Genomic DNA, 144,179 nt, shown 5'->3' with positions numbered 1-144,179 from the left:
AATTTATTAAAATTTTTAAAATTTTATACACTTGATCTATGTAATGAGATTTTTTAATCTATCAATTTTGATTTTTGATTTTAATTTTTATTTAATTGTTTCTAGTAGGGAATTTTATGTACTTAATACGAGGAGTTTTGTCTAAGTTCACTAGACTTAAAGCAAGGTTCTTAGTCCACTAGCATGATATCGACGCAATATGATAGGTTTTTTTTTTTTAATTTTTTTTAAATTTTTTATTATAAAATTTATTTAATTAAAATAAATAAAACGATGAAAAATAAAAAAATTAAATGAGAATAACACATATATTTTAATTTGCTTCATTTTTTCATAAAATTTATTTAATTAATAAAATAAAAACAAAAAAAGACAAAAACACAAAAAAAGGAAAAGGAAAAACAAAAAATAAAAAAGCTTATAGAGAGTGTTACATGATACTCTCATTGAGTTTAAAATATTAATTTCTAAAATTAAGATATCAAACAATATTTTATTAATATAATATATATAATAAAAATAAAAAACATATTTTTATATATACAAAAAATGGGCTAGAACATAGCACCTTAAACGTTTCTACCGAATCTCATTTCTCTAAAAACACTCAATCCTGTTTTAACTTGATTTCGATTTGAAAAAAAAAAACTCTCTTATCAGATCGAGATGGATCAAAATCCCTTAAACATGAATTGTTTTAGCATCTCTATCAATTGATATTTTTATTTTAAATTTTATCTAATTAAAAAATAAAAAATGTGAAAGATAAAAAAGTGATTGAAGGTTTCGTGTGAAAATTTTCATTGGCTTTCTTTTTTTTTTTTTTTGCAAAATTAATTTAACTTAAAAAACTATTAAATAAACATAAAAGAAGAAAAGGAAAAAAAAAAGAAAAAAAGAAAAATGAAGCTCATCGACACATAACATGACATTCCAATTAAGTTTAAAATATTAATATATTAAATTAAGATATTAAATAATAATTTTATTAATTAAAAATTGGAAAAAAAAACAATTAAGAGAAAAAAGAAAACATAAACAAAGAAAAAAGAGAATAAAAGGAAAAGAAATATCATCAAGCAGCCATATAAATATCTAACTTGAATTTAAAACATTAATATCTTAAATGAAGCTATAAAATAATAACTTAATTAATATAATACATATATAAATATAACATTAAATAGATAATAAAATATAAAATATAAAAAATAAAAAAGTATTTTTCATAAATAATATCAAATAGGCATCCCTAAAAAAATTTATAATAATAAAAAATATTCATCAAATATTAAAAAAAGAAAAATAGTAAATAAAAAAATAAATAACTTAACATGTGACATACTTTAAGTATAAAGTGAGTCACAAAAATTTTAAAAATTTAAAAATATTTATTAAATATATAAAAAAAAATTATTAGAACAACATGAAAAAAGTAAAAAATACAAATATAAATACGTAACTTAATTGTAAACACCAATTTTTGTCTAGATAAATCTCAATTTTATTTGGAATTTCAACTTGCATAATTGAAGCCCATTTAAACATTTTGATTGGGTCTTGTGGGTTTAATTTCATTGTAATCATGTTTTTTTAAGCCTAATACTAAGGGCCAAAATCTAAGTTTAATTAAAACCTATATTGTTTGATTTTGTTTGAATTTTAATTAATTAAAAATTTAATCTTTAAAAAAAAAAATCAAAGCATAGCACTAATCCCTTTCAGGCCATACTGCCCAGCCCCCTTTATCCTTGCAAAGCCACCTTACCTCGCAATTTCCACCACCGAGCCACCCTACCTTGCAAAGTCGCCTTTTTATGGCTATTATGGTAGTTGAAGTTCAGTTGCTAGCCACCTTTATCTTACCCAATCCTCCACCTTATCCAACAGATTTTTAACCAAACATAAAATTGAAAATTACACATAATACATCAGTTAAAATAAACAAAAAGAGAAGGCCAGTTGAACCAACAAAAACTCGCGACCACAATAGACCTTTGTCCACTGCAAAACTCAAAAATCTCCTCACAATTCACCTATCACCACCCAAGCCTTTATTGCAAACAATCACCCTTACTCAGCCATTACCACCACACTCAGAAAACTCACAACCAACCTAAAGCAAAAACACCACCTAAAAACTCTTTAACTTTATTGAACATTTATCAACAAACACTATAAGAATAAAACCAAAAATTAAACACATTCCCTAGGAATAGGGAACACTAGTACCAAAAAAATACCACAAAAAAAATAAAACAAGAAAAAACAAAATCACCAATATATAGGAAAAAAGAAGGGTTTTGATTTTAAAGTTAGATATTTGGAACAGAAGGTCATGTGTAGGGAAGAGCATAGTTTGCAGTGGTGGCCTTTGAGAGTGGCAGTAGATGCTATTTTGAGTTTTGAAATCGTCGACTTTTGGCTTAGATCTAAAGTTATAGGGGTTGATTTTAAGGAAATCAATTACAAAATTAGAAAGATGAAGAAAAAGAAAATTTTTATGGGTATTTTGGGCTTTAACTTTTCTGAGTTTATCAATCATTTATCTGAGAGAGTTAGAATTAGGGTTGGCAACAGGTTGGGTTGGGGTAGATTTTTGCTCACTCCGAATCCGACCTGACTTTATAATTATAAAATTCGAACCTGTCCGACCCGAAAAGTTTTTTATTTTTTTCATACTGAAACCCAACCTAACCTGATATTATATAAACCGTACCAAATTCGATCCGAAATTAATAAAATATTATTATTTTTAAATATAAAATATTATTTTTTAAATATAAATATATATAATAAAAAATAATTAAAAAATAATTTTTTATATAATATTGGGTCGGGTCGGGTTTACCTAAAACCCGAACCCGATCCGATCCTGATTTTTCTTTAATAATACCCGACTCGAAACCTCATTTAAAAAAAAAAAACCCTATGAGATCGGATTAGGTCGAAATCTATCGGGTATAGGTTGGGTTGTCAATCCTAGTTAGGATATTTTTTTTTAAGAAAATGTTGAAACTGAATTGAAAAAAAAGTTATGATATTTATAGTTGAAAAAACCTAAAAGACCCACATGCTGACCCAAACTTGACCCAAGGTTTATGTGCTCGACCTGATGCTAGAATCTACTTCTAACCTTGAGTTTAGACTGTTAAATTATTGCAGAAACCAAAAGGAAAAGCCCTAAACCATCGACTGAACTTAAAAAATCACTCCAAACACAAAGAATTGGTCCCAACTACCAGTCGATTTAGGTATTCTTTACTTCTTTATTTTTACCTCTTTTTTTGTTATTTTATTGATTTTTCTAATTTTTGCCAAGTTATTCATGCATGTTTAAATTTTCAAAATTCCTAAAATAAATATATATTTTTAAATGAAAACAAAATAGTGTTTGATATAGCTAAAATTTGAAATTTTTTGTAATTTTAAATTCCATCCTCTTAAAAAAAAAGAGGAAAAAAATTTTTTATTTGATGATAAGATTTTAAAGAAATTTATGTAATGATTTCTATAAAAATATATAAGCGAAAAGATTTTTTTTTTAAATACTGCCAGTATATTGGAGTATTTATAAAAAATTTTCAATAAAAAAGTAATTTTTTTTATAAAAAATGCAAAAATATATATAAAATATGAAAAAAAAAGGAAGAAATTTTTTCTAAAAAAGAGACAAATAATAAATAAATGAAAATAAAATAAGATAAATACACAAATAAAGTGTGCACACCAATGCATGAATATTATGTTTCATTATTTGCATAGCATGTATATCATTCAATCATGGAAAAATGGATACAAACCTTCGAGAATAGGATTTTAAGAAAATTTGAGTATTTATTTTTAAAAAAATTTTAAGTGAGAAAATCTCTCATAATGTTACAAACTTATTAGAACATTTTGAGAATTCTTCAATATTAAGGTCCTAATTTATTTTTTTCAAATAAAAATAAAATAATATTTAAAAAAAAAAAAGATATTTTTTTGGAAAAATGAAATAAAGAACCAAAATAAAAAGAGTCAAGGAAGTTAATTTTAAATACCAAAAGTAAAACCACTTTTTATCTAGATTAAAGGATAAAATATATTTAATTGGTACCATTTTTAAAATAGCCGTTATGGAGTGTTAATTTTTTTCTACGAGTAACCATACTCTTGAACCCAAACTATTTTCACAGACCTCAAAATTATTTTTTTAATAAAATTTTAGTTAATTTTAAGATTTTATTGAAAAGATAAGCTTTAATGGGTGATCAATTACACCTAATAAAAAATTGATGATGACTTCTTATTTTTTTAAAATTGCCTAACACTATCAAAACTGATATGACAATACCTTGTATCAAATGAGTCTTATAAAAAAGGTAATTTAAAATCTTAAAATATATTTATAAAAATTACAAAAAAGTAAAAAAGAAAAGGAAAAAAGAAAAAAAAAGAAAAATTAGTATAAAGTAGGTCATATTTTTTAAAAATTTAAATAGGAAAAACATTATTAACTATTAAAAAGTTGGAAGTAAATAAAAAAACAATAAAAAAGATTTTTAAAAATAACATAAACAAAAAGTGATAGGTCGCATATAAGTTAAGCTCCGTACAAAAATAAAATTTATCTAATAGATTAATTTATTAAAAAATTTGTAAAAAGAAAAGGGAAAAAAGTTTGATTAAGTAGATCCAACCTAAATTAAAATTTTTAAAAATATATTTATAAAAATTTTTAAAAAATATAAAATCTAGGAAAAAACTAAAAATGAAAAAAATAAAAGAAATAAAAAAAGGTTACTTCGTGCCACGAAGAAATGGTAGTAAATTAGTAAAACACAATCACATCTCGCGTGTTACTGCGGGTATTTATATTCATTTCTTTTCAAATTATTTAACAAATTAAAATCTAAAAAAGTAGCTTAAAATTTAACAATAAATCAAACAAAATAACTGTAATCTCAACTCTTTATAAGAAAGAAAAACAAAGACATATTATATTGTTTTTTGTTATAAAAAAAAATCTTTTTCATATCATAGAAGCATACATATTATATTGAATTCCACATATTTGAAAATTGTCATAATTGACAATTATAAGTAGTTTTACAGTTTAAAAAATTACACTTTGTTTCGTTGTATAGGACCAACTGTGGCAAGGCACATAGCCTAAAATAATTTTTAGACGATCATAGTGATCCATTTACATTCCAATGCCATAAAGGGCTATATGAAATCCTACAAAGATCAAGGCATGCTTAATTATATTTTATCTTCAATTTGTTAGGCACTTTAAGTAATGCTAACTGCTCTTCTAACTCTAATTTTATACCTTGAGAAATATCACTGAAGTCTATTCATAATGAAGAGAACAAACAGTTCTTTCGGTTATTGGACTATAAGATTAACAGCAGCTTGGATTCCGCATGTTAGGAAAATATTTGAAACAATCAACAATGGTAAATAGTTTTACAATTTACAAAAAAAAAAAAAGAAATTTGTTAACTTGCATAGGACCAATTTGGTCATTGCACGTTGCTTAAAAGATATTTTAGGCGCTGATAAAGGTCCATTTACAGGTTGATGCCATAAAAGACTAAATGAATTCATAACAACATCATACCATGCTCAATTATCTCTTGGCTATGTTAGGCTTTTTAACTATTGTTGTAAGTTATCGTATGTATTACATGGCCCATATCCATATCCATTCCTGCCGACTGACTATAGAACACATGTTATTGTTAACACATATTTTTAAGAAACATCAGTGTTTGTATAAAATAGATGAAATAGAAATAAAAATTCCATTACTGTAGAATAGATAACGCTTCAATGAATGATCACATATATGCCTGTATAATTGTTCCTGGCTATATTGAATTAACAACTCAAAGTAAAATGATGAATCTAAACATAAACAAATAATTGCAGGTTGATAATACTAAGAAATTGCATAAAGTTTCTTTTATTGTTAATCACACTTTTCATGTCAATCTATTTTAGTAACAAGAAAGGATAAGTAATTTAGCCATGAAAGATAAAGTAACACTGAGTTTCTTTAGGACTCCAAGGCACCGAAAAAAACTTGTTTGGGTTAATTAGGTTTACATTATCCTGACTTGGGTTCGTCAAACCTGAGGTAATCATAGATTTGATAAGATTAGGATTCATCTTGGAAATGGCCCCTTGAGGACATATTAAAATTAGCCACAAGCTTTTGTTAAACACATTCATCCACTAAAAAATCAACAGAACAAAAAAAAAAAAAAACGCATTGAAACGTATCTGAAAAACTTCGATGACGATGGAGGAATTTCTAAAACTGAGATTTGCCGGAATTCTCTTTCTCCAATCCAAAGAAACTTGTTTCAAACGAAAAACGACAATTAAAATTGAAATAATTGGCAAGCACTGAAAAAATTTTACCCAAATGAAAAAAAGAAAAAAAACCTACACATTACAGAGATGCATTGAATCAATGACCCAAGCAAAAGAACACATACATAAATATTGAGTGTGAGGCAAAAAAAAAAAAAAAAAGGAAAAAAAGAGATTCTTTAAGGAATGAAAATAATTGACTTACGGGATTGATTGCTTTCCTTCGATTCGATTACGAATCAATTTGTTCTTGGTTGAACGGAACTTCAGAATACGAAAAATATTTTAGCCAGTTGTTCTTGCGATAATGTTTGAACGACATTCGATAAGGGTAGAAGATTAAGTTTTTTGGAGATTTCAAAGGACTTTTCGTAATTAATCCTTTCTTATTTTGGGGAAAAATGTACATCATTATTATTTTTATAGTAAACCATAAAATTATTTTGCAAAAAAATTGAAACAGAAATGTAAAAAGATAGAATTTTAAAATCCGATGAATGTTTGTCCTCTGGTATGAATGATCTATGCAACACGGGGTTTAATGATCCATTAAATGTTTAAACAAATAGTTTTTGCTCTGATTCAGTGTTTTAATCCATTTTAGAGAAAAAAAAAACTTTTTTAAACAAAAAAGGAGACGTGAATTAATTAAATTGCCCTGCAAATTCATTGAATAGTGTTTATTTGTATAGAGAACTAATGAATAGAAAAAACCAAAAGACACCTAAATAAATTTTAAAAAAATAAAATTTTTATAAGACATATGTCACAATATTAAGAATTTGCATATTAAAATAATATATTATTAGATTTAAAATTTAGATGTTGATTTTTTTTCAAAAATTGTAAAATACTAGATTTATTATTTAAAATTATTAAAATTTTTTTAATTAATATAATTTTATTTTTTTTAATTGATAGGTAAATATATTATTTTATTTTTATTTTTAAATTAATTAAAAATTATTTTATTGAAAATTATTTTATAATTTAAAATTTTACAATAAAAAATAATTATAAAGTTAAAATCTGATTTTTTTTATTTTATAATGATATATTTTATTAATTATAATTAATTAATTAATATTCCGTAATTATAAAAATTTTTATTATATTCAATTAAAGAATTTATTTAAAAATTGTTAAAAAATGAAAAAAAAATGTGGTAGCATGAGATTTTTATTTCTACTCTATAGCTTTAAGGAAAAAAAAAAAAAAACAGATGGGTATGATAGGAAAACCGGAGCAGCTTTTGAAAAGTCAATTTTGCACTAAGCCTTTTGCGACGTGGGGCTGCAGCTAGATGGCGATTGCTCCACCGTGGCACTCGTGATCCAAATGGCTCACCAGTGTGGTTGGAGGTCACAACCGTACCACAATGGAACCAACGGGGATCCAAATGGACAATTAGATGCCCGTTTACCAAATGCAACGACTTTTGCTCTCGAGTCATAGCAAAGACCGCCGAATCTACTCGGAATCTCTGCATCAACGCTCCCTTGCAATGTCTTCGTCTTCGTCGTCCTCTTCGTCCGCTGCCCAAACAGATGCTGAAACTCTCCGCCTTAAACGAATTAACTCTAGCAAGCTCTATCTCCATGTAATTCCCTCCAAGGTAACTTTTATTTTACCTATAATTTTACATTATATATATAGTAACAGTATTTGTTTTCTAACTAGAAAATTTGAAATCTAACTAAAAAAATGACAGGTTCCGATTATCTACTCTTCTTATTACGATATCAGCTTCCTCGGAATTGAGAAACTGTAAGATAATTTGAATTTGAATTTCTTGTAAGTAATTTTATGTTTCGTTTTCTTTTTATTCAGTTAATCAGTTTTAAAAACTAGTTAGTTATTTTTTTATTGATGTAGGCATCCGTTTGATTCTTCAAAATGGGGCCGAATATGCCGATTCCTGATTTCGGAAGGTTACCTGGACAAAAACTCTATTGTTGAGCCATTGGAAGCTACAACAGATGATCTACTTGTGGTAATTGTACTTTTCCCCTCTGTTTGTTTATATGCATTGAGGCTTATGCATATTGAGGAAAAAGGAAAATCATAGGTAACGAAGAAAATCTTAGTTAATGAGGTAACTGTTCGTAGTAGTCTTTGTGACCTAATGCTTAATTTTTTCCATAATCTCTGGATAGGTGCATACAGAAGCATACCTGAATAGCCTGAAGAACAGTGTGAATGTTGCCATGATAACTGAGGTACTTTGTAGTATTTCCTTATACAATAATTTGGTTGTTTCTAGCAGGCAGTTAATTTTTGCTTTCTTGGAGTTTATTTGTTTCATTAGTATTATCAGTTGTGCTCGTATGACTCTGCTTAAAAATGGGATTATCCAGAAAAAATAGCATGATATCCCAGTTTTTGTTTATTATGATTTTGGGCTCGTGGGATGTTTGTGTATGGCCAATTAAATATTTTACTGGCTGTCTCTGTTATATTTTGATGATTCTGAAATGAGGATTAGGTAGTTTCAAATTATATTATACTACTAGATTGATTCAAAGCAGTGTGTTGTGTAGGTTCCTCCTATAGCGATATTACCCAATTGCCTTGTTCAAACGAAAGTTCTTTATCCGCTCCGAAGGCAGGTGAAGTCATCAACTCTGTGGGAGCTAATTACATCATTTTCTCTTTGAGAATGCAATTTGGGTTTCCTTTGAGACTAGGATTATTCTGATCATATTACCACAGGTGGGTGGAACTATTCTGGCAGCTAAGCTCGCAAAGGACCGAGGATGGGCTTTCAATGTTGGAGGAGGGTTTCATCATTGTTGTAGTGGAAGGGGAGGTGGATTTTGTGCATTTGCAGACATATCTCTTTGCATTCATTTTGCTTTTGTTCGGTTAAATATATCAAGGTAAAAGAACTTCGAGCTTAAAAGTAATAAATGCAGTCCTTGCAATCTTATGTGGCATCCTAATCTCAACTCATCGGTTAACAACTATTTTTTATGAATGGGCTATTTCCTTATTTTTTCAGGGTGATGATAGTTGATCTAGATGCACATCAAGGAAATGGTCACGAAATGGATTTTGCTGATGATGGTAAGGATGCTTATTTTTCCTCATGCTTATTTTTGCTGATGGTGTTATTTTTGGAATTTCAATGATTGTGTTTAAACTGACAGGGCGTGTGTATATTTTGGATATGTACAACCCTGAAATATACCCATTTGTAAGTACCTGCTATTTAAATTTGTACTGCATATTCTCTAATTGAATATGAACAGACTCTTCCTAGACCATAGTTTGTTTCGTCCTTGTAACTGTTATTTTTTGCTTCACCTCTTGAAATATCAATATAAGAGGGCAAGTCAACTTTTTTTGGTTTTATTTTCTTTCTTTAAACCTTTTTCAGGATATGACAGCTAGAAGTTATATTAAACAGAAGGTTGAAGTAGCGGTGAGCCTCTGGCTTCTTACTAATGAAGTTAGTTTATTGCTGGCTAGGTCTTTAGCTGATTTAATATTCCCATATAAGAACAGACTGGGACTACAACTGATGAGTACTTGAAGGAATTAGATAAAGCACTTGAGGTATATATTTCTTTCAGCTATCTTCAACATGCTTCTGTCTTGTTTTTTGCTGGATGTTTTCTTTTCTCAATTCTTATGTCCATATATGCTGTTTATTTATCTGATAACACGTACATCATTGTCCGATGCCTTCTCTTCAACACTTCATCCATTTTATGTGACAATTTACAAGTTTCTTGGTTTTAACTTTCCATCATTTACTTTTTTATCCATCATATGTTTTGAATTGCATTTCTTTATTGTGTCTGTGCATCTTTTCTTTTGTTTATTGTTGTCATAATCCATGATGCCTTAACTTTGGTGCATTCAGACATGATTTCATCAGCATTTTTGCCAACTTGTACTTTATCTCTTGTGTTTCTTTTATCTCTATTATGTTTCCCTCTTTCTTTTTAATTACTTGTTATCTTTAACTAATTTTATGTTATAAATAGTGTAGTAAAAAGTTCTTATGCCATTACCACATTGTAGTTATTTCTTACAAATGTCAGGTAGCAAGGGGTAATTTTGCCCCTGAGTTGGTTGTTTACAATGCTGGTACCGATATCCTTGATGGAGATCCACTTGGTGGATTAAAGGTAAATTCATCATTGGATCCATTTGCTTAATTTTGTGCTTATTCTTTTTGTCCAGCACTTTTTCCTCTTTAGTGAGAAGTAAAAAGAGATCCTCAGTAGAATCATGCTTACTATGAATTTATTGTCTCTGATTTACGAACTCACATTAACTTTTGGTAGAGAATTGTCCTTCTGATGATATGCTGGGAAAGCAGCCTAAAGTATCATACAGAAAGAAGGAAGCTGGTGGAAGGAACACATCCCTGTTTTATTTCATATTATGTGCTAACATGGTCATGCTGATTCATAAAGATTTTGTAGTAATCATCCTATGAACTCTGCAAATGTTCACTTGCCAGCTTATAGTTAAACTGAACAAGAGCTGCATTGATGTCAGACTTTTAGAAGCAGAAGAGAATGTTCTTTTTTTTCCGCTAAGCTGTGAAAGAAAACCCTTCATTTATATTGCATTCAGTTTAATAACTACTTCTGAATCAAAAGGGGCAGTAGATAAGTAGCAATGAGGGTTGTAACTTGTAAGATTATCATATAAAACTTAATAGAAATTTTATAAATCTTAAATGTTGGTTTAATGGTAGAAAGATCCTGTAAGATTTTGGGGATATGATTATGGACTGATTGGCAGAATCCAGAGTATATGTGCATGTGGTGAATGGATGGAATGGCACATAGAGGAAAAAGAACTGTTAAGAAGTTAAAGACGAATACAACCAAGAGGGATGTTTAAGACAGTTCATTTCTACGCCCCTTTAGTTTTTGGGGCATTCTGTAAAATACACGTAACCTTTTTTTTAAATATATATCTTTGTTTGGATAGTGCATCTCCACATCATTAATATTTGTGAGTTTTCACTTATGGGTGTTGGTCACTTTTAATTTTCAGGTTAGTCCAGATGGGGTAGTCCAAAGAGATGAGAAGGTCTTCAGGTTTGCTCGTGAGGGAAATATCCCTCTTGTCATGGTCGCTTCAGGTTCGGTATCTTCCAAACTTTATATTTATGCTTGATGCAGACAACAAATAGGTGTATGTGCATGCACATAAGAAAGAGAGTTGAGACTTAGTTTATCTAAAATCTGTATCACCTGTGTTTTGTGGAAACTTATGACTCTATTCAGCGGAGAACCTTCTATTTTTTCTGATCCTCTGCCTTGCCTTGTAATCTTGTTGATTATATGCCTCTTCAGTACATATTCTATAACTCTTGTTTCCAGATATCAGCTACTCTAGCATTTCATCTTGTTGGACACGTGGGTCAAGAAAATCACTAATTAAAGAAAAATTTTGTTCCCTAATAATTACTTATCCCTTTTCTGAATGGCTACATTAAATGGCCTTAATATGCCATGCAGAGGCAAAAGATTTTGCTTTTTTCTGTGATTGACAATGTCTTTTTCCTCCACCTGTATGCTGCAAAATCCAACTAGGCGTGAACCTCAGACCTCTTTAGGTTAAATAAGAAATAATTTTCATTTCGCTCACTGATTGATGTTGGTCCTTTTTGCAGCTGCCAAGCTATAGTTCCCATGCTTACTCCTTGTTTTAGTGGGGAACAAAAATAGAAGGAATTGTATATTTATTTTCCATTTTATATCAACAAGAATGTAGGAGCTAGGGTTGAGATTACCAACATCGAATGAATCCACAACTTGTGAGGATGCATATAGGATAGACATGGCAAATTTTCTTTGAGCTTCTTGGATAATCCATCCTAAGAAACTTTCATTTTACTTTTTCTTGTTTTAGGTGGCTATATGAAAACCAGTGCCAGAGTCATAGCAGATTCCATAATAAACCTCTCAAAGAAAGGCTTGATAGATATAGCCGGTCGCTGAGGAAGAAGATAAATGACAAAAGGCCCCTTTGCTGTTATACACAGTCCATGACAAAAGGCGAATTCCTCTGAAGAATTTCAAAGGCATGAATTCTGGGTTTCCTGTGAGTTTGTAACTGGAAGTGCTACTTGCAATATAAGCAAGCAACAAGGGTTAGAAATTAGGAGAAGTGCAAATTTTATGTAACAATAACACTTGTAAGAGCGTGAGTGTGTTGGGTGGTTCTTCGCTGAGTAGTTGAACCTTACAGGTGTGTCTCGTATGAATGGCTATGACCCAAAGATTGATTAAGATTATAAAAGGTTGCAATGTTTATAATTTTAACAGGACGGTCCATTTCCATGCTGCTATCCGCCAGTGTCAGACTTGTCTAGTATTTGTTGTTTCTGGACCCGTGTCCATGGGCTTCAACTGGAATGGGAGATGAGTTAAGAATATGAATTGAGTGATTTATTACTATGGTAAGCCATTTATCCTATTGTGATTATATGTTCTGCTTGATAAACTTAAGAATATGAATTTTTTTATGTCAATGTTATTGTAAATGACTCGTATATTTTAAACATAATTAAAATATATGGGCTAAAATTATAGAGTGTACACATACTATTACAAAATCTCAACAATTTATTCTGTGTTACCTGGACATAGCACTGGCTTTTATGTAATATAAATTTGTGGTTTTTCTGTTTTGCCTGAAATATAAATATATGTTCATTAGAGCGAGTGCTTCGCTGCCTAGCCCTCCCCTATAGGCTCTAGGTGTCCTTTGATTATCTTTTTGACCTCTAGGTGTCCTTAGTTTATTTTTTAACCTGCTCCTTTTGGCATTTCCCCCTTCATTTCATTTTGTTTCCTCCTTGCAGTCTTACAAACAGACAGGCTAAGCTAAAAAGAAACGATGGGAGTGGGAGGGGCAGACTTGAGAAGATTTAATTTCATTGAAAATTTATGTTTCACCATATTGCTTCATGGCCCCTACAATTTTAGCATAATAAGATAGACTACTCCCAAAACAATGAATCTGTTTTGCTTGATATATACTCTGAACTCTTAAGCAAATAGTATTATTTATACATCTTTATCTTTATATAAAAAAGTCCCTTAAGGTATCTTAGCAAGACCCGTGTGTTTTTTTTTTTTTTTTCCTATAATGATATGTCATTTCAATCAAGGAGGCTTTTATATATATATATATATATATATATAGACAAAAGGTTTGTCGTTTTGGTAAGGGAGACTTTTTTCTATCGGGAGGCATATAGAAAAAGATTTTTCTAGTTCTTAGATGTTTTCTTTTTTTTTTTTTTTTCTTACAAGTGTTTTTTATATTATTTTTTATTTGACAATTGTCTTTGACTCTAAAAGGTCAGTTTGAAGTTGAATTTTGAAATTTATGTTTATGAGTTTTCATTGCTGTTTCAGAGTTGTTGTACAAAGTGTGATCTGAATTTTTTTTTTGGTCTTTTCTTTTTTTATTTTCTCTATTGTTTTTGGGTAAAATTTGTTGTTCTTTTTTTTTGTTGTTCAATTAAATCTGGGTTTTTTTTGGGTTTTCTTTAAGTGATTTTAATGTTTTACATTTTTATGTTGAATGAGGTTTTGTTTTTGTGATTCTTGGGGTTGAATGTTGTTTTTAATGTGTGTTTTTTTAATAATTTATCTTTGTATGTTCTGATATTGGATAACAATTAGATTGTTCTTCTGTTTTTGGATTTTCATTGCTGTTTCAAATTTTGCTTTAATGTTTTTAGGTAAATTTTGTATGTTGGGTAAAATGCAAGTATTGAGCTATTTGCATTTAGCACTCTTTGCATTTAACATCATGCTCTTTTTCAATTGTGTCTATCAAATTGTCTTAGTTGTAACTTATAATCAAAACATCATGGTAGTGCATGAACAATGCATATTAGTCTTACGTTTGGATGTCTATGTCTTTTATAATTACTTACTTAAAATATTAGCTTATCATGATGCAAAATAAAATAGGCATTTCCCGCTTGGAAGGCTTTCTTCAAAAGATGAAAGGATATTATTTGATATTCTATTATTAGAGCATGTATTTTGGCTTTGCTTGTAGGATTAGTGGATTGGCATAATATCCTACATATGTGAGAATAGCATACTTTATAAAAATAATTATGTTTAATGCATATAATATAGATGAATACTGAATGGTGATTATAAAATAAATTTTCAAACTTAAGCAAAGAAATGACCCTAACAACTTGAGGTTTCAACTTCATTTTCAATGCATAAAAACTCACAATGTCAATTAAAATATGTTACTTAGCTATTTTGATTGTCACATTGAAACATTAATGATAATATTTTATTTGGCCAATGAATTTGTTTATGCTTTGAAGGTCTCCATGTAGACACATGATTGTATGTATATCCATTTTTCAATAGTTTTAGTGATTTAATATGAGAATTTGTCACTTTTATGATTAAGACTTAAGAGGTATCTTGATCTTGAATCAAACAAACCATGTGACTTTAGGCATATAAAAAATTTGTATTGTTACTTTTTTTTTTTTTTTGCATTTCTCATTATTTGTGGTAACTTTAGTAGTAGAGGATGGACAGTTGAAATCAGGTTACATGTAATATTAAATTCCTTCTATGAGTTATTTAAAATCTGATGAGGGATTATAGAGATTGTTAATACCTTAGTCATTAAATTGTTGGTTTACTAGATTCTTTTTATATAGACAGTGTATATAGATAAATTTATATGAATAACTTTTAATTAAAATTAAAATTGTACTTGCTATGCATTTTTTTACATCAATTACTGTTAAATTATATTGTTCATTAATCATTCAATTTATTTTTATATGTTTAGTCTATGGCTGTTAATAGAGCTTGCTATTTTTTTGTAAGTTCAATTGTTATTGTTAGATTGTTTCTGTGTGAGGTCAGTTTTAGATTTTGGTTTTGTCATTTGTATTATTATTTTTTTCTCTTCCTTTGTTTTTTTTTCCTCTTTTTTTATGCTTCAATTTATTTGCTTTATTTGTGTCCTAAGTTTTATTTATGTGTATATTTAGATTATAAATATACTATCATATTATGCTTTCCTATTTTGGTTATTATGTTTTATTTTTTGTTGTTTTTGGTTTTGTTAGTAGATTACGTTTTGTGTTGAATTGGTAAAGTCATCTGATACTGAAATCACATAGACAAATTTATATGAATGGATTTTAATTAAATTTAAAAGTTTACATACTATGTTTTTTTTTTCATCAATAATTGTTAAATTGTGTTATTGATTAATTATTCAATCTATTTGTATATTTATAGGTAATAGTAGTTAACAAAGCTTGTTGTTTTTAATTATATGGTTAATTTGTTATTTTATTTGTTATAAATTATGAAGTATTGTCTTTTTGCAAGCTCAGTTGTAAGTATTAGGTTTTTTGTGTATAAGGTAACTTTTTTACATTGTTTTTTTTTCTTTTTTTTCTTCTATTTTTTTGTTTTATTTGTGCTCTAGGTTTTGTTTGTGTAATTAGATTAGAAATATAGTATGCTATTATGTTTTCATATATTTTGTCATATTCTTTTTTTTTTGTGGTTTTGTTAGTAAATTATGTTTTGTGCGTATATTTGGTGCTAATTGTTTGTGTTAAGTTATTGTCTTTAGTTATGGATTCTGTTAATACAACAAAAGAGAATAAAATTAGAAGAATAGAAATGTTACAGTCTATAAGATTAAGAAGAGAGTAAACTATTCATATAGGTAGTTTATCTTCTTTTGGAGTTGATGGATTTAAACATGGTATATGTCTTTCTCAAGGTAAAACAAGAAAATGTTCAGGTTTAGTTAGTAATATAATACAACGTGCCAATTTTGCAAGAGATTTTGATGATATTAGTTTCACTAATAGTAATGGAGATAATCCATTTAGTGGTGATATTATGAGAAAAACTTTTAGGTTCTGACTTAACATGTTTCGTAACACGTGTTCGAATATGATTTGGTTCCTAATAATGGATGAAGTGAGTATCAACCTTTTGTATTCTTATATTCTTCCGTTGATACTAATAGAGAATTACAAACCATTGGAGTCAAAACTTGTAAATTTATTGTTGCAAAAGATTTAGTTGTTCATATGTCAAAAAAATAGGAAGCTTGTTTTTGTAAGCTCTTTTAGATGTGTTCAAGATTTAGCTTTGGCTGTAACAAATTCTTTTTGTCATCTTATGGATGTTTTTTTAAAGCAAGAAGAGCAATCAAATATCTTTCGTGGGGAGATAAGGCAAACTGACTATTAATTAAGTTCTGTTGTGTTTTGTGTATTCTTTTCATTTGTCATTTTGTTGTTACTTTTTACATTCGTCTAACATTTAAATGTTTTTCCCTTTTTTGGAGGAACTGTTTCGAATCTTTTAACTTTGGTGGTCCAAAATGTGTTTATTCATTTTGTAATGCTATTACGTGGCATGAAAAAAGGGTTAATATCTTAAAACAAATACACATTCCTATATTTACACTTTATTGTCAAGAACGGATTGTTTGGTTGCCTCTTTTAGAAGGACTCCATAATATTTGGATCAATTGCTTAGTTATAATGAAAAACATAGAAGTGTTGATTTTAGAGAAAATATTATAATGTATAATACAATGTTTTAGTTTACTTCAACAAGAGATGAGGTTGACAGTAATGTCAATAATAGAGTAGGGCCTTATGGTTTTTAAGATTTTTGGATAGAATTTTCATAGAATTGGGTCTTTGTTTTTTCCTCTTGGTCAAAATCTAAAGTTTGCTTAGATGTACATATACGATAATAAGAATGAGATTTTGAATAGAATGTCTATCTTTCAAAATTCTTTCAAAGCTTCAAAAAGTGATCCAACTATTATGGATGGTTTAGTTGCAATGTTAGATGTAAACATCGAAGTTGTCAAAGTCTTTAGATTAGCTAGAGATAGATTTAGTAATTCTAACTAGTAATTCAGACTACATTCCTATGAAGTTAAAGTTGATTGGTGCAAGAAAAGATAGAGATAGAACTTATATTCTTCCTTGCTGCATTAATTGTTGGATATATAAATGAATATGATAAGCATTAAAATATAATTGTTTATTATAGATCTAACGGTTTAAAGAGAATCAATGACCTTTATCCTTATTTTATGGCTTTACAATATATTTTATTATTTCCTTATGGTGAGGATGGTTATCATCTTGATATTAAATATGTTAAATTTACCAAAAAAAAAGTGAGGCACACAAAAAAAACTTGACAATGCGTGAATATTATACATTTATTCTTCATAATAGAATCAATTTCAGTGATACTTTATTATAAGGTGATCGATTGTTTCAATAATTTGTTGTTGATGCGTATACAAGTGTTAAGGAAATGTACAGTTTATAAAAGATAATTAGAAAACTATTAGGTCTAAAATATACAAAGATGTTAGGAATTTAGTTGTGAGAGGTGAGTTTCAGGGTAATTCTATATTGGTAAAAAAGTGATTTTATTGTCATGTTTTATAGCTAGTCCTTGATACTTATTTTAAAATTATCAAGATGTCATGACAATTTTTAGGTTTTTTTTGTTATCCTAATTTATTCATAACATTTATATGTAATGCTCGATGATCAGAAATTCAAGAAGCATTAGCTTTTATTCCAAGACAGTGACCTAATGATTATCCTAATATTGTGTTACGTATTTTAAAAATTAAGTTACAATATTTTATGGATGATTTAACCAAGAAGAACCACTTCGGCAGTGTTATGGCAGATTAGTTTTTAAAATTTTTAATTATCATTAACATTGTCATGTGTTAATTTTTTTTTTAATGATGCTTTGCCTACAACTTTTTTTTTTGTAAATCATTCGTGCAGTTACTTATACAATTGAGTTTTAAAAGTGTGACCTTCCTTATGTTCATAGTCTTTTATGGTTACATCATAATGCTAAATATCATATTGCTACTAAGATGGATAAGATTATTTTTGTTGAAATTCCTAATAAAAGATTGGATCCTATTGAATACAGTGCTGTTACAAATTTTATGATTCATGATTCATGCAGTTCTGCACCTCCTCAAGTGCCTTGCATATCTAAAGGCTAATGTTCGAAGTTTTTTCTAAAAAAGTTTCAGTCACATACTACAATTAATGAAGATGGATTCCCACTCTATAGAAGAAAGGAAACAATTGTTTGAGAAAATGTTGCAATTAAAAATGGAATTGAATTAGACAATCATTTTATTGTACTGCATAATGTTAATTTGGTTGTTAACTATGATGTTCAAGTGAATGTTAAAGTTTGTAGTAAAACTAGAGCTATCAAATATTTGTTAAAATATATAAACAAGGGACTTGATAGATCAAGGCTATTCTTAAAAGTATTCAACCATATGAAAATCAATCTAATCATCAGCACCTTTATGAGGTTGATGAGGTTAAAGCTTATCTCAATTATAGATATCTATTAGTTTATGAAGCATGTTGAAGAATTTTTTTTTTTGGTATATATCATAAAGAACTAGTTATTCAGAGATTGCTTGTACATCTACCGAATGAATAATATTTGTATTTTAAAAAAAAGATTTATCTTTCGTGATTAAAAGATCTAATGTTCAAAAAATAATGTTGACTCAGTGGATGTATACTAATCAAGTCCATGAAAAGGCTAAGCTTTTGTTATACATAAATTTTCCTACAAGATGGGTTTGAAATATTAAGACCAAAAAATGGCAGCCTAAAAAATAAATAAGATCAATAAGTAGAATTATTTATGTACATTCTGCATCTAGTGAGTTATACTTTTTAAATATGTTATTAAACAGTGTTAAAGAAACAAAAAAATTTGAATAAGTAAGAATAATTGATGGGATTATTTATCCTATGTTTCAAGTTGATATTCTACTTTAAGTTTGTTAGGTGATGATCTAGAATAGAATGATGCTTTCCTTCAAGTTTCTCATGGCCATCAGGTGAAGAACTACGGTAACTTTTTGTTACAATCATTATGTTTGCCAAGTTGAAGATCCTCTTAATTTTTGGTAATAGAATTAAAGATTTTTGGCTGAAAATATTGAATATAGATTAAAAGGTACATTTGAATCATTTAATTATTTTATTTCGATTGATGAATTGAAATAAATATGTTGTGGATCTTAAACAAATTTTTAATAAGAATTGTAGCTCTTTATCTAAGTATAATTGCATGTACCAATTGAAAGGAATTTATATGGAATTAATAATAGATTAATCAATGAAGAATTGAGTTATGATTTGGTTGAGCTTCAACGTCGACACTTAGAGTTGCTATTTACTTTGAATGAAGAACAAAGACAAATATATAAATCTGTCAAGTTATCAATTGATGAAAATAAAGGTGAAATTTTTTTTATGGTCATGGAGTAACAGGAAAGACATTTATGGAATATATTATTTTTGGTGTTAGATCAACGAGAAGAATTGTTTTAGTAGTGGCTTATCGGGTATTGCTTTTTTGCTACTTCCAAGGGGTAAAACAGCACATTCTCAATTTAAAATTCCTTTAACTATTAATGAATGATCTACATATCAAATGAAAAAAGGCACATAGCTTACTCAATTGATATAAAAAAGCTTTTATGGTTCATAAAAATTGCTTTGAGGCTTTGGATAAGTCATTAAAGGATGTACTTATAAAAGATATTTCTATTCCTATGGAAAAACCATTTAGATGCAAAATAATTGCTTTGGACAGAGATTTTAAGCAAGTATTATCTATTGTTCAATTAGGAACAAAGACATATATTTTGAATACTTTGATAAATTAATCTAACCTTTGGCATATTTGCAAGATATTTCACTTAAGAATAAATATAAAACTTTATAGACAAAATCTAGATCAGATAATGCAAAATAAGTTTGCAGAATTTGCTCAATGATTGTTCGACATAGGCGATGGTAAGATTGGATTTGTAATGTTTGAAATTGAGGAAGTAACAACTTCCATAAAAATTCATAAAGATTTGTTGGTCCATTTTGTTGATAACCCATTAGCCAGTATAGTTTTTATAGTTTACTCTAACTTTGAGGACCATTTTTGTGATCTTTGCTATCTCAAATAGAAAGCAGTTGTTACTCTATACAATAACAGTGTTGATTAAGTTATTTCTTATGTTCTTGATTTAGTTCCAGGTCAATAAAAAATATACTTAAGCAATGACTAAATTTCAAAGGATTTATACGATGTTATTGATCAAGATTTGTTTTATCCCACTGAATTTTTAATTTTTTTAAATTTTCCTAGTATTTCTAACCATTAATTGTGTTTGAAGATTGGTGTTGTCATTATGCTTTTGCGAAATAAAAACCAATATTCAGGTTTATGTAATGATACTAGGCTTTTGGTGACGTAATTAGCCTTAAATGTTATTGAGGGTCAAATATTATCAAGCACTCATGCTAGTGATAAAGTTTTTATTCCTAGAATTATTTTTATTGTTAAGCTTCAAAAATGGCATTTTGCTTTGAATAGAAAGCAATTTCTTATCAGATTATATTATAGGATAACCATCAATAAAAGTCAAGGTCAAACATTAGATATTGTTAGTCTTTATTTGCCTAGGCTTATTTTTACACATGGTCAAATTTATGTAGCTCTTTCAAAAGCAACATTTAAAAAAGGTTTGAAAATTTTGATTCATGATGAAAATGAAATAGAAAATGAAGAAACACAAAATATTGTTTTCAAGAAAGTCTTTGAGAATCTAAACTTAGACTAGTAATTTTTTTTTTTTTACTTTTCTTTGCCAATTCAATGCACTTTTTTTTAACAAATCTAACATTGCCACTGTTTTTGCTATTTCTTTTTCCTTTTATTGAATGCAAAATTTACTACTTTATTTCAATTACTTTTATTTTTTGCATTTTAGGTTTTGCAATATAAACCATCAATATTTGTATGAACTTATGCAGGCTGTTTCATTCAATTCATTAGCTTATATTTGATTTTTTTTGTCTCTTTTTATTTTGTACTATGCAAAATACTAAACTTTTATTCAATTATTTCTAATTTTGCATTCAGATTTTGTAAAATGAGTTATTAATTTTTCACTCACCTTGATCCTTCCAAACCTTTAGGAGCTGTTAAATTTATAATATCTAAGTTTTGAAAATGTGTTAATTATGCTGAACTAGATAACATCTTTAGCTTTGAATTTGTAGGAACAGATGCTCAGGTCAGTGAAATTTTAAAAAAATATTTGTTTTCTATTACTATTATAGTTACTATACTATAAATGGATGTCTTTCAATTTATTTATTTCAATATATCTTATAGGGAGATGCAATGCATTTTTACAAAAGAAGAGTTAATGTACCTTTCTTTGAAACGGTGTTGAAAAAAGGTTCTTTGTATTCAATAACGCGATTTCAATTAAGAAATTGTAAATACAATTACAATGATGTTCCTAGCTTATTTAATATTTGTTTGACAAAAGCAACCCAAATGGCTAAACTAAAAGAAGATATGACTTTGTATCCTCAATATTGCTTTAACTTTGTGTCTTATGATAAGTTGTATGATCGAATTAACTATGGCAAATACTTGACAAGTTCATTTTTTCTTTAAAAAATGAACAATTACAATAACTTCCTCTATCTATATTATTTATTAACTTACTATTGAAATAGATTTCATTGGAATTTTGGTATCTATTAGACAAACTAAAAAAGTCAAATTGAACAATAGGGCTGATGATGTTACCAAAAGAGATATATATGTTCAGGATATTAGGTCTGTAACTACTTTAAATATTTAACTATTTCTTATTCAATTTTTTCATACAATGATCTACTTTTGATGCATAATTGTTTGATCTATTCTATTGTTTATTGTCTTAAAACAACATTCATAATTTAAAGGTTATTCTTTATGGTTTCATGGCACTTTAGATCAAGGAAGAAGATTTTGTTGAAGAAACAAAAAATTGCATTGCCTTTTTCACTGTAATGATGGTCAAGAAATATATAGGTTTGTTATTTTTTTACAATCTAATTTTCATACCTTATATCAAGCACTGTATTTATTATTATTTTTTAACTTAGTCTTTATTTCTCTTTCACGTATATATGTAGGAAAAATTTATTGGGCATCTAATTTTACAACAAAGTTTTATCTAGATCTTGATATTCTAAAAACACATGAATTAAGAGAATAGTAATATAAAAAAATTATAGCTTTTTAATTATTTTAATTTATACATTACATATATGTTTCATAGATTTATTAATTATGCTATTTGTTTATGGTACACCTTTATCAACCGCATCCAATGCATGTACAAGTTCTACAACAACACCAGTCTCCTGATAAAACTCTTCAATATAAAGCAAAGCAAAATGCAAAAATTGTAGATTTACTTGCTATTGACTTAACAAAGACACAAGTTTTGCTATAACTTTTTTAGTTTACAATTCTGAGTAAAAATAATATGCTTGCTGATGTTGATTAAATCATTTCATTGTTGTTTAACAAAATACTGTCTTTGTTATAAAAGTTAAAATCATTAATATTGATATAAACAATGATTGTTTCGATAATGCATGCAATGACTATATTAATATTTTGTAATTTTGTGCTAAAAAATTCTAGTGTTTATAGCATGGTGAAAAAATCCCTTTGCTATTGTAAGTTATTTTTGGACACAAAATGAAGTGTACTATTTATTTGAAATTTGCATATATTATTGCATAATAATTAAAATAATTTTTTCATTCAAAGCTAAACTTCAGCTTGTGGTTGAAGATGAGACTACACAAATGTCGTTGATGGTGTTTGGCAAAATAATGAAAAAATTAATTGGTGCTACATTCACACAATAGATGCAACTTTGTGAAATGAACAAGATGGTACTTTAAAGACCAATCAAATCACTAAAAAATGAAATAAGAATATTCAATGTTTTCTTTACTTCTAGAGCTATCAAAACTTGAATCATTACATACAAATTAGTTAACTATGATGATTCAAAGTTGAAGAGAAAAAAAAAATCAGAAGTTAAGTCATCTAAAAGTGATAAAACTGCAAAAGATTTGATAAAGTTTGGTGACATGCAAATAGATAAGTTTTCCAAACAAAAAGTTCTCTTATCCAAAGATAAGTCTGGATCATTTGTGCTCATAATAACAGTTAAAACTAAAACAGCATCAACAAAACATAGTATGTAAAAAGTTGATGATTCATTGAGTTAGGGGTATGAAATGTTTTCTATGAATTTACAGCGTTCCATGATTAGCAATGTTTTTGAAACAACACCACCATTAAGTCCTTATAAGTTTTATCAATAAAAAATTGACATCTCTTGAAGTAAAAAAAAAAAAAAAACCGCTGCTGTCAATGCCTGTTGTTCCTAAACTAATGGTGAGATTACTTTTATCAAATCAATCTTTGATCAAAAGATTGAGAACCATTACCACACAAGATACAAATAGGTTTGAAACAATTAAAAAAATTATTAACATCTTCTGTACTGTTTCATTATACTTTATGCTTACAAAAATTTTATTCCTTATTAAACTAATTATTTCTATACAATTACTTGAAGTTTTTATATTTTCTATTTGCATCTATATACTATATGTTAAAATAATATAGTATCTATTATTGTTAATTAAATAGTTCATCAAATATTACAAACATCTATGTAGCTGGAGAACCTGAATTGTCACATTTGACGTGAAACATCTTTCAACTCATCAAGATGATAGTGAGATTGCTGAAAAAGCTATAAAACCTACTTCATAAAAAGAATCCTAAGAAATTCTTACTTTTTTTTCAAGGTACAACACAACATTATTTACATTATCATCTATTCAATCTAATCTTTATTACATATCTATTTTTTCTTTTGACTCACATGGAAATTATCAACTAACCATTCCTACAATTTGCATATTAATTGTTTTACAACAATGAATATTATAATGTTTTCATGTAATACAATAAAAAAATAACTTCATTGATTCAATGGAGCATTTTAAGAGAATAGCCACCTTCTTATTAAATGCATCAACCAAAACATGCTTGATCAAGAATATGATGAAGGACATCAAACATCACCATTTGTGTATTGTTTGTTGATACTATCATACTAATGTTTTATTTTTAGAATATTTGACTGATTCTTTTGTATCTTTTATTCTTTATTTTGTTCTTACTTTTTTGAGTCTTTTGTATATAGTTTAAAGCATGTAAAATAACACTTACATTTTTTAAATATCAAAGGTGGCAAGTGGTTTTTACCAAGTTAGTTGTTTTACTTCTCCCACTCTTTTATGTTGGTAAGTTAATAGGTTTATGACTCATTTCTTTTGTTTGATTTTGACCTTGTTTAATTAATCTAACAAAAGTTAGACTAAGATTGATTTATAGTATCAACATATTTCTTATTAAACACTGTAATATAACAATTGTATATTTATATTGTAATTTCATTTATACCTAGAGTAAACTTCTAAATTTTTGTTAGCTAATGACCTTGCAATGTTTGGAGCAAAGTTTTGGCTTAACTAAATGGTAACTATAGGAATATTAAGAAAGTTTTGCATTAATTTTGGTTTTGCATAATTCTGTCTAATATGATCTACGCATTTGTATGCACTTCAAAAGCAAAAATTGAATCATTACCTATTGGATTTATATTTAACATTTAACTATTTTTGGAAGTTAGTTTAGAGATACAAATACTTAATGTCTCACATATCCTGGTCGATATAAGGTGTATTACTAAAAATTGTTTAAATTTTTTGAAACAAATATCTTGACACAAGAAGCAAGATTAACTGAAAGCAATATGATCAATAATACATTAATAGCTTTTGCTTTAAGCCTCATAATAAGTTTTGCATCATTACAATTTAACATTTTAAATTTAACACAATTCTACTCAAAGACTATTCATCTTAAAAGAAATTATCAAAAAACACTTAACAGAATTACATAATACTTTTTTAAATTTATGAAACAATAACTCTAAAAAAAGATATTATAAAAAGCTCCTTTTTTAAAAAATAACTTCTTCGTTTTCATTTATCCAATTTCTAAACTCCAACAAAAAAATATTAATTTGTAAACAAATTTATCATAGCAAAATCTCAAATTTCAAAAACTCATATAACCAACTAAAATTAAAAAAATTAAATTGAAAAAAAATGCATAGAACTTAATCTTAAAAAAAATTTATTGAAAAATAAAAAAACTTCATAAGTTAAATTACCTATATATTCATGCCATTTTAAATAAATAAATCCAAAAACATATTTTTCAACTCATTTTTTATAATAAATCTACATATATTAGTCACTCTCAATAAAAACAAAAAACCAAAAATCAAAGCTTCTATACTCTTAACTTAAATTAAAAAGCCCACTCAATTGTACAATATTTTAAAACCAAATTAAAAGTCCTGCCTTTTACAAATATCATTATAAAAATTATGGTTACTTAAATTATTAATATAAAAAAAAATCCTTACTTAAAACAATTTAATTGAATTCACAAATCAGACTATCAAATAAAAATAAACTACTTCAAATCAATTAACAAAATCAAATAAATCTTTTATAAATTTATAACCATTTATAATTGGAAGAAAAAAAATACTTCTTTACTTGAAAAAATTTTTGTCAAATATTACTCTAAAAAAAACAAAAATTTTGACCCCCCAAATCACTTTTAGAAATTTCTAACTTTCTAATACTCATAAATATAACCAAAATTTATAAAATTATATTTAAATAACAACCCATTTAAACAAACCCGCATAATCTTTTTTTTTTCAAATACTCATTTCAAATACCCATTAAAGCCCAACTATGTTTACTTAAAAATAATTCACAAAATCAACAAAACAATAACCATTATATAAAACAACAACCCAATGTTCATATAAAACCCAATTATTTTTTATCCCAATTCTCAAAAAAAAAAAAAAAAATAGCCCAGCAATATTTTAAGTCAAAAAAGAATCAAATAAAAAAATTTCACAGCTTTTAAGATCAAAGATAAAAATCCATTATCTCTTTCTTTCTTAAGTGGCTAACGAGGAGTTAAAAGCTTTCAACACTTTTAAAAACCTTAGAACATTCGCTTTTTAACTTTTCACATTCTATAAATATATATATAATTGTATTTTGCAAAATGGCCGATCACCATGAACACCAAGAAGCTTTGCCCAAAACAAATTTTGTGCTAGAATTTTTCAAAGCCACGGTGAAAGGAGCTTTCTCTTGTGATTGTATGGTAAGTTTCTGTCAAAGTCTTGAACTTTTTAAAAATATACAAACAATAGGCACATGTGGATTATATACATGTTCCAATAACACAATATTTTTTCTTCTGTTCTTGGTTTTCAATCTTTTAGAGTAAGAATGAAAAGTTGCATAAACCTAAATAATTTAACAAATTTAGGGCTAATAAACACAAAAAATTTTAAAATATATGTTTCTAACATTGCTCATTAATCCGATTTCTTTTCAAAAAATTTTTATGTCTTAACCCTAAAAAAGATATTTTTTTCTTTATTTTAAAATAAATTTCACATAGAATTTTCAAAAATTTTTTTATCATGTTACCTGTAATTGATCTTTTGTTTATTTAATTAAGTTATATATTCTATCCACTTTGCATGTTTTTTCCTTATTATTTTTTTGTTTTTTAATGTACGAATAGAAAATTTTAACAAGTAATCTGCTTATATCAATTTCATTTACTTATGTATTCTAATTTTTTAATTTTTTATTTTCTATACTTTACACACTCAAGTTCCATCTTATAGCATGCAAATTTTTTTGGCTTTATTCACGTTCATTTCCATTTTGCTTTTAAAATCTCAAATTCCAGCTCATATGTTCTTTGTTCTAATAAATAAAGAACATTATAAAAGTTTTTTCCATTCAATTCTTAACCATATTTAAACTAAATCTACAAGCAATTTAGGTTTTTATTATTACTTGAAAATTTCAACCGATTTTTGTACCCAAAATAAACAAAAAATTTTGTCCCATTACAGTTCAACAATTCTAATATTTCCTGTTTTGTCTTATTAAACCACAACTGGATTAATCAACTTATTCTATATAAGAGTAGATAGTATTAATTGAAAATCAATGTTGAAATTGACAGTAACTTTCTTGAATCAGTTTTCTATAATCGACTATTTATATTGAAGTTATATTGCCTTTATATTTTATTTACTCAAATTAGAATATTTTTATATATTCTGTTTAACCAGATCTTTTTTTTTTGACTAATATGATCAATTGAATTCAAACTTTCAATGTCTATCAAAAAAATTCGTCAGCTGCTACATAAAAGATGTTCAGATGCCCAAAATAACCTATCTTAGAGGTTTAATTCTAGCTGCATTTAAAGTGAGAATGGTTTAAATCAATAAAAATATCTACTTCACAATGGAAGGCAACAATTTTTGAATGCTCACAATGCTAAATTCGAAGATTTTCTTATATTTAAGATAAACTATGACTTTAAATTCAATGTCTACTTTTAGGATAGAAGTGCTACTTTGATGACAATTGATGATGTCTAAATCAAGAAAAGTAACATTTTATTTCAGCATATTAAATATATCTGAAATAAGAAATTAAATACACATTATTTTTTCTAGTAGATAAAAAATAACAAAATTAGCAACAACAACCTCCTGAAGTCATCAAAATTGAAGATTCAAGCTTAGATTCTGATTCAAACAATAATCTGTCACTTTTTTCAATGTACAATGAGCGAAACCAATGTCTAAACATCTTACATTTTAGTAAATAAAATCTCTTATAATACTTTAATTATTAATTATTATATTCTTTATCTACTATTGTTTCATATTATATACATTATTAATTTCTTCTTCAATTTACAATATGTTAAATTTGAATATCTTCTTTGATTTGGTGGCTTAGAAAATAAAAATTCAATGAAATTTACTAAGCATCATTTTCTTTATTTGATTTTTATTTTATGATTGTTCCAGTTTTTTCAATATCTACATTAATATGTTTTGATTCACTTAAATTTTCTTCTTAATTGTTAAAAAGAGAATTATTATTTTTTTAATATAAAATTTTATAAATTTTAGATTAGCTGAATGTACATAAATGTTCTCTCAATTGTTACCTTTGTTGTTTGGCATGATATATTTTCGTCCAAGTATGAATTATCTATGCTAACATATGTGTCTTTTTATTAGATTTATTGTTACCTTTACTAATATTTTATACTTCATGATATAAATTTGACTATTGGCCCCTAACATTTTATAATGGGATTATAAGCTGTTATTATCAAAATCTATTTTATCACTATAACATTTCATTTATTCTTCAAATAGTAGTAAGTTCTAAAAATCAAGTTTTATTACTTCAAATAAATTCTATTTGACATAATAATCTAATCATAATAGCTTTACCATAATAGTAATATTTAAACTATCAATGACTTATGATGTGTATTTCTTATTTGTCTTATCATTCCTAATTGTTTATCTTAATGTCAATTTCTAATTGAACAATTTTTATTGTGCTTTTAATCAAAACTATTTTTATTTTTCATATAGCATGTTCCTGCACCATTTACTAAATAATTTTTTCCACTTTATCCAATGAAGTTAACTTTTTCAATTCCAAAAGAAGAAGCAAAAACATCTACTCAAAACATTGGTGGTAGCATCAATTAACAACAAACAGAATGGATTATTAAATACATTTACACCCAAAAAAATAAAAGTTTTTCAGGTGGTTGGTGCCATTTCACAATTGACAATGGTCTGAATCCCGAAGATCAATACATATTTCAAAAAACTCAAGCGAACAAGTATGATATTTTTATTTACCACACCGATTGATCAAGAACTCATGTTAGTATCGATGCTATCATTTTGTTAAATAGTAGAATTAATCCCCTAATATTATCATTTGGTTCAACAATTATTGATATTTTTATTTTGTTAAAGAGCTATTAATGTTCTGTTTTTGTTAACAAAAATTGTAAGCTTTAGTTCTCTACATAGAACATTTTCTTTTTGTTAACATATAACAGCTGTAAAGAATATTTTTTGCAAATAGTCATGAGGATTTTGAAAATTACTAGAAAAAATGAAATATCTGTTTTTTTATATTTATCATTTTAAACACTTGCATCCATACAATTGCACTTATTAGTAAGAAAGAAATACCACATTTTCCTCTTTTTTCTTCCTCTATTCTTTATTAAAATTGAGATTTCATTATGTCATTCTTTTTAATTATTTGTTTCATTACCAGATATTCATACTATAATTACAACTTCTTTTATCAAAAAAACTTTCACTCTATAATAAATAAATAAAATTCCACTTTTTTAAAGTTAGGTTTTAACTACTTACAAAATAAAATCTTTTATTCCCACACAAAAATAGCAACTCGTTATATAAAAGACAATATTTCTTTAAAAAATTCTTAAATTATATAAAATATCCAATAAAAAATTTCCAAAAAATTTTTATTAAACTAAGACATTTTTCTTTAACAATGTACATATAATAATAAAAAAACAAAACACTATAAATTATTATACAACCTTTTTATATAAAATTTTTTAAAAAAATATTACAATTTTAATAAAAAAAATTTAAAAATAATTGTTACACAACCATAGCCCATATACAGAAACCCTCAATAATAGTAAACCATGGGCTATCTACCAACTAACATAGTTTCCATGGTTTTGTTAACTACAAAAGCCTATATACTAACTCATAAAAACATCACACACATTAGAAACCCTTCTAAATTTCCCTATCACGATCGATTCTCCACCAAAAAGACTATGGTGGCTCAGACTTCCTCTCTAACTTAAAATACCATAAACCTGTAGCGACCACCACAATTCCTCAAATGTTTGACTTATCAAGACACCATTTAAGATTTGATAGTAAAATTCTTTTCAATACAACTTTCTTTCTTTAAATCATAAGCAATTTATTCTTTTGTACTCCTTCTTTACATTTGATTTAGTCCAAATAATGCTAAAATTAGGATGCCTTTTATAATAGAATTAAAATCTATTTTAGTTTAAAAGAAACCAATTTGAAACCATAACCAAGTACGCATATCTCAAAATCTATGAAAAACAAACAAACATAAAAAATATACCACCACCACAATAAACCCTCCATCACAATTAGAGTCACTAAAATAGGATCCAACTTATGTTGAAATTAGGATCCAGCTTATGGTCAAACTAAACTCAAACTTATCATACATTTTCTTATGTTTTTTTCAATTAAAAATAAAGAAACATACAATAACTTTGATTTTGTAATATTATTATTATATTGGTAATATAGCCATATTACTTTTAAACAATTATGCATGTACTGTTCATTGTTTATGATTTACCACAAACCATAAAAATAACGTACCCATATTACTTTTAAATACATTGTTAAATACTTTTGCTATTTAGTACCCTTTATCTACTATTTAAATCAATATCATTATGAATAATAAACTTAAAATCATTACTCCACCTAAAATTAACACCGTCTACTCTTATATAAAATTGAAGTTGTAAAACATTTTAAGAATCTTCACTTAGTTATCAACCATATATCATCTAATTACAGAAAATAAATTGGAGAACTTTTTGCAACTCTAGATGTTTCAATACACGATGAACACCATGTGTATTAAACTTTTGTTTCACTTATACTTTTATTTCTTAGCTATTTTTCATTACTTTATCTATTTTAGTTATAATTGAAACACTTTCCATGTCTGTTATAATTTTTCATTACCGTATCAAAACCATATATAATTATAGGAACTTTCAAAAAACTTCGTTCAACAGCACATGTCGAGCCTCAAGAATTGTCCACATAAAGGCCTTTCTCCCAAATACATTTAAAATGAAATTGAAAAAAATCAACGGTAAATTATACTTTCAAAATGGATGACATGAATTTATTACTGTACATCAATTTATAAATCAAAATATATTGTCTTTTACATACAATAATCCAAACAATTTTCAAGTGTTCCTGCATCCTCAATCACCCAACACTATAATACCAAATGCCCTGCAACAAGAACAAGGTAAAATCTTCATTTCACCTACATTATGTTCCATTTCAATTCATTTAAATTACAATTACTATATTTTGTATTTCAAGTTACAACACTCAATATAACCATGCAGAATATAAAGATAATGACTATTGTGATAGTCTTACTTTTTATTACTTGATAATCTATACAAACATCAATGATCATCCCGTCTTGGTAAACAATTATGCATATACTATTACGATATAATATAACAAAACATATATTCAAAATACCTATTAACATTTTCTCATTACATTATTTTTGCAGCATATTCTCAATAATTATCATAAATATCTACCAGACAAAATTTCTTCTATCGCTATGTTGGATCCTCAAAATCCTAAACCATTCGATACAATGCTAGAAGTAAATCACTCTCAGGAAGATAAAAAAATTCATCATTAATAATCACTTGAAGATCAGTCAACTATTATTTTTTTGCTATGATAGCACACAATACTTTTAAATTAATTATCTATCTTGACTATGAATAAATTGCTTTGTTGCACCTAAATAACTCTTTTTAAGATCATTGTAACTTTTAAATAGACAACAAATATTTTCTATTTAGTTTTATATTAACCTTTTGTTACTAAGTTTATAGTAAATTATTTTGGATAAATAACATATTAAAAATTAAATTAACATACTGAACAAAGCCTGGTTCACCCACTAGTTGTTAGTAATAATAATTATTTCAAATTCATATGCCAAATACAGCCAAGTGTCATGCGGTGGCAGAACCAAAATTTTTATTAAGAAGGGTTCAAATACATATGCGAATACACGATCATTTATACACATATTATATTATGAATATATTTCATACATAAAATTAAAAATAAAATTATAATAAAAGCAAATATTTAGTTAGAAGTTTATTTTTATCAATTCATCTTATTTGTCTTTGTTATTCTTTTATCAATTCAAATTAATTAGTGAAGTCGACTTTTCAATTAACGCTAAGTATTTTTTTTATAAAACAAACTAATTAGATATAGCTTTTCATAAAATATTGAGAGTTTCTAATAAAAATAATGTAAAAGAATTTAAAGATTAAAATAGTTAGATTGATCGAATTTAATAATAAATAGATCAATACACTATAACTTTAAAGGTTTCAAAATTTTCAAGTAAATAATCTTCTAAAAACTATTAAATCATATTTGATGTATAAGATAATAGATAGAAAAGGATGATAACCATCCTATACTATATTTGGTTTGATCTAAAAAAAGGGATAGAATTATAAGGACGATAAATAATCCATAAGATTAAACTTACATATCCTATTGTAACCTTAAAAATTATATTAATAATTTAAATTACATAAATTTTGAGTAAGGATAATTTTAACCAATAAATAAATTATTTGATCATAATCCTTGTATGTATCAAACACAAGATAATATGATATTATTTAATCTAATACTTGTCATAATATCATTTTATCATATTCTATCATAATCTTATGCACTAAACGCATTTTTAAATTATAGTATGAGTATTAGATTTTATTTTCATTTATAATCTTCATGTAATTCATTTTTAGTCATGACTTCATGAATTTTACTTAAGAATTTATATGTTTTACTATTTTATCTTTTATTATTAAAGTGTTTAGCCATCTTATCATATTCTATCATAATTTTATGCACCAAATGCACTCTTAAATTATAGTATGAGTATTAGTTTTTATTTTCATTTATAAACTTCATGTAACTCATTTTTAGTCATGACTTCATGAATTTTACATAAGAATTTATATGTTTTACTATTTTGTCTTTTATTATTAAAGTGTTTAGTTTATTTATATTCGAGTATTTAACTTAGTGATTAGTGCATAATTCCTCACCAAGCATAACTTGAATTACTTCACCCCAAATTAAAAGTGTTTAACTTATTTATTGACACTATAAAAAATGAGTAAATCATTTAATATAAAATATCCTCACAACTTACAAATATATTAAATTTAAAAGCTATTATTCATGAGGATGGATCAACTTACACAAAAAAGTTTTATACTTTTTAATATTGATTTTAATAGATTCAAGTTATAAGATTAAACTATTTTTTTCTTTTTTCACTTATCTCTTTTATCCCTTAGATCTATTAGAATCAGTGGTTAAAAGTGTAAAATTTTTTAGTTTTACATTGAGGTAAATTGATCCCTTCCCATTATGCATATAGATTTTTTATTGTTAAATATGGTAAAGTTTAAATGCTAAAACTTAAAAAAATTTCTAATACTTCTTTTTTTTTTAAGATTCAATGAGTTAAAAAATTATAAATGAAAATTAATTGAAAATGATTATAGTTTAGGGTACCATTTATTTATTTTAGAAAATATATAAAAAAAAATTCACATAACATTATATATGTCAATAAATTTCGAAATTCTTGGAGGGTCCTAGTTCTTATATGGCAATGCTATTGGTGTCACACCAAATGTTTCAAAGAAGTAAGTAGAGTGCTTCAATCTCGCAATGAATAGGAATGAGAAAGTTGTTGGATATATAAGCATTGATATTGCACACCCTAATAAGTAGGTTTTATGAAGTGAAGGTAATAGCTATGTGACAAGCGATATCAAAATCAATCTTTTGACTCATTTTGACTCTATGCCAAGCATTCCAATGGGAGTGAGAAAGGTAGGCTAGTTTAGTCACTTAACAATGTGTCGGGATAAGGCACAGTGGTAAAATCTAACCACGCCAAGCATTTCAAAGGGGAATAGGTAAGGAAGCAGCTGTGACAAAAATGTTACAAGACTAGATGAGAAAAAATATCATGCCAAGCACTTTAAAGAGAGTAAACAAGATATTTCAATCCCACGTCAAATAAAAAAAGGTCATTGAAATTATAAACATTGACCCTACAAATTCTAATAAGCCAATTTTACGAAGAGAAAATAATGGTTACGTGACACATGCACCAAGAGCTGTCCCATAAGATCTATTTTTCTCGAATTTTGTTTGTGTTGGAATTGAAACTAATCAAACTATGCTACTGATCTTATATATGACAAAACATTTGTTTATTTCACTGTATAACTTCATTACATAACATCTCTGGATAACAATGGGAAACCCCCAATTGACCAAAAAAAACAAAGAAAAGGAAACCCTTCAAAAAAGAAGAAAAAATGGGAAAATGTGAAGGGTAGGGACTAGGGGGTGGCTGGTGAGAGCCTGAGAGGGGAGGCGGAATCCTGCAAAGTGGAGTTATAGATCACGCGAGACGAGAGTTTGTTAGAGTAGTCACATGATTCACGAATCTCCAGCTTGTCTTTTCAACGATGCAGACAACTCCCCTCCTTTCATTTTAGTCCCCGTTAATTGTCTTTCTTCACGTACAGGCAGTCCCCCCCCCCCCCTCCCGCCTCTTTGGTTTCCTATATTTTATTATTAACTCGTAATACATCAGACTTTTATCATTAAAATTGACAAATCACTAGATATGTTTCAAGAACAATCATATCTCACCTTGTGTTTTTTGTTTTCTAGGGCTATGAACTTTTCTTAATTTGTTGTTCCCAACTTTGCCTTGATTTGTCAACTTGCTTGTCTGCCCTTTTACCTTGAAACTCATTTATAAACCATATTATATATGATGATGATGTTTAACTTACGCTTGCAGGATTTCTTTTGAACTGAATCTGAATGTGAACATCCTATGTTTCAACTTTCAATCACATCTTGTTTATGAATTTAGACTTCACATCAAACCAAAATCTTACGTTAAATCTAACCCACTGTATGACTAGCACTATAGTTATGCCAAAACCTAGCTTAAATGAACCAATAATTTCATGCATGCAAAACGCATTTTGTCTGGTTTTATATATAATATGGTCTTATATCTATCAATTTAAACCAATAAAAGTTCGAAGATTATGCATTGAAACAAACATGAAACAATAGTTTAAAGATCATAAGTAGTCACTTAAATCAATTCCTTTTTTATGAAAAAAATCAGTTCTTAAAAAATTCACAAACGGGTTAAAAAAAGGTTATATATCTCATTTTTTAAATAGTTTTTTTTACTTATTAATATAACCTAAAGGATATAATAATCCTATTAACCTTAAGTTTAAAAATTTAACTAACATTGGATAAGATAATTATCTCGATTATAAACTAATCAAATCTCCTGATCATATATTAATAGTGAATAATAAATCCATTTGTCTTCTTCCCAAAAGAGAAGCCAAGCACAATTGATAGAAGAACCAAGTAAGCAATAGATCACAAAATCCTTTCCAAATATAGCCATCGATGGTCCAACCATGGAAGCTCTCAATTTAGAAGTAAACACTTTTTTTTAACAAAAAGGACAAACCTAAACAACTGACAAGTTGGTCAAAAATTGTAACACCCAAGGGCATATCCGTCTAACAGCAATAAAATTGAAAAATCGCAAACCTCCCCCCCCCCCCCCCCAAACAAAATTAAATACTATAAACCCATTCAACCCATCCTCAAGCTTCTCATTCGGTGTTTCCTTCATGAACTCAAAAGCCTCACCCCTTCCCCTTCCTTGCATGCTTGTCTAGTGGCAACCAAAATCCAAAAGCATACCAGCAAGTCGTGTAACCGTGACCGAGATAACCATGGAGTCAAGCCAAACGCCCCCTCAAGGCCTAACTCAAGAAGAGTATGCGGAGCTGAAGCCTCTCATTGACACATACCATAAATTTGAGCCAACACAAAACACTTGCATATCGCTAATAACGCAGCGTATCGACGCCCCAACTCAAGCCGTGTGGCCTTTCGTTCGAAGCTTCGAAAACCCCCAAAAATACAAACACTTCATCAAGAGTTGTAACATGACCGGTGATGGCAGCGTTGGAAGCATTAGAGAAGTCACCGTTGTTTCAGGTCTTCCTGCTTCGACAAGTACTGAAAGACTAGAGATTTTGGATGATGAAAAGCATATACTAAGCTTTAGGGTTGTTGGAGGTGAGCATAGGCTGAGGAACTACAGGTCAGTCACTTCGGTCAATGAGTTTCATAAGGAAGGGAAAGTTTACACCATTGTTTTAGAGTCTTATATAGTGGATATACCAGAAGGGAACACTGGGGAAGATACAAAAATGTTTGTGGATACAGTTGTGAAGTTGAATCTGCAGAAGCTTGGGGTTGTGGCAATGGGTTCTCTTCATGAACATGATTGAGAAGATATTGATAAGATGATGAGAAGAAGATTGAAGTCGGTTGGATGAGTAAGATTCTCTTTGGAACTCTGGTTGGTTTGGATTTTGGGGAAGCTGAATTTTATTTTTCTTTTCTATTTACTTATGGGGTTTGAGTTTGATAGTTTGGGGATTGATTTCTATATATTAGTTTTTGTTGGGTGATGAATTTAGTTATATTGTTATTATGGGATTTTATTTTTATCACTCAAATGTTTATTATTTTTCTCTCAAATAAATTATTAAAAAAAAACATTCATCTTCATTTTTATTGAAGATTTACCAATTAAATAAGAAACAATTCAGTCTGTTTTGTTGTCACATACATATATATGCCATCATATTAATCAAATATACCAGTACTGGTCCTATTTGTTCAGAGTATATCCACTTTCTAATTAATAAACGATTAAAGATAACAAGAATCAAATATCCCATTCTTTGCGGGTTATCTCTTTTCAACATATAAACACATGTTATTAAGTATATAGTCTCCGTTAATAACCTATATTAATCCTTGATTTGTAACTGAAATTTCCTCCAAAATATGAAATGCTGTCCTTGTACTTATTTTTTAATTGGTACAAATAGACCGTTGTTATAAGAAAATAAGTTACAGTTATGTATTTAAATTTTAAATTTATCCAATATCATATGATTATATAAATTAATTGAATTAAAGATCGAATTTATTATTATCATTTTACTTAGATTGAGTTGAATGAAAGTAATATTTGAGTCATTTCCGAGGATGGTTTCGATAAGGAAAAACTATATATATAAAGTACTTCTAATTTTTAACCTGAATTTTTAGTGTACATACTATTACTTTTTCATTTTTCTTCAACTCTCCCCGATTATATGAGTCTGATGGTTTGATGTTAGAAAGGGTTTGAGCGTTGAGCTTTTCTAGGATTATGAAATTTCAACTATAGTTTCTAATAATTGGTGGGATAAGTGAGAAAACTTGGAGCTGTAATTGTCTGTAGATCTTACACATGGATCATACGCAGCGGTTTTCTTGAAATGGAGAGAGAGAAAGAAATTTTAGAAGAGATAGGCCATCAGCCATGGTTGAAACAGCGGATAATATAGCAGGTTAATGATTTGGTACAACACTTTTTCGTGTGGCTTCAATGTCAACCCTTAATTCAACGGCAAGAGCAAAGATCAAATATTACCTTTCCTCCTGCAAAGTTGTGAGCAAGGGACATGTGACTAAGAAAGAAACCCCCATTAAGACTTCTCTTTGATTTGTACCTCAAACCCATTTTAGCCACTTACTACTCTTTTTTTTGTTGTTGTTATTGTTTTTTTTTTTTTTTTTATGCATATCATAGCAGAAATAAAGCTTTCCTGAATTTCTCTATTCATTTTTTTAAACTAAATTACCAAATGTTTTCAGAACAAAAAAAAAAAAAGATAAATCCATAAGTTTTCTTTTCCGTGATGCCATCACATTTGATAAGGTAAGAAATGATTGGGGATAAGCATATTTTATATTTTTCATTTTCCTCTCAATCATATCTCATGTTTGTGACCCTTCAGGATTCCAATATCCTTTTTAATAGTGTCGAAATTGAAGAAATTCCAAGCCCCAAATATAGAAAATATATAATAATAATTAAAAGTGATGAAGCCAATTATCAGATATCTTTGTAGTAAAAACTTGTACCAGAAATGCAAATATATATATATATATATATTTGCGTGGGCCCTTTCTTTCATTGAAATTACTTAATCATAGTCAAAACCCACAGGCAGATTATTATCTGTTGGGTTTAATTTAATGTATTTTGTTGGACCTATATACAATCTGCATAAGGCACAACTTGGGGCCATTATTATAATGTTGTTGCTTGTTCGTCTTTTGTCCTAGTTTATAATTGTATGTGGTGGCTGGAGCTGCTAAGTTTCAGCCGATCAAAGCTATTTAAACACCGAAATACGTTTCAACTGCATAGGCATACAATGCAATAGCTTTTAGTTTTTATTGCTGACACGGTTTAGACAGAAGGCAATAGAAAAGCAATTGACTTTTGACTATTTCTTTTATGGTTTTGGATAATGTTTAGGAGTGTTGAAAAAGCAACGTTACTAATTAGAATCTCTTTGTTTGTTTGCTTGCTTTGCATAATTTGCATGCAAAAAAATTGGAAAAAAAATATATATACAGCTCTAAAACACTACTGCCAGCATGCGCAACAAGAAACGAACTTGCTTCAAGCCTTCTACTGGGCTGCTACGTCCATCTTAACTCGATGCCTTCAAAAATGTAATAATTGCAAAAATTAGACATAGCAAGTGAACATCTTTTCTGTAAAAGATTCAAATTTTTACACCTTTCTGATAAGAAATTAAATATCCATGTCTTCTTTTCTTTTCTTTTTTTCAAGGGATTCCAGTGAAGTAGTAGAAGCAAATCATAAAGTCAAAAATCATGTATATATCATTCCTGAATCATTTCTATTCAAAAAATGCCCAACAAGCATAATGAATAAGCCGATAATAATGAATAATAGTATACAAAAAAAGTGTCTTATAGGCAACACGACCATAACGGTAAAGTTGTTTACATACGAATTATCTTGATTTTGATAATAAGTTAAAGGGCTGGCATGCAACATTATGTCATGGCTCTTGACTACGCTTGTATGCATTCTGTTAAGGAATTTTGTCTCTTTATTGTCAGCTGTGTGATAAATCTAGTTATAGAAACAGTGCATGTTAAAAGTTCTGATTATGGTTTCATTTCTTTCTATAATTTTAACTATTCTACTAAATTCTGAAATTTAGGGATCTGAAAAAACATTTTCCTGTCATCATTTATGCCTTTTGGTTGCTCAACAATGATCGTTGTAACCAGTCTTAAAACTGCACATGACAAGGCAACCGCAGACCACAAAAGTTTACAAAAGGAAAAGATTGAATAATCACATCAAGATCCCCAAGAAACATCTTAAAACATTGGCATTACAGATAGAAACCCAAGGAGCAAAGGAAGATCAGGTGATCTTATTCACTGTTTCATCATTACAAAATATTTGGTCTGCCTGCATGCACAATCATGATAATGAGTAGTCTAGAATTTCACTTTATGTACTGTATAAAAGACTGTTTTAAGTTTTAGGCACACTTATGGATTTGGAGTTGGGCCAACAAAACAAAGCCCAAAAGGAGTTAGAATTAGATAGAGCGTGTAATTGCTTCAATAAATTCGTCAAAGATCTTGCCCTTGCCCACCAGATCTTCTCGTCACCTTTGGCATGCTTGCATCATCATATTCAAAGTACACTGCAAAAACAGTGTGTTTTCTTACCGTACCCTTTCTTGTTTTTTTCTTCACAAATGCATTTGTTTGGCTTAAGACTTTTGTTGGATTCTGGGAGAGGCGGAAAGTATAAGCCATTCACTCATCTTTCTCATCAAACACATTACCGTTTGGCTATCCCTCGTCTAAAAGCAAGATTTTTTTTATGAAAAATGGTGCTGAGAGGACCTGCCATGAACAGGAGTTTTAACAGAGAGAATCCGGATACTTTGATTGTATGATTGCAGAGTAGGCAAATAATGAGAGGTGGTGAGGAGGACAAAGGAGATCGGAGAAAGATAGAGAGAAAGAAGCAACAGGAAGGGCCCCTCTAAAGCCTGCAGCAGAAATGAGTGGCACTGCACCAAGGAGGAATGAGGTTCTCGTCCTTCTCGTTATATCTCTATCTTCTTGTTTTTACGCTTGCGTCGCTTATCTCTCTCTCTCATAATGAACGGGGCCATTTCATTCATTCTCCATTTTTCTTTAGGACTGCTTTTTAATTATCCTTTTTAGTGGGTTCTCTGAAGTTGCTGTCTTTTATCTTCAAAACTCCATTAGTGTTTTAGAGCTTAAAAACTTTGTGGACAGAGAAGGAGAGATTATAAATCTTGTTGGGGTCTGAAAATGTGAATCTCACTTTCTTGGTGTTTGAGTTCTTGGAGAAAACTCCACTTTTTTTCTGTACATACAAACAAATTTCCCCAGTTTTTTTGTATTGGCTTTTTCTTTCCTATTTTAATTTCGATTATGCCCTTCTGAAATGTGGGGATAGTGCATGAGTCCTGTTAGCTTTTTCACCTTATTCTTTTTTGTTAAAGCAGAAAAAAAAGGTTTTTTACTACTGTTTTATGGCATTTTGACAATGCTCTTTTTATGGAGAAACTGAAAACCAATGATTTCATGTGAACTTCGCGTTGCAATGGCTTCTTTTGGGGGTCTCTGAGAAGAGCCTACTACATGCATTTATCAATCAATATATTTACAAGCCACTTTATATTTTGAGTAGGGTGAAAGATTTCACATCCTTCATCCCCTGGAATTCCCATGAATCAAGGTTTGGGTGAAGAAAATATTTTCCCTCAGCTGGTTCTCTATTGATGGATAAATGCAAGGTTGAAAGCTACTCTTCGAATAAATGCAGGTTGGTCGTCTTTTTCAGCTTACTCTTTTGTTTCAGACACGCACGCAAACACACGAGCACAAAAGAGAATGGATTTTGAAGCCTCTAAATCTTCAAGGTCTACTTTCTACAACTTGAACTGTTTAAATATGAAGATTTAGGCTTTGTATATTTTCTCATGTTCTTCCCCTTTTCTTCAACTTTAGACTTTCTTGTCACTGTACTGTAGCATGTTATTCTTGCCTAGCTTTTGCTTTCGTGTGCATCGCCATACCCCTTTTAGATGTTTAAATACTACTACTATTAATGTTATTATTCATGTCTCGATCTTCCCAAATAATTTTCTTTATCAACATTGTTTCCCAGCAATTCACTTCCATGGAAGTTTTAAAAAAAAAAAAAAAACTTTTGCGTGGATTTGAGTTACTCTAAGCTGTTAATGACGGATTTCTTTGGGAACTCTATTTTTTGATGCTTTATTTCTGTGGCCTTGCGAGTCCCATTTATTCTGTCTGACATCCTTTGCACTTTGAATTTGTGGTGAAAGATTTCTCTTGTCAATAATCTTATCCCTGTGTAAGAGTGGGGCAGGAAGTGTCCTCATTGATCTTGAAAGTTTAAATCATTCACATAATGGCTCTGAGATGTCTGTCTACCATAATTCTGTATTCTTAAGAAAAGTTGTTTCTAATAAAATTGCTTTCTTAAAATTCTGGTCTCTTGACGGTGATTGCAAGTTTCTGTCACAATCTTCTTTGCAAGTATGTGAAGTATTGTTCTTTTCAGTATTAATTTGGAGATTTTATTTCATTACCAATTTTTCAGGCTAATGGTGGATCATCTAGGCAGAGATAGAATGATCATGATAACAACATAACATAGTTCACAAGAGAGTTGAAGTCAAGGGAGTTGTTATATATTGAAATAAAATTGTCTTCACATGCAAATTAAGCCTAAGAACCCTAACTGATGAAGCTGCTTATTCTTGAGGCCATGTGATTTTTGTGCCCACAGTATAATGGAGAATGATATGTTCAGAATTCCACGAGCCATGGTAAGCCGAAATTCTGTTGTTATTGATGGGATTCTGTCACAGACAATCCCAAATTCAGTAGTTGAGTCCAACTTATATAACCACATCAACCAAAACCAGACAGTAGCTCGGTTTCCAGTGCTTCCCTCAGAGCAAGGAAAATTTATCAGTGATCTCTGTGCTGATCTCCACATAATTAATCAGACCAGGTTCTTTGACTCTAATGCATTGGTTGCATCTGTTGGAAGGAATGTTGTCGGTGATGCTTCACTTGGCAAATCAGGTTCAGAAGATAACATTAAGTTTCACGAGCAATTCATGGACAGAACACCCATCTCTTCAATTCCACCTGCAAGGTGTGGTATTGAAGAAAACTTAAATGAGTTAGCAATAGTGGCCCCTTCAATCTACCCTAATGATTTTAGGACTTACTCTTCAACTGAATGTTCTGATGGCATAAATTCTACAATGGCAACCTTTGTAAATTGTGGATTTAATGAAACATTTGGTAATATGAACGGTAAGTGGGATTTTGAGAAGTTTCCTGCTCTGGAGCTTGTTGGGAAAACCCCATTGAAGACAGCATTTCAACCATATTCATCAGTAGGTTGTCTGGATCCAAATGGGTGGATAACATTAAATGGTGCTAATATGAGCATGGATTATCCTTGTGGTTCCTCTAAACCTAGTAATGAGCTTTCTTTAAGTCTTGCTACGTCTCTGCCTGCAGTCATCAGTGGGAACAATATTCCTGATCAGTCCTCTGAAATAAACTGTTCTGGTGCAAATCACTGCTGCTTGAATACAACAAGGTTAGGCTTAGATCAAACTTCTTGTAATGCTAAGGAGCTTTCTCTGAGTTTCGGTTCTGAAGGACCAGTTCAAGTATCACACTTGATATCAGGATCAAGATATCTTCATGCAGTTCAAGAAATACTTGCTCAAATTGCAAGCTATTCTCTTGAAAATCTAGACCAGATGAGTAATGGAGCTGGAGCAACTATGCTGTTCTCCTCAACCTGTCTAGCTGGAAGAGGGATGGCACCGATGGATCCAAATGATCTTCCTGATATGGATGGTAATTCTGAGGTTCAATTAGAGGCAGAAGTACGAAAACAGACAGTCGAGGCAAGGAAAACCCGACTGCTGACTTTACTGCAAGTGGTATGTTGGTCTAATTTATGCTGGTAGAATTGTCATTTTTGGCCTGCATCAATTGGTCCCTTGGATTTGAAATATGAACTGCTTAATTTTCTTGGTTATTGAATATATTGAAGGGGTTTGTTGGTCTAATTTATACTGGTACAATTATCATTTTTGGTCTGCGACAATTGCTACCTTGAATTTGAAATATGAACTGCTTAATTTTCTTGGTTATTGATGTGAGCTAAAACTTGGATTGAAGTTCATAACTTTAAGGCTTTTGAGACTAAACATTGGAATAACCTTGAGTACATCCATGCCTTCTCTAGTTGAGCAAGTCGGCTTTGTCAAGCATGCCGGCTAATATATGTAGTAGCAAACCGTATAAGTTATTTATTTCTCTTGTTATTTTTTGTTCTCCATTTGCTTTTCTCTATTTTGTGGTGTATTGGACATAGCTGTCTGGTACTTAAATGTGGCATTGCTATCCCTCTTCATTGAGAACAGGTTGATGACAGATATAGCCAATGCTTGGATGAGATCTATACAGTTATATCTGCGTTCCATGCTGCAACTGAATTGGACCCTGAGGTGCATTCTCGTTTTGCTCTACAGACATTCTCTTTCTTATACAAGAACCTAAGAGAGAGGATCTATAACCAAATCCTAGCTATGGGATCAAATTTCGACAGTGGATGCGCTAGAGGTAGGGAAAGATCTTTTCAGAATTCATTCATCCAGGAACAGTGGGCACTGCAGCAGCTAAGGAAGAAGGATCAGTTATGGAGACCACAAAGAGGATTGCCCGAAAAGTCTGTCTCAGTTTTACGTGCATGGATGTTTCAAAACTTTCTTCACCCGTGAGCATCTTACTGGAGAATTGCTTCTACATATGTTCATAACTAGCATTTTCTCAAAGTCAACTAGGACGAAAAATAGTTTGCTTATTTCACATTTATGCACAAAAATGGACACAGTTCTGCCCATTTTGACAGATTTTGTATTTGCAGGTACCCTAAGGATGCTGAGAAACATTTACTTGCAATAAAAAGTGGCTTAACAAGGAGCCAGGTATTTGGAGCTTTTGCTACATCTTTGGACTTAAATGCGTTGATGAAGCATTTTAATCATTATTAAGAGTGCAAAGGAGTGGACTTGTACTGTGTATTGTGCTAACTGGTGTTCCTTAACCCACTCTCATATGATTTGATTGTTTCATTGTGTTCGTTTGGATCAATGAAACCAGGTCTCCAATTGGTTCATAAATGCTCGAGTTCGACTATGGAAACCAATGATAGAGGAAATGTACTCCGAGATGAACAGGAGAAAGGCTCGGCAAAATGAGGGAACCAACAGCGACCACAGAAGCCAGATAAGCATCAACAATCAAAGATTCAACATCAATTGAAGCCAGAGAAAGAAAGAAAGATCAACGGGACATTGAATTCCAGCACGCTTCAATAGGAAAGAAACACATCTACCTCAAGGTTACAACTCTACATAATGCTCCATATGGTTGGAACCTCCCTCTGTTGAAAATATCATGTATTAATAGCAAAATATCATGGAATTAATTGGTATGGTGAACTTTTGTTTTTATGCATGGGGGTTCGTGGGTCACCAATGTACTTATGATGGTCCACAAACGACGAATATTAGTGATAATACATGATGTGATGGCGGCTAAAAGTTGCTACGCAATATTGATCTCAATATTTGATTGAACCACCTCAGGTTTGTACACCACTTCCAATCCTGCAATGCAAAAGCATAGCTATTTGTTGAGTTGTCATGTCCACTTGATTATAAGCAAAACAATTCCTGGACTTCAACTATTTACTGGTCTTACAACGATTCCAAAAACAAGAAAGATTTCCTGTAGCTATATCCAAGAGTCACCTTCCAACCAGACTATGACACGTGAAATCTGATGAGTCGTAAACAGAGTCTGAAACCTCTTTAGTAGGCAAAGAAACTCTGCACCGTGTGATATCAAGCCATTTCTTTCGCTGTCCTGTAACACGGCCTCATCGAATTTCTGCAACAAAAAAGATTAATTGTTGAATTTTTTTTATTTTTTTTATGGGATTTGGGGAGTTATTGGCAATAAGCCATGCAAATCTAGAAGTACAACTGTCACAGAGTAACCATGTGCCCTTTTCCTAGTTCCTACACATAATAGAATTCCAAGTTCATTTAGAAGATAGATAACTTGTCCATCATTCCTGCCTTGGTCTAGAGATTGCTAAGCTGTAATGCTTTTGGGCAATACCAAAGTAACAATTAAGTGCTGATGCTGCTGATCGTGGTGGTTTTAGTGCAATCAGATCAGCAATGGCAGGGTCGGTGTTGGTTTTTGAGTTTGACACGACAATTATCGAATGCCACAGTGATTATTGGGTTGAGGAAGAGTTCGGTGTTACTGATCTCTTCACTCAACTCCGGCCCAATTTCCCCTGGAACACTCATGGTTAGTGGAAATCTATCAAGTTTTACTGTGCACAACATTCTTCTTTTAATTTCGTTGAAATCGATAATTTTTTGTCTTACTACGAGATTCATGCTCCATGCTTTTTCGACTATAGTTTTTCGGGATAGAATGATCGTGGAGGCCCAGTCGACGGAACTGGGCGACGAAGAAAAGGTTTGACGCTTAGTCGACTATAGTTTTACTGCAACCGGGAAGAAAAGGTTTATCTATTTGGGTGACGGAACTGCCGATTTTTGCCCGGGTTTGAAGCTTGGAGAAGATGATTTTCTGATGCCATGGAAGAATTTTGCAGTGTGGGAGCTGGTTTGCAGCAATATAAAGCTTATCAGAGCAAATATACACGAATTGAATGATGGGGAGGAGCTAGGCACTGTCCTGTCCAATTTAATTAACAAACTCTTCAGTGAAGAGAACTGCGCTGCATGTGGGTGTTATCAAATTGTACCAGTTGAATGCAAATTCCACAAGAGTTCGGTCTATCCCTATCAAGCCTTTTGAAATGCTCTACCAGCTTCAAACTAGCCAATGAGGAAATGCACGCTGTTTATACTCTTTATTTTCAATCATAAAAGGTGTAATACTTATTGGGATTTACATTCATGTGGGATAACTCTACAAGTCCTTAAAAAAAATCATCTGATGAGAATGAAATCATTTTCCTGGAAAGTTGGTAATGAGAAAGATGACCATTTCCGTGACAGCTAGCTACTGCTCTAATTTCTTTTTTTTTTTCTCTCATTTTCCTGGGAAGTGACAAAAATCCATATTCAGCGCATAACTAGAGAGCGATATGTTCCTGCAACTCAGCAGCAGTACAACACCATACTGCCTAATAGACCCCACCATATTTTGTTGAAACGGCCAAGAGTCGTTCAATGAATCATCAACAGTAAGACACATAATTACTTGCATCAAGTGCAGGACTTAATTATGTCCCAGTCTGTTTGGTTGAAAAGATAAAAAAAGTTAATAAGAATGAAAATTTGGATACTAAATATTAAATTTTAATTAAAATTAAGAATTAACCTAAAGAAAATACTTAAATGTTTATTTGCTTTAGGAGATTTTAAGAAATTACCAATCAACTAACTGAAGGTATGTATCTCCTCTTTTCTCAGCAATTCGAAATCCTCTTTCTCAACAATCTAATTTAATACCAAATTGATTGAAATGCAATGTACAATTCTTATAAATTATCATCAGTCTAGTTTCATTAAATAAATTAACATAAATCTCTAGATGTTTTGTTGGTATGTACTTATTACATAATTTAAAAAATACCATCTAGAGAGGCCGCGACCGACAGTCATTTTCAGTTCCTCATACCAATTGGCAAATACAAATTTACGTCTCTTCGATCCATTTTATGTTAAATAATTTTTCTATTGTTATAACAATTTGTAGCTGGTTTTCCTGCTCTCTTGGATAATAAAATATCAATTAACCAAAAAAAAAAAAATCTCCATTATTATCTGCTTGAAGTTGAACTTTTGATGACTTAAATATACGAAAGCATATACAGACTAGTGAATCAGAAATATTCGTTGGGCTTCCCCGTAAAGAAATTTCAGCTAAATCAGTTATATAGTTAAGCATTTGAACCGGATTGGAGTTCAATTGCTACACTGCCTAAGCCACGGTTCAGCTGACAGTCCTTAAATGGATGCTATTTTCTGTGGCGGAAGCACAACAATTTTAGGTATATGTGTCATCGATTGAGACTCAAATTTCAGGTTCATGCAGCTCTAAAACTCAGACATAAATGATGATATATCATTAGTATTTCAAAAGCTGACTTTGATATTATATATTATGGATCGAGACTCAAATCATATATATTATGTAACGAAAGCACAACAATTTTAGATATATGTGTTATCAATTAAGACTCAAATTTCATGTTCATGCAACTCTAAAACTCAAATATAAATGGTGATATATCATTAGTACTTTAAAAGCTGATTTTGATATTATATATTATAGATCGATACTCAAACCATAAGCTCATGCGACTTTAAAATTTAAGTATAGACTAATTCGATGTACCAAATCAATTTAATTATAATAGTTCACATTAATTTATAAGATATTATTCATTTTTATCTTTTTAACTTCATAATTTTATCTCATAAAAAATATTTCACAAATTAAAAATAATATAAACTTTTATATCTCAAGACTAATTATAATACATAATCGATATAAAATTCATAATTTTTACTCAAGATCGTAACATCATTTATCATATCAATCACTCCAAAAAAAAAATAAATAAAGTACTTTAATTTTATATCGAACATAAAATAAAAATCATTAAAATATAAAATACTGCTGCTGTATATTTTGATAAATTAATTTTAAAAAAAAAATAATAATCATATGATGAATAATATCGAAATAAATCATAAATCGTTTGACTCACGTCAAACATCTCAAAAGAAATAGATAAAGTAGTCAATTTTTGTGATGAAAGCATCACAAAATTAGATAAAAAAAAAATCACGTTAAATACTCCAAAAATAAGTAAATAAAATATTTTAATCTTACATCGAATTTGAAAAAAATTAGTGAGGTGTAAAAATATTGACGCAACACGCTCTGATAAACTAATTTTGAAAAGGAAGAATAATGACCACGTCACATACGCTTTTAGTGCTAAAAGGGTCGGCAGTCATTTTCTTCGTCAGTATCAAAGAAAAGTAACAATCAATAATCAATTTTACAAAGGCAGACACAAGAAATAGAAGATGGAAAGCTTAAAATTCACCACCTACCCGTAGCTATTTGTCATTATTGGCGTTTCTCTTGGTAAATAATTATTCCGATGATAAAATTTATGGTTACAAATAAAAGAATTGACAATATCTTCTTTTTCTGTCTATCTACAACCATAGTGCTCTCTTATGGTCGCCAACCAGTCAAAAGATGTTACAAATACCTTTTTATATATACATATATAGATTACATAGAGGTGATCTTGCCCTTTCTCTTTCATCTTCTCTCAGACTTCCAAAGAAATCCGGGTTTTAATCGGTTTCAACTTCAAGCCCATGCTTTCCGGTGAAAGAAGCTCCGGAGAGATGCAAGATAGACTCAAAGGGCTTCTTGGGCTAACACTTAGAGTCGGCCTGTATAAGCCGTATCCCATAAGAAAGTACTCTATTGGTATCAACATGGCATGGGGCTGCTCCTCTGTCACCATTGACCCACTTGCCTGAACCTGTAATAGGTTCCACAATTTCCAGGAAGTTAGCTCGCTGCCATGGGATGTTGAAAGCTACATGTATGTATGATATGACGACAGGTTAGACAATAAGACTGTCTGCATACCTCCACCAGGGCACTATATCTTCTATCTAATTTTGATATCATGTGAAGAGCCTCAGAATGGAAAGGAGAGTTCTCCCCAACAAATATTAGGGATCGGCAATGCAGTTTTCTTAATCCTTCGCTAAGGTCAGGTCTCCTGAAAGACAGTGAATTAGACAGACTTTTATGCTGGATCAAAAGCAGTAATGCATGCATGCCATGAATATTTTCCTTTTTCTTTTACCCTGGCAAAGGTGATAAGGAAACCAACCACCTGAAACCTGTTTTAAGAACACCTTTAAAAAGAATCCTAGTCTAACTATTTGTCATGGAGACAGGCTTACCTGTTCATTGCTTCAAGGAATTGCCAAACATTTATACTCTGCCTTTCATCTAGCGACTGGAGAAAAAATATATATATACAAGTCAGAAACGTACCATGAGACAAACTAATCATAATATAATCACTCGAACAGTAACGAAGTGGCAAATACTAGTTTATGAACTAACTCTTCTGCATGTCTGAACTATATCTGATTCTGGCACTTGAGCACTACCACGAACTTCCTGCCATTGTCATTCAGAACATTACCACTCAACTAGTCCAATTTTAGACAGAGAAATAAACGGCATAAATTCTGAAGCAGAAAAATACCTTACTGAAGTACCGCTTAAGCAATAATTCCTTCACCACTCCACACATGCCATAGAAATAAAGTAAATTTGACATCACCTGAAATAATATGAAAATCCATCTGAGCACATAATTATTTAAACCCTAAGAAAAAATAAAAAGGCCTAAAACAGGAACCTTATTTAACAACCATTCTGTCCATGAGGGTGCTCTGCAGAGGGGTGAAACAAGTATTAACCCAAGGACACGTTGCCTGTATTTCATCTATCAAGACATAAGGCAGAAAAAATTATTTCCAAACATACAAGAAAGAGTTTAGATATTTATTTGAAAGTGAGAAAGGAAAAATAAAAATTTTGTATAATATGCCAAGGTAGTTGACTTACAGAAAATAGCGTAAGAATATAAGCTCCAGCCGTAACCCCCATACACATTACAGCACCAAGCCTGTGGTTAAAACAGAAAGACAAGAAAAGAGATAAAGGATAAGAAATATCAGCCTGCTTGCCTTTATTATTTTCCCTATAAATAATGAAATGATGAAAACGACAGCTTAAGAAATTATGTGAGGGTAGTAGGTGCATCAATTTACAACAAATTCAGAAAACTTCTACAACAATTACCGGCCATCATGACAATAAAAGGTGTCAAAGAATGTCTAGAGCAGAAGAGGTACAGTAAAGTAAATTTCTGATCAACTGACACTTTGAAAGAGAAAGCAAATAAAGTAAATAAGAAATTATATGATTACCCAAAAAAGTTGAGAACCTCGAGAATCTGATCTGCTAGGTCATCAACGGAAGGCACACGGTCATCAGAACCGATTGGGGAAGCTCCCAACTGCAATATTTCTTGAAGAAAGTTCCGTATAAGAAAGGTGTGAATTATAGGATTCAACGAAAAGAGGGTGATTAAAACAGAAATACAAGAATAAAACATCCACAAAACCGACCTCATGTCCAGGAGGACTTATATGATATATGCAAAAGTTGTGGAGGAGCAAGGAACTAGCTTCTGGACAAAAAAACAAGCCTTGAAAGCAGGAGATATCTGCAAAATCTCACACAATCGAAAGTTTAGGTAAGAAACTGGAAGTATCACTGGATGATGATCCTGGTCATAGTGGAAATCTAACAAATAATGTTACGAACTTCAGACATATTACTAAAGTGTAAAACTTTAGCTCAAATTAAAAGCATTACAGCCTCAAAGTCTCATGCATTATAATGAAAACACAAACGAAGGTCTCAAATTTAAAACAATATCTATGTTTAAGGTGAAAATTCATTATTCAAAGAGTAAAAAGTCAAACTAGAGTGAACCCTTTTTTCGCCAAAATTGTTGAAGCACATATTTTGTCATAAGGAGGGAAGCACAAGGAAAATAGACAGTACAATAAGCTCTCCTGCATTACTCACGATTTAAAGCTAAATCAGGATAGGTAACAATAGCCGGCTTATCTTGGTCTCCAAACACAGCTACAGAAACTGTACCATGGTGAGTTTTCACCAGGTACTCCTGCAGATAGATTTTACAAAGCACTGTTATTCATTTAACAAACCTTTTGGAAAGCAACGGAAGGAATCAAAACATATTAGCATCAAACCAAAATAACACCTAGATTTTAACAAATAACCAGCGCGGAAAAATTACAAACGTATGATCTAGCTAGGTAATGAGAGCATAATTGACTTCGGTTTCATTTACTTTAGAAAGAGAAATGCTTCAAGCATAGCCCAAGCCAAGTATATTCTAACTAGATAGAGTTAGCATGTGCAGCAGAAATTTTTTAAGAGGCCTAACTGTTTTGCTCATTTAAGCATATTCTAAATCATCCAAACTCCAAATTTGACAAGACACTGATATAAAACTAATGAAATTACTAGTCTAAGATTTTCTTTTTCTAGCACAGAAAGCAAATAAGTACAAAAAAATATTTTAAGTTTCAAAACGGCATTGAATTTAGTTTATTATTAATGTAATTAAATTTAATTTATCTGGATGCATCTCAAATGAGAAATTTTCAGAAGCCACTAATCAAAGGACTATGAAGAACAAATTATGCGATCGTTCAAAAAATATTGCAGCAAAAATGTAAATAAAATTGTCTGTGACAAAAAAAAATGAATAATTTAAATAAATGGTTTATATCTGAAAATATAGAAATAAACAAGAAATTGAAGCAAAATCCGGCTTAGCTAAAGAAAAGACAGATATGTGCATTAAGTTTTAACAGGGAAAACATTTTTTCAATTCTTTTTCTCTTCCATTGCCGCATTTTCCCGGTAACCAAACAAGATATATAGATTCAGGTTACCTTGCCGCCAAGAGAGATCGTTTCCGTATCGATGGAAATCGAATCGCTAGAATCTGCCATTTTCCCTCTCTCTCAAATTGAAGGCGCATTTTTAGAATTGGCTTCCATACCTTATATAACAAATCTCCCTCTCTGTCCCTCTTTTTCAGATTTTCTCTATTAAAATAATAATAATAAGAAAATTAGAATGAAAATATTTTTAAAATTGCTTACCTTTAAAACTACAAGTTTGACTCGTTGTTAATTCGGACCGAGTCACCGACGCTCGATTTATCAGTGTAAAAAATTTACAACTCACAAGGGTCCCGTTCAAGCGTACCTTTAACCTGGGTCTCGGGTCTCTTTAACCCCGGTTAAGAGGCCGATAGTTTACTTAATTTTGCAATATCGCCCCCATTCCTATCACAATCCACTTATATCTATTTTTTATTTTTACGAATTAGGATAAAGTTTTAATAATATTAGGTTTCATTTTCGCTGTTAATGAATTTTTATGAATAATTTAACAAATTTAATATAATTTTTCATTAATATTTATTATTTTTATGATAAGTTTGATGTATAAGATTATAATAAAACAAAACAAAATGATAGTATAAATAAAATTAAATAATATTATCTTATTATATGTTTGATGAGTGTAAAAATTAAAATATAATAAAATTTATTTATTGATCAAAATTATTATTTTTTAAATTTTATATAATTTTTAAAAATATAATAAAATATGTCAATTTAATCTTATAAATTAAATAATTTTTTTTTATTTTAAGATGATTTAATTATCTTATATCGAAAAAATAATTAATCTTTTTTATAATCATATCATTTTTTTAATATAAATCAAACTTAATATAAAAATATAATATAAAATAATTATCATCTTACTATATCTATCATGCTTCACATCAAATACGTTATTGACTTTTGATTGATAGTGTATAATTTATTATATGATCAAATGAGCTATATAATTTATAAATTGAAATTAACCACTATTAATATTTTATTTTGCTTTTTTTTTTATTTTGTTGGAATTTGTTATGCAAGATTTTGTTCCAACAAACACGGAATAATTTTGATTTTTATATGCTTGATTTGAAATCAACTTAATTATTAATATAAAAAAATAAAATAAATTCTTTAATTTTTTAAATCAAAATCAAAATGTGTCATATCTTATAAATTATAAACAAAATTTAAATTCAAATTTATTTTATTTTTTAAGATAATATTAGTTATTAAAATTATATTTATTACATCTAAATCAACTGATCAACAATCAATTTAGTTCAAGTTTAATCTATACACTCATATATTAGGATTGCCAAAACAAAATATGCCTAAATAGCTACATCACCTACTCTCGAGGATATAACTCATTATTTGTCAAATGAAGTACTCGTCTAAGATCTCAGTGACAATCTATTAAGAAAATTATTTCAAAATAAATCACTTAACATCTAATTGATCTAAAATCATTAAATACATTTTACACTTGTTTGAAATTATTAAATGTGACTCATACTTATTTATATAAATTTTTATTGAATTTCACGTAAACATCTTTTCAATTATTAACTGTTTCAATTAGCTCATTATCTTTTTGTCTGTACATAAGATAATTAGAATAGTAAGTATGTAACAAGAACAAAAACACCTAACCCTATTACGAATTCTTTGGTTTTTTTCTGTTGAAACTTTTTTCACACATTTCATCACTTTCATCTCTTCTTTTATTATTTTTTTTACCTTACTTTAGATATCTTATTCACTTGAGTGTTGGAATACGTTACGGAGAAATAACTCTAATGCCCCTTCCTATATTATTTGATCGTAGATTCGAGTGATTTTTCCTCTAACCTCACTTCTCCTACTTCCAACTAAAATAATCCAAAAACATAGTTAACATTTACAGAACACATAAAAAAATATTTCATAAAACTTTTAGATTCTATAAATAGGTTAATAAAATGACGTATACTTACTCCTTAATTAAAAAAAATTATTAATTACATTTATAAAATTAAAAAAAATTACACTTTTTCATTGCAAATTTGTTACTCTATCTAATACTAATTCTAATTTTAATGCATATAAATAAATGAAAAAAAATGGAGAAATGAATGATATAAAACTTAGGGAGTTAGGATAAAAAATACAAAATGGGGCTATCAGCCGTAAGATACAACAGGTGAGACATCAAACAGGTTAGATCAAAATGGGGCCCAATAAACCATGACCAATCCATCGCATGCAAACATTGCAACGTCATTTTCGGTTCAAGTTGGTGTCTGTCATTACCATTCACCGGACAGTAACCCCGCCAGTCCCTCTCCGTACTGTTTTCATGTCGTTTTATTCAAATTAAAAAAACGTTTTTCTTTTATTTTTATATATTTTCAGAAATAAAAAACTAAAAACAATTGGCTTGATTGCAGCTAATTTCCTTTTTCATGCAGATACAAAATCACCATCGCATTCAAATTTGCTGAAGATTTTTTTCATTATTTTGTTTTTAAAGTAACGAGTGGGATAAGAACAATGTCAACAAGAATATGACATATTTCTAGTTTTTCAATCCATGTATTATTTTATTTTATAATGCTAATATATTCTCTGGTTTTTAGTTGATGCTTTAGAAATTAGAATGAGGCAGCTTCAAACCTCCAGTGCTAGACATTTTATCTCATAAAATAACAAAAAAAAATTATTTCCTAATCTAATTTTATGTTAGAATTATCCAGCAACTCATAAAATCAGCAGCTAGTTTACTTGAATGCGAGAAAGAAATAAAACTCGCGTTACCAAGATCACCCGAGTTGATGTCGCTGTCTACAACTCTTCGGTGGTGCCTTCGAAGGTCTCAATGTCTCAATGCTGCCCTGAAACGAGAGAATTATTTTTTGGTAAAGGTGAAATTTGTGAAATTTTTTAATAAAAATTTTAAATAAATAGATTAATAGAATTCAATGTAAAAACTCATAATATATAAAAAATAATTAAAAAATTATTTTTAATTTAAAATTAATTAATATTTATTCAACAATAAAAATTTTGTTGATATTATTATTAAAAACATATATTTGATGAATATATTAAAATTTTTTCAAAATTTATATGCTTAATTTATATAATGAAATCTTTCAATTTATCAATTTTAATTTTAATTTTTAATTTTTAATAAATTTTTTTTACAAATTTCACTTATTTAAGTTTATGTAAATCTTTTTTATTATTTAAGATATATATTTGATAAATATATTAATTTTTTTCAAATTTTGTATGTTTAATTTATATAATGAAATATTTCAATTTATTAATTTTAATTTATTCAATTTTAATAAAAAAATTTTTACGAATTTCACTTATTTAACTTTATGTAAATCTTTTTTACTATTTTTTACCCTGTGCTTCAATGAAGTTATAAAATTTAATTAGCCATTCTCATATATGTATATATATAATTTGAGAGTAAGAACTTTTTTAACATGCTATTCGTCTCAATATAAGTTTAAAGTATATTAGAATCACACTTAATTTATATTATATTATTTAATTCGAATATTATTAAAATTAATATTAATATAATTGATCTTTAATTTTATGTTAGTCGAATTTAATTTAAAATAAATTGATTATATTAATTCACCAATTTGAGATAAATGCAACAACTTAATGTCATGATTTTTTTTTATGACAAAGTCCATTTTTTTTTTTTTTACATTTTATATTATCAATAATAACTTTATTTTACTTGATTTTAATTTAATGGAAGTAGGTGAGTCTTAATAAAATCCAAACTACTCTCATCTCATATCATGTACCAATATGTTTATAATTATTGTAGTAATTACATAAGAATTATTAATTTGTTTTTTAACATTTTCTTAATTAATTATATCCCCAATTGACTCTAAATTTTGAAATGGCAAAGTACATACATGTAAGGTCTAAATATCCTTTTATCATTTAACCCAACAATATTTATTTAAAATTACTAATTCATAATCAGCATATGTTTATTATAAAGTCTTGAAATTTTTTTTTTCAAATTCAATGGCTCTTCCTTTGATGTGATTGATATGGGAATAAATTTTCAATCATTTGTGTGTAATTTTATAATCGGGATGTCGATATTTTAGTAGCACTTGGCATAAAAAAAGGTGTATGCATATGTGTGGCTCCGTACTTCTCGTATTTCTATCTCGTTACTGTTGTAGTTTTTTTTTTTCTTAATATAAAAGAGATTTTAATTTAAATTATAAATAATAAAATTTAAAATTATTAAATATTTATTTTTAAAAATAATTTTATAAATGAATTGAAATAAATTCTAAATTTTATATATAACAAAAATTTCATATTGATTTCTATTTATCTTTGAGAAATCTACGGGAATGGGGTGATGAGAGCAAAATTACAGAATCCGCTTGTAGTCAACGAAATGGACGTGAGGTTGTTTATACAAATTTCTGCCCTTTTTGTACATTTTGCCACCGAGCACCTTGCCCACCCTGCAACTGTCAGCACCACTGACAGCGTGGCGATCCCACTGAGTCGACCCATCAGATGAACCGAGTAAGAGGGGGCCGTTAAACTTCATTTTCCAGTTTAGCTTGATGGTTAGTAACAATTTACTATACAAAATCCAATATTTAATCACAATGAAAGAGTCATGTTTTTTACATGGGAAAATCGAAAAGACAAAGTCATGAAAATTTGCCGTTCTTATTTTCTGAAATGTAAAGCCAAAGGGAAGCTTCTATTTCTTTTATTATTTTATTACTAAGTGTTCTTCGTTGCGTGTGGATTAATTAAATAGTTTTATTATTTTATTTAATAAAACTTTCATAATTTATATCACATTTAAAAATATTTTTATCTAAATTTTTTTAGAAAATTAATCATTTATGATTTTTTTTATAATTTCATTACCAAATTTATTATTATTTTTTAAATCTAAATTTTAATCCCAAAATTTATTTTATTATTATTTTTATAAATTTCACTCTTTTATTTTATTATTGCTTGAAAATAAATATAAATTATTATTATCAAAATCGTTGTTACCTTAATCAAATCCCCGTAGCCCACCCGCCCTCAATCCATTCCAACCTTTCGCCGGGTATCTTACTTATCTGAGTCTTAGAGATTGGATCTTATGAAAATGAAAATGAAAATGAAAAGCCTACCTATCCCAGCTATGAAATTAGTAGAAAGAACACAGCCGATTCGGAAAAATTCTCCGATTCCTCTACATAAAATGGTTGAGCAAAAGAAAGCGACTCAGTTGGGATCAAATTTAAAAAACTTTCCATATAAAAATTTCTTAAAAAATCAATTATTGGTAATTTTTATGAATTTCATCTTTAAAATAAATTTTATTAATTTTAAAAATTTTATCTTTTTGTTAAATAAATTATTTTTCAAAATTTTATTACATTTAATTTTTTACTCCAAAATTAATATCAATTATAATTTTGAATTTTTTTCTAAAATTTAACTAAAATTAAAACAAAATTATCTCATATAAATATTTTTTTAAAAATCAACCATTCATGATTATTAAAACTTTCATAATTGGAAATTTTTATTTATTTTAAAAAATTTATTACATTATTTAAATTTAAAAATTATTATTTTAAACTAATCAAAATCTTTCTAATTTAAAATTTAAATAAATTAAAATAAAATTTAAAAATAAAAAATAATGAAATAGAATAATAAAAACAAAAATAATTCAATAATATTAGATAGTTGTCACTGTAAAAATGTAGTGTACTTCTTTTAATCTAATGCAGTATAATTCTTTCTTTGACTTCAACCACTTAAATAAAATACAAACCGTCAACGACTAATTATTATTATTAATAATAATAAAAAGAGTCGGCGGCATGATTAGTTGATTAGCATTTCAGACGTCAAAAAGACAAGGAGAGGATTTGGACCAAAGCACAGTTTAAGACAAAAAGTGTAGGATTTCCACTTACGTGGCACGTTCACACCAGCTCAAAAGTGTCTTTTTTTAATGAAGAAAAATAGTTTGTGAAAATTTTCTTTTACTTTTTGGAATCGTTTTGAACTTCTCGTGGCCTCACGTTAAAGTGATGACATCACGGGGTGGAAGCCACGTGTCAATTTCATGAGACATTTGTATATATTGGTTGCGTTACCGGCGACTGACGTATTATCCTGTGTCCATGTACTGATATTACACTAATAATATGTGTATTCATCAATTTTTTCAATTACAAAATCTTCGGCTTTGTTATATTTTATTTTATGGTTTGACGGACCTTCCATGAATTACACGTGATGGACTAAAGTCATGGGTAAATTTCTAGTGTCGGTAGGATCCCTTTTCAACTTCCAATTTCTTTTATTATTTGATTGAACTCCACAGACTGAATGAAAATTTGAAAATAAGAGCCCGGCCCAGTGTTTGAAATAATAATCGAAATGTTTGGACTTTGTAAGACATATGATGATGAGTTTGAATGGTGGATATTCAAGCTGAGCTCGACCCTAAGGCCTCATACTCAACCAGGGAATTCTTCATCTCCATGCTTTCTCCAATTATTATGCAACACTAATAAACAGGGAAACAAAAAGATAGTGGCAGTTATTTTTCTTTTCTTTTGCTACTTGATTAGGTTGTGTAGATCATATACTATTACTACAATAAAACTCGGATATTTCCTCCATAATGGCATAGTGATTAATTCAAGTGGGAAAATAGGAGTCGTTGCTGAAGTGAGAAGCAGCCATCATCCAATGGTAAAATAATGACATATTCAGCCACAAAGCCTTCCAACATTGATAAAACTAAGATAACATCATGTCTGTAGTAAGGCTGAATAGTAACTAGGTCTGAAAGTGGACAAAAAGATCACTAGCTGCTTCTCTATCGTTATCAGTATGCAACCATATATAATTTATGCCATTGTGAAATTCAGTTGCAGAATGTTCTCACCCACTCTTCAGTTGAAATTGAATGAAACAGTAGCCAGTATATATTGTCTCAGACCTCACAATCACCAAAAATCATTTGGTTGTTGTGATCGAGTTGCTACCTCAACCCGAAATTATTGTTCCATATCTCTCACATCCTCATCTGAAGCCAGATTGTCAACCTCACTCCCAATACTCAAACCATCATCATTAGACAAAGGCAAAAGCTTTTCCCTTACCAAATTTTCATGTACGTGATACTTGACAAACTTAACAGGTATTTCCCCTTCAATGTTGCTCCCTTCTTTGCGTTTTCTTACTGCATCAGTTGCTGTTGATTTCATCAAGCCAGGAGCAGATAAGGGAACAGTATTCATAAAATTAAGAATCTCTAGATCACCATCAGCTTTATTGTCTTCTTTCCCTTCATGAACCCTGCAAACAAGATTTTCACCCAATTATTTGCCATTGGTCTTAACTACTGGGATCTCATATTCAACCCTTGACTTGCAAAGCACAGCCTTGGCATAAACCTTTGAGATGTCACATTCAAATATTCTCACCCCTTGATCCTCAATGATGAGTAGCCACTCTGAAAATGCAGCCACTTTATAATTAGACACTTTGAAACCAAAGTTAAAAGAATATTAGAATAAAGAGGAAAGAATTACAAATCATGTGCGTCGTATGGTTAGATGTCTTTCAAAATTTGCCCATTTAGCTATAGATGTGCGACACATCCAATGCAGAGTGTTGCTGGTCTAGTGATTACATATGCTCCACTTTGGACGATGGTAAGAACGAAATATCTCATTTCATCGCATAGCTTGCTGACAATCTTAACCGGACGATCCATTGAAACAGTTGCTCAAGTCCTGACAAGTGAAGACAAATGACAAGAGCGTAGAGATAGGAGGCACTGATAAGAGCTATGGGAGTAGAAACAGTCAGGCTCCTTGGTTTGTCCCCCATCCCGGTCTGACTGGTAGCCCACTTGATCAAGTGGGAAGGTAGGCAAGATTCAGAGAAAGCATTAATGTAAGAGATAGCTTTGATCTGGTTACCATTCTCCCTGTGGCATTAGAACATGGCTTGTGAGATTTGTTGGATGAGATATTGTAATAATAAGAATTGCATCTGGCCACGGTCTCCACAGTCTCCACATTCATAATCATACCTTGCTGAGCGTATGGCATTGCTGACAACAAAGGACCACGTCAAAGAAAGATTTTTTAATTGTTGACCAGGTTGCAGAATTCCCCCCCAGTAGACTGAGGAATGTATAGTCCATCATCATCACAGCATCATACAAAATTTCTCTTAAAAGAACTTTATTTCCATGGCCCTGCAATAAAATGGAGGTTTAATTAAATATCTCAGTAATAACTGGAAAGCTTAAAACACAGAGATAGTTTGAACATTTCAAAGGTCCTAGGAATTTAAAACCGCAAAAGAAAGACAACTGCTTGGAAGGTTTTCGTATGGCTTAAAAATAATCTTAAGGGAAACTTTTGTCAAGGAAATTATTTTCAAGGAAAACAATCAATTTCGGTGTTAGAAAAATGCTGATCCAAACAACCACTAATAGGTGAAGATAGTCAATAGTCAAAAAACAGAAATGCCCACAGATGATTTTTAATGGTGCCTGCCAGCAGGCAATGAGCAATGACCACTGTGGGTCACATTGCCAAAGACAATGTCTAGCTGATTCTCAGCATCCACTGATGGTCATCAACAAGCGGCAGTGGTCATGAAGAGATGGCAAATAGGCGCATATCTTTGGTCTGAGCTTCTTACATAAGACATGTAACTCATTTCATTAAATTGGAGCTCAAGTCCAAAATATGCATTTAGTACAATAACCATAAGTAAAAAAACAAAAATAGCAATTAATGATAAAAGCAGAAATAATGAACCAGACTAGGATCTGGCATATTAACAAAAAGATGTTACTCAAGTGATGGCAAATATCTATTTATTTTTCTAGTCTTATTTGAACATGTTACTGTTGCACTCTCCGCAATGTAATCTTCTACCGTTCTATTTTTCATTTGACACATTCTAAAGGAGAAAAATGCTTAGCCCTATGATTTGAAACTAAGAAATTACCTTTTGATTAACCAAATCTAACTTTTGAATAGTAAGTAGGGAGAAATTAAATATTAAAGCAAAAAAAGTGAAGAAACTGACCAGTAGAAAGGTGATTGGTAAAACTGGTTCCAACAGCATCCTAAGAAGGATATCTGTTGTGCACCAACAACGAATTAGAACTACTAACATTAACAACTGAACAAGAGAAGGATAAAAACAAAAACCTTATTCAGAAAAGTAATGTCATGTCATTGCCGGCACTAAGCTGGGAATCAAAGTCTTGTCAAACAGAAGAAGACATCAGATTTCCAGTAGACAGTAATTGCTTTATATACAACATGTGAATCAAATATTTGTCCACAAGGGAAAACAAAAATGATTGACGCTCCTGCTCTATGGTGACTTTTGCTGGTTGCTTGTTACTTTCCAAGGTATGCGTGCACATGTATATACATACATGCATGCGCAACAAAAAGGCATGAAGTTATGTTTGTTGGGCTAGGTTTCCTCGGTGCGGGGTGGCCTAAACCAAAGCCTATTCATTAAGGACTTTTTAATCCTTTCATGCTTAGTTATAGGGTTTTAAACCTTTATATAGCTGAAAAAAAAAAAAAACAAGTGTGGTGGCGTCAATTGAAAAATAGAAGAAAAAAGAGATTTTGTGTAATTTCGGTCAAGTAGTTTGATTGAATCCGATTAAGTTAAAATTTTATCAGTGTGTTTATAACTCATTGTTCTTCAGTTTGAATGGTAGAGATTGGGTTTTGAATTTTCTACCTCTTGATTTTATGAGTATTTCTTAATCCTTAAATTTATAGAGACTTCTCCAATTTTCTCTTGCAAGTTGTTTCTTTACCAAGATTATTTAATCTTGAGATATTGTGGTTGTATACCTCTAGATTTAGCTAGAGAAAACTTTGTATTCCTATTATTTTGATAGTGAAGATTATTTGTTGTTGTCTATGGTTTTTACTCCTTATTTTGAAGAGGTTTTTCATGTAAAATGCTTGTGTTCTTGTACTTGTGGTTTGAAGATTTATTTGTTAGCTTTATGTATTTGATCCTACTAGATTCACACAAGATAGAGATAATTTAATTTTTTTTTTAATTACGTGATATATTCAGTTTGAATATTATTTGACGTTATTTTATCCCAACAAGTGATATCGGAGCTTAAGCTATATTGAATAATGAAAGCTAATACAAATAAAATGATTAATTTAAAATTTTCAAATTACCATGTGTGGAAAGAGAATATGAAATACTTACTTTATGTGAAGGATTATTATTTGCCTATATTTGCCACTGAAAAGCCTGAAAATGAAACATATGTGGAATGAAATTTATTTCCTCGACAAGTATGTAGTTATATTAGATAATTGGTAAATGATAATATTTTGAACCATATTAGTGGAGAGACACATGCACGCACTTTTTGAAACAAGCTTGAGGAGTTGTATGCTTGAAAATCTAAGGATAATAAATTGTTTTTAATTAAGCAGTTGATGGGTTTGAAATATTCTGATGGAATTCCTATGACAGATCATTTAAATGCATATCAATGTATTATTAATCAGTTGGCAGGCATGAATTTCAAATTTAAAGATGAGATATAGGGCTTATGGTTTCTTGGTACATTACTGGACTCGTGTGATACATTTAGAATAATGTTATCTAACTTAGTCCCAAATGTTATTATTATTATGGATTTGACTAAGAGTAATATTTTGAATGAAGAGATAAGAAAAAAGTCATAAGGTTTCTCTTCATGATCTAAGGTCTTAGTCATAAAAAATGAAAGGAGGAGTAAAAGTAGATGTCTGAAAAATAGAGACAAAAGCAAAAGTAAGTCCAACAGATTTACCAATGTTGAGTGTCATTATTGTGGTCTAAAAGGGCATATAAGAAAATATTACTAAAAGTTGCAAAGAGACAACAATAATAACAAGGATAAGAAAAAGAAGAATGGTGATAGTAATAATGCTGATAAAGTTGCTATTGTCACAGATGACTTATTTTATATGATAATGATGTTGTTGATATTGCACGCCATGAGACTAGTTGGGTGATTAATACTGGTGCCACAATTCATGATATATCTTGAAAGGACTACTTTACATTTTACACACCTAGTGATTTTGGGAGTGTTAGATTGAATAATGATAGCTCAATTAAAGTCATTGGTATGGAAAATGTGTTCTTGAAGACCAATAGTGGCACTACATTGGTCTTAAAAAATGTTAAACATATTTTCAACATTCGCATGAATTTGATTTTTACAGGAAAGCTCGATGATGAAGGGTTTTGCAACACCTTTTGTGATGATCAGTGAAAGCTCACTAAAGGTTCTATGATTGTAACTAGGGGTATGAAACATTTCTCATTGTATTTGATGTAGGCTAAAGTATCTGATTCCATTATCAATGCAGTAGATAATGATGATACAACTGAGTTTTGAGACAAGTGATTTAGTCACATAAGTGAGAAAGGTTTGAAGGTTTTAGCTGAGAAAAATTTTTTTTTGGGGTGAAGAATGTATATTTGAAGAAGTGTGATTATTACTTGATAGGGAGACAAACCAAAGTTGCATTCAAGACTTTTTCTCCATCGAGAAAGCTAGGTATACCTGATTTAGTATATTCTAATATTTGTGGTCTTATGAAAACAAAAACACTTAATGGTTTCATCTATTTTGTGACTTTTATAAATGATCATTCAAGGAAGATATGGGCTTATACCTTGAAATCAAAAGACCAAGTGTTAGATGTGTTTAAACAATTTCATGTTTTAGTTGAAAGACAAATAGGGTTGAAATTGAAATGCATAAGGATTGACAATGGGGGTGAAGACATCGGACCTTTTGATAAGTATTGTAGACAGTCGGGTATTAGACATAAAAAGTCATCTTCTAAAACTCTTCAGTTGAATGGGTTAGCTAAGAGAATAAATTGGACACTAATGAAAAGAGTGAGATGTTTGATTTTACAAGCACAGTTATTAAAATCCTTTTGGGGTGAGGTTTTGACTACAGTTGTATATGTTTTGAATCTCTCATCATGTGTTGCTCTAGATTTTGATATTCTAGATAGAGTTTGATCAGGTAAGGATATGTCTTATGATCATTTATATACCTTTGGATGTAAAGCTTTTATACATATTCTTAACGATGAAAGGTTCAAGCTTGATGTCAAAACTAGACAATATGTGATCTTTGGTTATGGTCAAGATGAGTTTGACTACAAGTTTTATGATTCAGTGTAGAAGAAACTCATGAGAAGTAAGAATATTGTTTTTGTTGAAAACCAGACCATACAAGATATTTAAAAGACTGATATATTAGTTCCATGATACAATGACTGTTTGATTGACTTGGATCTAGTTCTTCTAACATATGTGCCTACAGAGATTGAAGATATTGAGGATAACCAATATAATACAAGTGATATTGATATTAGTCCCATACAGGTTAAAGTGGGTGATGATACCCATGAACAATCACTTGTATTAGAGGTTCAATAGGAGGTTTTACCAGAAGTTTCACTCAGGAGGTCTATTAGAGATTGATAGCCTTCCACACGATATTCTATTGATGAGTATGTACTATTAACTGACAAAAGAGAACCCGAATATTATGTAGAGGCCATACAAGAAAGAGTGAGTTGATGCCATATAAGATGAGATGAAGTCTTTGTAAAGAATAATACTTTTGAGCTTGTAAACCTACTAAAAGAGAAACTTAAAGTTTATCGTTTGATCACTGGAATGACGATTCCTTCCACAGAGTTAAAAATAGAAAGATTTGTTGGGCTTGGTTTCCTCTATGTGAAGGTGGCCTAAACCAAAGCCCATTCACCAAGAACTTTTTAGTCCTTTCATGCTTGGTTATAGGGTTTTAAACCCTTATATGACTGAACAAAAAATAAGAGTGGTGTGGCGGCATCAGAGAAAAAAGGGGGTTTTGTATAGTTCTTTTCAAGTAGTTTGGTTGAAATCAATCATTATCCAATTGAGCTAAAATTTTATCAGTGTGTTCAAGACTCATTATTCTTCAATATGAATAGTAGAGATCGGGTTTCCAGTTCTCTACCTACTAATTTTATGGGTGTTTGTTAATCCCTAAATTTGCTGAAACCTTTTTAATTTTTTCTTACAAGATTGTTTCGTTACCAAAATTGTTTAATCTTGAGATATTGTGGTTATATACCTCTAATTTTAGTTTGAGATTTGTATTTTCATTATTTTGATAATGGAGATTATTTATTGCTTCTGATTTTTGCTTCTCGTTTTGAGGAGATTTTTTACGTAAATTGCTTGTGTCATTGTGCTTATAGTTTAGAGATTTATTTGTTAACTCTATTTGTTTGATTCTTGCTAGATTCACACCAAAGAAAAATAATTTGATTTTTTTCATAGTGTGATATATTTGGTTTGAATATTATTTGAAGTTATTTTATCCAAACAATATTACTTTTAGTTCTACATGCATCCGCATTTTCTGGGTAAATAGGTCTAGTCCCAAAAATCATAATGGTAAGATGAGAATCCCTTCCCACCAACCATGCAAATGAATGCTTAATTACCCAAATAAGATTTTGCTAATTACTTTATAACAAAATAGGAAAAAGCAAAAGCAAGTAACCATTAAAAGATTATATATAATTGATGATAAAGCGCTAATGATTTATAAGTTATACCAACATTAACACCGATGACTTAACATATGATATGAGAAAAACAAACGAGTTCACCCATAACAAATTAGCAAAAATTAGCATTAATAAAAGTTAATAAGGTTTAAACCATTATAGAACAATGAAAAAAAGAAAGCTTCAATGACACAAATATTCAAATAAAACTTATCCATTGAAAATGATAACAACAATAGAAAAAATTTACCTAAAAATGTAAAAATTTGGAAACACAGTTATCATTTGAACCGTGCAATCATGGCATCTTTCTCCAACCCCAAATTTGGAATCCTAGATCCAAATTTCAAGCACAATTTCAATAGAAAAGCCTAGCACATGACAACACTAGTCAAATACTGAATCCCGCATCCTCCACCAATCATTTTTTGAACTTTTTCACTAACAACTAAAAAAAAATAGCTTCAAATCATCTTTTTTTTCACCTTTATCCCCACCTTATCCACTATCCAAATGCACAATAAAACCATAAAACACGAACTCAAATCGTCGTTTCTTTCAACTTTCATATTGCAACATATGCTAATGTAACTCACAATCCCTTATAACAAACTTTTCACTTCCTTTTTCAACTCTTTTTGATCGAAAGTTTAATGGCATAACTCATAAATAATAGAAGCAAGTATGAAGATTCTTTTAAAGGTGTTGCAAGAAATGAAACAAAAAACTAAAAGCTAGAAAAGATCTTTGAAAGCGGAGACTAAATTTAGAGAGTTAAATTTATTAATGGAGTGGAAAGTTACAGTGAAGTAAAACCATATGAATTCGAAGGGTGGATCAAGTAAATTATGGATAAAGTGAGATAAAATGAAGGTGAAATGGGAGAAATCGGCTTCACCGGAATGGTATTCTATTAAAAATCGATGGACAGATTCTGCTAACATTAATTGAAAAATGTCTAGTGGTTTTAGGTTATTGGTAATGATGAAGTTTGAATCTGAATCAAATTGGATCATTTTTTATTATTTTTTAGGTTGAGACATTGAAATTTTGAAATTGTGTGAATTGTGGTTGAAATATGATGGGAGTTGAAAGAGAGTGTGGATGTGGTGAAATTGCAATGAGAGAGTGAACCCTGGTTATGTGGGCGAGAGATGTTGGGGATATTTTGGTAACATTACACATTTGAATTGGAGCCAACGGCATTTAAAAAAAACCAAAAAAATTAATAGTAAAAGTTTAATCAAATTGTACTATTCGTCCTAATATTTTAATCAAACAATTGAATTAATCAATCAATCTATTTTTAATATGTTTAATTGAATTTTTATACATTAATTAATTATCTAATTTAGTTAAATTATTCATGATTTAAATTTTTTCTATTTAAATTGATGATATGACATTTTGATTTTTTTAATATCGTATTTTTTGCTTACGTGGCCGTTAACTTTATTAATGTGTTAAAATTTTTGTCTATGCGGTAAAAAATGATAATATGGCAAAATTTTTTATCATGTTCGTTTTTATACTTTGGTCAAATTTTAAAATTAATCATTATATTTTAATGTGTTTAAATTTGATTTATATGCATTAATTAATTATCAAATTTAAGATTTAACCTAAGATAAATAAAATAAAACTAAAATAAAAATTAAAAAAATATTTTTCATTGCAAAATAAATCAAGTCATAATTAAGTAAACACGTGGTTACACAAGTTGGTTACATCAGACCTGCCTTCCAAAATAATGTTGTGTCAAACTTTTATAAAAGCAAAAAATATTTTTTTTATTTTTCTTATTTTCCCTCTCCTTACCTTGTTTTTTCTCTCTATCTCTTTTTTTACAAGTTACATTCAACAAACTTAAATTTCGACAAAATTTTTAAAAGACAATGATTAAAAAATTCAATAATCATAAAAAAATTTATCTCAAGAAAACCTAAAAGCTATAATACCTAAAAATCAACCACTAAAACCATTGTGAGCCATTATCTACCAAACACCAACTACAAAAAATCCCTTTTCCAAATTAAAAATAACCCCTATTTCCATTTTCTTCCAAAATCCCTTAAACTTAACCCAAATTTAATCCCAAAATCAAAATCTCCAACTATTTATTACATTGTGTATCACCATTCAAAGCAAAATTGAGGAAAATGTCCTAAAAATTCTAAACTCTAAACCTCTAAAAAAGAACTTTTCTGCCAAGAAATTGCATTTGATTATTTATGTTGGTTGTATTTGTTTTTGTTGTATTTTCTTGTATATTGCTTCTATTATTGATTGTATATCTTGATTTTTCTAGGTTTGTTGATTCTATATTTTTTTTTATATGATTTCTATGTTTTTGTCACTTTTATCTATTTTTATTTTTAGATTTTAGAATATTGAAAGTAGAAATTAACAAAAAATGAAAGAAATAAAAATAAAAAATAAAAAACAATAAAAAAAGACATAATTTGATTTATGTTAGGCTTAAAACGTAATTTGAGATTAAAACTCAATTTGTCAAATAAAGTTAAAATAATAATTCAAATATCCAAAAAAATTATCTAAATGAGGAAAAAAATGTCACGATCAAATTAATAATTTATTTTTTTGTATTTTATTTAAGGTCAAATCCTAAATTCGATAATTAATTGATATATGAGATCAAATTTAAACACGTTAATATAAAGAGACTAATTTTGTTATTTGACTAAAGTACGGGGATAAGTCATATAAATTAAAAAGTTGACGAGAAAAAATGTTGACATGGCAAAAATTTTTATCATATCATTATTTTTTACCATGTGGACAAAAAATTTTGGTACATTGGTAATATGAGATCAAATTTAAACACGTTAATATAGAGAGACTAATTCTGTCATTTGATTAAAGTACAGGGATAGGTCATATAAATTAAAAAAGTTGACGAGAAAAAATGTTGACATAGCAAAAAATTTTGCCATATCATCTTTTTTTTATCATGTGGACAAAAAATTTAGGACATTGGTAAAGTCAACAATCATGTAAGCAAAAATATTATATTAGAAAAGTAAAAATGTTATTTCATCAATTGCTGTATAGGGATTTGATTGGAACACATTAAGGTAGAAAGATTAATTTCACCATAAAACGCTTTAAATAATATTTTTCTTCTTTAAACTATCCTATTTTTCATTTCTTTTATTTTTGCCCCTAATTATATTTATTTTTCTTCATCTTAACCATATTATATTATTTGTTAATTCAGTTGTTATTTGATTTAGGGGATAGAGATTTAAAGTTCTAAAGTAACAAGCAATATTTAGTCATTTACATTATGTTTGATAAAAATGATGGAAAATGAATGGAAAAGAAAAAGGTGAGGAAAGAAAAAATAGAAAAAAAATGAAAGATAATTATTTTTATTTCATTATGTTTGATATGAATGATGAAAAATAAAAAGAAAATATAAAACTAAGGATAAAATTATAGACAAAAGTCAAATGAGTTTTGTCCGTCATTTTTAAAATAATTGAATTTGAAAGAAAATGAGAAAATACATTCATTTTCTTTTATCAAATGAAAGAAATGGTAGAAAGTAATTTTTCCTTCAATTTTTTCCTATTTCTTTTCTAATAAACACAATTTTATAGATATCCATTAGAGCAAATGTGACATATTTGAACATTGAATTTAATAATTTATGTATAAATTTTCTTTATTGAGTTAATTTTTATACTACTTACCCTTATTTGACAATCAAATAATGATTTAGATAGTATGTATATTGAATAGATTTTTAAAGATAAAAAATTTAAAGGATTTAGACTTGTAATATCTTTTTCGTGTAAGTTATGGAGATAAGAATTGAAGGTTAAAAAATATATTAAGAATTTAAAAAATAAAATAATAACTTCCTACTTTTTCTTCATTTTTTTATTTTTAAAAATATAACCAATAACCGGTAAACAATCCTCTAACATTCTCTTGCCATCTTGAACTAATTTTTAATCATTTGTTTTTGTAACTATATCACCACGGAAAGTAACCGTGTACAACCAACATTGGTTTCTTTGAATTTATTTTCTTATACTCTCACTTTAATATTTGTTTTAGACCAATATAATGGTTCATTTGGATGAGCAATGAGATTGGTTTCAGTAAAATTGAAAATAATTATGGATATGAGATCAATTACTATGGCAATTATGAGATTAATTGCTTCAGCAATATGATTAAAATTAATCATGGACATATACATTTGTATGTAAACACAATGGTGGCGATGAGATGACGTGTAGTGAGAAGATAAATAACCATTAAGAATATTAGATTAAAATTTGTATAAAATAGAATTTGTATTATATATTAGATATTTGTGAAATTAATAAATTATTAAATATTATTAAATATTTAATATCAAATAATATTTTTATTAATACATTAAAAATAACTAGAATTATTTATTCAATTATTTATTAAATTTTTATCTATTCATTTATTTAATAATTTATTATAATAAATTAATAAAATTATTTTAAAAAATTTAAATTAAAAATAAAAAAATGAAGAAAGAAAGGTTGAAATAATAAGGACATTGTTTTTCCAACACCATACCTATAAGAATAAAAAAGAGAAAAAAAACTTGAAGTAAAAACATTTTGAAAATAAATATTGTAATCGACTTATAAAAATTTGAAAATAAATAGAAATCCCCAATCGTGGTTACAATACAATGTAGTTAGTAAGTGCTAACATACTATCTTATTATTATTGAAACAACAATTATTGCATGATTTCCTCCAAAAATGATATAATTATGTCATATCGTATGAATGATGGGATCAAACCTTAAGGGGTGTTCGATTCGAGGAATCTAAGATTTTGGGAGAAAGTGTAATTCTTGAAAAAGTGTGATATCTAGGGTTTTCTTTCATTTTTAGAGCATCATGTATTTAGATTCACTCGTTTAGTTAGAGAAAATCTGTATATATTAATTTATGAATAATTACCATAATCTTCTTGACATATATTATGGTAATTTTTTATTAGCTTTTATTAATAAAAAATACCTAAATGAAAAATTATGTCTTTAGCAACAAAAGAAGACAAATATTTTATTTGATTGTTGTTTTTATTTATAAAATATTATAAATAAAAAATATTATGGATTATTTAAAACGTTTCTGGTTGAAAAACGCCTTAAATAATCTCTTTTAATTTTTTAAAAGGGATTATTTGAGATATTTTTTATCCAAAAATACCTCAAATAATCTTCAATATTTTTTGAAAAGCATTATTTAAAGCATTTTTGGTCTAGAAACACATTAAATAATATTTTTTAATTTTTTGAAAGGAATTATTTAAGGTATTTTTGGTTTAAAAATTGAAATATATTATTTAAAACATTTATGAACTAAAAATACCTTAAATAATCTATTTCATTACTTATAAGATTTAAGAGATAAAGTATAAAAAAAAAAGTAGCTCAATCAATTAGAACATATGACTGTTAACCATAAGGTTGTAGTTTGACCTCTCCCTCTAGCATTTTATGCCTTAAATAATACTTTTTAATTTTTTAAGGGTATTATTTAAGGTATTTTTAGATAAAAAACACTTTAAATAATTTTTTTCATTACTTATAAAATTTAAGAGATAAAATATAAAAAAATAGAAGTAACTTAATCGGTTATAGCTTATAATTGTTAACTATAAGGTTATAGGTTCAATCTTTCCTTGTAGCGCTTTAATGTTTTGCTAATTTTTCTTACATGACGATTATGTCACTTGGTCCCATTGCCTATAAGCTCTCGTTAATGGCTTATATTCTTTTGTGATTCTTTGCCTTTTTTTTTTTTTTTTATCTAAATCCTATTCTTTATATAGCTTTCCTTACAAATTCATCTTTATTAAGTCATCTTTCAATTCATTTTCTTTCACTTTAGGAACAACTAGTTTCCATGAAAAAAAAGGTATTCAAAAAATTTTAAAAAGATTATTTAAGATATTTTTTCAAAGAAAACACCTTAAATGATGGATTATTTAAGGCATTTTTTATGCTAAACATCATTAATTGCAATCACACAAAAAAATTTAGCAGCAGAAACTTACAACTAAATTGCAATCACTTCCAAACATGCTTTTCAAAATGATAATGACTATTTCATAATTTTTTATTCAGGTTAAATTTAAAAATAAAACTACTTTTCCCTTGAAATTTTAGAATACCATAAAGATATGTGGGTTTCTGATTCTAGGATTTTGGGTACTATTAAAAATCTGTTACTTTTTTCCGTAATCGAATTACCCTGAATCAAATGTTGGAATCAAATACCCACTAATAAGATTTTGAAAAAAAATTTATGAATTTCCCCGAATCAAATGTCACTTTATTATATTGAGGTGCAAATATGTGATAGGAAGAAAATGTTGATTTTTGTTTTTTTATTAAAAGCAATTAAGAAAATAAAAAGAAAGGTTTTGCATTGTAAAGTAGCTCATTGTATCCATCAAATCTAATACTTAAATTTGGTCATGCAAGGATGAACAGTATATGACCAAAATTTAAGTTAAGTGTCACTTTTTTTTTTACTTTTCCCTTTTTGTCAAATTTTTTTTTATATTTAATAAATATTTTCATTTTATAAATTTATCTTTTAAAGTGGGACTTACTTTACACAAAACCTTTTTTTGTTTTTTTTTCAAGATTTTAAATTTATTTTTTTATGGAATCCATTTGACTTGAGAGTATACAATGTGTTTTTTATTTATTATATTTAATAAATATTTTTTAAGATTTTAAACTTTTTTGTCTCACTGATACCAAAAGTATGTCATGTATTAAGTTATTTTCTTCCTTTTAATCTTTTTTTTATCATTTTTTTATTTAATTTTTTTAAATATTTATATATATTTATAATATTTTACTTTGAGACAGATAGAGTGGGTATTTGATCATTTTGTTTTTAAATAATATATTTTGAGATGAGTTGAATTTAAAAAAAAAAAAAAAAACGAGTTCAAGTTAGAAATATAATTAGGGTGCTTGTCTAGAGCTATTTTATTATATGTATAGAATTTTATATTTTATTATTTATTTAATTTTACACGTATATATGTATTATATTAATATAATTATTTTTTATTTTAATTTAACAAATTAATATTTTGAACTCAATATCAGACGTCAATGTGACATCTCCTATTAGCTTTTGTTTTTCTCATTTTTTATTTTTAATTTTTTTTAATTTTCACCTTTTTTATCTTTTAATTTTTAGTATTTATTTTTTATTAGATAAATTTATTTAAAAAATGAGACCAATTAAAGTATCCATGTATCATTCTTGGTTGTTTTCATTTTTTTAAGTAAATTAATTTTATAAAAAATATACGATAAATAAAGATGACAAACAAAAAAATTTTACCTACAGCAGTGCGCAAGAATTTTTTTTTAGTTACCTTAAAGTTGCTCAAGCTAAATTAAGTGACAATCGTCATTCCTCATCACCAAACCCTAATCAAGAAACAAACAAGTGCTTTGTGCATATTTTCATAACTTTTTAGAAGTATTTGGAACATTTTATATAAAACTTATCTTATCGAAATATTACGTGCCAATTTTGCAATAAACTTTGAGTATGGAGAGAAAATAGGGATTTTTCGGAATGTATGTTCAAAGCTTTTATATTATCCATCTATATGAGATATTTGAAGGATAATACATAAACTCAATATTTGTTACCATATGTTTAAAGAAAAATATTTATTGAATTGAAAATTAAGTCTAATTAATTTATGCAATCATTTTTAAAAAAAAGTATTTAACAAATTTATAATTCAAATTTTAATATTTATAATTTTTATTTTAAATTATGATTTTTTTTATAAAAAAAGACTTACCATTAAATTTACGTGAAAGAGAGAGAAATTGAATTCAAATTGATAAAAAAAAATGCTAGTTTAGTTGATCCATCTTATGTTTTTAGTGCCAAGGCTAATCCAATTTTGTATGAAATTAAGAACTCATAATAAAATAGATTTTGTTGTCGCAGAAATAATTAAGATTTGTGTTGATTTCATAAAAAAATTGAAAGAAAATTAAAAAAAAGGTTTATTATCACAGAAATATTAATTTCTTACTTATTCCAAATTCTTTTAACAAAATTTTGGGACATAATGTTGCAACACATTGGCACAACTGGCGTTTCATACTTATTGTTGTATTTACCTTGGAAAACAAAAAATCAAAAATCAAATACTAATAAAAAATCAACAAATCAATAAATAATTGATTTAATTGATTAAATTTTATTTTTTTCAATAAAAAAATATTAAATTTGAGTTCTATCAATCATAATTTGTTAAAATTATCTTAAATATATAATTTATAATAATTTATTTTAAATTATTAAATATAATATCTTATCGTAATCTAAAAAATTAAATAACGTATCTTGATTTTAAACCTTACAATCAACTTTATCTTACAACAAAGATACTCTTTATTTCTTACATTTTACATTTTTTTCTCTCCTTTTAAAAACGCATAGTATTTTTTTTTCCCCTGGCTTCTGCTCAAATTTAAGCCACCCATTAATGCTTTCTCTTTTCCCACGCCAAAAACTTTAAAAAGCAGAAGATTATTCTTGCTGTTGTTTTGATTTTCGAGTCTTCCTTTTTCTTTTTCTTTTGAAAAATTGGATTGTTGATTAAAAAGGAGAAACAGAGAGGGGAAAGAGAGAGCGTTGAAATCTACGCCGGACATGGCCTCAACCTCTCCCATAAAGTTGAGAAGGGTAGGCTATTAATATTGAAATAAAAAGTCGACGTCGTTTCCTTTTTCCATCAAATATCACCATTCACTTTCAAATTTTTATTATTAAAATTACATTTGATAATTTTAAATATAATATAATAATATAATTTAAAAATAATAAAATATAAAAAATATTATTTAAAATAAATATTTATAAATAAATTTAATAAAAATAAAAAATAACATATTCATATAAATTATAACATAATAAACTTTATATTTTATATATATATAATTTAATAAAAACAAAGACAACATAAATACATATATTATGGAATCTCTTTAAAATCAGTTTACATGTCGTTTCCATTGCTCTTTCACGCTTTATTTTTCAACCTAATTTACAAAAATAATCACCAAATAAACCAAAAAAAAAGGAGAGAGAATAGAAGGAAAGAGAAAGAGAGAGATCCAATAATCAGCCAAAAAGCTAAGTCGCATTTCCCGCTCCGTCATTATCTTCCAATCTCCATTCTTTTTTCCTTCTTCTCCCAAATTTAAAGAAAAAAAAAACAAACTGTGAAAGCTTCAGTTGACGGAGAGAGAGTAGGGAAGAGAGAGTGAAATCTCTTCGATGTTCATTTTCTCTAAAGAGAGATTAGTTCATTTTTCTTTAAAAATATACAATCGATGTTCATTTCGGGTCAAAGAAACCAGAGAGACAAAAGACGCCGATAATTTTTCATTGCGGAGCCGTTTCTTATAGATGATCGATCGAGAGCTTGCAGTTGTGAAATGGAGATTGCCTCGAATCCATGAAGTATTTCGATTTTGTTGTTAATCTGAGTGCCAAATCGGCTCGTTGGTGCATTGAGTTTGCTTGTATTTTTATTTCTTGAGGTGGAATCGGTTTAATTTCTTTGTTTTTTGGGGGGGAAAACAATGAACAACGGCGCTGTCGAAGCAGCCGTGGCTCCGTTGAGAGTGCCACAGCCGCTGGAGTGGAAATTCTCACAGGTGTTTGGAGAACGGATGGCCGGAGAGGAAGTTCAGGAAGGTGCGATATTTGAACTTGTTCGATTTTCGATTTTTCTTAGGGTTTGATTGTATTTTACTTTTATGAATTATCGAATTTTATTGATTTTAATCTTGTAGCTCCAAATTTTATTATATAATAGTTTTTCCTCATTGCTATTTCCTTTTCCATTGTTTAAATTGGTAATATGTGAGTTCAATTTGATATATATTCGGTTGGATTACTGTATAATGTTAGGATCTAGGTCTAGGTTCATCACTATCTAGCTCCTCAAAGTGTGATGTGAAGCAATGGCTTGTAAATTGTAGTTTATCATCTGTTCATATTCTATAGTTATCGCTTGAGTTTCAGCTTAGTTGTTATTGACTGAATGATTGAAATAATTAACTCTATAAGCTGTTATTTCGTAAATGCTTGGTTGTTGTTTTCTGCAAGTTGATCTAATTGCTAAGGTCTTGGTCTTCGAGGCTGGTGCACAATAAAAAAAAGGTACTAAACAAGTCTTTTCTGGTAAGATACTGAGTTTGCCTGCGTGATTGATGTTATTACTTTAGTTTGTGATTTCTGGACTAACATGGTCAATATCGAAATAGACTAGTTACATGTATGTGTTTATTGCAGTGGTTTCATTCTCATGGGAGATGTTGTAGAAAATGGAAAAAGGTCCAAGTGAACTAATCAATTGGTCTGACTTAGAGTCTGGCCATGTGACTTACTAGGTCTATGAGTTACGGTTTATTGACTTTGCTCTTCATGATGCCTTCCTTTCATCATCCTCAGCTTTGAGAGGGATTAAATTGAAAATTTTAAGGAGATATTATTCTCCATGAGGCACTTTGCTTGATGATTCTACTTGTGTGAAGAACATAGTTGTGGGATCACCTTGCTACTGGAGATCATGGGGGTCAAGTGGTTTAATTTGAAAGGACTGACACTCGAGATGTATGTCTGCTCAGTGTTGACTGTTTTCTTGCTTATAGTTCTGAAGCTATGTTGTTTCACTCCCTGTCTTGCTCCAGTGTTCTGCTGTGACACTTTGAGATATGGTTCTTTGACAAAAATGTTATTTTGCAGCATGTTGGACATCAGAGAGATCTAGAGAAGATGGATTATCCAATCAATTGGCACCCGGAGTTTCATTATAAAACAGAGTTTCAGAGCCATGAACCTGAGGTATTTTTGTTTGGTAAATGGCTTACATAAACATAATGATTGTTTGGGCTTACATACTGAAACATTTCTGGGCTTGACTTTTCATTGAGATGATCAACTTTTTGGTTTAATAGAGTTTGACCATCTCAAAAGCTTGGAAATTGAGGAGAAAATTAACAAAATTAGGTGGTGCCAGTCAGCTAATGGTACTCTGTTTCTTTTGTCTGCAAATGACAAAACAATCAAGTTCTGGAAGGTAGGCAAAGGCATCTTTTTTATTCCGGATTTTACAATCATGAAGTTATACACAGATTAGTATTGTGACAATGCAGAGACATCTTACAATCATGAAGTTATACACGGATTAGTATTGTGATAATCTCCCTGTATTTGTTTTCAAAGGAACATCAAAATCCCAAAATCAGCAACACAACAAATCTACAAATCTAACCTTGCTATGCTGTTGGTCTTTTTAACATCATTTCAAACTTGGACAGGTACAAGAGAAGAAGGTTAAAAAAATATGTGAAATGAATGTGGACTCCACCAAAGCCATGGGAAATGGTCCTATTGATGGTTCAAGTATATCAACAAGCTCCAAACGATGCATTGCAAATGGAGGATGCATAAGCAATGACTTTTCATTCCCAACTGGGGGATTCCCATCTTTGCATTTGCCTGTGGTAGTTGTAGTTGATCCAGAATGCTTATTTTCTAAGAACAGCAATTAAAGTTTCATATATTTTGATACTTCAGGATCTATTATGTTATTTTTTATCATGTTTCAATGGTTTAGCGAAGGTTTGATATGTCAATATTAGTGTATATCTGATTTTCTCATCTAACACTTGATGCCTCAGTTGTAATTAGGTAACCAGTCATGAGATGAACCTTATGGCCAGATGTCGAAGAATATATACTCAAGCCCACGACTATCATATTAATTCCATATCCAATAACAGGTGCGCACACTTATTCGATTGAATTTACCCTCAACCATTTTTCCTCTTAATACTTATATATGGTGCATCTCTTTTGTCTTGGGGCAGAATCTTTTTCATTTGCTGTGTTTTTTTTTTTGGGGAGGGGGGGGGGAGGGATTTAGGAAGATCATAGATTGAGATAGGGCAATATGAATTGCTGCTAAACTTTTGAACCTGAAATGCTCGGTTGTCTAAGCTTGTTCATGAGTTTACCAAATAGTTATTGTTCTTTTCTTCTTGATTTGTAGTGATGGTGAAACTTTTATTTCGGCTGATGACCCGCGAATTAATCTCTGGAACCTGGAAATTAGCAACCAAAGTTTTAACATTGTTGATGTGAAACCTGCAAACATGGAGGATTTGACTGGTGAGAATCCGTTTGTAAATGGCAATCATGGATCTCTTTGGAATTTTCATTTATTTTCATCTTCTGTTGCTTATGGGTTGATTCTGGTGTAACCTTAGCTCTTAGCTTTACTTTCTGTGTTTTGGCTCTCTATTTGCAAATTTTTCTTCCTCTTTTCACCACCCTCCTCTTTTTTTTTTTTTTGGGGGGGGGGGGGTGTGGGGGAGGGATAAAGGGTGGTAGGGCAATAAAGAAGGGGCAGTTGAGTTGCTTCTTCTTCTTCTCTCTCCCTGTCTCATTCTTTGGGTTTGGCAAACACCAGTCCTATCAGTTTATGATGTTTCCCTGTATAAATAATACATTGTGTATTTTTCATGTTTGCATGATTTATTTGCTTGAATTCATACTTTCAGAGGTGATAACTTCAGCAGAATTTCACTCTACACAGTGTAATATGTTAGCATATAGTAGTAGTTCAAAGGGTTCAATTCGCCTTATTGATTTGTGACAGTCTGCTTTGTGTGATACTCACCGCAAATTGTAAGTGACTTGTGGTATTTCTTTTCTTTCTTGGTCTATTTATTATGGTGGTTTGAATAGCCATCATTAGCTTTAGATACTTCTGTTGTATTTTCTTTTTGTTGTTTTCTTTCTGGTTTTATAAGTTTTAATGGTATAGGTTTGAGGAACAAGAAGCTGCTGGCTCCAGGTCTTTTTTCACAGAGATCATAGCATCAATCTCAGACATTAAGTTTGCCAAGGATGGAAGACATATACTAAGTCATGACTACATGAACCTCAAGGTTGATATGTTTTTATGTGAAATTAATTCTTCTTTTTTGAGAAACACCTTGCTGTTGTGTCATGCCTACTGAATATGATGCTAGTATAATAGCTGAATTTCTATATTTATTTACCTCTTTCTCCTCTATTGTTCTGTAACAAGGTTCTGATTTCTTGGCTATCAGTTGTGGGACATAAATATGGCTTCTGGTCCCGTTGCAACTTTCCAGGTTCATGAATGTCTTAGACCTATGGTAACATATTCTTCTAATATTCTTCTGTTGGGTTTAGATGATATTTAAAAAGAGGCGCTATATTTACCCCATATGATGAACTTTTTTTCTATCTTTTGTTTTGGACCTTGAGCAGCTTTGTGATCTATATGAAAATGATTCAATATTTGACAAATTTGAGTGTTGCCTAAGTGGAGATGGACTTCGAGTGGCTACTGGTTCCTACAAGTACATGTTATATATTTTAATGATTGTTTTTATCATCTTAAATAAAACATCCAAAATATACCAGGGCCTGGACATTATATAATGTAGTTTTTCTCTGTGATTCCAGCAATCTGATTTGGGTATTTGGTTGTTCTGAAGGTAGTACAGAAGCAACAACACTGGAAGCCAGCAAAAACCCCATGAGGTATGTTCTGATGTTGTTGGCCACTTTGGCTAGTGTAGGTACAATGATGTGAGTAGCGGTCAAAGGGAATTGTTTGACCTTTCTTGGTTCAGAAAGTCGTGAGCTAAAATAATGTCTCATCAGTTGTTAGAAATTTCCTTTTTAATTTATGTAATTAATTACCAGGAGACAAGGTCAGACATCATCAAGGCCTTCAAGATCTCTTGGTACTGTCTCTGGTGTTGTTAGACGAGGTATGTGTTTCACATCCTTCTTACCAAGTCCAAAAATTTGAGATGTCTTGATTTGTATTCCATCAGTTTAATTTCTTCCCCCTTATTTTTGCATAATAAATTCATTGTCACTGGTTTGTGATTTTGCTTATTAGTGAATTAGGATTCTAGCCTTTTTACAAGTAGTTTTCAAACATTAATTGAGTCATGGAAAGCAATTATAATTAGGATTCTAGCCTTTTTACAAGTAGTTTTTGACCACTAATTGAGTCATGGAAAGCAATTATATATTTTTTCTTTTATATATATGCTTGAGGTTTATTTAACATCTATGTATCTATTCTCTCCTTTCCATTTTCAGTGAAAGGAACAGATAAATCGGGAGTTGATGCTAACGGGAATTCATTTGATTTCACAACAAAGTTACTTCACCTAGCTGCCATCCAACTGAAAATTCTCTAGCTTGTGCTGCATCAAACAGTCTTTACATGTATTATGCATGAAGATGATCTAACAAAGCTCGTGATTATTTTAATGGGAAGAGCTTTTGCTGCTTGCTTTTGGAGAGATTGCTTTGCCTTCTTCCCTGATTAGTGATGTGGAAGCTGCAGTCATTTATCAGACTCTTGGTGATTCATTGAAATTTTCTATCATGTCTTATACCAGAGCTCAATGTTGCTGGTGTTGATTTGTCGACAAAGTACATTGAGTTATGCTTCCAGGCAGATCATGCCCACTAATTTAATATTCTTTGTAGGGATAGACACAGTGCTGTCTCTTTCTGTTTTGTTTAGGTGGAAGAAAATATGATGATTAGCAATCCAACTACTGAAACAAAAGATGTCTCTAATTAGGCTGCAATGTTGCTGGGTGTGAGACTAAAGGGATGTCAACCAAATCCAAGGAAAAGGAGCTATACTAGTGCATCAGTTTTCATGGATATAGTCTGAGCCCTTGTGCTTAAATCTTGTACCATTTTAACTTTAATTGTGAAATTCCATTATGACTATTGTTATTTAATTTCTAACTATTCTTTCAATTCCTCCACGGAATTGCTTGTTTATGTTGGTTTTGGGATGAAGTAGAAGCCCTCGTCTAACCCCTCATTTAGTCATTGGGGTAGTCGATGAGAATGGGTGATGATGCCGTGAGAATAGAATAAATGGAATATTTCCCATCAATCATTTAAATAAAGCATAATTCAAAATTCTGACCTCCTGATCAAAATTATTATATAGCAACTTGCCTCGTATAGTTATTAAATTTTAAATGCCAATGCTAGTAGTTGAAGTGTTGAAATTAAAGATTGAGGAACTAAAAGGAAGTTTGAACAAAAAGAACAGAGAATTGATCCCCCGGTGCGAAGCAGCTCTTATACAAGAAATCGCATCCCTAGTCAGCACAAAAAATATAAAAAGAAATCAAAGTTTTTAACCAATAGTTGCAGGAGCTAACAATTGAGGATAGAGAAGAAAATACATTCTTGAAAATACCTTCTTAGCTATCAGCCGTTTGTAAAAACCTCACAAATGGCGCTTTTTTTTTTTTGTGTGTGTGTGTGTGTGTGTTTTATTTTCGTTCAAATAAAAATAAAATTGTTAAATTCAACATTTTTATATGATAAATGAATTATATTTAAAATTTGACTAAAAAATATAATAAAAAAATTTGAAGGTTTTTTTAGAAAAAAAAAAAGAAATTTTAAATGCACTCACTGTTTTTCTATACATCTCATTTTTTTGAAAATTTTTTGTAAGTAAAATTACTAAAATATTCATGCTATAAATTTTATAAATTCTTAAAATTTATTTTCGAAAAATCATAGCATATCTTGAAAATGCATTTTCGAACTTTTTTCGGAAATGCATTTTTGAGAGTGTTAGAGTTGAAATTTTATGAAAAATTACAAATATAAAATTTTATTAAAATTATTTGGAAATAAGTGTAATAAAAAAGTTATTATTAAAAAATCATAAATTTTAAAATTAATAAAAAAATTACTATCACTATTTTCATTATAGAAAAAGAATTATATCTTATAAGATCCTAATTTAATTAAAGATAAATTATGGAGAAAGAATTATATCTTATGAGATCCTAATTAAATTAAAGATAAAATAGCAAATATAATTTTTTTATAAATTTAAAATTTATCATTTTTTAATAATTTTTTTTATCAATTGTTAAAATTTTATAATAGTTTTAATTAAACTAAACCTTTTAGAAAAGTCTTTTCATCTACTTATCAAGATGAGTTTATCTTATTAACATATTAGATTTTAATAAAATTATATAGTATTTAGTGATATTACTTATATTGTCTTTTTATTCAAAAGCATACAATGTTGGTCCATAAAATCTTTAACTTAGAAGTAGTTTTAATTCTTCTAAACACTTTTTCATTAATTCTCAAATTCGTACGAAGCCAGGGATATGGTAATGGTATTTTGTAGCATTTTGATAAAATTATATAATATTCAATAATACTGCTTATATAAATTTAAGGAATTTCAACTCTTATATGTTAATAAGATCTTATAATTTTTTTATCACTTTTTATAACATCAAGAGATAAATTATTTAATTAGAATCTCATCAAAAAAAATTTTTAAATTAAAGAAGTAATAGCAACGTGATCTATAAACTATGAATCAAATTTTATATTGATTTTTAAATTTTAAAAAAATTTTAATTGAATCATCAATTTTCAAAATATATGTCAATGTGATTTTTCATCTGTTGAATTATCTAAATTGACAATAAATCTTACGTGACATGATACATAATTCAAATAAATTGTATTACGTAAAATTTTTTAAATGCTAACTAAGCAAATAAAAAAAGTAAAAGAAACTTTAATGTCCCTAAACCTATAACAGAGAAACCCCCTTCACGAATTATGATATCTTTAAATGCAGTACTAGTCTCACCCCAAGAAAAAATGAAACTTTTGGTCTCATAACACGATTTCTCAGCTAAACCAAAAACCAAATCATTGTTTCTCTTGATTTGGTAAGCTAAATTCATTATAGATACAAAGCTTTTTTCTAAGTCAATTCATGAAAAAACAGCCATCTTCTCAATCCATGTGGACCAATTCTTTGCCCTATATATCTATCCATGAAAACTGATACTCAAAGGTAGATTTTTGGGCTCAAAAGAAGGTTGTTTTAGAGAGAGAATGCATCAAGAAGGAAGCTTAGGAATTGGGTTTTCAAAGGAACTGAAAATGGGTTCGAGAAAATAAGTTGTTTTTAAACAAGAGTTTTGGTTTTGGCCTATTGGAGAAACCGTGTGCTTTTTTCTTACTTCAACCATGGTATTTTTTGACTCTTTCATGGCTGAATTTAGATCGAGAATTTTTTAAGGGATTGAAAATGAGTTTGAGAAAATGGGTTGTCCTCTGTGGTTATTAGATCATCTCATCTCAAATACAAAATTTGGGTTTAAGAAAATGGATTCTTATAAGCTTATATCTTCCGTACGATAACTCGTAGCTCCTCTCTTTTAATCTTCATCTCTTTTTTTTTTTTTATTTTGAACACCTAAAATCAAAATATTACAAGGTTTTTTTAGATGATTAATTTGTTTAAATGGACATTAAAATTTGTATTTGCTTATTCGGCATTAAAAATTTTTCATGTAATACAATTTATTTAACTTATATGTAATGTAACATAAAATATATTATTAATTTAGATTGTCTAACAAACGAAAAGATTATATTAATATATGTTTGGATAATTGACGACTCAATTATAATTTTTTAAAATTTAAAAATTAATATAATATTTGATTTATAATTTAGGGATCATATGTGTTATTAATTTAAAATTAAAATAATAAAAATAATTTTTTAATAATTTTAAAATTTATAATTTTTTATTACATTTATTTAAAAATAATTTTAATAAAATTTCATTTTTTTATAATTTTTCATAAAATTTTAATTTTATATTTTTAAAAATATATTTTCAATAGTGTTATAATTTTTTAAAAATATATTTATAATTTAAAAAAAAAAAGGCTATTACCCTTTCTCTCTTCTAACACAGCCCACGCTACCGAACACTCCAATACTCCAATAACCAGTGAGTCGTCACCAAATCAAAACTTCTCTCTAAAGAGAGGTAAAATTTTCTTCAGTTTCTAGAAACCACCGAGCCATGGCTCTAATCACCCGAAACACCGCTAATCGCCTCCCTCGCCTCCTTTCTGCACAGCGAGCCCTCTCTCTCCACACCACCCTCCCTTCTCTCTCCTCCTCCTCCACCCCAACCACGTACGCTAGCCCTTCTCCCCCCTCAATCTCCGGCCCTCCGGCGGGCCTCTCCAAGACTGCCGAATACGTGATCTCCAAGGTCGATGACCTCTTGAACTGGGCCCGTCGTGGGTCCATCTGGCCCATGACCTTCGGCCTAGCTTGCTGCGCTGTCGAAATGATGCACACTGGTGCTGCTCGCTACGATTTCGATCGCTTCGGTGTCATTTTCAGGCCCAGCCCTCGCCAATCCGATTGCATGATTGTCGCTGGTACTCTCACCAACAAAATGGCCCCTGCTCTTCGCAAGTATGTTTAATTTCATTTTTAGTCTTTTATTTAATAATTTTATAATCCTTTTCTTTCCATCTTTTTATTTTAGATTTGGAGCTCATGAAAATGTGAATTTTTTTTCCAGTTCCTACATTTATTTTAGCTCGTTGTTGGTGTTTTAGGCTAATTAAATACAGCGACAATTGCAAAATTGAATTCGTTAATACCCTTTTTGATTCTTTCAAGTATATATTTAGACGATCCTTTTATTTTTTTGCTTATCATATTAAAATTATAATTTGTTTTATGACTGAATTCCTATGATGTTGTAGAAGTATTTGCTTTGATTTAAGTTGGGAGCAAATTTCAAATAATGAAGATTATGATTTCTCTGAAATATACGGATTTTTTTAATTTGGTAGATAAAATAAGAATGATCTGAAAGCCACCTGAAGTTATTTCTTCTTCACTCTTAACAAAACGCCGTTTCATGCTTCTTTGTATGAGGCAGTGTGGTTGGTACATCCATTTTCTATTAGTCTATTCAACTTGACAGTTTCCCTCTTATTTTTGGGGAATTCTTAAAGAGTTAAGAAGATAAAGAACTATGATTGCACCATTTTCTGTCTGTAATCTTTCAGGGCCTTATCTTGGTTCGCTGAACATGGATTTTAACCGTGTAAAACCTGAAGTTCAACATAGGTCTAGCTTGAATGGTCCTGGATAAGTTTGTGTGATCTAACTGGCTTGATTGTTAGTAATTAGATTCCTAATTCTTAACATATTACTAAACATTGATGTTTGTTCTGTTTTTATCTAGCAGGTTTATAGTGTGTCTACACATGTAGAAAACTTCTCTACACATGTAGAAAACTTCCCATACCTAGGCTGAGCTTGGTTTATTTGGCTTGTGATTGAGTCTGGTGAGGGCTTGAGGCTTAATTTGTGTGATGGTAAATTTCAAGTGGGATGTACATGCAAAGGTTTTTTGTTTTAATGGTGGTTTGACATTTTGATTTATTTCTCTTGAGTTGTGCCAAACAAATGCAACCTTTAAGTTTTACCTCTGCTGGCGGTTTACACTGTTCTGAGTTTTACAAATCTTAGTAGCATTCCCTGAGTTTTGTTGCCTTCATTGTTTCTTGATACTGTATAATAATGATTCTTTATTTGGAAGTTTGTTAATCTTGGCTTGAGGGATTTTGCTGGTATTTTTGTTTGAAACATGGGATTTTCTGTCTACTCCTTTTCGGTCCATTTCCTGTTCTTTTCACAGTTTTCAGTTGTATAAATTTGATTGGGCTTTGGTAATCTGACCATTATACTGTAATTTTTGCAGGGTTTATGACCAAATGCCAGAGCCTAGGTGGGTCATTTCTATGGGAAGTTGTGCAAATGGTGGTGGATACTACCACTACTCGTATTCTGTTGTTAGAGGTTGTGATAGAATTGTCCCTGTTGACATCTATGTTCCTGGTTGCCCACCCACTGCTGAGGCGTTACTATATGGAGTTCTTCAATTGCAGAAAAAGATCAACAGGCGCAAGGATTTCCTCCATTGGTGGACCAAGTAAGGATATTACAAGTTGCTTCTGGGATATTGTGACTGCAGTGTTAAGAACAAATAAATCATTTCTCTGTTGAAATGCCCTGTAGATGGAGATTGTTAAGATGGTTTTGAATATAAAATCCTGAGTTTTACAAATCAGGTTTGTTTTACATGTATGGTGACTGTATGCCCTGTATTATTCGGAACTTCAAATTTTGCCGACTTTAGTTTTCCCGTTAACTACCTGCACTATCGTTAAAAGGATGTTTAAGTTTTGTTTTAAATGGATATGAATGAATTCCTCAATTTTGTGCCACTCTGATTTGATGGTTTGAACTTTAAAAAGGCAGTTTTGTTGGGCTATGTCAACATAAGGGTGACCTTCAATTCAATGCCTATAGGATGGAGTTTTAATGGCTGGTTTGGGTTTTCATTGCCGTGGTAATGCTAATATGGAAGTTTGGGTCGTAGGACTTGACTCGCATGGTCAAGTTTGTGTTTGTATTGTTAATATGAATTTACCAGCTCTAATCCTTTTATTGACAGAGAGGATGGAAAGGTGTAAGCGAGTAAAATTTGTTAATCTAATTTTTAAATTACAAAATAAAAAAGTGGTTATAAATTTTAACCGTTGAATTAATTTTTCATTCTTTCATTTTCTATCCTTCCTTCAAAGGAAAGTTTTAAGAATTTTCGAGGGTTTTTAAGTGCAATTAAGTTTTTAGAACTGAATTAAGTGCAATTAAGTTTAAATAATTTATATTTACCTTTCATAATGATGATAGATCTACATATATTAGTGTATTTTTTATTTTTTAAAAAATTTTTGAATCAAAATTTTTGAATTTAAAAATATTATTTTGATTTAAATGAATCATGGATTTAATTTTGATTGATGAATCTAAAAAAATGTAAAAATTATATTAGTATAAGTAGATTTCACTCTTTTATAATATTATTTTATTTATTAATTTTTAAAATTTTAATCTAATTGTGTATATGGCAACTATGTAGATCGCATTCGAATATATTAATTATTTAATACTAAATTGATTTTTTACCTACTAAAATCCCTTCAATATGTAGTATTTTGATTATAATTTTTTTATTGTAATATTATAATTATTCAATTATAATCAATAATTATGTGAGAGTTCATCACTTATAAGAGTGGACTTTACATATTATTTAAAAGAAATTAGATAAAATTTTTTAAGTGAAGTACATGAAACTTTTTACAAAAAACGATTAAATAAAAATTAAAATAAAAAATAAAAATGGATATTAAAAGGTTTTATAACATAGATCAGGTATATAAAATTTTAATAAATTTTGATATATTTTTAATAAAAATATTGACATAATTTTTATAGATAAATATTATAAATTTTATATAAGTTTTGTCTTATTTATTTTGGTAGACCTTATATTATTCTAAAATTTTATTATTTAATTATAGTATAATTATTATAAATGATATACTTTTTTTAGTAAGATATCTTTTTAAAGTAAATTCAGTAAATAAAAGATTAAGAATTAAGAGTAAATTTAAAAAAAAAATTATAATGTAAGAGTACAAATTTGAAAATTTTGAGACAAATTACCCCTAATAGTATTTTCCTAAAAATATCCAACTCCAAGAAATAAATAAATAAATAAATAAAATCCACCCGTACTTTTGTTAATTGTGTTACATATTCCCCATTTCTCTATATCCCTCTAGGGTTTCTCTCTAGTCGTCTCTCTCTCTCTATCTTTCTCTCGCACGCACACAATGGCAGACGAATCACAGTACTCTTCAGGTCCCGACGCCGGCAGCAACAAGCGCAAATATGAGGACCAGACACCGCCGCCTTCTGGTGGCAGGAGGCCGACAGGGTTCTCCTCACCAGATTCGGCTCCTCCTTCCTACAACAGCGTGCCGCCACCGCTTGACGGCATCGAGATGGCCAAGCAGCGAGCTCAGGAGATTGCTGCTCGCCTTACTCTCTCCGCTGTCTCTGCTGGCTCTGAGGCCAAGCGCCCTCGTGTTGAAAACGGCTCTGGCGGTGGTTTTGATAACGATAAGGGATTTAGCTCCGCTCCTTCTGGTATAGCTTCTCTTTCTTTGTCTTTCCTGCTGGTGACACGCGTTCTTGAATAGCAGAAATTTCATTATTTGAGGAAATTGTTGCATCTAGGGTTTTGCATTTAGGGTTTCGAACTTTTAATAAGATATATTAGCTTTTCCTGCTGGTTTGCGAGATGCTAATAGTTTAGATCTGATTTGTGAAAGTTGATGCCAAGTGTAATCAAAAGCTTGAATTTATACAGATATAAAGCCTATGTCAAACTCAGCTCCTTCATCTATACCGGCTTCTTATGGCGGCTATCATGGTACTAGCAAGAAGATTGACATTCCACAAATCAGGGTTGGTGTTATAATTGGGAAAGCTGGGGAAACCATTAAATATCTTCAACTACAATCTGGGGCAAAGATTCAGGTTCAACGAGATATGGATGCTGACCCTAATTCTGTGACTAGGCCTGTAGAGCTCATGGGTACTGCTGAACAAATAGCTAAGGCGGAGCAGTTGATAAATGATGTTCTTGCTGAGGTTATTCATCCTGCAATTTTATTTATGTGAAATTGAGGTATTCTTATGCCGAATATAAGTAAATATAATTATACCATTTAATGCTTTGTCCAGGCTGAATCTGGAGGTTCTGGCATAGTTTCTCGAAGATTGACAGGACAAGCTGGAAGTGAACATTTTGAAATGAAGATTCTGAATAACAAGGTATACGAGTGTAAAAGCATTAATCAACTTTTTCATTGATTTTGTTTCAAGATAATAAGTAATAAGTGCATGATCTCAGGTTGGTCTGGTGATTGGAAAAGGTGGTGAAACAATTAAAAATATGCAAGCAAGAACTGGAGCTCGTATTCAGGTTTGAATCTTAAGCGTCATCGTTACTTGGAAGTTGTCTATTGTTGCTTTAACTTCATATTTGCTGACATTTATTTAGTTGAATTATAATCAGCTAATTTCTACCAGTTTTATGTGTTTTTAATAAGTTTCTTCACTATGCTCTTATGAATCATGTTGTAATTGTGTCTAGTGCCTACAAATACAAATTGTGACAGCAATATGCTTGTTAATCTCATGCAGGTGATACCATTGCACTTGCCCCCAGGTGATACATCAACAGAAAGGTCATTACACATAGATGGGACCAGTGAACAGATTAAAAATGCTAGAGAATTGGTTGATGAGATCATAAGTGAGGTATGTTTGGATGTGGATGTTGGGAGGAAAGCTTTTCCTCAGTTTAAATTATTTAGGCCCTTGTTCTTTTACATAAACTGCATGTGTTTGTTTTCTATGTTTATTATTTAAATGCCTACTCCTAAAGGATCCTTTTGTTCTATTCACAACTGTTCTTTCTGTTTAATTTTAATTTGAGTGTTGATTTGTTATGATCTTCTGGAGCATCATGCTAGTCTTTACACATTAGTAATGATAGGACTCTTTGTAATTTCACTTTTATTGAGACTTTCTTATTAAATTGCTTAAGAAATTTGCTTGTTCAGATGTTGTACAAATATTCCTTATATTCTTTATTGCAAGGCACAACCATTTTTGTTCATTTGGGTAAAATAGGAACTCTATTTTGTGTTTATTTTTTTCCTGAACAGATATTATGTTATTATGGCCTGTCAATCATTGCCTCCGGTCAATTTTTTGAAAGCCACCCCTTTATTTTAATAAATTCTGATATTTGCTTATACTTTTATATACCTGTTGAGGAAGTACATGATTTTCCCATGCAGGTTATAACATCTTTTCCAAATATTATGCTTAATAATTCTTCTAGACTTGCTTCTGCGTCCCCATTTCTTGATGTAGTTATTCAGTCACTTTGAGATATAGATTGGATTTTATATTATCATCGATATCTTCTCTTCCCTCTGTTCGACTTGTAAATCTTGAGAGTTGCAGACATCTTTTGCCGGTGATCATTGTTGCTATGACAGCTGGTTGAGAAATTTTCCTAAGTGTCAAAATGACCAGTGGAAGAGGAGCAGGTCCTCTACTTTGTAAGAGATTCAATGCTGTTTTTAATCAAAGTTTTCTGGTTCTAGCTTGATATTAGGAACTGGATAACATAGTATTGCATTGCTTGGTTTCGTTCTTGAAATCTTATGGTTGGGTTTAAATTTTAAATGTAAAGTTCAAACTTTCAAGGTCCTTATGTACAGTTGGTTTCTTACATGTTGTTAGGATTCAGATAGAGGTCGAACTTAATAGTTTTTGAATTGCCAAAGTTTTGAGAAGAGTGATGGTTATTGTCCTTTAGTTTTGCTTAAGTTTTGTGTTGATGTTTTCATGCTTAGTTTGCAAGGCAGGTCACACATTTTATGTTAGGATATCATGGTATAAACAAGGACTTCCTTTATTCTGGTGATAAAACTCCAATATTTTCATCATTCTTTGATTTTATGGCTAAGTGACTCGTTGGGATTATGACATGATTAGCCACCAAATTTGCTTATTAATTGTAAATGATGAGACTAATATTGTCATTGGGAACTATTGTAGGATTAGTCTGTATTGGACAATTGGTGACACCAACATTGATTTCTTTCTGTTGGTGTTTCCTCTGCATTGCCCTGGTATGGCTTCAGATCCTATTTCTGATATTTAGTAATCTTATACTGGAGAGATGCTTGAAGTTATTGATGGGTATATAAGGTTGCTAAATACTAGACTTGTTTATTATTATGGCACTTCAGGGCAAGTTCATTTTAACATATATTACAACAATATTCCTATTTCTGTTAATCTTCTCTTTTGTTCAACAGTAAACAAGAATGATATAGCTTTTGGTTCTTAATTTGGCTTATGGTTTGAAACTTTAAACCGTTTTAATCCTAATTTACTTATTTGGATTGTCCCTGATTTCTTTGTCATCATCATTTAATAGTGTTGGTTGGGGTTGATAATGTACATAACTCTATATTTGTGGATATTTTACCCTGAAATATCTTGTTTCCAGCCTTGTATCCTCTAGTTGCTTAAAGATGGTTTTCAACTGTGTTAGTATTGCAACTTCCCCGTATTTCTAGATGTCATCTTTTTTGGTAACATGTTGCTAGGTGTTATCTTTTTCAACATTTAACCCAACAGAATTTATTCACTTTGGAATTCACCTTGTTCATTACTTGAGTTGGATTCTGTTTTTTTCAGAAAACCTCAAGTTGGAGGTGACATATTTGATGAAATTTTTTTCTTTTTGATGCTTGTGTTGAAAGTTATCTTTATTAAAAGTTGTAATTTCGTTGCATTATTCTAGAGAACTGGTCTACAATTATGTTAGTTGTGCTGTAGTATTTATTGTTGGCATTATAACCTATATGGCTAGGGTTCATATGTTTAGCAAAAACCTTTATTTTGGTGATACATGTCAATTATCTTATCTAATGCATATAGTCATCTTAAAAGTGTTTGATCTATAATGTTTTTTTCCTTGCTTTTGTCTAGAGAATTTTAGTCTGTTCTAAGAGATATCATTTGCTTAATGCATGTTGATTGGTCTTTCTAGGATGTTGTCATTCCTTATTTGATGCTTCTGTTGTTACAATGCATCAATGTTGGATAGATAATATATAGTGTGTACTTTTAACTGTGAGTTTCTTGCCTGTATATGGCATATGGGGTTCGTAGTTCCTTTTGCTTTGATGTAAAAGCTTCTATTAGTGTTGTGGGGTTCCTTTTTTTTTTTTTTCTTTTTTGCACCCATTCACTTCGAATAGGGAGAGGATGGGCTTCTGCTGGAGTAAACTCAATAATCCCTCCAATCATACGGTATGTAGGCATTTATACCCTTCATACTATAATATAAACTCCATTAAATCCACTGTGGACATAGTTTGCTTAATTTGCAGTTTTATGCTGATTTTGATACTTGCTATTTAGGTTTTTTGTATATGCCTATCTGTATATAGATGCATATTCTGTTTTGCTTTATGTGTTTATGTGCCAGCATTGTTGAAGAGTCCACTTTGGTTATCTGAGGAAACAATTTTGTGCAGAACCGTATGAGAAATCCAGCAATGGCTGGAGGCTACCCACAGCAAGGTTATCAGGCAAGACCTCCTACAAGCTGGGGCCAAGGGGCTCCTCCAATGCAGCAACCTGGTTATGGCTATATGCAGCCTGGGGCATATCCTGGCCCATCACCGCAGTATAACATGTCTCAGCCACCTTATGGGGGCTATCCATCTCAACCATCATCTGGTGGATATGCCTCTGGTTGGGACCAGTCAGCTGTACCACCAAACCAGCAAAGCTCTGCTGCAAGTGGTTACGATTACTATAACCAGCAGCCTTCTTCACAGCCGCAGCAAACCCCTGGTGGTTCAGCAACTCCTGCTGATAGCAGTGGTTATAATTACAGTCAACCTCCAGCTTCTAGCTATATGCAACCAGGACAAGGTTATCCTCATGATGGCTATAGTGGATACCATGCTCCTCCACATTCGGGTTATGGACAGCCATCTTATGATCAGCAACAAGGTTACGGTTCTGTGCCTAGCTATGGCAATGCAACAAACCCTACTCAAGAGGGTCACACACCCTCCTATGGTGGTCAAGGGGATTCTGGTCAAGCACCTACATCCACCCAACCATCTGCGATGGGCCAGCAAGGGTACAGTACTAGTCAGCAGCCTAGCCCAAATCCTGGAAGTTATCCACCTCAAGGAAGTGCTCAACCTGGTTATGGAATGCCTCCAACTTCCCAAACTGGCTATGGGAGTCAACCACCAGCTCAGTCTGGCTATGGACCTGGGTATGGACCACCACCAACCCAGAAGCCTTTGGCCAATCCCCCCGTCTATGGGCAGACACAGCAGTCGCCTAGCACCCCAGGAAGCTATGGCCAGCCAGGATATCATTCACAGCCACCACCGGCTGGTTATGGTCAACCGGAATCTGGTTCACAACGTTCTCAATCATCTAGTTATGGTGCCACATCTGCTCAGCCAGGGTACGGTGCCCCACCCTATGGAGCGCCACCTGCCAGCCAGCCTGGTTATGGGGCACCTTATAACACCTCTTATGGTGGTGGTTACTCACAGCCTGCAGCATGTCCTACTGACAGCAATGCAGGTGGGAGCACTCGTGGGACTTATGATGCTGCAGCACCAGCTTCTCAAACTGTTCAACAAGGTGGAGTTACCAAGGCATCGCCTCAAAGTTGATTTGGGGTCAGTTTAATGAAGACAATTTAGATTTTGGTGCTTGATGGTTTGTTGTATTCCAGTCAGGTGAAGTTAGTTTTTGCAGTGTTTTTAAGACAATGCTAGTGTTTTACTTTAACATCTTGATGCTGCAAATGGTTTTGGATGGTTTGTCTTGCTTTATTACTTCTGCTGTAAGGACTATACTTGCTTGCTCCTAAGCACTTGATTTTCTACAGATATTTTCATCTGGTTTAGTTAAGTTTATATTTGATATTCTCGAGGAATGTCTAAACCCAGTGAAGTTGGTCATTTTACACAAGCCATACTCTGTATTATTTATATCCTGGTTTACCTCCTTAGAGGTTGCAAGTGCTGTCGTTGAAGGCTGGATTGGATTTTAAGTTAACGGGGACCAAGCCATAGCCAACTGGGTCAAAAATCCCTTCTTTCTAATCAAAATATATGTAAATAATTTATAAAAATATTAAAAAACTATAAAAATCTTTAAAATGTCTGAAGTAATTTCAAAATTAATAACGAAATTAATTTGAATTAGTGGTATTCGTAATTTCGTTCGGTTTAGCTTGATTAAAAAAGTAATGTGATTCAATTTTTGAAAAATTAAAATGCTGCACGTTAATCTTTTTTTTATTTTATTTTATTTTTTATAAATCAAGCTGAATCAATTGTCGCAGGAGGAAAGAGCGATGATAGTAAGTTAAAATAAAATCGCAATTCTAAAATTATATTCCCTCCATTTCATATATAGTGCTTTAGTTTGATTTTGCAAAAAGTTTAAGAAAAAATTGAATTTTGATTTTTATTAATGTTAAATTTTTTGAACTGCGTTTTACTTTGAAAAAAAGGAAAAGAAACAGATAAATATAATTAAGAGGTAATAAGAAAAATTAAAAATAATTTTTTTTTATTTAACATAAATAAAGATATGCAAATAAGATACTGTTTACGAGATAAAAGTCATATTTGATATATAAAATAATAAATATAATAATATGATAATTATTTTATATTATTTTAATTTATATTTAATTGAAAGAGATATGATAACAAAAAAAATTATTATTATTTTAGTATAAGATAATTCAATTCTTTTAAAGTGAAGAGTATTATTTTTAATTTATGAGATTAAATTATGTCTTATTATATTTTAAAAAATTATATTAATAATTTAAATTATATAAACTTTTAAAAATGATAATTTTGATCAATAAATAAATTATTTTATTTTAATCTTTGTACGCACCAAATATAAGACAAGATGATATTATTTAACTTAATCTTATTTATAATATCATTTTATCTTATCCTATTATAATTTTATGTACTAGATATTATAATAAAATAATATTTACTTTAATGTTTAAAAATTACTAATAGTGCTAGCAAAAATGACAATAATGCGAATTCCAAAAAAAAACATGAATAAAAACTATATTCAAGCTATTTCCTTTGTATCATGCATATTTAAACTTAAAAAAAAAACAAAAATCACCAGGTAGGGGATAGGACTCTGACACATGGCAATATCATGAGCATCACTGTAGGATAGTGGAGAGGACTCACCGCAGCTGAACATAACCAAAAATCACCAGGAATGTTACAAAACCCTATTTCTCCTTCTGTTACATGTCTTCTCAGATCCACAAAAACATATATTGGTAATTCTGACTCCGTTCACACAGATCGGAATGCTGCTTTTTTTTTTTTTTTTTTATTTCTGTTTCTTTTTTTTCCTTGTTTATCTTCCAAACTTTATTACTAATCGTAAAATATTGTTGACTCTTTATCAAGATTTAAAATTTTTTTTTAGAAAGCTAGGTTTTCGGTTTATTCTTAGATTCTTCGATGGCGGCGCTTTGGGTGATTCTTTTTAATGTTAAATATTTGTGTTATGTGGATTGACATGGAAATGATGGCTGAAAAGTAAAAGGTCTGAGTAGGAAGCTTATGCTGGGAGTTGATGATGGTATCAAGGTTTAAAAGGGAAAGGGAGATGGCCCCTGTTCTTGTTTCAAGTCATTGCATTGTAACTTTCGCAACCTCTCCTACAACAATCAATGCTATTGCTTTAAGCATGGCTGCGGGTTGAAATAAAAGGCGTGGGCTGCGTTTTAGTATTAAACGCCAGCCTAGACTTCTCCCAACATCACATATTATTCGTTTTTCCCTTTTGCCTTGAACATCTATCAGCTGCTCTAATGCTCTCCTGCGTTGATCAAACCTTCATGCTGATCCATTGAATTTGTTACGTCGTTTACCAACAGTTTTCCCTTGTTTTTTATTTACTGGAAATCTAGAAATAAGAGTTGTTTGATTGTGATTTTCTGTGCTTGTAATCCAAGTCAATCGAAATTTTCTACCCTCCCACTGGGTTAATAGTTTTTAATGATATGTCCTGGTCGTTATGAGGCGTTCCGGAAGGAGATTGGTTAAGCAAAGCATATGTGAAAGAACAGAACACAGACATTGCTACTCTATTTTGGTTTGATTAGAATGTTTTGCTTGATATTGTGCTGGAGAGATTGTCTAATTGAGTCAACAAGAACAGCTTCTCCTAAGTTGAACTGATCAAGCTTTCACCATATTTTTTTCTTGATGTTTTTGTTTTGTTACAATGATTCTCTTGAAAAGCTGTATGAGATTGAAGGAAGAGAGAGATACGTGTGACCAGGCATGAACAGATTCACACGGAAATTAGTCGATATTTTGGCTTAGTGTCCCTTTAAATTTTTCTAAGTTTTTCGTGCATGATTAATATCATGTGTTTTAAAACCCAAACTATTGGAAAGATCTGGATGGTGGCTAACTTCTTTGTATCACGTTGATTTTTTTTAATTATGTTTAAATCTAAATGATTTATCATATCAGTGGTGATGATTTTGAATTTATAGGTGATTCAACATTGGTGAGGTTGTGCTGAGATTTTATCTTGAGTTTGAGGAGGATTTAAAGGACTACTTATGGAAAAGAATGAGAAAAAAAAAAAAATGTCACTGAAACATCTTTCGAAGTCAATCCACTGAGCCCTAAGCCTAAACAAAATTTCGGATTTAATGTTATTATTTTGAGCAAAAAACATAAAAGAAATATTATTTCACTGGTAGCAACTCGTCATGGTTACATTGAAGCCAAATTGCCCAGGTAAATCTTCTTGGTTCCAAAAATTACACCTTCAAAATTCCATCTCTACTTTGTTTATGCCAAATTACCAACCTCCCCGGGGGGGGGTGGGGGACCAAACAAGTCCCTATATTTCTCTCTAAACAGAGGATAACTCCTTAATATAATTGAGACTCTACACTGTCTATGAACAAAAGCTTTCTTAAATCTTGATTAAAAGAGATGATTCCTAAATGAAAGTACCTTCCTTGGTGTCGATAACAAAATGAATGCCAAGATTGAACCGCAGAACATTTTGACAAGGTATCTCAAGCGGTCATATTCGGCTTCTTCAGCAGTGTCCCTCGGGGTTGAAAGAGCTTTTGCTGATGGTAGAGCTTCAATTACAGCAGCAGCTAGATCTGTGATAAACGAAGAGGTGCAACCTAGAGCAGGCACACGACCCCAATTCTTGATACCAGATTCAAGAGCTAAGTGCTTATATTCCATGTCAATCTCTTCAAGAGTCTATGTGCTCAATCACAAAGCTGGAATTTGAGATGGCAGTAAAATTAATTTTCACTACATAATCGACCATTTCAAAGCACATATCAAGAACAGCTACTTTAAACCATGAATCATGTACCTTATGGGAACTGCTAGAAGACTCTTCACACCTTTCTGGCCAAGCTCAAGAAGGACTTCATCAGTGCAGCTGTGCAGGGCTTCAGCCATTGCACAAGCCCAACTCAGACTCTAGTATAGCATGAAGAAGAAGTTACGCATAACATTTTTTCATTTTTCAAGTGAAAGAAGGAACTTGAGTTCTAAAACCAACCTGGTAAGCAAGGGTATTATCATTTCCCATTACTCTAGCTTTCAGCTATTGCAAAATTAAGTAGATGCACTCCTCCATTTGATCTTTGTATGGATCTCCAGCATCCTCAACGTAACTGACAGGAACCCCATGGGCACTAAAGAATATCATAACCTGAAGTTCAAAAGAATATTAGAAATAGTTGCAATAAAATAAATCTCAAAGACTGACCACAATTTGACATCAAATTCTAATTAATGACTTTATGCATAAAAAAAAGAATACAGAAGTAGTCTATGAAGTAAAAAAACAAACCTCTTCAGGTTTTGAAAATCTGCCCAACTCTTTCTCAATCATGCCGGTCATAGACCTAATATAACCTTGTCGTTGATACCATGAAAGAATGAGAGAATCAGGTAGTCTCGATAAATACGCATCTTCCCTGAAAAATAACTCACATTCAGAGCCATTTACAAGGGAGAACAGTAATGGATGATTTCAAGCAGAAAAGGTGTAACAAAAATGATCAAACACCTACCTGAATATGCGCTGGAGAACTCGGATGCTTGATCCAGTCGTTGAGATGGAGAACTGAGGATGTACTGGCAGCACAACAAGCTTTGTTATCCTGTCCTGCTTAATCTGTTGCATAAAATAAATAACTTAGCAATATAGACTCAATGCACATTGAAGATAGATTATTCAGGGTTAAACAGATAATTCCATATTAAAATATGAGGTATAATTTCAAGGATTTGAAGGTATAATCATATAAAACAAGAACTTGCAAAAAGGCATTGCAATTCTTTCTTTTTCTCTTCACTCCATATATATATTCCTTCTGTAGGGATTTGATCTACTTAACAACAAACTCTCAATGTCACCTAAACCAAAACAGCAAGAGCTCACTCCTCCATATGGTATCTCACAAGTTAATAACTTCACCAATGGTCTCTGAAGAAACTTAAAACCCAGGCAAATTTGTTTGACTATCGAAAGACCCACCTACTCAATTGCCTCCTCAGTGAATAGGTACCAATATCGCATTCCAACATAAACATTGGCACGTGTTTTCTTTGCCTCCAAAGCCATTCTAAGAGCATCCAGCTGCAACAAATTCTTCAAGCTATAAATACACTTATCGCATTGAAACTACAAAAGTTAAACCATCAACATGCGGAATCAGTTTAAAAGCACAGAACAGATTTAACATGATTTACTTCAGATTTTGGAACAAAATATCCATACCAAAAGCAAATGTTCACTTTCACAAAGCACTAGCATTAAGTAAATATGCCAATATCTACAATTAAGGGAGTTTACCTGTTCATCAGTTATTTTACGCAGAGGTGAGCCACCACAAATGGCAGCATACGCTTCTTACTTTTGGGAGCCCGAAGAACAGAAATTAACTTTGCCAATGGTCGTTGAAGAAACTTAAACAGCCTTGGTAGCCATATTATATCCTGAATCAAGAAAACAATATCACCATCGGCACACCACTGAAATTTAAAACTCACAAATGTTTATTTAAAGTAAATAAAAAAGGAACGCCGAAACTAACATACAGGGTCAGTAAACAAGTTATACAGAAACCGTTGAACATCGTAGAGGCTCCGGCCCTCCAAGATTCAAAAGTAGGACGCCAAGTTTCTCTTCTGTGGCATCTGCGTAATGAGATTTTACAACATTTTCACCGAATGTGCAATCTCCCACCGCGCAATTCGCTCGCAAGTTCAGATTTCTCTTCTGACTTGATCCACCACTGAGACGGGGTCCTTTGATAACGTTATGATTTTGAGATTTCAGGTCAGAACTTAACGCGACAAGGGCTTTAGATGAAGGTTTATCAGCATCATTGAATCCCTCAGATGAATGGCGTGAGACAGAGTCAATATGCCTGCCCCGATGAATCAACCTGAATAACAAAATAAAGAAATTGACAAAGTAGTAAATTTGGGAAACATTTGGTCCAAAAAAATTCATCTTCGTTCACAAAACAAAAACTTTGTACAATCTCGACAAATTATTAGGATCTAAAGTAAGAACACATTCACAGAAACCATAAATTATAAACATTTGATTAAAACCCCAAGAAAACAAAAGGATCACCTTGAAAATATATCATATGAATTGCAGAGACTGGACCCAGAAAGCTTGGTATAGGAAAGAACTCCAGATAAAGATGCTGCCTCCATGGTTTTGATCTGAAGAATTGTCTTCTATTGAAAGTATGATGGATACGAAGAAGCTGGGGAAGAGGAAGGTGAGAGAAAAAATAAAAATAAAAAATGGAATCTGGGTTTTGGTGAATTTGCAACAGATTTTTGTAGATAAATTATGACAGAGGTGTTTATACCTTCTGAAAACTTACAATTTAATTTTTGTATTATAATGATTTGAATTTAATTTTTGTATTATTTTAATTTAATAATTATAATTTAGTTATAAATTTTGTTAATTTTTTACTATTAAAAAATTAATTTAATTATTGATTTGATGTCACAATCGTTGATTTTAGTAGATAAAATTAATTATTAATTATTAATTATTTTTGTATTTTAAAATTTAAAATTTAATCGTTATATTCACGTAAAATTTAAAATTTTTATCTCTTTAATATAAAAAAATATTTTAAATTTTTTATAAAATTTCTATTTTTTAAAATATTAAATTAATTTTTTTGAATATTTTAATATTTTAAATTTCATTTTTTTGAAAATTTTTGTTTTTTTTTTCAAAATTTAACATTTTTATTTAAATAAAATATTTGATTTTATTATTTTTTATTTTTTGAAATTTTTATAAAATTTTTCGTATTTTTTAATTTTTAGGTTTTTAGAAATTTTTTGTAATATTTTATGTTTTAGAAAATATTTTTGTAATATTTAAAATTTTATAATATTTTAATTTTTATGTTATATCGTGGTTAGGACTAAGGCTGTAAACGAGCCGAGCCGAGTCGAATAGTGAGAAACTCGAGCTTGAGCTCGACTCACAACTAGGGGCTCAATATTCGACTCGAGCTCGATCGAGTTTTATTTTTGAAGCTCGAGCTCGATTCGTGATCGAATTCGAGCTACTCGAGCTCGCTCGATTAAGTTCGATTAATATGTAAAAATAAGCTCGATTCGTATACTCGACAAGAGTTTGATTATTCATGCTCGAACTTGAACTTGAACTCGGACTCGAAATATTTTATTAATTAAAATAATAAAAATATATTTAAATATAAAAGCTCGGTTAGGCTCGCGAGCTACTCGAGTCAGATATAAGAATACTCGAATTCGGCTTGATCGATAAGTTGAGCTATTCGAGCTCGACTTAATAATAATCGAACTGAATTCGAGTTTTTTTCGAATCGAACCCGAATAACTTGCGAGTACTAATGTATCATTTACACCCTTAGTTAAGACTCTAAGAGTACTCTTTCTTCTTTGATCTAATGGCCAGGTTTTAATCCCCAAAAACAAACCTAAATTACAACATTATGACTAGATAGGGTAAGCAAAAGTCTATTTAAACCGATTAAATCGATCAAAATTGAGTGAATTCAGTTGAATCGATTTGATTTATTCAGTTTTAGTTATAATTGATTTTTTAAATTGATTAAATTGATTAATTCGGTCAGTTTTCGATTTTTAAAATTGATAATCGTACTGATCGAATTAATTAATTTTTTAATAATTAAAAATAAAAAAAATTGAGATAAATATTTTTATTTATTTTTTTTGTAAAATATTGTTGAAATTATTAAATTCTTTAGTAATTTAATTTGGATGATACTAGAGTTTGAATTTTATTGAATTTAATTTGTGGTTAAATAATTATTTATAATAAAAAGAAAAATGATAAAAAAAATTAATTATTTAACTGAACCGATTTCGATCGGTTTGATTATGATCGATTATTTAATAATATTCAATCGATTCGATTATTTGTCAAATGAAAATCGATTAAATCGATTATTAATTTTTTCAAATCGAACCGATCGAACTAATCATTTATTCACCCTAGGATTAGGACTATTACTTCTTACTTGTAATTTTAACACATATGGCTGGAAATAAGAAATTGATATATTTGAACATTATATCTCAAGAACGCTTCAAAATTTTTATATATCTATCTGTTAGTACGTACAAATACAAAAGCTGAAAACTGTGTTGGATTGACCTTGTTTTGATGTTCTCAAATTCTCATTACTACTGCCATCCATGCCATTCATACGCCAGGGATGGGAAATCAGGTTGTTAGCGCTTCAACTCTGCTACGGAGATTTGACACCTTTCCGGTCAAAGGAAATCGGCGAGATGCCACAAACTTCATCTTTGGCATCAATAGTTATTTGCATGCCCTCATGGATGAATTTAGCAACAACTGTGAATTCCTTTTCTGTAAATCCTATAGTAGTCATAGCAGGTGATCCGATGCGAATGCCACCGGGCGCAAGTGCACTCTTAATCCTATCCCCTGCAAAATTTGAGATGTGCAAGTACTGGTGACATAAGAAAAAAGAAAATTTTAAATGAATTTAAAAAATAAAGTTAAAAAGCGCAAATAAGGCAGAACTCACCAGGCACCGAGTTTTTGTTCGAGTTGATAGAGGCCATGTCAAGTGGTTTCTCCACAGAAGCCCCATCGATACCCTGTTGAAGGAGAAGTAACATAAAGAAAGAGGCAAAGGGAGCATAGGATGTCTATAAAAGAATCAGAACAATAGTTCCAATGCTACTCAGATTTTAAAGATAAAGAGCACACGTCTGGCATGTCTTACAGAGATGGTAACTTACCAATGGCCTCAGATCCACAAGTACAAGGTGATTGTCGCTGCCACCAGAAACCAGCTTGTTGCCAAGTTCAACCAATCGGCTTGCAAGAGCTCTACAATTAAACACTACCTGCAGGATGAAGTACCCGTATTAGACTTGATCACCAGGACAAAACTTCGACTAAATTTTTTATCTTGGAAGGACAGTACCAGGTTCTGGTAAGCCTTGAACTCGGGCGACTCTGCATGTTTTAAGCAAACTGCTAGTCCACCCATTGTGTCATTCAGCGAAAAAAAATCAAATTATTCTTTTTTATGTGAATTTAATAAAAATCAAACAAATAAAGTTAATAAATAAATTATTAAACTACAAGTACAAGAACATAAGTAATTTACATGAAAAATCTCTCTAAAACTAAAAGTAAAAATCAAGGTAATAACAAATAATTTTTATTATTAAAATAATGAGAATACAAAATTCTCTTTAGTTAAAATTAGAGGTATACAATCACAATATTTTAAAATTAAATAATTTTGATAAAAAAATAATATTACAAGAAAAAATTGAAAAAGACTAAACAAATTTAGGAGTTAACAAATATTCACGAAATCAATAAATAAAAAATTCCAAATCCAATCCCTATTGTTCAGACTGAAAAATAATAAGTTGTAAATATACTGTTAAAATTTTAGTTCAATCGAATAACGAATTGACCTCGATCAAATTATTTAATCAAAACTACACAAAACCTTTTTTTTTTCTTTTTTCTTCTATTTTGTTGCCACACTCTCTTGTTTTTTTTTTTTCAGCCATATAAAAATTTAAAAGCCTATAACCAAGCATGAAAAAATTAAAAAATTCCTAAAGAATGAGCTTTAGTTTAAGGTCACCTCTATACGGAAAAAACTAAGCCAGGGATTATGCCTCTCACAATATGTAACTAGTTTCATAACTTAAAAGCCTCAGTTTGAAAGCCAGAAGAAGGTTAGAATAGGAGAATTCAGATTATTAATAGGAGTAAAAGATGTCAAACTAACCTATAAACCTGAAAAAACAGCATTATTGATGGCAGTTTCTAAATAAATTCCAAGAACAGGATCCTTCTTGAAGAAGATCATGCCACCTCTTGGACCTCTCAAGACTGGAAATAGTAAAAGAAAATTAAGTAGGTTATTCACATGGGCATTAATGCAAAGGAAGTAAATAATACTATTTGGAAGATACAACAGTATTGGTGAGTTTATGGGCAGAGCAGATCTTTCTAATGCACATGATAAGTAAATCAGGATCCAAACAAAGTGAAGGCTGCATTCTGTACTAGATGAGGGAAAAGATCAAGTGAGATTAGCCATGCTACATGAAAGTAAAATTTCTCAAGTGTCCTAAGTAAATATAAATATTACGACAAGCCAAACTAACGATATGTCAAGTAAATTAACATACATAGAGCTCAACACAGCAATTAAAAATATGCAACCCCAACCTTGTGTGTAGTTGTCACAATATCACAATATTCAAAGAGGTCAGCAACTACAGAAGCAGCAACAAGTCCACTCATATAAGCCATATCCATTATAAGAAATGTACCAACAGCATCTGCGATCTTCCAACAGATATGAATTCTAATAAGTTCGATGCTAAAATATATGCAAATACATAAAAAAAAAAAAAAGTTTTCATTCAGTGGTAGTGGTAGGTAAATTTTGATAGATATTACAGTACAATTAGCAAGTGTCACGGCTTTAGAAAAAAATCATAAATTTTTCATCAATTATGTGCTAAAGTTAATCTTGAATTATAAGAGTTTACACATATTTTTTCATGTGAGATATCTTTTGTATGATAAAATCGTAAAGTCAGAAAAATTAGAACGGACAATATCTCATAAGGGTATAAGCCGTAACAGATAAATTAATATATGATGTCAGATAAGTGTATGTCCAGGTCTTAGAGCTGTGCAGGCTTGAAAGTTGAATTTTGATCTATAACAAGTGATATCAGAATTAATTCTGAAAGTATAAATGATGTGTCACCAAAGGTGATCGACCTTCGTTGGAGTGGGAGAAGATATCATGTTTTTAAAAAAGAATCATAACTCTCACATCGATTATATACTAGAGTTAAATTTTGAGATATAAGAGTTTACATATATCTCTTTTTATAAGATATATTTTATAAGATAAAATTGTGAAATCAAATGAATTTAAATAGATAATATGTATAAATTATGATAAGCAGATTGATTTGAAATTCTAAACAAATGCATATTTAAATCTTAAAATCGTAAAATTTAAAAGTTGAATTTCAATATATGACACAAGCATCTCGTGCGAGGATAATCAAAATCTCGAGGATAGGCATGGGCACCAGCAATTATGGGTTTTGATCGAAAGAGAGTAGCTGTTTTCTCCAGCATGTCATAGTCAACAAGGCCTGTTCCAAAATTCAGATAAATTGAATCAACCATCAAGCCAGTGTACCAACCAAGAAACCCTAGTCAGTCTAATAATAAGGATGCATAACCTGTGGATTCATCAAGTCGATAAGGCATTGACTCAAAATAAATTGATGTGCCGGATACTCATCTTTTAGCAGTCATAAATCCATGTGACAAATGTCGCCCATGAGGTAAATCCAGACCCTATACCGGTTATATTAAGAAATTATTGATTTCTGCATTATCCAAGAGAGAGAATTAAATTATAGCAGCTAATACCATAGAAGCATCTAACATCTTAGCATTATTCGATCATGTGGATTAAGAATTGCTGTATAAACCTCAAAATTAGCAGGAGAACCTGACAATGGTTGAACGTTAACTCCCCACTTCTTTTCATCCAAGTGAAATGCCGCTAAAGCTGTCTTCTGGCAAAGTGTTTCAAGTTCATCAATGTACTCATTGCCACCATAGTACCTGCAATAAACAATAGGATCATTAGCTGCAAACAATTAAATCAAAACCAACAAAGGTTAAACATCTATGCATTTGCTTAATTAGATATACCTTTTACCAGGTAGTCCTTCGGAATACTTGTCTGTGAGACATGACCCAACTGCTTCCATCACAGCACGGGATGTAAAGTTCTCTGAAGCAATAAGCTCAAGGCTGTGGAGCTGCCTTTGCTTCTCCTTGCTAGTAATTGCGGGAACCTCAGGATCAGCTTCACTAAGGCCACGGTCCACAAAGCTGCTTTCTAGCACAGGGACAGAGACTGGAGATGGAGGCCTTCCTGTAACTAAACTCCCTTCAAGTTGAGCTCTTCAAGGCTTCACTGACTAAAGCTTAATTTGGTGCGCGAATCCAGTAATACCTGACCCTTTTAGAGGAAATGATGGTCTATTGACCCTCATGGGCTGCTGCAAAGAACCCATCATTACAGCTCCACTACAAACCGCGTTCTAGCTTTCCACTAGTATTCCTAACAAATTTCCTACGAATTTACAATGGAAGAAAATATAGAATTAAAATGAAAAATTCAACTAACACCAATTATTTGTTGAGAGCAAAAAATGAACGGCCTTTACATTAAAAAAAAATTGGAATTTTGTTTTGAAAACTGAAGTTCTTGTCGGAGACTAGTGAAAAGCTGACACTCACAAATTTCAAAGTTCACATAAAGACATGAAAGCTAAAGAAATCAGCATATTTATAATGACCATTTAAAAAAAACTTTATAGCCCACAGAGATTAATTGAAACAAAAAAAATGATTTACTGAAAAGTAAATTGAAAGATAAACAAAAAAATGACAAAAGCGGTGTCAGCGAACAAATTATCAGCAACAGTGATCACACAGGGATAGCTGTACTAATATCCCCCCCCCCCCCCCCCACAAGAAAAAGGAAACCATAGATGCAAGTATATTTTCTATCAATCCAATAGAAATATGTAATACAAATTGCCTTCTCTTACCTCGCAGTGAGATCCAAGAGAAAATCGGGAGATCAAATAGTAATATTTTCCTAGAATTTATCTACTGACACTAGAATATTAAAAATTATTTGTTATTTACTGTTTGCGTTTGCAAATCGGGATTCTCCGATCAAATGTGATATTAAATTCATGACTGATAGCAGACTGGCTCCATAACAGTGTCAACAGCAGGTGCTAATCCATGGCGACCTGACTGCCGCTTGGAGCCAAGATTTAGTTAAACGGGAGAAGACCCATGAAACCGACCGTTGTTTCATGACACAATAACCTGTTTATATTTCACTATTTTGTCTTATTTTTGCCCCTTCCAATTTTTTGTAGCTTCACTTAATGCTCTTGTTCAGTTATTTTATTGTGCTTTAAAAAGAAAATGTAACTTGCATTGTAGAATTTTTGGGAGCTCAACAGTTGACGCGCATCCAGTCAGACACGGGTGTTTGTTGTTTACAATAGCAATCCACCTTTTGCATGGTGCCGAAAGTAAGCTACTTTCACGATTGGAGGAAGCCTTTGCTTCTCCATGGTTTCCTTCAAATTTAAAGCAGTTAATTTGTGACCATTTTGTCTTATCATTCACCCTCTTCAGTATAGACAGCACTAGCTTGCTAATCTGAATTCTTTTCTATTCCCCCAATTATGTATGTCTACTCTTTTATTGGCTAATTGTTTTGTATTATTGGTATTGGATGACTGATCTGTGTATTTATAGCCTAGAGAAACTAGCTCAAAGAAGATAGCTTGAAATATTTTCGAATTTCATGTTAGGAATTATACAAATTTTCGCAACAGTTTCTGTCAACCTACTTACTTCCCTGTTTTGGTACTTGTTGATATTATTCCTTATTTTTGTATCATTCATGTGCTTATCTAGACCCCCGTTTGATTTCTTGTATTATTCCTCAAGTTTGAGTTGCTTGTATTGCCGATTGCTGGATGCTTGTCATTACTTATTTGCACCAATTCTGACTCTGACTTCTGGAAGGGAAGCTCCTTCACTGACAACCGAGGTTTAGTCACAAATATATTTATTTGCCATACCCAATTGTATCCATTTTAATGAGGATTTTGTGAGGAAAATTAGTTCCTCACTTCAAATAATATTTTGTTGTGTAATTAGGTTATCATCCGTGGGCACAAGTAGGCGCAGATATAACCTGTATTTCAGAAATCTGAAATCTCTCTTCTGAATCGTCTATTTGCAGTAATATATACATAATATTTGCTTTTTCAAAAATAAACTCTATTATGCCTCGTCTCCAGAGTTACATTAATATTTATATATTTTATTTGTGTAGGATCAAATTCAAGTGTTTCTTCCACTGGCACATTTATTGTTGAAGAAGAAGAATGATCATTCATGAGTTGATAGAACTAAGTTTTATGGTTGTTTTTAGTTAATAAAATGTTTCAAGTTGGATGTTTATTTATCAAATTATATTAGTGTGTTACTGTGTTTAGTTTTTTTGGATAATTTACTGTATTTAGTTTTATAAACGGATATTTTAATGGATTCAAATATTTAACAGATAGTGATTATTTAAGTGGATACAGATTTGGATAATGATATTGAATTTAAACTGATAATTAAACAAATTCGGATATCATGAAAAATAAATGAATTTAAATATGAACATTTTAAAATTAGTGAATTTCCACTCTGTGGCCATTCCTACTTCACTATACCTTGCTGAGCTGTTCTAGGTAATTCCAGTCTTGTCTTTTGTTGTCATCTTAATGGTTACCTACAACTTTTACAATAGGAATTTTTTTACTGCAACTTCTGATTGATCTGAGCTTACCCCTTTTACATTGGCTCTATTTTTTACGGTAAGATCCATGCTGTTAGAAATAAATCTTTGCTGTTGGTGAACGAAAAAAATATCTATTTTGTTCTCAAGGAAAGGTGAAAATTTGGGTTGTACTTCTTTTTTAGCCTGCCTGGGTTGACAGTGCTTGACCACTCTCTTTAAAAAACATTCCACTCTTAACATATGATGATCTACAATGTTTTCACTACCGTTGCAGATTTTTCTTGCAGATGCCATATGCTACTTCAAATCCTGTGCCCTGAGCTGAGATGAACCCACTTCATAAGTTCCTTTTCATATGGGTTGTTATCATTTTTCTTTCTTGGACATGCACGGCTCAATGTGATGTAAAATAACTTATCAAGTAGATTTTCACATATCAAAAGCCAACTATAAGAATGGATATGTTCAAAATTTAAATGACAGCTCTTCATGTCTTTTCATCTAGATTGTAGGATAAGGCCTAAAGAAGCCTTTTGTTTAAATTGATGCCATAAAGTTTTCTGGTATTCTTGTTGTTTACGGAAGGGTGGTCAGGAGTGGGATTTGTGAACATATACCTTTTTTAAGAATTTCTAAAAATAAAATTGAGTGGTATGAGTTCACAATAAATGCTATTTTAAGAACCAATCCTATCATTGGCTGATAAACCTTCAACAATCACTAGTATCCCTTGCAACTGAAGAGAAGTGAAAACTTAATTTCAACATAATGCTCGACTTCTTAGCAGAGATATTTGGCTGTGCATGTAAGTGAGAATTACATAGAATAAGAGTAAACACTGTAATTTTTGTTTGATTTGGAGATAATTCTTTTGTGTTTTCCCCCGGTTTGGTGTCTGATGGAGTAATTAATTTATCCATGCCTTACAGGATGCGATGCGTTAAAGTCTTCACCTTGGCTACCATTGCTTGAGATGTTACTTGAATAATTGGTAAACTATGACTTGTTTCTTCTTCTTTTTGTCCTTTTTCATCTGTTGCAAATCTATGGTTTTTGTTAAATGTTCAGTAATTGCTTGAAGTTATGATGATGATTTTTATAGTTTAAGCTTTGATCAAACAATATTCTCATCATTTGCTACTTAACTATCCCACCCTCCCTTTGCTCCTTTTTTGCCTTCATTTTTTTTCTTTCCACACCCAAGAGTGTTTGCATTCCTTTTCCCTGCAATTGTTCCTATTGGGATGTATTATGAAACCTAAATTTCTCAGGTGGATGCAATTCAATCTTGATGAGGTCAGATAACTACTGATGGCAGATGTTGTCGGACAAGTGGTAGCATATTATGGAATATCATAAAAGCGCGAGAACCAGCTGCTGCCAAAGACTTTGAGGTGTGTACGTATAAGCACATCAGTGCAATTCTTTTCCTTTTGGAGAGCTGAACGTAGACGTGTATGCATGAGAACTTTCAAATTCATCAATCAATTGGATGGTCTAAATTATGTCATTAGGAACTGGTTGTCTGGTTATTTGTATGCTCTGAAGTTTAGGGTTATCAATATAGTAGCCGATATAAATAATCCACTTTCTTAGATTGACGCCCGATATTATGTAACAATTTTATAGTGTTTTGGTAGGTTGGCTTTGTATTCTAATTGCAGCAGTGATGAATTCCATTTTTATGTAAAAATTTTGTATGATTCAAGCAAGATTTGTTTTCGATAATCGATATGATAGCCTTTGAACATGGCTCAGGATGCCATTCCAATGCGATTCATAGGCCTTTGGTTCTTGTATCTTGTTAAGTTCCAACTTAGTAGCCACTGCTGGTGTATGCGTTTTGTTTCTACAAATAGTTATCCAGAATACGTGCCTAATGGTATTTTTAATTTTGCAGAAGCAATTTAAGCCACAAAATATCATACAGGCACCAGCACAGAACAAAGAGAGTTCTTCTCAAGAAATTGTCTGTACACCATCTAATGGAACTTCAGCAAGTGTTCCCGATGACTCTCAACTAATTCCTCAAAGCCCGCACGAACGGTTCCCTTTCGATCTAAGCTTTGAAATTATAGACAAAATCATCTAAGCAGGTGTACTTAGAAAAGGAAGTCTCAAGTTGGAATCTTTTTCCCAACTTAACCAATGATGGCAATGGTAAGAAGTGAAAAGAAATGGATACTGACCACTCTCAAAATCCGGTTCTGTGAAAGAGATTTCTTGGCTTCATGAGCTGCTAAGCCGAATAAATTGGTGAGATCGCCTGACCAGAAGAGACAATGGTAGCCAAGAGTGCCCGAAGCGCAGCAATGGTCGACTCAACACTCTGCTGAACTCTTTTCTAAGCTATAAAACCACAACAAATGAAAATGAAATAGAAAAGGAGAAAGAAAAAGTACCCAAGAGGCGGATTTGGAGAGAGTGGCGAAAGCAAAGCGGTGGTTGGGGTTGATAGAGAGCTTGGAGTTGACGAAGAGAAAGATCAAGCGAAAATGGCGTGTACGCATGACCACAGCTGCGAAGATCACGATTGTTCTTATAATTGATCTCTTTACAAGCACATCAAGGTCCTTTCTCTCATTATTTTTAGCCGGAATATTTTGAAGATTCAACCGACTCATTACTAATTTTTGTCGTCCCTAATTGATTTTTGAAGTAAAATTCGATTTATTTTTCCACTATCCTATTTAAAGGAATTTACGTGTTGTTTTTTTCCCCCCTTAAAAGTTTGTTTATTGTTTAGATAACTGCTTTGAATGAGGCTAATCCAGGAACTGCATTACTTTTGTTAATTCCTATTTGCAATTTTTGACATTTTGGAGTGGGGTGTAGGCTCTGCTTTTTGTACGCAAGTAATGAATCTTACGTGAAATGCAATTTTGATACTTAATTGTCGCTCATTAATATGAGCTGATTTAATGTTTGTTTTGAGTGATATAGTTTTGTCAATTCAATCTCTTAGCTTGATCCAATGGGGTGGCAAATGGAAATGCTTTTAGCTTCCCAAACCTCGTGAAAAATTGCAAACCCCTCGGGAAGCTGTCTGTTTTTCTGCTGTACTTGCATTTTCAGTGTGTTTCTTGGTGAATATGCTCGTTAATTTTGGTATCAAAATCTTGTTGAATACCTGTCATTTCAATTTCTGCTCCACTTGTTAATCATAGGAATTGAGACCAGAATATAAGCAAGTAGCCATTTTTCAGAAGCGGCATAATCCCTTCACAGCCTTTGCAGTTTTCACAACGCAATGAAGCCGATGTACGGTTGTTTGTGTTCAATCAGATGTATTCAATTTGAGCAGTCTTAAACCAAAAAAAAAGAAAAAAGAAAAGGCTGTCGCATTTCAGTCCTAATTCAAGTTTAGATTTTGATCTCTTAAATCACAACAGAAAAATTAGAGCTTAAGTTGGGGAATGCTGTGTGCCGGAGACATGGGCCTGCTTAGAAAAAAGAACCCCTTTCTTTCAGAGCGGATTAAAGTGGAGTTTTTTCCTGAACTAAGATAGATTTAAATTTTAATTCTTAAAATAGAGTATATTTAAATTTTATTCTTAAATAAAGGTATTTTAGTCTAATTGAATTCCACGTCAGATTTATACTTCCATGTCAGCATCTCCTAAGACATAAATATTTGTTATTTTTTTCCCTTAATTCTCAACCAAGTAACACCAAAACCTACAGGGAGGAAATTTACTAGTGTAGCAATGCTCAGAAGAGTGTAGCAATCCGAGCAACATAACCGACAACACGATGAGTCATAAGAAGTAAAACCCAAGTCAGTTGCTTGCCATTCTTTCCTCCGCTATTTTCCACAGGCCTGAATGCAGCATTTGGGCCGTCAATATTCACAGTATATATCTTGATAATATTCTTTTGGCGGAGGAGAGCCCTGATTGGTGATCTACTCCTCTCTCTCACATCACTTGGCCATATGTCTGAGGGAAGAAGCTGTAAAAGTGGAGGTAGAGATGCAGATGCATGGTGGTCGCCTCTCATACCCTTTCCTTTCATTGAAGAAGTTGCCTCTTTTACAATCTCCATGTTCCCAATCCATTGGCATTGACCTATCAAATCTACTCCCCTTGTAATCATCGTCTAGATAATCCGGTTGATATATATGCATGCTATGATCGGGAAACCTGCCTTCATGCTTGGGAGATAGTGGACCGCGGACTCCAAAGTCTCATTCTTATGCCCTCCCTAGCCCACCCACAATGAGGAGATATAAAAGCATTCATATTCCTTTCGAGGCGCTGATAGAAAGCACTTGGAAGAGCATGTGAAGGTGGAGGACCATGGTAGCCTCCACGAGGACTTCACCCGAAAAAACTCTTCAATTTTCGTTAGGTAACATTTCTTTTTCCTTATTTTTTTCGGTTTTAGATCTAAATTCCTTCTTATCTCTATTTGAAGTTGCAGATTTTGAAAAATCTCAGATGATGATGGAGCTGATGAGATGAAGCTAGATTTTTTCTTCTTAGATGAGATTATAGGATAAAAGATAAGAGATCGATTATTTATGTGTATAGGGAAAAAAATGCTGATATAGACCAAAGATTTAAATTGAGGTTACGATTGTATTTTCGGTTACGTCACATTTATCGTAATTACGAACATAACGAATAAGATAACAGTCGTTGCGTTCATCACAATAGTGATTTTTTTTTTTAATTTTATACAACTCATTATATAATGGAGTAAACTATAATTGTAATAATGAAAACTCTTATTTTATGATATTTAAAATAATTTAGAACATTTTAATTTCTTTACTTATATGAGAAAATAAATTATTAATATTTTTTATATTATATCTTAATATCCAAATTAATCCATATTTAAAAGTTGTTTAAATATGTTCATGAATATCGTGATATTCACTATCATAACTATATAAAAGTGATAAAATAGTATTATACATAAAAGTTAAATATTTTTCTATCTTTTTTAATTATATGAAATTAAACTCATAAATTAATTTAGTTAAAAATATAATGGATGAAAAATTTAATATATTATAATTCACAAATTAAATTCAACAACCAAACTTTAATCAAGCACAAAAAAAAACTATAATATTAAGTAGTAAAACTTTAGTCATTTAAATTTAATTATTTTTAAACCATATTAATACATACAAAATATTCATAAAAATAACTTTAAAAAAATCATAAAAATAAATGCATTTTTATCATCTCATTCCCTATCAATTTTTATCTAAATCATTAAAAAATTTATCAATTTCTTAATTTTCACTATTTAATTGCTTTTCCTTCCCAACTTTTCATATAAACAAAAAAAAAAAAAACAATTTTAATTTTAATTTAAAGTCACGTGAGAATGTGACTGCTCCCCTAAAATCCTACCATTCTCTTTCTTTTATATTTCTTCTCATACTCCATTCTCTCTTGTCCCCCACCTAAGTTCATTGTTTTAATTTTCTTCTCATCCATGCAATCCCCTCCACAACTAAATACATTTGTCCAACCTTATGCAGCAACCAGATCCTTATGGCCCTGCTTCAATTAATTTTCTCTATTTTCATGTTTGGGCTCTTTTTTCTCAAGGTTGAAAAGATTAAAAACCTTCACTTGCTAAAATTGATAAGTATGGAAGCTATGAAAGAGCACTATCTCTTTGATTCTTGTGATTTGGTATGGATTTTGTTTTTATATTTCTATGTATTAGAATTTTGATTTGATAAAAATGAAGAAACAAGCACCATAGAACCCTCAATAGTAGTCAATTGTGAGAAAAGTGGACCAATATTATTGCTATTTAGTTTTTCTCCGCTATTTAAGATTGTAAAGAGCCATTATTTATGTGATTTGTCTCTCTCATCTCTAGAGCGAAAGATAATGGTTTTGGAGGTCGATACTACCATAAAATAGTGGTTGTTATACCGCCATCCGATAGCTATTTGAAACCGTGATATGGACTATAATGTTGACATGAACTTTAATTAAATCAAAATATTTTTATTTAAGAATAAAGTTTAAAAGTACCCCATTTTAAGAATTAAGATTTTCATTTGCCTTCCTAAAGAAAAAACTCGATTAAAGTCTATAATCTATAACATGGCTGTAAAGGGGATTCAGCAAAATTACAGGTTATATCTGATTCAGAAATCATGATATAACCATGATACTTTAGTATAATATACAAATATTCACATAGTAATATATACATAAATAAATATATACTTTTAATAATTATCTTTAGAAGACTATTTTATCATTTTAATAATTATTTTGAACAACTAATTGAGGGGTTGCTATGATAATATAACACATTTATTTTAGGTAATATTTATAAGTATAATGATAAAAAAATTATATAATTTATTTCATAATCTCTGTATGATAAGGTATTATGACATTTCAAAGTAATGTCCAACATTATGACTATTGGTTAAGTTAATCTAAATAGCATGTTAAGAGATTGCAAATTTAAAATTAAAAATAGTATATTTATTCTAGATCTTTTATGTACTTTATACATTTATTTAAAATATTTTATATACTTTATTTTATAAAATAAATCATTATGATAAGATACACATATCAATGACTTATTTTATATACTTTATTCTATATCACTTGATTATAGATTATACATTATAAATAAATGTATAGGAGGCTAATAAGATTTACAATAATGCAATCAAAATTCCAAACCTTCCAGATGTCTATTGTCTAGACATGTATAGTGATGAAAGATTATATAATTTTTATTCTATATCACATGATAAAATATTATGATTAAGTAAGGTACAATATCAATAACTTATTTTATATATTTTTTTATGTCACATAATACATTATATGTTATAAAAACAAAACAAAAATTATTTTAAATAACATTTATAATAATAAAATATTATATAATTTTATCTAAATAACATTATAAGATTTTATAAAAGAAAAAAATTATTCTAAATAACATTTATAGTAACAAAGTATTATATAATTTTATCTAAATAACATTATAAGATTTTATAAAAGAAAAAAATTATTCTAAATAACATTTATAGTAACAAAGTATTATATAATTTTATCTAAATAACATTATAAGATTTTAACCCTAAACTAAAAATATTGTCAACTACAAAAAAAAAAAAAAATACCATCCAATCATACAAACTAGCTAAAAGACAAAAATCCTTAAAAATTTTAAACGGACTAATAATTAATTTGACCATGTCACCGTAGAGTACACCACTAAACCCACTTGCTAAAAGACAAGTCTTTTAAAAATTTTAACCCTAAACTAAAACTAGTCCCCTTTCTTCATTCGGTAAGATTATTTTTTAGGTGAGTCATCTTTTTTTTTTTTAATTTTTTTATATTTTCTTTATGTATTTTCTCTACTGCAAAATCGATTGTTGGAAGATTCTTGCATTCTTTATTTTTCTGTTAAACGTTTCTTGTTTGCTTGTTCTTATTTCGACTCTACTACCAGTTTGCTTATTGTTTGCTTATTTTGTGATTTAATACGATTTTTGGTTTACAGTTGACTACATATGTCAACTAGTGAAAATGTCTAGATTGTTGAGGAGAACTGCCAAAATACTACTACTGTATCTTCAAGGAATGTCGGTCCAAATTTAGGAGATTCAAGTAAGATTAGACCTACTTCATCTAAACCTCGATTAGAAGATTCAAGTAAGAAATGCCCACGACCCTATGGCTCTCGCAATTTAACTTCAGAAGTTTGGAAACACTTTGAAAACAAAATTGAAAATGGAAAAACGGTGGGAATTTGCAATTATTGTAATAAAGTTTTTAAAGCTGGTGGCATTAACGGAACAACAGTTCTGAAAAATCATTTGGGTCCCTATTCAAGCAAAAAAAAGTACAAACATTGTAGAGTGCTTTGAAAAGAAGAAATAAATTAGTGTGGAGCAGAAAAATGATGGGAAGGTTCGTTTTGAAACTTTCACATTTGATCAAGATGCTTCAGGACATGAGCTAGCTTGTGCTATAATCTTGCACGAGCATCCTATTTCTATTGTTGATCACGTTGGTTTCAGAAAATTTATTTTTAGTCTCCTGCCCCTTTTTAAGATGGTTTCTCACAATACGAGGACATTCTCAAGATTTATAATCCAAAGAAGGCAAAGCTAATGAATGTGTTTAGAAGGTGAGAAGCCGAATAGCAATTACAACAGATATGTGGACTTTAAACCAAAAAAAAAGTTACATGTCCATCATAGTTCATTTTCTCAATGACTTTTGGGTGTTGCAAAGCTATATCTTCAGGTAAATTTTTGTTTTTTATCCTTTAACATGGGTTATGAAATTCGTTGTCTTTATCAAAAACTATTAGCACATTAACTAATTGTTTAGGTTTTAAACATGTAGGTTTGTTTATGTGCCGCCACCTCACACCATGGATGTTCTTGCACAAGAACTGATGACTGCGTTGACTTAAAGAAATATAAAGACTAAATTTTCTACTATCACTGTGGATAATTGTAGTTCTAATGATGGTATGGTTTCTATCATAGCAGATAAGTTGTCTTCTGAACTTTTACTTGATGGGAAAATCTTTCATATGAGATGTTGTACACATATTTTGAATCTTATTGTGAAAGATGGATTATCTATAATCAAAGATGCAATTGATAATATTCGTGATAGTGTAGCATTTTGATCAGCTAATCCTTCTACAATGGAAAATTTTGAAGATGTGACTCGTCAAGCAAAAGTGTTATGTCTAAAAATTTATAGTCTTGATTATAGAACTAGGTGGAACTCAACTTATTTAATGCTTTGGACTACTATAATGTACAAAGATCTTTTTCCTAGGTTGAAACTTAGGGATAAAAATTACATTGAAGTGCCTAGTGAGACAATTGGGAGATGGCACAAAATATTGCTGAGAAATTGAAAATATTTTACAATGCCACATAATTTTTTCGGGGACAAAGTATCCGATTGCCAATTGTTATTTTATTCAAATTTGTCAACTTTAAAATGCATTGATGAAATGGAAATGCTTTGCTGATGATGTAATTAGTGCAATGGCAAGGAAAATGTTTGACAAGTTTGAGAATTATTGGAATACTATTTATATTTTGTTCGTTGTGGCAGTTGTCTTGGATCCTAGGCTAAAAATGAAAGTTGTGGAGTTTTATTTTCCTGAAATTTATGGTGATGATATAGCCTTTGGAGTGGAACAAGTTAGGAAAACTTGTTATGATTTACTTCATGAATACCAATGTCAATCCTCTAAACCAATATCAAGTGCTTCTTACACTTCACCATCAACACCATTTTTTCAAGCATCAAGTTTCCCTACTTCTCAACAAAAGGATTTTTCTATGTTGGTTGCATTTTTGAGTTCTTTTTCTACTAGTACTCATGTGAAGTTAGAATTGGATCACTATCTTGATAAGCCAGTTTTGCCATAGACCCAAGCATTTGATATTCTTAATTGGTGGAAGACAAATGGGATAAAGTATCCCATTTTGCAAATGATTGCTAGAGACTTATTTGCTATTCCTGTTTTTACAGTTGCATTCGAGTCTGCCCTTAGTTTTGTTAGGAATAATGACTCAAATCCCATAAGGGTTTATTTATGATTTGTTAGAGATTTATTTGAGATTTGTTAGATATTGCTTGATGGACAAAAAAACTTACAAAAGAAGAATTCTAAGAAAAAGATGATTCTTAATAGGCAAGTTTGACTTGTAGAAGAAGAATTCTAAAAGGAGAGAGATTCTTAATAGGTAAATTTATATGGTTATAAATAGGTGAAGTCTCTATAGGGTTATGTATGAGAAAAAGATGTAAGAGAGTTGTAGGGTTTTGTAGGATAGACATCCTATAGGAGTACTGGGGCTTTATGTCTTATGGGTATGTATGTTTGTTTGTGAGTAGACTAGAAGAGACTAAAAAGATCCACATAGATGTGATGTATAGGTGCATATGGGTATGTATTTGGTTGTGTTAAAAAGGTGCACATGGGCATACGTTTATTTGAGTTAATAATACTCCATAGGATTAGAGGAGATTGAAAAGATCTATGGGTATTGAGTGGTTAATGATTTGATTTTATGTATGTTTGTAATTTTTTACAACTAGTGGATCTTGTTTTTCATCCGTTCACATAAGTCAGTTGGATCGAACCACGTTAAATTATTATCTTTTGTGTATTTGATTCATTGTTTGATTTTGCTTCTGCTGGTGTGATTGGATTGAGATTTTTTTGCCTAACAAGTTTTAGTGGAAGAGTAATGACTAGCCACTGGAGTAGGCTTCATCCAGACACGTTAAAGGCATTGATGTGCTACTAAAATTGGTTACGAAATGAAGTTAAATAATACACTTGTTATACATTTTTTTTATTTTCATTTATTTTTTTGAAAATAAAATCTATTATGCCTTATCTCTAGAGTTACATTAATATTTGTATCTTTTATTTGTGTAGGATCAAATTCAAGTGTTAATTCTACTAGCACATTTGTTGTTGAAGAAGAACAATAATCTTTCATAAGTTGATAGAACTAAGTTTTATGGTTGTTTTTAGTTATATAATGTTTCAAGTTGGATGTTTATTTATCAAATTATATTAGAGTGTTAATGTGTTTAGGTTTTTAGATAATTTATTGTGTTTAGTTTCATAAATGGATATTTTAACAAATGTAAATATTTAAAGGATATTGATTATTTAAGTGGATACGGATTTAGATAATAGTATTGAATTTAAACAAATAATTAAACAAATTTGGATATCATGAAAAATAAACGAATTCAAATATAAATATTTCAAAAATAGTAGATATTTTTTTCGTTGCCAGAAAAATGGATTAATTTTAGTTTAGGGTTAAAATTTTTAAAAAACTTCAGTTTTTTAGTTAGTGGGTGTAATGGTTTACTATATGGTGCTATGGTCCAACTAGTTACTAGTCTGTTTAAAATTTTTAAGGACTTTTGCCTTTTAGCTATTTTGTATAATTGGATGGTATTTTTTTTTTATAATTGATAATATTTTTAGTTTAGGGTTAAAATCCTATAATGTTATTTAGATAAAATTATATAATATTTTATTACCATAAATATTATTTAGAATAATTTTTTTGTTTTGCTTTAATAAAATCCTATAACGTTATTTAGATAATATTATATAATATTTTATCAGTATAAATGTTATTTAAAATAATTTTTGTTTTGCTTTTATAACATATAATTCATTACTTGATATAAATAAAATATATAAAATAGGTTATTGATATTGTACCTTATTTATAATATCTTCTTATGTGATATAAAATAAAATCATATAATTTTTTATCATTATACATAGATCTAGTAATTTTAGATACGACACAGTAATACAGAACAAAAACGACACAAAAAAAATTGTATGTGTTTCAAAAAAACATGTTTCGCATTTATTCGCATCGACACGAATTTTAACACAATACAATTTGTGTCGTATATGTGTTAACTAGTCTAAACATGTGATATGACACGAATAACATGTTTAATTTAATTTTGTCATACGAGTACACGTTTAATATATTTAACACGTTTAACATATTTTTTATATTTATTTTAATTTAATATAAACATATAAATATTATTTTAATTTTTAATCTTTTAATTATTATACTTAATTAGCAATTTATTATCATATAAAAATTATTTTAAACATTTAATTATGATACTCATTTAATAATTATTATAAAATTATTTCATTTATTAATAATATAAATACAATATAAATATTAATATTAGTCTTATACATTATTGTTTTATTTTTTAATCTTTAATAGTTTATCATTTTCAATTTAATACTAAAAATTAATATAGTTATGTAATATAAATTAAAATTTAAATATATATTTGTCATAACGATTTTGAGACAGCTAAATGAACTTAAAAACAAATAAAGTAACCAATAATCTTTTTTGGTTAGGTACAATTAGTTACCTATTAAAATTTTATTCTTTTAATAAAATCTTAAAATTTATTAAAAAGATTTTTTTTTGAATTGCAAAAATAATTTAGATTCGAGAGTTGGTTACACGTAAGGAAGAATTAGCACTCCCACAATGTCTGTTAAAAAAAGGTACTAATTAATTATACGTTTTCCTTTAATTTTCACAAAAAAATCTTAATTTAAATACTTAAAAATAATTCCCTAGACTATTTTCATTCCCACTTTTGTTGCTTCACCTTTTTTTCTTTATTAAATTTTTTTAATTATTTTTAATTATTTTTTAAAAAAGATTAATCTAATTTATTTTAAAAAATAAATTATAACCTTGTTATCAAAAAAACTTTTAAAATATTTCAGTACGTTGGTGACATTGAAATAATTTTTTTCGTCTAGAGATTTTTTAAAAATCACTATTAAGATTTTTATAGAATTCCGTCCTCAAAGATTCATATTTATTTTTTCATAAAAACAATATCATGCATGTAATGACAATATATTGATGCATACATTTTGTTGTTATTATTATTATTATTATTTTATTATTATTATTATTATTATTATTATTGAAGGAAAGAAAAAAATTTTATCATATTGAAATTTTTTTATAAATACTCCAATACATTGCTAATATTTTTTTAAAAAAAATTTTCACATAGAGATTTTTAAGGCATCCCTACTTGAAATACCTTAAAATCCCATCAATAGGCAAAAATTTTCTTTTATGTCATTTTTTTATTGTTTTCTTATTTTAATTCATTTTTATTTTATTTAATAGTTTTTTAGTTAATTTTCATTTTATTTAATAGAAAAAAAGAAAAATTTTATTATATTAAAAATTTTTATAAATACTCCAATATGTTGGTAGTATTTAAAAAAATATTATTATCTAAAGATTTTGTAGGCATCACTACTCGGAATAACTTAGAATCTCGTCTTCGAATAAAATTTTCCTTTTTTACATTTTTTCATTATTTTTATTTATTTTTGGTTACTTTTCTTCTTTTCCAAATTTAAAAAATATCAAAAGTTTAGAAACAATTTTCTTTTATTATTATTATTATTAGTATTATTTTCTTTAAGTGTTATTTATTATATTATTTTATAAGGTTTATTTTCATTTATTAACAAAATTATCCCGAATTTGAACTTTATTATTCATTGTTTATCTTCACTTATTTTTTGTTTTCACTTTTATTATTACTATTATTATTAATAAAATAAATATTTATTCTATCAAATTTAAAATTTTAAACATGCATAAATAATAATAATAATAATAATAATAACTCAAAATAATAAAAACAATATTAAAAAGAATTAAATTAAATCAAAAAATTTAAAAAAGTAGCTGAACCGGACAGTTCAACGGTCTGGTTAATGGCCAAGGACGATTCATAAGGGGTTCAGCGGTCTGGGGTGGTTTTTTTGCAATTCAAGCTGGTTTAATACCGATTCGATTAGATCGATCAAAGCTAGTTAGTTGCAGCCTTCATCAGGTTGGGTCTTGGATTCACGCAAGTCTTCCCTTCCTTAAAACGATGTTGTTTTGGTTCTTTTTTTTTTTTTAGCTATAAAAGCCCAACCTTTTTTTCAATCTTTTCATTCTGTTATCATAAAAAAAAATATTCACAAAAAACTCCAAAACAAAAGACAAAGCCTTCTCGTCAAAAAGCCAAAACCTAGAAAACGATCAGTCGTCGCCGTGCTCTACCATCGTCGTTGCCATGTCGGTGGTCGAAAAACTCTAGAAAAAATCAAAAGATTCCTTGCAACCTCCTCTATACTAACTTGTGCCTTATTTCTTGAAAATTTTTGTCCAAAATCCCATATATGCACCCTAAGACATTGCCTAAAAGCTTTTTTTTTTTGTTTGATTCTTAGTTTTCTAGTTTGTTGGCTTTTTTTTTTTTTTTATGGTTTGTATTTTCTGGCCCTAGTTCCCGTTCCAAGGGATGTGGATTTTATTTTTGGTTTTTTTTTTTACAAGTTAGGGGAAGGGTGTTTTTTTTGTTTCTTTTTTTTTTTTTTTTTGCAAAGGTTCTATTTTCTTTTTTTTTTTTTCTTGTGGTGCTTAAGCTCTAAATTATAAAACAGGGAAAATAGACAAAATCCTAGGAATTTTGGGATTTTTTAAGGATTTAAGGCGTGATCAGCGGTTTTCACGCTACCAAAGCAATAGCGCTTGTCGATTTCTGTGTATTATTTTAATTTTTTTTCCATTTTGGCTTAAACCAATTTTCTTGAATGGTTAGCCTTATCTACCAGGGTTGAAAGGGGAAAAAGGATACAGACAGGGGTAGGGTGGCTGCTAGAGGGACTTGGTGCCATGCACAGTACCACATTCAAATGGTCTTCTCATTTTTTTAATTAATTAATTAATTTTTGTTATTATTATTATTATTATTATTATTATTATTGTAAACACCATTTATTTATTTATTTTTTTTATTATTATTATTTATTTAATTTTTTTCTTTCTTTTTCTTTTTCCCATTTTCTGCGTTTGACTTCTTCTCTTTTCTTCTTCTTTCTTTCCTTATTTCTTTTCCCTTTTTCTTCATCCTTATCTGGTTCAAATCTAGTGCATTAAATGCACAATCCTTAAAGTCAAAAGCATCGCCGTTAGTTTTCAACGATCGACAAGCCACCAATCACGGACTGTAGATATGATTTTTCAATTGAAAAACGAGATTCAAATCCCAGAAAATATGAGATTTGAATCCCAACAAGCTCTATAAATAGAGCTTGCAAACTAGGGCAGAAGAGGGAAACGAAAGCAAAAAAAAAAAAAAAAAAAGATTTTACCGAAAAAAAAATCTGTAGAAACACAAAAAAAGCAAAAATAGTCCCCTGAAATGGGGAACCCAGCACCAAACTACACCTACAAAGACACCCAACAAAAACAAATTAGAAAACACACAAAAAAGTATTTTTTTCATTGAAACTTTGAGAGCAAATCTAGGGAAGTGAAGATTTTTTTTTATAAAAAGTAGGTCAGATCTGTGCTCAGGAGGTCGAGAGGAGTTCGTGAGAATTTTTTTGGAATTTTCTGGCACTACTGACGACGACCGGAGTTCGCCACTAGCGAGGACCACGGTGGCTGTCACGACAGACGGCCATCGGACCCAGGTCGCCTGAAAAAAAAGAAAAAGAGAAAGAAAAGTATTTTTTTTCAGAGGAAGGAAAGAATGAGTGAAAAAATTTTTTTGAACATTTTATATAAACGCTCAGAACCAAAACGACGTCGTTTCATTAAAGGCCTAAAACAACGTCTTTTCATTAAAGGCCTAAAACGGCGTCATTTTAAGATCCCAGAATCCGCGCTTCAACCCGTGACCCGATCCGGGATCCACGCACCCAACCCGATGACCCATTTTTTCTTCAGCCATTGATTAGTCTGATTGGACCGAAACTGAATCGGCCAGACTGAACCGAACCGGTTCAAGTAAAAAAATTTTTTTATAAAATTTTTTTTATTTTTTATATATTATTTTATTAATATTTATGCATATTAAAATATTTATATTTGTTAAATTAAATGATTAAATTGTGGTTAAATTTTTTTTTATATAATTACGTTAATTTTTAGAATAAACTTTAAAAATAATAATATAAAAATAAATTTAATAATAATACTAAACTAATAAAAAATAAGAGAAAAGGAAATTTTTATCCGATGATGAGATTCAAAGGTATTCCGAGTAGTGATGCTTACGAAATCTCTAGGTGAGAAGATTTTTTTTTTAAATACTATCAGTTTATTGGAGTATTTATAAAAAAAATTTTAATACAGTAAGGATTTTTTTTAATAATAAATAAAAATTGGTTAATAAATTAAAAATATATGTAATAAAAATAGGAAGGAAAGAAATTTAATCCAATGATGGATTCTAAAAGTATTTCGAGTAGAGATGCTTTAAGAAATCTCTAGGTAAGAAGATTTTTTGTAAAATATTACCAGCGTATTGGAATATTTATAGAAAATCTTCAATATAATTAAATTTTTTTTTTAAATTTTAATTTTAATTAAAAAAATTAATAAAACAATTAATAAAATTTTTGAAAAAGATGTGTGCATCAACATATTATTATTTGCATTGCATGCATGACATAATTTTTTACAAAAAGTAAATTTAGACCTCCCAAAGATGAGATTCTAAAAGTATTCCGAGTAGAGATGCTTTAAGAAATCTCTAGGTGAGAAAGAGTTCTTTTAATGTTACCAACGTACTGAAACATTTTAAGAATTATTTCAATAAAAAGGTTTTAATTTATTTTTCTCAAGAATAATTTTTTTTTAACATTTTTTTTACGAAAAATAAATTCGAGCCTCCAAAGATGAGATTCTAAAAGTATTCCGAGTTGAGATGCTTTAAGAAATCTCTAGGTGAGAAAGAGTTCTTTTAATGTTACCAACGTACTGGAACATTTTAAGAATTATTTCAATAAAAAAATTTTGATTTATTTTTCTTGAGAATAATTTTTTTAATAAAAAAAAATCAAGAAAATTATTTTTCGAATACTGAAAATAAGACTATTTTTATCAAAATCAAAGGATAATACGTTGTTAATTGGTACCGTTTTTAACGGGTGTTGTGGGGGTGCTAATCCTTCCCCATGCGTAACATACTCCCGAACCCAGACTGTTTCGCAGACTGTAAAATTATCTTTTTAATTAATTTTAAGATTTCATTAAAAGGATATGTTTTAATAGGTGGCCAATCGCACCTAGCCAAAAAAGATTGGTGGCGACTCTATTATTTTTTATTTTGTTTTCAAATTCATCGGGCGGACACAAAACCGTTACGACAGCTTGACGATTCCGCTGGGGACATTTTTTGTTTTCGAGAGTTAGGCCAAAATTAACTACTTATTATCCTCAAATTTTGATTTAAATAGTCTTAATCAATTTTTTAATTTTTTAATTTTTCACTTTTAGAAAAAAAGGTCAAAAACAAAAAAAAAAAACAAAAAAGGCAAAACAAATAAAAAAAACTTACACACATTTCTTTTACTATGCCTCTTATGTTTTATTTTTTTTGTATATACTGCTCTCAATAAATTAGGATATATTTGCACACAATGGCACGATGCATCTCATACATGAGCTCTATACCCGGGCTCCGTCCTTTATATGAGGAAGTAAAGTACCTATGCTCTCATGAGGTGATAACTTTCGCAATGGCAAGCGAAATACTTTCACTCGAATTGAACCATTTTCGTTCGTAGCCTGTAATGGGTGAGGATCAAGGTGCCTTACTAGTCCAACATGGACGACAGTGAGAAATAATTTGGGAACCTTTAGACCCTGTCAATCCAAACCCAGCATATAATAAGCCTAGAAAACCAGCCTTATGTAAAGCCTTGTCCATCCTCTTATAGTAAAATACCTAAGAATAAAAGTTGTGTATAGTATAATACAAAACAAAACAAAAAAAAAAATCTCAAAAACACTAAAAAAAAAAACAAAAAAAATGTTTTTTCAAACCACACTAACTCAATTTTGTTTTTTTTTTTTTGCATTAATCATATCATACAATTTTGCATCGAGATATTTGCTCTAGGACATATTTCTCCCAAGAAGTTTTCATGGATCCCATAGAACTACAGATTTGCTCATCCACAGTCAGTGTGCCATGTGAGTCATATAATGAAGTACATGTTTGGTCGAAAAAAGCTCAACAAAAGAATGGAGATTATTTGTCTACCGGTTATGTGTCTGAATGACCTGAAAAAGAATATTTAGATCTCACACAGGATGATTTAAAAGAGTTAACTGCTATATGGGGTCAGTTAAGTGAAGAAAGAAAAGTAAGTTTTTGTAAAAAATATGGGCAGATTGCATCCCTCATTTCAGTAGTCATCAATGAACAGTTGGTCAAAGCAGCTATATAGTTTTGGGATCCATCCTATAGATGCTTCACTTTTAATCAGAAAGATTTGGTGCCAACTATCTAGGAGTATTCGATTTTACTCGGGATAGAACTACAATATCCAGATAAAGTATTACCAAAATCAGGTTATCGTAAAAAGTTAGCCAAGCTTATGGGGGTTAAAGTAAAAACCATTGATTCCTTTGCAAAGTCTAAAGGTGAACATCTCGGCATTCATTGGGATTTTCTTCGAAACTTTATTCAAGAGCATTTGGATAATGATCAAGGTATGGATGTGTTTGCTCTAGCATTGTATGGCATGGTAATCTTTCTGAAGACTTTGAGTTACATTGAGATAACTGTGGTAGACTTTTTCGAGTAAATTAAAATCCAAGCAATTAAACTCACTCCAGCAGTCCTAACCGAAACCATTAGGTCATTGAATTTTTATCGATGAAATGGGAAAAGACAATTCATAGGATGTGCATCTCTATTTTACGTATGGGTCAGAAGTCATTTCAAATGTGGGAAGAGTGCATTTTCAAAACCATATCTTCGAAATAAGATACCACTCGAAGAGTTTTGTAAAAGCCAATGGTCGACATTAAAGACTAAGGAAGAATAGGTCTTTTTCTTACAAATGCTTACTGAGGATGAAATCGAATGGATGACACCTTGGATGCCTCATGTGCCCTTGTTGTATCGTGAAGGAAATGAGCCATGGATTCCATTATTAGGGCTATGGGGCGTTGTAAGTTACGCTCCATTGATGGTACTTAGGCAATTTGGTACAAAACAGTTTGTTCCTGCTACTCATGACCAGGTCCAAGTAGAATTTATTTATGGGGAATCAAATCCATCAAGAATCTCGGAGCAGTTGATCCAAGCATGGAAGAGAACACAAAGAATGAGGTTAGGGCCTCTCATCGACAAAGTCACTTCTGATTATCAGATTTAGAAAGCAATGCGGCCTAGAGACATAATACTCCCTCTTGATGATAGCTCATATCAATTGGTTAATCTTTTAGAAGAGGTGCAATTATCAAAAGTTGAGCTTGTCAAGAAAGAATTAAAAGCTGAAAAAGAAGAAATAAGAAGAGAAAATTTAAGACTTCGTGAAAAAATAGGGCAATTAAAATATGAAATGAAAATACAAGGGAGCGGATTAGAAAAACTCATAAAAGAGCGAGATCTGGCTAATAGTGATTTGAAATATCTACACCAAAAAAATAAGAGGTTACGAGTTTAATTCAAAACTGAAAAAGTTACCAAGTCTTACCTTAGTCGATAACGTGAAATGGATGAGCTCCGAGAGGGAATAAACCAATGAAAGGGCAAAGCTCAAGAAAAGCAAGAGAAGACCACCAAAATTTCTCAAGAATGTCAGAATTGGAAGGGATTATACTCTACAACCTAAGCAAGATTGGTGGAATGCCAAAACGAAAAGGAAAGATTGAAAGTCATGCTCGCAAAAGAGAGAAGAAAGCACTTCGAAGTACTGAACGAAAAAGAATCACTTTACCAGGTGATCCAAGGGTTAGAGATACAACTACAAGACCATAAAAGTCATATTTCAGCAATGATAGATGAGTGACATAAAAAGGAAAATGATTGGATCTTCACATGTGATTCAGAAAAGGATGCTCACATGAGATGGAAGGCAGAAAGCTTAGGGAGGTAACAGTACATAGAGCACTTGACTAATTAAGTTTACAAGGCAGTGAGGAAAGCATGGAAGATGGTTAAAAAGGTAGAAGCATTAAGAAAAGAAGTCAATCCCATAAGAGAATATGAACAACGCCTAGTAAACTTTCTAGATGAGGTGAATGACCATTATGAGCAAGTCAAATGCTTCTATGGATATAACTTTAGGATGGTAAATCCTATGTAATAAAAGTTGTATAGGATCAATAAAATTTTTAATGTTGAAATTCGTCTAAGAACAAATATCTCCCACTTGCATTCATGCATCATATACATCATTTTTCATAAAATAAGTAAAAAAAATAAAATTTTCAACACATAGCATTCTAATTTTTTTTTTTCAAAATAAAAACTTTATGGTGATAAAGGTTCAAGAATAGCTCGTCCATCAACCTACTCGTCATGCATACAATACCAGGATACAGACAAGAATCATGGAGTAAGAACAGACCAGTCGATTTAAGAGAATTGAGAAAGCTCAAGAAGAACTAAGAGGAGGATCTTAGCACAATAATGGATATGCTCAAAAAACTTGACAAGAGAAAAGCAGTGGAAGAAAATCCTAGCTTTCAAGAACAATCGCCAGATATGGTAGATCCTGTCTATCCTCTAGGGTTTGAGCCACGACTGAATCAACCTTCATAAGGAACTAGAGTACTAATTCCTACTCTCGGTGGATATCCTAATCCTTATCCAGGAATGACATCCACACTTGTTCCAAGATAATTTTAAAATTTTGTTAATCCCATTATGATGGAAAAACCACCTAAGCCAATCTTAGTTCCTGATTTGGATGATCCCAAAGAAAGAGAAAAGCTAAAGATGCAGACACCTGAAAAGGTAAAAGCTACCAATGTCCGGGAGAAGATGAAGTTATTGGAAGAAAGGCTTAGGGCTATAGAGGGAATGAATTTTTATGGCTCAACAGATGCGACTGACTTTTGTTTAGTTCCAGATGAGGTAATTTCGCCTAAATTCAAGGTCCCTAAATTTAAAAAATATGATGGCACAAAATGTTCAATGACACATATCACCATGTATTATCGAAAGATGGCAGCATATGCTGGAGATGAGAAGTTGTTAATGCACATATTTCAAGATAGTCTTACGGGTTCTGTAGCTAGATGATATGTCCAACTAGATAGGACTAATATTCGTTCTTGGTAAGCGCTTACAAAGGCATTCCTTACACAATATTGGCATATCACGGATATGGTTCTAGATCATCTATCTCTTCAAAGTATGAAAAAAAAAAACAACTGAAAACTTCAAGGAGTATGCACAAAGATGGAGAGACGTGGCTGCATAAGTTCAACCTCCTCTCACTGGAAAAGAAACAGTCGTTTTATTTGTGAACACCTTAAAAGCACCATACTATAAGAAATTGATAGGCAATGCAACCAAGAACTTTGTAGATATGATGATATCAGGTGAGATCATTGAAAATGCCATGAAAATGGTAAGCTCGATGCAAGAGAGACAAGTGGAGCAAGAAAAGGTGGAGCTCTTAAAAAGAAAGAGAATGAGGCCTAAGCAGTAAACTTTGTAGGGCAACAATTCAGAGGTTTCACACTCTACTCTGTACCAGTCTATCAAACCCAATACCCTTCCATAAATAATGTTACATCCATCCTTCATCCATATCAGTTATACCAACCACTACAATCACTAACTTATCCATCCCATTTTCAGCCATCTTTTTGGACACCCACCTATTCCTATAATCATCTTATTGTACCTATAAGACCAGAATGGAGACCTAATAGTGGTCCAAGAGCCCCAAAAAATACCCAAGAAAAACTCACTTTTGATATTATTCTCATGACATACACAGATTTGTATCCCAGACTTCTTGAGAAATATTTACTTGCTTCTGTCATTGTTGAACCTATGAAACCTTCGTTTCCTAAATGGTATGACTCCAATTCGTATTATGATTATCACTATGGGAATCCAGGTCATTCCACTGAGAACTGTACTATTTTGAAGCGTAAAGTGCAAGGGTTAATCAATGAAGGAGTATTAAATTTTGATACCAGCTAACAAGGGACTCCAAATGTCAATGAGAACCCTCTACCAAATTATACTAGACCATCAATAAATGCTTTGGTTGATGGGCAAACAAGCTATGTGAAAAGAATAATAGAAGAGGTCAAAACTCTTATGGCTAAAGTGTTTGAAGCCTTGGTCAAAGCTGACATGTTGAAGCCAATAAAACTTCAAAATTACTCTAAAATGATTAACTCAACTGAAAGCTGCAATTATCACGAAGGTGTTCTGGGCCATTCTATCGAGAATTGTCACCAATTTCGTCAAAAAGTGCAAAAATTGATGGATGAAGGTCGAATGAAGTTTTACCAAGAGAGAGAAGAGTTGGTGAAAGTGTCTACCATTTATTCAAAAAATAAGTTTGAGCGTAGACCGATAACTATCTGTTATGATGAGAAGCCAACATTGAAGCAAGAAAAGCCCTTCTTTCGATCGGTGGTGACAATTAAAGTTTCTGGCCCTTTTTCATATCAGAATGATAAAGTAGTACCTTAAAAGTATGATTATGATGTCGTAGTCAACCCAGATGCTGTCAACATAACGGGTGTAGGAGGCATAACTCGAAGTGGCAAGTGCTATACCCTAGAGGCTCTAGAAAAAGCTAGAAAGGAAAAAACCAAGGTAGGAGAAGAAAATGAAAATCAGAGTGGTCTTGACACAACCCTAAAAAAAGAATGTCAGAAGCTAGTATCTGAGAGTGAAGCAGGTGAATTTTTAAAGTTAATAAAACATAGCGAGTATAGCGTGGTAGAACAGCTTAACAAGATGCCAGTTAAAATTTTGCTATTGTCATTATTGCTCAGTTCAGAGTCACACTGTAATACTTTGTTGAAAGTGCTAAATCAGGTATATGTGTCTCACAATGCTTCTGTTGAATATGTGAAACAGCTTGTTGGCAATCTGACAATTTCAAATTATATCTCTTTTAATGATGAAGAGATTCTTCTTGAAGGTAGAAGAAGTACCAATGCTCTTCACATTATTGTGAAATGTAAAAGTCATATAATGGCTAAGGTTTTGATTGATAATGGCTTATCTATCAATGTTATGCCTGTGACTACTTTGGCAAAACTTCCTGTTGATGAATCTTATATGAAACCTAATCATATGATAGTGAGAGCCTTTGATGAAACCAGAAGAGAGGTGCTAAGAGATATAGAAGTGCCATTACAGATTGGCCCATGTATTTTTAATGTGAAATTTCAAGTTATGGACATCTCTCTTTCATACAGTTATTTATTGGGTAGATTATGGATCTATATGGTAGGTGCTGTCCCATCCTCATTACATCAGAAAGTTAAATTCATTGTTGAAGAAAAACTAACATGTGTGGCAGAAGAAGAAGATTTATTGGTAACTCAATCGATAAACACTTCTTATGTGGAATCAACAGATGAAGCTCTAGAATGCTCTTATAGATCTTTCGAGATTGCCAATGCAACATATATAGTTGGAAGATCTAAATTGAATTTATCACACTTATCTACGACTACTAAAATAGTAGTCAAACAACTTACCAAGATGAGATGGTGACCTGAAGTCGGACTTGGAAAAAACCTGCAAGGAATCACGAAGCCATCGACCATATATGAAAAGAAAGACAGGTTTAGCTTGGGATATAAGCCAACAAGAGGGGACAGAGTAAGAATGGTGAATGAGAAAAGAGATAAGAGGATAGCTAATCTTAAGGGATATGAGCTAGAGTCAGAGCTTATAGTCATTCCACATCTCTATGATTCTTTTCACTCAGGAGGATACATTTATCCAGATTTATCGGGAGCCCCAAGTGCAGGATTCGTAAAAAATTTTTTAAAGCTGGCCATTCAAATGGTGGATAATGGAGAAAAGAAGAGTCAAAGTGAAGAGCTGTTCGTGTACCCTTGTCCTTCAGATTTTGAGCTGGATAATTGGAAAGTTATAGAGCTGCCTTTTGTTTTTAAAACTTTGGAAAAGTAATGTGAAACTTTAAATCCCTAATTACTTTCTACGAGTATTAATAAAAGACTTAGAAGATGCATCTATATTTCTTCTATTATTTTCATCTTTACTTTTCATTCTTTTCTTTCCATCATTTTCTTACCATTTTATTTTTTGTGTGCCAATATTCTCTTCATCCTACCCCTTTGCAGGGTCCCAAACAATGAACACGAAGATAATCATGGCAATAATCTCATATTTGATTTTGAAAACTTAATTCATGTTGATGAACTTGATAATGAGGAAGATTCAGATAACTACACACTACCTTTTGATTTGTTAAAATTAATAGAACATGAAGATAAGCCAATTGAACCTCATCAGAAAATCATCGAATTAGTGAATTTGAGAGATGGTGAAAAAAGAAAAGAGGTTAAAGTTGGTACATATCTTTTACTAGTTGAAAGACAGAAGCTAGAAGAGCTACTCCAAAAATATGTAAATGTGTTCTTGTAAACTTATCAGGATATACCAGGACTCAGCACTAATATTGTAGAGCACAAGTTACCTTTAAAATTAAGATGTAAGTCGATGCAGCAAAAGCTAAGGCGCATGAAACCAGAGATGTTGTTGAAAATTAAAGAGGAAGTGAAGAAATAATTTGATGCTGGATTTTTGGAAGTGGTAAAATATCCTGAATGGGTAGCCAACATAGTGTCAGTTTCTAAGAAAAATGAAAAAGTGAGAATGTGTGTCGATTTTCGAGACTTGAATAAGGCAAGCCCTAAGGATAACTTTTTTCTACCTCACATCGATACTCTAGTAGATAATACTGCTAGGCACTCCATATTTTCCTTTATGGATGATTTTTCAGGCTATAATCAGATCAAGATGACCTAAGATGACATGGAAAAAATCACATTTGTGACCATGTAAGGGACATTCTGTTACAAAGTCATGCCTTTTGGGTTAAAAAATGCTGGTGCCACTTATCAAAGAGTAATGGTAACTCTCTTTCATGACATGATGCACAAAGAGATAGAAGTGTATGTGGATGATATGATTGCCAAATCTCGTGAAGGAGAAGATCATATAGTCAATCTCAAAAAGCTGTTTGACAGGTTGAAAAGATTTCAACTAAAGTTGAATCCTGCTAAATGTACATTTGGTGTCAACTCAGGAAAACTATTGGGCTTTGTGGTCAGTGAAAAAAGAATTGAAGTTGATCCAGATAAGATACAAGCCATCCAAAACTTATCTCATTCTCATACCTCAAAAGACGTGCGAGGCTTCTTAGGGAGATTAAATTATATTGCTCGCTTTATCTCTCAACTCACTTATAAGTGTGATCTTATTTTCAAGCTTCTCAGAAAATATGATCCTGGAGAATGGAATGACGAATGCCAAGAAGATTTTGATAAGATCAAAGAATACTTATCAAATCCACCTGTGTTGGTGCCACCAATGTTAGAAAAACCTTTGATTTTGTACTTGACAGTACATGAAAATTCAATGAGATGTGTGCTGGGGCAAAGAGATGAAACTGATAAGAAAGAACGAGTAATTTACTACTTGAGCAAGAAGTTCACTGATTATGAGTCAAAGTATTCACCATTAGAGAAGATGTGTTATGCATTAACTTGGACAGCTCGAAGGCTTAGACAATACATACTTTATCACACTACTTGGCTCATAGCAAAGCTGGATCCTATTAAGTATATCTTCAAAAAATCCTTATTGACAGGAAGAATAGCACGATGGCAAGTTATGTTTTCAGAATATGATATCATTTACGTGACTTAAAAGGCCTGTGTTATGGGTCTACAAGCAGCAATTGAAAAGAATATCAAAGTGTTAGATGTGTTTGAAGATTCAGCTCTAGTCATCTATCAGTTACGAGGTGAATGGGAAACAAGAGACTCTAAGATGATTCGGTACCATAACTATATCTCTGAGTTGGTCAAGCAATTTAAAAAAGTTTAGTTTGAGCATTTACCTAGAGAGGAAAACTAAATTACTGATGCACTGGGTACTCTAGCTATAATGATCAAAATAGATGTAAATATTGAAATCCAACCCATCAAGCTGGATGTGAAAGATGTACCAGCACATTGCTTAGGTGTTGAAAAAAAAATTGATGGAAGGTCATGGTATCATGATATCATGCAATACATTAAAAGCCAGTAATACCCAAACATGCAACAGAAAAAGATAAAAGAACTATCAAAAGATTGGCTGAGTTTCTTCATTGATGGAGATATCCTTTACAAAAGAGGTCGAGATCAAGTGCTCTTAAGATGTGTAAATACAGCTGAAGCAAAAAAGATTATTGAAAAAATGCATGATAGAGTTTGTGGGACACATGCAAATGGTCATATGATGGCTAGACAAATTATGAAGGTTGGCTATTATTGGTTGACAATAGAGGGCAAATGTATTGATTATGCTAGGAGATGTCATAAATGTCAGATTTATGCTGACAAGATTCATGCTCCGTCATCAACATTACACGTTCTGGCTCCTCTGTGGCCATTCTCTATGTGGGGTATGGATGTCATTGGTCTTATCACTTCAAAAGCTTCGAATTGGCATAGATTCATTTTTGTGATGATTGATTACTTCACCAAATGGGTAGAGGCTACATCATATGCTAGTGTGACCCGATCTGTGATATGTAAGTTCATAAAAAAAAAGATAATATGCAGATATGGGCTTTCAGAGACAATTATTTCTGATAATGCTAAAAACTTAAACAACAAAATGATGAATGAAGTATGCACTCAGTTTAAGATTCGCCATCGTAATTCGACACCATATCGTCCGAAAATGAATGGGGCAGTGGAGGCTACGAATAAGAATATCAAAAGAATCCTAGAGAAAATGATTGAAACTTACAAAGATTGGCATGAGAAGTTACCTTTTGCTTTGCATGCTTATAGAACATCAATCCAAACATCTATTGGGGCCACACCGTTCTCTTTGGTATATGGAATGAAAGCTGTGCTACCGGTCGAAATGAAAATTCCCTCACTGAGACTCTTAATGGAGGTGGAGTTAGAGGAAGCAAAATGGGTTCGAAATCGCTATGAGCAATTAAATCTCATTGAAGAGAAAAGACTGTCAACACTTTGTCATGGTCAATTATATCAAAAGAGGATGATGAAAGCACATGACAAAAAAATTTATCCTCGTTGCTTTAGAGAATGTGACTTAGTGTTAAAAAGAATCCTTCCAAATCAATATGATAATCGAGAGAAATGGACACCAAATTGGAAATGTCCGTGTGTGATGAAAAAGACCTTTTTCTGGTGGGACATTGATTTTGGTAGAAATGGACAGAGGTGATTTGCCTACCCCAATAAATTCAGATGTTGTGAAGAAATATTTTGCTTAAAAAAAATAAAAAATAAAAAGAAAAAAATGATGACTTATCTAAGCTGAAAACCTGAAAAGACGGCTTGGATGTGAAGCAGAAGCATCATCAAGAAAAGATCCCACAATACAGGGGCAAGTGTAGTTTGACGAACTCTGAATGATCAAAGAAGTCATTTGATTTAGTTTTAGAGAAAGAATCTGAGAATATTTTGTCCATGATTATCTTATGATCATTCTTTTGACACTTTTGTTTCAACTCAAATACTTTGACATGCACTTGTTATCAGCCATATGAAATAAATTATCTTTCATTTGAAAATAATGCCTATCCATTCCTTTATCCTTATTTGATATTTTTTGTTCATCGTACAAGTGAATAAGAGAAATGTGTGATTGCATTTTATTTGTCTTGAACTTAAAATGATGAAAAGAAAAACATATATGAAAGATCTTAGCATTACTTTTAAAATTGACAAAGGCAAATGAAAAAGGATGAGAAAAGCATGACAAGACATTAATGTTGCAGACTTTTGAAGAAAAAAAATATTGTGATCAGATGTTGAGAACAAATTGGTCATATGAGAATTCTGATAAAAGAAGCCAAAAGCGAGAGATTTCGAGAACCTTTTTACTACAATGAATGATTTTGATTGTATTACATGCATCGCATTATGAGCACTCAGTAGATACATCCATGATAAGTTGTAACAAAGATAGAAAATTTTCATTTCTTAATGAAAAACAAGATTTTGATAAAGACAATGATCAAACAAAAGAATTCAAAATAAGAAATTTACTTGTTCAAAGATGATAACTCAAATTTGAAAACAAAAGAGAATTTTAAAGTTGTTGAGCCTCTGCTGAGAGGAGCTTTTCCAAGATGAGATTTTAAAGTTATTGAGCCTCTGCTGAGAGAAATTTTTTCAAGAGAATTTTAAAGTTGTTGAGCCTCTGCTAAGAAGAGCCTTTTTTCAAGAGAATTTTAAAGTTGTTGAGCCTCTGCTGAGAAGAACCTTTTCAAGAGAATTTTAAAATTATTGAACCTCTACTGAGAGGAGCTTTTTTCAAGAGAATTATAAAGTTGTTGAGCCTCTGCTAAGAGGAGCTTTTTCAAGATGAGATTTTAAAGTTGTTGAGCCTCTTCTGAGAGGAGCTTTTTTCAAGATAATTTTAAAGTTGTTGAGTCTCTACTGAGAGGAGCCTTTTCAAGAGAATTTTAAAGTTGTTGAGCCTCTGCTGAGAGGAGCTTCTTTTAAGAGAATTTTAAAGTTGTTGAGCCTCTGCTGAGAAAAGCTTTTTCAAGAAAATTTTAAAGTTGTTGAGCCTCTGCTGAAAGGAGCTTTTCCAAAATGAGATTTTAAAGTTGTTGAACCTCTTCTGAGAGGAGCTTTTTTCAAGAGAATTTTAAAGTTATTGAACCTCTGCTGAGAGGAGCCTTTCTAAAAAAAAAAAAATTTTTAAAGTTGTTGAGCCCCTGCTAAGAGGAGCTTTTTAAACTTTCAAAAATATCGATTGAACCTCTGTTAAGAGGAACCCTTTTCTGTCGAACCAAAAAAAAAAGATTTTTTTTTTCTTATTTCTCAATGTTTCATCTTTTCAAACAAAATGATTGTTTGTTTGTCTTTGCCTTATTCCTGATTCACAGAAATAGGCAAAGAGGGGCAACTATAAACACCATTTATTTATTTATTTTATTATTATTATTATTTATTTAATTTTTTTTTCTTTTTTTTCCCATTTTTTACGTTTGACTTCTTCTCTTTTCTTCTTCTTTTTTTCCTTATTTTTTTCCCCTTTTTTCTCATCCTTATCTGGTTCAAATCTAGTGCATTAAATGCATAATCTCTAAAGTCAAAAGCACCGCCGCTAGCTGCCAACGACCGACAAGCCATCAATCACGGACAGTAAGTATGATTTTTCAGTTGAAAAATGAGATTCAAATCCTAGAAAATCTTATATTTGAATCCCAACAAGCTCTATAAATAGAGCTTGCAAACCAGGGCAGAGGAGGGAAATGAAAGCAAAAAAAAAAAAAAAGATTCTGCCGAAAAAAAATCTACAGAAACACAAAAAAAGTAAAAATAATCCCCTAAAACGGGGAACCCAACACCAAACTGCATCTACAAAGACACCCAACAAAAACAAATCAGAAAACACACAAACAAAATTATTTTTTTCACCAAAACTTTGAGAGCAGATCTAGGGAAGTGGTGATTTTTTTTTTTGTGAAAAGGAGGTCAGATCTGTGCTCATGAGGTCGAGAGAAGTTCGTGAGAATTTTTTTGGAATTTTTCAGCACTAATGACGACGGTCGGAGTTCACCGCCGGCGAGGACCACGACGACCGTCACTACGGATGGCCACCGGACCTAGGTCGCCTGAAAAAAAAAAAAAGAAAAGTTTTTTTTTTTGTCTGAAGAAGGAAAGAATGAGTGAAAAAAAATTTTGAACCTTTTATATAAACGCTCAGAACCAAAACGACGTCGTTTTAAGATCCCACGATCCAAGCTTCAACCCGCGACCCGATCCGAGGTCCGCGCACTCGATCCGACGACCCGTTTCTTTTTCAGCCATTGATCGGTCTGATTGGACCGAAACTGAACTGGCCAGACCGAATCGAACCGGTATTGAACCTCTGAACCGCCCAGACCGAGCCAAGCCGTCAGATCGAACCGGACTGTTGATCGATCCGGTTCAGGTAAAAAGAATTTTTTAAAAAATTTTTCTTATTTTTTATATATTATTTTATTAATATTTATGCATATTAAAATATTTATATTTATTAAATTAAATGATTAAATTGTGGTTAAATTTTTTTATATAATTACGTTAATTTTTGGAATAAACTTTAAAAATAATAATATAAAAATAAATTTAATAATAATACTAAACTAATAAAAAATAAGAGAAAAGGAAATTTTTATCTGATGATGAGATTCAAAGGTATTCCGAGTAGTGATGCCTACGAAATCTCTAGGTGAGAAGATTTTTTTTAAAATACTACCAGTGTATTGGAGTATTTATAAAAAAATTTTCAATACAGTAAAGATTTTTTTTTTATTAATAATAAATAAAAATTGGTTAATAAATTAAAAATATATGTAATAAAAATAGGAAAGAAAGAAATTTAATCCAATGATGAGATTCTAAAAGTATTTCGAGTAGAGATGCTTTAAGAAATCTCTAGGTGAAAAATTTTTTTTGTAAAATATTACCAGCGTATTGAAATATTTATAGAAAATCTTCAATATAATTAAATTCATTTTTCTTCAAAATTTTAATTTTAATTAAAAAAATTAATAAAACAATTAATAAAATTTTTGAAAAAGATGTGTGCATCAACATATTATTATTTGCATTGCATACATGACATAATTTTTTACGAAAAGTAAATTTAGACCTCCCAAAGATGAGATTCTAAAAGTATTTCGAGTAGAGATGCTTTAAGAAATCTCTAGGTGAGAAAGAGTTCTTTTAATGTTACCAACGTACTGAAACATTTTAAGAATTATTTCAATAAAAATGTTTTAATTTATTTTTCTCAAGAATAAATTTTTTTTAACATTTTCTTACTAAAAATAAATTCGAGCCTTCAAAGATGAGATTCTAAAAGTATTCCGAGTAGAGATGCTTTAAGAAATCTCTAGGTGAGAAAGAGTTCTTTTAATGTTACCAACGTACTGAAACATTTTAAGAATTATTTCAATAAAAAAGTTTTGATTTATTTTTCTCGAGAATAATTTTTTTAATAAATAAAAAATTAGAAAATTATTTTTCAAATACTGAAAATAAGACTGTTTTTATCAAAATCAAAGGATAATACGTTGTTAATTGGTATCGTTTTTAACGGGCGTTGTGGGGGTGTTAATCATTCTCCATGCATAACCGACTCCCGAATCCAGACTGTTTCTCAGACTGTAAAATCATCTTTTTAATAAATTTTAATTAATTTTAAGATTTCATTAAAAGGATATGTTTTAATAGGTGGCCAATCGCACCTAGCCAAAAAAGATTGGTGACGACTTCGTTATTTTTTATTTTGTTTCCAAATTCGTCGGACGGACACAAAACCGTTACGATAATAATTATTATTATTATTAAAAGCTTAGGCCTTTATCTAGATTTTGGGCCACAAATTTGGGCCAAAGGTAAGATTCGGGCTTTAAGCCCAGCTAACATGGATTTTGGGCCAATATTCATTCAATTGAGATCGAGGTCCATTTTTTATAATCTGAATAAAACCAGGTGTCTACAGCTACCTCTCTTGAAATATTACTAAGAATCAAGAATAGGGTAAAGACAAATACCACAATTTTGTCTGGAGTCAAAAGAAAAAAAATTTTTTAATTTTGTTTTGTTTGATTTTGTTTTATTATTTTTTTGGCTCTTCTTGTTAGAGGCTTAATAACTTTAGAAATGAAATAATGAAAAGCTCCTCTCATCAGAGGTTTAACAACTTTAAAAAATTTGATTGGAAAGCTCCTCTCATTAGAAGCTTGATAATTTTTTAAAAAAATTTGATTGAAATGCTCATTTCATTAGAGGATTAACAACTTTTTTAAAAAATCTAAATAAAAAGCTCATCTCATTAGAGGCTTGATAACATTAAAAAAATATGACAAAAAAGCTCCTCTCATTAAAAACTGGACGACTTTAAAAAAAATCTAATTAAAAAGCTCATTTTCATGATTTGTTTGATCATCATGTGACCATTTGTGTGAGCCCCATAAATCCTTTAGTGCACTTCTTCTAATATCCTTTTTGCCTTCACGGCATCTACACATCTTAATAGCATTTGATCATGACTCTTCTTATATAAAATCTCTCTATCGAGGAAAAATCACATTGCCAATCTTCAAATAATTCTTTTGTCATTTTTTGATGCATATTTTGGGTACTACCTATGTTTGACATATTGCATAATGTCATAGTACTACTAAGGCCATCCATCCACTTTTTATTCAATTCCCAAGCAGTATGCCAGTGACACATATATGTTCAATTTAATGGGTCAAATCTTCGCATTAGCATTTAGCTTGAACATTGCTGCCAATGTTGCCAATGCATCAATAATATGATTTTTTTTCTCGAAGGAAATGTTAGAACTGAACATCCTTAAATTGCTTGATTAATTTGATAATACATTTCTGATATTAGACCAACTTTAAGTCTCTAATTTCTTATTCACCTCGTAACTAATAGATTACTAGGGTTGAGTCTTCATAGACTTCCAATATTCCAATCATCTTTTTCAATTGTCATTTGCAAACCCATGACTTATGCTTCGTATTCTGCGATATTATTAGTGTAATTAAAATTCAACCTTGCTGTGCTTGGATAGTAGTTTTTTTTCGAAAAAATTAAAGCTGCTCTAATTCTGTGCCCTAAGTTATTCGAAGCTTCATAAAAAAACATCTCCATGGTTTTCCCATAAGCTCCACCTCTTCCACTTGAAAGATAATCATTAAGTTTTAATTTAAAAAGTCAAACTCCATGGGTTCATAATCATCAGTAGCACAATCTACGAAAAATTTTATAATTATACTCTTTTCGATTAACTTTTGTGCTACATACATAATGTCATATTCGGAGAACATGACCTGTCATCTTGCTATTCTTCTGACAAAGATGATTTCTCAAAGATGTGTTTGAGATGATTTAGTTTTACTATCAGCCAAGTTATGTGATACAACATATACTGCCTAAGTTTGTAGATCGTCCAAACTAATGCACAACATATTCTTTTCAATTGAGAATACTTAGATTCGTAATCAGGGAACTTCTTACTTAGGTAGTAAATGGCTAGCTCTTTCTTGCTTGTTTCATCTCGTTGCCCTAGTATGCATCCCACAAAATTATCATGTACCGTCAGATATAGAATCAAAGGTCTTCTTATAACATGTGGCACCAAAACTGGCTAGTTCGATAAATATTCTTTGATTTTTTAAAAAGTGAACTGAAATTCTTCATTCCATTTACCAGGGTCATGTTTTCTAAATATTTTAAAAATAAGATCACACTTGAAAGTAAGTTGAGAGATAAAGTAAGAAATGTAGTTCAATATTCCCAAAAAATCTTTTACTTCTTTTTACATTTGTGAAGGGGACAAGTTCTGGATAGCACGTATTTTGTCAGAATCCACTTGATTTTTTTCTCACTGACCACGAACCCTAACAACTTTCCTGATTTGACCTCAAATGTGCATTTAGCCAAGTTAAATTTGTGTTGAAACTTTCATAACTTTTCAAATAACTTTCTAAGATTGACTATATGATCTTTTCTTTCACGAGACTTCACGATCATATTATCAATGTATACTTCTATCTCTTTGTGTATCATATCATGAAAAAGAGTCTATTACTTTTTGGTAAGTGGCCCATGCATTTTTTTATTCGAAAAGTATTATTTTGTAGCAAAATATGCCATACATCGTCACAAATGTAGTTTTTTTCATATCAATAGAGGTCTTCTTAATTTGATTATATCTCAAAAAAACTATCCATGAATGAGAATGTGGAATGCTTCGTCGTATTGTCTATCAAAATGTCAATGTAAGGTAATGGAAAGTTATCCTTTAAACTTATCTTCTTTAAGTCTTAGTAATCCAAGCACATTCAAACTTTTTAATCTTTTTGGGGGACTGGGGCTATATTAGCCACCCACTTCGAGTAGTTAGCTACTTCAGTAAACCCGTATTGAACTATTTCTTCATGTTCTCTTTGATCTTTAACAATATTTTTAGTTTCATGTGTCTCAAGTTTTGCTGCACTAGTTTGTATTTTGGTTTCAAAAGCAATCGATATTCTACATTGATCTATGTTGAGCCTCGATATATCTTAGTATGACTAACGAACACGTCAACATACTTATGGAGTAGTTTTTCCAACATTTGCCTTTTGGTACACAAAAGTGCTATACTCATTTTGACTTCTTTCTTATTCTCCTCATTCCCTAAATTTACTATATCTAGAGCTTCTTCATGTGGTTCAATTGGTTTTCTATAACAAGTCAAGAGGTAAAGTGTAATCATCTGAATTTTTTTCATTCACAAGCTTATAAACATGAATAAGATTTTAAAAGTCAAATTTTGAATTATTATCATAGTTATCTTCATGTTCATTATTTGAATACTTGAAAAATATATATTAAAGAAATATAGGTGGGTATACGGGTGTGGAAAAAAAATGAAAATGTACGAATTCTATTAAAATAAAAAAATAAACCCATACATAAAAACCTTCAAATGCTCTTGAGTAGAAGCATTGGGAAATTAAACTCACTACATTTCTTCGAAAATGACTCAAGGACAACTAGCAACTTCATTATTTTTCAATTGTTTAGCTCGATCTAGGTGGGCATTGATACATAAACACCTCTTCTTCCTTAGATTACATCTCTTTTTTATTCACTATGCTAATCTCTATCTCAAAAAAAGCCTCTTCTATGTCCAATGTGGGTTTTCCCCTCATAATCTCAAAGACTCAAGATAAATACATCCACCTAAGCAAAAGGTATCATAAAGGTGAAGGGAAACCATTTTCTCACTTTTTGGTTCACATCATTAAGGTGAGCCATTATTTTTTCTCTTTTTTCAGCTATAATTTTTCTTTTTTCTATTACATTAGCTTTGCACCCTAACCTGAATCTTTCTTGGTTCTCATCTATCCTCAGCGGCTTTTTGATTTTTTGCTAGCTTACCCCTAAACCCTTTTCATTGCATTACCCTTTTCCCAACTATTTGCTTGACCATCATTTTCGTAACCTTCGATAAACGTGAAATTGGTACCTTTCATCTTTTTCTCACGTAAGTTGTATTGGCAAATGAAAAGACCTGAAAAAGCATTCCAACACCTATTCGTAGCTTTCACGTATAAAGTATTTAAAGGCTTGTTCACCAATAGATCTTTCTCTCCAAAGATACAAACATGTTTATTTTTAACAATGAACTTGATCTTCTGATGCAAAGAAAATGGGACAATACCGACCATGTGAATCTATGACCTTCCAAGCAAATAACTATATGATGATAAAATGTTCATGACCTAAAATTCTATAGTAAATGTATATGGCCTAATTTCAAAGGCTATTTCAATATCTTCAAGTACTTTACGTCGAGACCCATCAAATGCCATCATGATCGTATAACTTGGCTTTATATGTGACATGTCAACGGACAACTTCTTTAGAGTGGTGATGGGCATGACATTGATTAACAAGTCATCATCAATGAGAATCTTGCCTATGATGTGTACATCGAGTGAAAATGTGAAGGGTTTTAGTACTTTTTTTACTTTCTGACGGAATCTCATCATTATTAAAGACAATGTAATTTGGTGCAGTGATGTTTCTCACAATGTGGCCCACATTTTTAACTAATATATTGTGCTTCACATATGTTTCATTAAACACTTTCAACAAAGCTTTCAGTGCAGTTTAAAGTTTAACAATAAAGATAGTAGCAAAATACAGAAATGTGTTTTGTTCAACTGCTCTATAACACTGCACTTGCTATATTTGATTAACTTCAGGAACTCTCAAGCTTCTTCTTTGAAGACTTACTTCTTATATTGTATTTTTTAGGTTGTTATCGGATAAGTCTTTTTTTTCTGCATTTTTTTTCTTTTTTTTTACTTTCACTTTTTGAATATTTTTTAAACTTTTTGGTGTATAACACTGTCCATTCCTAATTATATGCCTATTCTATCAATATAATAGTATCTAGATTGCTTAAACTTGAACCACAGTTCAATCCTTTGACTCCAACATCGCAATCATATTTTTACAGCACTGCTTTACAATTTTAGTATAAAAAAAATTAGGGACATTAATAGTCACAATTGGCTTTGGCATAAAAAAAATGTTCTTCTTTTGCCTAAGTTGGTTTTTTATTATAAAATATAGTCACCAGCTTGATCATGACCTTTGAAGGTGCATTCCCTAAATGCTCATCTCTTGTGACATTCATCGAATATTCACCACACTTGATGAAAAACTCAATCAAAGATGAATCCATCATTATTTGCAGCACCTGATGGAATGCATTGTAATTCTGAATGGAGTGTCTTAGTGCCTCTATATGATATTTGTAAGTTTGATCTAGATCATGCTTTGTTTAACTATCATCTTGGTTTGAGGCTATATGATGGAGGGTACCAACTTTTACCAATACATTGAACATTTTTTCAAGAAGTGTTTTGATTTCATTCATAAATCTTTTAATGTGTCAAACTTCACCATCATCCACGGTATTACTTGTTGGGTTGGCATGATTCGACAAAAGGTTGTCATTAACACTAGGTTTTCCTCTCTTTTTAAAGTTCAAATAACCATTTTTAATCAAACCTTGTACCTTATATTTGAATGTCATACAATTCTCTAAGGAATGGCCTATAATTCTAAAATGGTATTCATACCTGGCATTGGCATCGTAGCACTTCAAGTAGGGAAGTTTTAACGGTTCCTAATAAGTAGGTGCAAAAAGTTATTTCTTTATAAGTAGGGGATATAAGTTAGTATACGACAAAAAAATTAGATCAAAGGGATTTTTTCTTAACTATTTTTTTTCTTTTTTGAAAACTATTTAGATTATTTAGTTGAGTGAGAGGTGGTTTATGGATAGATGAATGGGCATTTAAGGTCCAAAACTTGGTTGACACCCTTACTGTGGCATTTGTTAATAAGTGTAAGGGTTTAGCAAAACATGGTTTATTGTCGAATAGTAAGGGTGCTAAGTTGATTAGGGATAGTATGGGATAAAATTAATGTTTTGTTGCCCCCCGTGAGTTACGACTTGGACATCCTTTTTCTTTTTAGATGCATTGTTCTTTTTTATATCTCCTTCTTTAAGTTTTTCACTTTTAATTGCATTCTCGATGATCTCTCTTGATATCACCATGTCTGTTAAGTTCTTTGTGGCATTTCTCACCATTTTTTCATAGTATAGTGCTTGAAGAGTATTAACAAACAAAATAGTTACTTTTTTTTTAATAAAGGGTGGCTAAACTTGGGCGACAGCTT

General features: G+C 30.4%; 5 protein-coding genes and 6 pseudogenes across 11 annotated transcripts; 6 read left to right on the top strand and 5 right to left on the bottom strand.

Moving 5' to 3' along the window:
- The first annotated feature begins 7,611 nt into the window (after window positions 1-7,611).
- Window positions 7,612-12,659, top strand: LOC111302978 (histone deacetylase 2-like). Its single transcript, XM_022898922.2, has 13 exons — window positions 7,612-7,981; window positions 8,078-8,133; window positions 8,242-8,359; window positions 8,523-8,585; window positions 8,907-8,975; window positions 9,079-9,245; window positions 9,368-9,432; window positions 9,516-9,562; window positions 9,746-9,790; window positions 9,874-9,924; window positions 10,416-10,502; window positions 11,386-11,473; window positions 12,247-12,659. The coding sequence occupies exons 1-13, from the start codon at window positions 7,778-7,780 to the stop codon at window positions 12,333-12,335; spliced, it is 1,149 nt and encodes a 382-aa protein (XP_022754657.2). The 5' UTR covers window positions 7,612-7,777; the 3' UTR covers window positions 12,336-12,659.
- Window positions 12,660-35,949: 23,290 nt separating this feature from the next.
- Window positions 35,950-36,768, top strand: LOC111304111 (abscisic acid receptor PYL2 pseudogene; annotated as a pseudogene).
- Window positions 36,769-40,477: 3,709 nt separating this feature from the next.
- LOC111304110 (homeobox protein ATH1-like) lies at window positions 40,478-46,450 on the top strand. Of its 2 annotated transcripts, XR_016326560.1 has the most exons (7): window positions 40,538-41,107; window positions 41,912-43,283; window positions 43,770-44,122; window positions 44,273-44,333; window positions 44,509-44,749; window positions 44,922-45,732; window positions 45,848-46,450. XR_016326560.1 is itself a non-coding variant. In XM_022900624.2 (5 exons), exons 2-5 carry the CDS (start codon window positions 42,105-42,107, stop codon window positions 44,668-44,670), a joined length of 1,755 nt encoding a protein of 584 aa, XP_022756359.2. In that variant the 5' UTR covers window positions 40,478-41,107; window positions 41,912-42,104; the 3' UTR covers window positions 44,671-45,120. The 2 variants fall into 2 exon arrangements, 1 of the variants encoding a protein (XP_022756359.2); XM_022900624.2 differs by lacking the exon at window positions 45,848-46,450 and having other exon boundaries at window positions 40,478-41,107; window positions 44,509-45,120.
- Window positions 46,451-48,496: 2,046 nt separating this feature from the next.
- LOC111302977 (protein NDL2-like) lies at window positions 48,497-52,245 on the bottom strand. Of its 2 annotated transcripts, XM_022898921.2 has the most exons (12): window positions 52,227-52,245; window positions 52,014-52,153; window positions 51,115-51,214; window positions 50,649-50,746; window positions 50,448-50,536; window positions 50,083-50,143; window positions 49,874-49,960; window positions 49,718-49,795; window positions 49,573-49,629; window positions 49,407-49,462; window positions 49,084-49,219; window positions 48,497-48,973 (listed from the first exon to the last, which is right to left on the bottom strand). In XM_022898921.2, exons 2-12 carry the CDS (start codon window positions 52,071-52,073, stop codon window positions 48,755-48,757), a joined length of 1,041 nt encoding a protein of 346 aa, XP_022754656.2. In that variant the 5' UTR covers window positions 52,074-52,153; window positions 52,227-52,245; the 3' UTR covers window positions 48,497-48,754. The 2 variants fall into 2 exon arrangements, with proteins under 2 accessions (XP_022754656.2, XP_022754655.2); XM_022898920.2 differs by lacking the exon at window positions 52,227-52,245 and having other exon boundaries at window positions 52,014-52,165.
- Window positions 52,246-58,570: 6,325 nt separating this feature from the next.
- LOC149515409 (uncharacterized) lies at window positions 58,571-66,720 on the bottom strand (annotated as a pseudogene).
- An 8,064-nt stretch (window positions 66,721-74,784) lies between these two features.
- LOC111302976 (serine/threonine protein phosphatase 2A 55 kDa regulatory subunit B beta isoform-like) lies at window positions 74,785-80,796 on the top strand (annotated as a pseudogene). The gene is made up of 14 exons (XR_016326559.1): window positions 74,785-75,530; window positions 76,339-76,410; window positions 76,543-76,654; window positions 76,755-76,876; window positions 77,118-77,306; window positions 77,491-77,582; window positions 77,852-77,970; window positions 78,363-78,489; window positions 78,629-78,752; window positions 78,918-78,986; window positions 79,102-79,193; window positions 79,300-79,377; window positions 79,543-79,610; window positions 79,951-80,796. The product of XR_016326559.1 is annotated as a serine/threonine protein phosphatase 2A 55 kDa regulatory subunit B beta isoform-like (transcript).
- Window positions 80,797-83,621: 2,825 nt separating this feature from the next.
- On the top strand, window positions 83,622-85,978 carry LOC111304109 (NADH dehydrogenase [ubiquinone] iron-sulfur protein 7, mitochondrial). The gene is made up of 2 exons (XM_022900623.2): window positions 83,622-84,159; window positions 85,463-85,978. The coding sequence occupies exons 1-2, from the start codon at window positions 83,756-83,758 to the stop codon at window positions 85,695-85,697; spliced, it is 639 nt and encodes a 212-aa protein (XP_022756358.1). The 5' UTR covers window positions 83,622-83,755; the 3' UTR covers window positions 85,698-85,978.
- A 1,381-nt stretch (window positions 85,979-87,359) lies between these two features.
- Window positions 87,360-93,137, top strand: LOC111302974 (uncharacterized). Its single transcript, XM_022898916.2, has 6 exons — window positions 87,360-87,762; window positions 87,986-88,269; window positions 88,363-88,452; window positions 88,532-88,603; window positions 88,825-88,941; window positions 91,749-93,137. The coding sequence occupies exons 1-6, from the start codon at window positions 87,447-87,449 to the stop codon at window positions 92,916-92,918; spliced, it is 2,049 nt and encodes a 682-aa protein (XP_022754651.1). The 5' UTR covers window positions 87,360-87,446; the 3' UTR covers window positions 92,919-93,137.
- A 1,697-nt stretch (window positions 93,138-94,834) lies between these two features.
- LOC111302973 (ferrochelatase-2, chloroplastic-like) lies at window positions 94,835-99,211 on the bottom strand (annotated as a pseudogene). The gene is made up of 9 exons (XR_016326558.1): window positions 98,950-99,211; window positions 98,406-98,755; window positions 98,161-98,303; window positions 97,843-97,944; window positions 97,376-97,479; window positions 97,153-97,279; window positions 96,855-97,011; window positions 96,667-96,768; window positions 94,835-96,568 (listed from the first exon to the last, which is right to left on the bottom strand). The product of XR_016326558.1 is annotated as a ferrochelatase-2, chloroplastic-like (transcript).
- A 1,728-nt stretch (window positions 99,212-100,939) lies between these two features.
- On the bottom strand, window positions 100,940-104,997 carry LOC111302971 (serine hydroxymethyltransferase 3, chloroplastic-like; annotated as a pseudogene). Its single transcript, XR_016326557.1, has 10 exons — window positions 104,614-104,997; window positions 104,350-104,523; window positions 104,133-104,251; window positions 103,928-104,042; window positions 103,065-103,231; window positions 102,643-102,750; window positions 101,819-101,916; window positions 101,631-101,738; window positions 101,414-101,486; window positions 100,940-101,310 (listed from the first exon to the last, which is right to left on the bottom strand). The product of XR_016326557.1 is annotated as a serine hydroxymethyltransferase 3, chloroplastic-like (transcript).
- Window positions 104,998-109,434: 4,437 nt separating this feature from the next.
- On the bottom strand, window positions 109,435-110,471 carry LOC149515408 (uncharacterized; annotated as a pseudogene). Its single transcript, XR_016326833.1, has 2 exons — window positions 109,696-110,471; window positions 109,435-109,642 (listed from the first exon to the last, which is right to left on the bottom strand). The product of XR_016326833.1 is annotated as an uncharacterized LOC149515408 (transcript).
- Between the last annotated feature and the right edge of the window lie 33,708 nt (window positions 110,472-144,179).

The sequence above is a fragment of the Durio zibethinus genome, chromosome 13 (genome assembly GCF_047325235.1).
Source record: "Durio zibethinus cultivar Kanyao isolate XHJ-2024 chromosome 13, ASM4732523v1, whole genome shotgun sequence".
Classification (NCBI taxonomy): Eukaryota; Viridiplantae; Streptophyta; class Magnoliopsida; order Malvales; family Malvaceae; genus Durio; species Durio zibethinus.
The sequence above is the reverse complement of the archived record's forward strand: the minus strand, read 5'-3'. Positions and strand labels throughout refer to the sequence as shown.

Bases quoted from the DNA above. Each gene is read 5' to 3' on its own strand.
- LOC111302978 (XM_022898922.2), top strand. From the start codon at position 7,778: ATGCCCGTTTACCAAATGCAACGACTTTTGCTCTCGAGTCATAGCAAA. The intron at 9,433-9,515 runs GTAAGGATGCTT...TTAAACTGACAG, and splicing joins AATGGATTTTGCTGATGATG to GGCGTGTGTATATTTTGGAT. The intron at 9,925-10,415 runs GTATATATTTCT...TACAAATGTCAG, and splicing joins AATTAGATAAAGCACTTGAG to GTAGCAAGGGGTAATTTTGC.
- LOC111304109 (XM_022900623.2), top strand. From the start codon at position 83,756: ATGGCTCTAATCACCCGAAACACCGCTAATCGCCTCCCTCGCCTCCTT. The intron at 84,160-85,462 runs GTATGTTTAATT...TAATTTTTGCAG, and splicing joins ATGGCCCCTGCTCTTCGCAA to GGTTTATGACCAAATGCCAG.
- LOC111304110 (XM_022900624.2), top strand. From the start codon at position 42,105: ATGGAGAATGATATGTTCAGAATTCCACGAGCCATGGTAAGCCGAAAT. The intron at 43,284-43,769 runs GTATGTTGGTCT...CATTGAGAACAG, and splicing joins TGCTGACTTTACTGCAAGTG to GTTGATGACAGATATAGCCA. The intron at 44,334-44,508 runs GTATTTGGAGCT...CAATGAAACCAG, and splicing joins GTGGCTTAACAAGGAGCCAG to GTCTCCAATTGGTTCATAAA.
- LOC111302977 (XM_022898921.2), bottom strand. From the start codon at position 52,073: ATGGCAGATTCTAGCGATTCGATTTCCATCGATACGGAAACGATCTCT. The intron at 50,747-51,114 runs GTGAGTAATGCA...GAGATTTTGCAG, and splicing joins TCCTGATTTAGCTTTAAATC to ATATCTCCTGCTTTCAAGGC. The intron at 49,630-49,717 runs GTATTTTTCTGC...TGACAATGGCAG, and splicing joins TTAAGCGGTACTTCAGTAAG to GAAGTTCGTGGTAGTGCTCA.
- LOC111302974 (XM_022898916.2), top strand. From the start codon at position 87,447: ATGGCAGACGAATCACAGTACTCTTCAGGTCCCGACGCCGGCAGCAAC. The intron at 88,453-88,531 runs GTATACGAGTGT...GCATGATCTCAG, and splicing joins TGAAGATTCTGAATAACAAG to GTTGGTCTGGTGATTGGAAA. The intron at 88,942-91,748 runs GTATGTTTGGAT...AATTTTGTGCAG, and splicing joins TTGATGAGATCATAAGTGAG to AACCGTATGAGAAATCCAGC.